This window comes from Epinephelus fuscoguttatus, linkage group LG3 (assembly GCF_011397635.1).
Source record: "Epinephelus fuscoguttatus linkage group LG3, E.fuscoguttatus.final_Chr_v1".
Taxonomy (NCBI): domain Eukaryota; kingdom Metazoa; phylum Chordata; class Actinopteri; order Perciformes; family Serranidae; genus Epinephelus; species Epinephelus fuscoguttatus.
In genome coordinates, this window is record NC_064754.1 from 48,561,436 (window position 1) to 48,705,614 (window position 144,179).

At 42.0% G+C, this 144,179-nt stretch overlaps 2 protein-coding genes across 4 annotated transcripts; both read right to left on the reverse strand.

Annotated features, from left to right (window-relative positions):
- Positions 1 to 18,913: 18,913 nt before the first annotated feature.
- Positions 18,914 to 23,579, reverse strand: LOC125886572 (uncharacterized). Its single transcript, XM_049572890.1, has 5 exons — positions 23,226 to 23,579; positions 22,138 to 23,078; positions 20,558 to 20,719; positions 20,369 to 20,458; positions 18,914 to 19,954 (listed from the first exon to the last, which is right to left on the reverse strand). Exons 2-5 carry the CDS (start codon positions 23,059 to 23,061, stop codon positions 19,625 to 19,627), a joined length of 1,506 nt encoding a protein of 501 aa, XP_049428847.1. The 5' UTR covers positions 23,062 to 23,078; positions 23,226 to 23,579; the 3' UTR covers positions 18,914 to 19,624.
- A 17,393-nt stretch (positions 23,580 to 40,972) lies between these two features.
- Positions 40,973 to 101,720, reverse strand: LOC125886538 (protocadherin-10-like). 3 transcript variants are annotated; one of them, XM_049572813.1, is made up of 5 exons: positions 98,620 to 101,720; positions 97,729 to 97,787; positions 97,059 to 97,165; positions 43,678 to 43,838; positions 40,973 to 41,551 (listed from the first exon to the last, which is right to left on the reverse strand). In XM_049572813.1, the coding sequence occupies exons 1-5, from the start codon at positions 101,164 to 101,166 to the stop codon at positions 41,498 to 41,500; spliced, it is 2,928 nt and encodes a 975-aa protein (XP_049428770.1). In that variant the 5' UTR covers positions 101,167 to 101,720; the 3' UTR covers positions 40,973 to 41,497. The 3 variants fall into 3 exon arrangements, with proteins under 3 accessions (XP_049428770.1, XP_049428769.1, XP_049428768.1); XM_049572812.1 differs by having other exon boundaries at positions 43,473 to 43,838; XM_049572811.1 differs by lacking the exon at positions 40,973 to 41,551 and having other exon boundaries at positions 41,558 to 43,838.
- Between the last annotated feature and the right edge of the window lie 42,459 nt (positions 101,721 to 144,179).

The window sequence follows — 144,179 nt, forward strand, 5'->3', positions numbered from 1 at the left end:
GAGTAGAATTGACATACATCATAGGGCAAAGTACAGGGTTCCAGTTTGACTTGTGCTCCGTAATAAACTGTAAAGGAAAGGATCCAAATTGGAGGGGTATGACGTGTACTTATGCGGATTCTCATGGGGAGGGCCCACACACAATCCGTGGTGTGGAAGATGGAGAGATGTGATGACGTATTCTGGGCTTTGGGACCCACCACCATATAGGGTAGGAGGACAGGACATTGGGAAAAAGATAAAGATACAGAGGCAGCAGCTTCAGCCTCTTCCAGGCTCCCATAAGCAGAATCCGATATTGCTAAGTGTGTATAATCTCACAACAAACCCATGGTCAAACTCAATTAGGCACCGCACCAAATGTGGAGATCGCACCAACACCACAATGTATTTGGTGTTGGGAGTAGACCACAGTGGCACCGATACCATGGGACTAATTAAACTAACCTTATTGAATCCTCCCCCTACTAATACCACCGTATCCCCAAGTAATGGAACCAAGGCGCCTGAACCTCAACAGAACACAGGCGTGATAAACATTGACTACTCTAAATTGACCCGCAGTGACGTAGTCAGATTGGCCACAGGCTACGGAGACAAAACCTATGGTTAGACTGGGTGACGGCGACAGCAGAATCCATGAACATGTCCAATTGTGTCGTATGTTCATCCGCCAGACCTACGCTGTTCACCACACCAGCCCCTTTGTATCCTGACACAGACCCTATTGGTTTCAACTGCATGATAAATATGACCATGTATCCTGATCCTGCTAATTGTACCACTCTGAGTTCTCTGTTTCCACACATAAAGAATCACACCATCCCACCAACGTTTAGTCCCAGAATCGCCAATTACACTTGTTTCCATAGGAACCTCTCCACCGGGTAGTAACTGATATGGGACAGATGCAAGCTGACTGGTGCCAGAGAACATTGAATGTGAGTACGTGGCAGAACGCCAGCAGCATGGTTCAGGCTAGAGGGGACCTGTTCTGGTACTGTGGAGATAAAACCCTCCACTTGTCCCTGCCATCCTCCTGGGTTGGTACGTGTGCACTGGTCCGACTGGCTGTACCCCTGATCTTGTTGGGGATGAGGATACCCAGACCAACTCAGGTAGACAGAAAAGAAATGCATTTGATATGAGCCAGGAACAACCACGTATATGGATGCCATAGGTGTTCCTCGGGGTCCCAGACCAGTACAAATTGGCTGACCAAGTGGCTGCTGGTTTTGAAAACATACCCATATTAGCTGCACTGTTTCCCATCACCCCTAACAAAAATGTGGACAGAATTAATTATGTGCATTACAATGTTCTTAGACTGGCCAACAGCACTAGGGACGCGGTTGGAGGACTCTCTGAACAACTGGCAGCTACCTCCCTGATGACAGTACAGAACCGAATTGCGTTAGACATGCTTTTGGCGGAGAAAGGGGGTGTCTGCTCTATGTTCCAGGGCCTCTGCTGCACCTTCATCCCAAACAACACAGCTCCAGACGGGTCAGTAACTAAGGTGCTAGAAGGGCTGCGCACGCTCTCTGAGGAAATGCATGAACACTCAGGCATTGATAAACCCCTGGGTGGTATCTTCGAGAAGTGGTTCGGTAAGTGGAAAGATTTAGTGGTATCGGTATTCTTGTCTCTGGTGGGAATGCTCGCGGTGTTAGCATTATGTGGTTGTTGTTGTATCCCATGTATCCGGTCCTCTGTGAAAGAATCATAGTGACAGCTGTGGAGAGAAAACATCCACAGCCCCACCATATCAGATGACTCAAATGGAGACGGCCACCCTGTTAGGAGAGCCGCCTACTGATTCAGATTCGGACTCAGCCTCAGGAGAAGACAAGGTGAGTGGTCTCATGTGTATGAGACCAAAGGGAGTTATAACTTTTGTTTCAAAAGAAACAAAAAGTGCAGTAATCACAAGACCTAAAAAGGGGGACCTGGATACGTTGGGACTGAAAAAGAAAAGTGGCCTCAGTCCTATGAGGCCAAAGGGGACTGTTGGGAATAGAATGATTTTATGCATTTTACTATCAGTTGTGTTTCACTATATAAGTTTTAGATGTGTGAACAATGAGAATACTAAGATGATTTCAGCTGATCTGAATGTGTTTGCTTTGCAGAAGCGGAGAAGTACAGGAGAGGAAGAGACATGAAATCTGAGGAGCACATACCGCAATGCTTAGATAATTAGTTTCATATATGGTAAAAATAATAGAAAGTGATGTACAGATAGTAAGGTACAGCACGTGTAGGGAGTTGTGTTGTTCTCTTGTCTTTCAAAACAGGAACCACGCCCCACTGTCAGCGGAAGGAGTCAGATTAACACGAGGCAGGGGCGTGGTGTGGTGAAGGAGGAAGTGGAACTGCCAATGAGAAGAGGACAACTCCTTGCGTGCACAATGACACTCTGTTACGCTCAAATATACTGGGTCAGGGAAAGGACAGGAGGTCAGACTTCGTGAACTGACACACCTTTGTTGTTCGTCAGGGACTTGAAGTTGAGACCCAGAGCTCTGTAATTTTATTCCTTTACTGCTTAATAAACTACATTAACTGAGACCGAATATCTTCTCCTATTGCTTCATTAAAGAACATGCAGGACTGAGCTCACACATAGCACATTGGAGAGTAGGATGAGCCCCCAGTCCATCAATACTTTCAACATATTGTACCACAGTAGCCAGAACTATAATATTATTACTTTCAATAATGTTGTTGTAAGCTACTGTCATTACCTGCATCTCTCTCTCTCTCTCTCTCTCTCTCTCTCTCTCTGTCTCATTGTGTCATGTGGATTACTGTTAATTTGTTATGCTGATCTGTTCTGTACGACATCTATTGCACGTCTGTCCGTCCTGGAAGAGGGATCCCTCCTCAGTTGCTCTTCCTGAGGTTTCTACCGTTTTTTTTTTCCCCGTTAAAGGGTTTTTTTGGGGGGGAGTTTTTTCTTATCCGCTGCGAGGGTCATAAGGACAGAGGGATGTCGTATGCTGTAAAGCCCTGTGAGACAAATTGTGATTTGTGATATTGGGCTGTATAAAAAAAATTGATTGATTGATTGATTGAACTAAAAGGTTAAAATGGATATCTATATTCTGTCAGGTCTGCATGTAAGATGTAGACACACACACACACACACACACACATGTTTCTCTGAGTTTGTGTGGCACAGCGGTTGCCATGGTAATAAACTAGGTGCACCTGGCAGAAGAGCAGAAAGAGACAGATGATGAGCATGAACATGAGCTCCTGAATATTTTTGCTTTTTTGGATGTTTTAAAGTGAGATAAACTACTATTCTTCTCAGAGCTGGAAGAAAACAGAAGAGAAAACTGTTGTTTTTTTAAAAAAAAAAAAATCTGCCAAGAAGGAAAAAAAAAACAGCAAAAACCTCAGAAAACAGTGATAGGCTGGAAAACAACGGAACCAACTGCCAATCTGTCCAACCAGCAACAACAAAAAAAAAGGTCAAGCAAAGAGGAGGAAAACAGCTGAAGACGCAAGTGAGTGAAACCATCAGAAAGAAAATATAACATTTAAAAAGAGGAAACAAAAAATTGCTGAACACTAAATAAACCTAAGCTAGCATAACACAGCTAGCTGTAAACAAGACCCTTAGCAACTGTTGCCAAGGAATTTAAATGGCAGCAGTTCAACAGCAGCAGAGCCTGATGGAATCCACCAAAGGCTGTACAGAGGCTGTTCCTCTCCTCTATCCTCCTGATGTAACCAATGAGGCATTTAAACAAAAACTGCTAAAAGAAAGACCAGAAACCCTGTTTTCTGATCTTTACAAGACCGGGGAGGTCAGCAACCTGATCCTCTTCACAGACCAGCCGCTAGCATGGCACTCTGCCATCAGTGCCCACTACTACTGTGTCAAAAAAGAGGGGATCTGTAACGGCTGGAAAATAAAAATAAAAGAAGCAGAGGATTCAGGTACTTTCATGATGACAGTAAACTTATACAAGAATGGGACTATCATGGTGCAGGGGAACCTCAAACTGTTTGAGATGGACTTTCCCCTTATAAAGGAAAGAGCCCAGCAGGAGAGATCTAGCTCCACTGAAATTTCTCAGGTCCCAGCTCCCAGCTGCCTAACTACTGAGCAGCCCTCTGAAGAGAAGGAGCCCACCAGCCCAGAGCAGGTCCAGGACCCCCAGCTGAACCGCACCATCACCAAACTGAAGGTGAAATTCACAGACCTGGAGAGAGAACTAGTACAACTGAGAGAGCTGATCAGCCAACAGCCATGCCAGCCCACCACAGCTCAGCCTGATCCCTGTACCATCAGCACAGAGCTGGGCATGCTGAGGCAGGACAGGGACAGCTGCAGGAGAGAGCTGAGCCTGCTCAGGACTGAGATCAGAGAGCTGCATCAGGACAGAGAGCAGCGTCTAGAAGCACTGACAGCTCTGACAGAGGAGGTGAAGGAGCTCAGAGGAGAGAGAGAGGAGCACAGCAGAGCACTCACCACTCTGTCAGAACAGCTTCAGGAGAGAGGTGGAGCTACACAGGACCTGGATGAAAAACTAGACCACAACCAGGACCCTGTGAGCAGCCAGGACCCACCAATCCAAGAACCTAAATCCACCCCCAGCTCCACATCCAGCCCACAGACCAGCACCTCCCCTCATTCCACCAGACCAGCACAACAGAGAGAGAAGACAGACATTGTCCTCCGCAGCGACTCCAATGGAAAATTCCTTAATGAAAAGAAACTTTTCCCCACCCACAAAGTGGCTAAAATCTGGTGTCCAAACACCCACCAAGCCATAGACCTGCTGTCAGAGGAGCGGCTTGGATCTCCGCACCAATGATCTGCAGAGCCAGCAGGAGACGGCGTCAGAGTCACTCAAGAGAGTGATAGAGAAAGCCTCCACCACCTTCCCCAACAGCAGAGTGGTCATATCCACTCTGCTCCCAAGGAAAGACTTCCACCCTGACACCATCCACAGGATCAACAGCAGCCTGTCCAGAGACTGTGCGCGGAGACCCAGTATCCACCTAGCCCACCACCCCACCCTGGACATCACCTGTCTCTACGATCACATCCATCTGTTTAAAAGCACAATCCCCATCTTTGCCCAAACACTGAAAAGCGTCACTCTCAACAGAGACCAATCCATGGCCCGCAGAAAGAGCACATCAGCCCACAACCCCCACAGAACACCAAGACATCCTCAACCAACATCCAGACCAACACAATGGAGACAAGACCACCCTCAGCCCCACCCACATCATGTCCAAATCAGACCCCACCAAGGCAACCATTATCCCCCTCAAGCCAGACCACAGTCACTCCTGTCTCTAGGGACCCCACCCCAACCACAGTGACAAGAGCCATACCCTGGCCCACTGAGTTATGCCCAGGTGGTCCGGACAGCAGCAGAACTAACCTTAACCACCCCCCACACAATGAACTGAGAGACATTCAGCAGATGCTCAGCCTGCTTTGCTCTCATCTGATTGGACAGGTACCACAATAGACACTGTATGAATTATTATTAGAGTATTTCTTGTTCTCATACAGTTTTAAAAAAAAGGACATTTACATTGTACATAAGTACTGATTATTTAATATACCAGTTATTGATTTGTTATCTTTTATAATATGTCATGTAGATACTCTTAAATTATTTTCTTTGACTTAGTAGTTTATCTCATTTTGATCACCAAATGCAGCCTTTTGAGTTTTAAATGAAATCTAAATCTTTTGCCATCTCTTGTTTGAATGTTCAGGGTCTGAGATCTTCTGCTCTTGGCCTTAAGAGCAGGACCTCAGACTTTATTAGAGAGTTAGAAAATGCAGATGTGTTTATATTGCAAGAGACTTGGTGTAGAGGAGATGTCTCCACTGGTTGTCCCTCAGGCTACATAGAGATAATGTCCCCGTCCACCAAACTAAAGGGAGTAACACAAGGAAGGGATTCAGGGGGAATGCTGATCTGGTATAAGGCAAACCTTGTACAATACATTGAATTAATCAAAAAAGGAGAATTTTCAATTTGGCTCAAAATCAAAAAAGACCTTATCACCACAGATAAAGATGTATTCCTGTGTGCAGCATATATCCCCCATCACAATCCCCTTGTTTTAATGAAGACAGTTTCTCCATTCTCGAAGATGAGATTGGTTACTTTCAGGCCCAGGGAAGTGTACTGATCTGTGGCGACCTGAATGCCAGGACTGGTACAGAACCAGATTTTATCAGCACACAGGGAGACAAACATATACCTGGTCAAGTCAGCATCCTCTTCTCTTCACACCCTCGCAGAAACAACTTTGACAAAACTGTCAATAAAAGTGGGCAGCAACTGTTGCAGCTCTGCCGAACATTGGGTCTGTACATGGTTAACGGTCGGCTTCGAGGGGACTCATTCGGTCTTTACACTCATAGCTCTCCTCTTGGCAACAGCACAGTAGACTATGGCATCACCGACCTAGACCCCTTCTACCTGAGAGCATTTACAGTCAGCCCCTTAACCCCCTTATCAGACCATAGTAAAATCACACTCTACATTAAAACGACAGCAAACGACCCTCACACAGTAGAACCCTGCAATCCCTGCACCCTACACAAAACAACCTTATAAATGGACAAACAAAAGCAAAGACGAATACCAGACAGCAATCAAAAATCCAATCTTTCAATCCCATTTAGACTGTTTTCTTTCCACCTCGTATCCCCTCAATCAGGACGGCCTCAGACAGGCTGTACAGGACATCTACAACATATTTGACCATGTGGCAGACTCATCCAGTCTGAAAAAGCGCCAGCACCACAGACCAAAAGACCCGACCAATGACGTTTTGACACAGAATGCAGACCACTGAGAAAAACTCTCAGAAATGTGTCAAATCAAAAACACAGACAACCTGACAACCCTGAGCTCCGCCTCCAGTACTGGAAAACACAGAGTATACAGAAAAACACTCAGAACTAAAAAAGAACAGTATGTGAGGCATCAGTTACAAATAACTGAAGAGTCCATTGACTCCAATGACTTCTGGAAGAAATGGCACTCTTTCAGCAAACCACAAAAAGAAGAATTGGCTATTCAAAATGGTGACATCTGGAAAAATCACTTTGAAAGTCTGTATACTGCTGTTCCCCTGAATTCGGCCCAAAACAATCTCCTCAACAAATTACAAATTTTAGAATCAGTCATTAAAGACAGCTAGAACCCCCAAGACTACCATATTACTGAAGCAGAGCTGCTGGCTAAAATCCAGGCACTGCAGCCAAAGAAAGCCAACGGTCCTGGTGGCATTTTAAATGAAATGCTAAAATTTGATGACCATAAATTTAACATTGCCATATTAAAATTATTTAACCTTATTCTGGGTGTCGGACATTTCCCTGACCTCTGGAGTGAAGGAATCATCACACCAATCTTTAAAAGTGGAAACAAATTCGACCCAAACAATTACCGAGGCATCTGTGTCAGCAGTAACCTGGGGAAGTTGTTCTGCAGCATCCTAAACAGCCGACTGCAAGACTTCCTCAGAGAACATGATGTCCAAGAGCAAGAGCCAGATAGGATTCACACCCAAACATAGAACAACAGACCATATCTACGCCCTTCACACCCTCATTAATAAAGACGTCCACCAAAACAAGAGGAAAATCTTCTCTTGTTTTGTAGACTTCAAAAAAGCATTCGACTCAATTTGGCATGATGGACTGTTCTTAAAATTAATTGAGAAGGGTGTAGGGGGGAAGGTCTATGACATCATCAAAACCATGTACAGACATATCAAATGTGCTGTTAAAATGAACAACATGGAAACAGATTTCTTCCCCCAGAGTAGAGGAGTAAAACAGGGCTGCAGTCTCAGTCCCACCCTCTTCAACATTTATATCGATGAATTGGCCAAATCACTAGAACTATCTGACATCCCTGGTCTCACTCTGTCTAACACACAGGTTAAATGCCTACTTTTTGCAGATGATCTCATATTGCTGGCTCCATCAAATGAAGCACTACAACAGCAACTGGATCACCTGCAAACCTTCTGTCAGACCTGGGCCCTGACAGTTAATCTGGACAAAACCAAAATTATGATATTCCAGAAACGACCCAGGGGTCAGGGAAACCAAACCAGGTTTTTCCTGGGCTCTCATGAGTTGGAGCACACACACGACTACACATACTTAGGACTACACATCACGTCCACGGGAAACTTTAACCTGGCTGTTGATGATCTCAGAGAGAAGGGAAGAAGGGCTTTCTATGCTAGAAAGAAATCTTCAAACATTAATATACCATTAGAATCTGGCTCACAATATTCAAGTCTATAATTGAACCAATTATTCTGTATGGTAATGAGGTGTGGGGTCCTCTTGCAAATCAAGATTTTGAAAAATGGGACAAACACCCCATCGAAATCCTGTATACAGAGATTTGCACAGAGAGTGCACAGGAACACCCCCAACAACAGGTGCCGAGCTGAGCTAGGCCAATTCCCCCTTTTAATTAGAATTCAAAAAAGAGCCATCAAATTTTATAAACACCTTAAAACAAGTGACCCCAACTCCTACCACTTCAAAGCTCTGCAATGCTAAGAGGAGAACATGGAGAAGAGCTCCCTCAGCCAGCTAGTCCTGAGGCTCAGCTCCTCTAACAGCACAAGACCTCAGGACAGCCCTCACACAATCTGGACCCACCAAATTATAGAGAAACAAAAAGAACATTACATTAACTATTGGACATCGACCACAAAAACGCAAAGCAAAGTTCAGTGTTATTTGGCTCTAAACAGACAGTACACAGTGTCAATATCTGAGCACCGTGACTGATGAGAAACTGAGGAAGACTTTGACCATGTACAGACTCAGTGACCACAACTTGGCCATAGAGACGGGCAGACAAAGGCAGACCTGGCTGCCCAGAGAGGACAGGTTGTGTGAGCTCTGTCCACACAGACAAGTGGAGACAGAGACACACTCCCTGTTGCACTGCAGCAAGTATGAACACATCAGAGCCGACTTCCTCTCAAAAATAAAACATAGAGTCACTGACTTTGATTCTCTGCCTGATCAAACTAAAATGCAACACATCCTTGGAGAGAACAGAGTCAGCAGCTTAGCAGCAGCAAAATATATCAGGTTATGCCACAGTGTGAGTGACAACCATCACAACACCTGACACACCTGTCTATATTTACAGTCCTTGTAACTCACAATCTACATTTTTCTTTAGTCATTTTTTTTTCTATATTATATATTGGTGTATTGTATTGTAGATTGGTGTATTTTGTATTATATATCATATATTCAATCTTTTTTTATATAGTTTTCTGAATTACTTTTATTATTGTACTTTATTTGTAAATTTGTAATGCCTTTGGCAATATTGTTAATCTACAGTCATTTTTTACAGTCATGCCAATAAAGCTTATTGAAATTGAAATTGAAATTGAATTGACAGACAGAACACAGAGAAGAGAGCTCTTTCAGAGGAGATTTACTCCTCGAACAAGTTCTTCCCATACCCAAACCGAAGAGAAAATTCAAGTATGAGTAGAGGGCTGTGTGTGCATGTCTGTGTCTGCAGCCGTTGTCATGGCAATTCCTGACTTGCCTGCACTTGAGGGGCACACAGAGACCTCATGAGAGAGCAGATCAGCAAAGGCTGTTTTTAATGGGTTTGAACTCCTCGAACAAATTCTTCCCATACCCAAACCGTTGGTCCCATCATGAAAATAAAATGATGGTGAGAGAGAGCCACTTCTCGTGAACGCACGTATCATGTTTTATATTTCTAGAGTCCAAAATGGGGTCACCAGAGCGAGTTACAAATGTGTTGCACCTCAGCTGTTTCCAGAAATTTCTCCTCTCAGATTACATGGGAGTGAATGAGAAAAAAATCGGTGCTCCCTTCGCTTTGGAGCTGCTCAGCAAAAATGTGTACGTGTGAGAGATTCCATGTCAACATTTCTGTGACCAGGACAAATTTTCCTAGGTTTTGTGGTATAAATTGTGTCTGTACAGTGAAAATTGTGGTCGTATGAGCGAGTTGAAGAGAAAATTTCTTGATGAGTTTACAGCTGCTCTCCACTCTAGCGATGACATCACCCACTCTAGCTCACGCAATACACACCCATTATAAAGTCTGAGAAGGGCTGAAAACTTCATGTATTTTAAACAGATTTTGTAGAAAAACTTAAAGAGATATTGAAAATTTGAATTAGTTCCTGAAAGTCGACGGCAGCGTCAATGTTTGAGAGTTGGAATGGAGTTTCTATGTCAGTGTAAGAATTTGTGATGTGTGGGTGAAGATGAGTGAGTTTGAAGGATTTTCTCATTGACTTCCATTATAACAAAGTTTCAGGAAACGCTGAATATTTTTGAAAGTTTGAATGGGATTGAAAAGTTGAAACATATGTAAAATGTCAGCAAAATGATGAATATTTTCCATTTTGAATGGAGTTTCTCACTTAAAGTATGAATCAGTAGTCACAGTTTGAAAAAAGGTGAAGTTTTTAGATTTTTGAGGATTCTGTAATGCATTCCCAGTGGGAAAAGGATTTGGGAAAAATCGGAAATATCTCGGAAAGTATGAATGTTAGGAAAAAAGTGAATACATCCGTGAATGTCCTAATTCAGCTGAACGTTTTCATTTGAATGGTTTGAATCGGTTGAAGTTTGTGGAACTAGTAGCGGTCCAACCGTTTTTGCTCCATCCGCTTTAATAGAAGTCGGAAGTTTAATGTTGAATTCCCGGGAAAGTATGAACGTTATGGAAAAATCTGAAAGCTTCCAATAATGTCCTGATGAAGCTGAATCAGAAGAAGTTTGAATAGTTTGAATCAGTTGAAGTATGTTGAAGATAACTGAAGTCAAAAAACGCGGCGGAAGAATAATCATAAGAAGAAGAAAAATAAGGAATTTTGGTAGTAGAAGAACATAGGTTTTGAATGTTTCCAGCATTTACGCCCAATAAATGCAGCAAAAACAATAGGGTCCTCACCTCTGTGAGCAGTCCTCTGCCATTGGGCTCGGTCCTTAATAATAAACGTACCAGGAACAAGAGGGACTTCGTCCTTCGGCCGAGGTCCCTAATAATAAACGTTACAGGAACAAGAGGGACTTTTTTTTTTTAAGATTTTTTTGGGGGGCTTTTTAGCCTTTAATATATAGGGCAGACAAGTGTGAATGGGGGAGAGAGAGGGAGTGACATGCAGTAAAGGGCCACAGGCCGGAGTCGAACCCAGGCCGCTGGGGCGCCTGCTCTACCACTAAGCCCCAATTCACGCCCACTTTGACCAATCATTACCAACCTTGGCAGCTGGCCTTAGGACTGACCCCACATCATGTTCACCAAGTTTCGAACAATTCCGATCGATTGTTAAATGATTTAATCTTTCCGTTCTTATAGCGCCCCCTATTTGCTGATTTGCGCCAAATTTGGCAGCAAAGCCTCTGGGCGACCTCTGGAACAACTGATTTAAGTTTGATGTTAATAGCAGTGACTTTGACAAAAATATGCAACAATATGTGTTTTTTAGTGAGCAAAAAATGTGTTTGTTTAAAACTAGCGCATTTTTTGGACTACCAAAATTCTGCAGATCAGACAAAATCTGTAGGAGGAGTTTCAGTCAACGCCCTCACAGTGACATGCCAACCATGGATCTCACATTTAGTGTTGATAGCATTTAATTTGACCGAGATACGGAACAGTGGGCGTTTTTATAGCTAGCTACAAAAATTTGTTTGTTAATAATTCGCACATTTTTTGACCGTGCAAAATTCTTTTCTCAATTCTTTTCTCACAATTTTGGCAGGAAAAAAGTTAGGTGGAAATGGGCGTGGCCCCTAATGATGAACAGAGCGATTACAATAGAGTTCTCACTGACGACTTCGTCGTTGCTCGGGCCCTAATAAACAGCGCGATTACAATAGGGTCCAAGGTGGATGACTTTGTCATCGCTCAGGCTCTAATAATAATAATAAACGGCGCGATTACAATAGGGTCCTACACAGACGACTTCGTCGTCACTTGGGCCCTAATGAACAGTGTGATTACAATAGGGTCCTACGGAGGACTTCATCATCGCTCGGACCCTAATAATAATAAACAGCGTGATTACAATAGGGTCCTACGGACGACTTTGTCGTTGCTCGGACCCTAATTATAAACAGCGCGAATACAATAGGGTCCTACGCGGACGACTTTGTCATCACTTAGGCCCTAAATATAGCAGTGTGAGCATAGAGTGTGAGTCTGTCAGTGCAAACGTTTCTTCAATCACACAAGCACAGATGAGTGAGTGTCTGCTGCATGTCACATGCTGACTGCAAATGCCCTGTGTGTGCCAGACCCCTACGTAAAGCCCTGCTCAGCCTCTAGTTCTGCACACTGCTTTTTGATAATCACAGCGATTTTTACAAAGCTTTTATTAACTTTTCACTCCTGCAGCTTTCAGCAGCTCAAAGGAGAATGGAGTCATGAGAAATGTGTTAAATTGCTAACAAAAAAAACAAGAAAAAAAAGACAAAAAAACAAAACAAAACAAAAAAATATAAAATGTTCTGCTGTAGCCTATATCTGTTTTGTTTGTTAGTTCTGTTAGTTTGATAAGTTTATTTTTTTATAAGACTAGCTTTGGTAAATACTGGCTATAGTGAGGTTATTGTAATTATTAGGTTCAAATTTATTTCATATGTATAGATGCCTAATGGCCATCCAATAAGATAAATGTTAAGATGTTGATTGTGCCTGGATGAAGGATATTTTTATTGTATTTTTTGTTAATTTTATTTTATTTTTTGTTAATTTTATTTTTCAGTTTTCCTCCCTGAGGGATTGCCACCTTATTGTGGTCAGGGGGTTTGCGTGCCTCAGTGACCCTAAGAGCTATACCAGCAGGAGCTTAGTCTTCAGGTGGGACACCCAAGTTGGACAGGTCTTAGGGTAGAGGCCTGACAAAGTGTAATCCATTTATTTAGGTTGGGGGTTGGACACACAGCTAACAACAACCCAATTCCATGTAGAAAACACTGTTATCAACAACAAAACAAGCGGCGAGCACATTTGAGACCACGGTGCTTTGACACCCGCTATAGGGCACTCACACAGCGTCCCCACATCCTGTGAGTGAGTGAGTGAGTGAGTGAGAGAGTGAGTGTCAGCTCTACCTATGGCAAAAATGTGCTGGAGCATGATGCCCCCTGAGTCTGAAGAAGGGCACCTGTGGCCCGAAACGTCACTCCAGGTTGGTGGAATAAATGCACCTAAAGGGAGCTGAAGTGTGCAGGCTTTTCTTTGTCTTTTCAGCATGATGCCCCATTCACATTTATGACTGCCCCCTCATATATGCCTACCTAGAACTGGGCTTGGTTGTTCCCCCTTGAGGTCAGGGCGTGAGTCAGAGGCCTGATTCCATCACCCCAGGTTACCAACTCATTACTTCCTGTCCAGAATATAGAATGAGAGGGGATGGTGGGGGAGGACAAGACATTTCAGGCCCTGTGAATGTGTGTGTGTGTGTGTGTGTTTGTGTTTGTGTTTGTGTTTGTGTGTGTTTGTGGTGTTATTGGAAAAGCAGAGTAATAGGGCTGGGCGATATGGCCTAAGAAAAAAAAACTCTGATTTTTTCACAACAAATCCGATTCACGATTTAAATAATAAATTTTAAAAAATTAATAGGTTACACTTCTTTCTCGGTATGAGACACAGGAAACAATTGATAATGCTGAAACAATAATATCGGCGTGTCAACACTACGCAGGCATTTTAAATCATTGGGACGATCTAATCTGATGTGCTGGAAGTTGTTATCGTCTTGCAGGAGCTATATAACCAGTACAATTCCAAATGAAGTGAGATGCCCTTGCAGTGTTGGCATACTAATATTGCTGATATTTCCCTGTGTCTCATACTGAGAAAGAAGTTTAACCTATTTTATCAAGTTGCTCACACCAGAAGAGTTTGGGTGAATTTAAGTCAATTTTGTGTGCTTTTATACAGGTAATGCTGGGACATCTGGGACTCTATTTTGAAGAGGGGAAAAACAGGAAATGTTTGGTCTTAATTTGCAGGTGTCACTGTGTGCGTGATAACGTGGCACATCACTTGTTCAGCAAGTGCAGCCCTGGCTCCAGGTTGTTATTTTGCACCTCATATAAAATATAGGTAGCCAACATATCCCTATGCTACAGAAATACCTGAATAACAACTGAAGCGCATCATTATCCACTCCTATCCTGTGATTTCCAAAGACTAACAGGCGAGATCCTGTTCTCATAATTTCAGGATATTTACTCAGAATTAAAAGATATGGCGTCAAACTCGTCACAGCATGAGCTTGAGCTCTGGTAAAGCTAAAAGGTCAGATTTCTCCCATTACATTAGTGATCAAAACTCAAAATACAATCAGCATGATTTCATGGTCTAAACCGCACAGCAGTGATCAAATTAACAGAAAAAAAAACACATAACTCTCTCTTACAAAAACTACAAAGTGATTAATTTGAACATTACACCTAAACAAGTCAAGTCACCTTGTTTTTCTCACATCACCAAAAGAGTACATGCAAAGTGTGTACTTGAGTAATATTAACTGGCCTACCCCAGCAGTTTGTTTTTCAAAGTAAGCAGTTTTGGAGGGAGGTTTTTTTTCCAAATCCAAGCATGACTACTTGAATGAATTTGAGTTTGTTTTCCATGCATTTTGGGTAATCCAAGTCACCTGGTGCAACCCTAAACCCTAAATTCATTCCCATTGTATTTTAATTCTGTAGACTGGAGGTTTTTCAAAGTGTGAGACAGGAGAATTTGCATCCTTAATTTAATTACATTATGTACTATAAACAAATATTACTAGGGATGCCCAAATCTTTTTTTGACGATTTTGATAATTTATGAATGAAATCAGTAGGGATGTCCTGATCACCTTTTTTGCCCAGAGTCCGAGTCATTTGATTTTGAGTATTTTGATCCGATACTTTGGGAACACATTACAAACAGTGGTGGACAAAGTATTTCGATCCTTAACTTCAGTAAAAGTACTAATAACACACTGAAAATACTCCTCTACAAGTACTGCACTCAGAACCTTACTTGATTTTATGTATGTAAGTAATATCAGCAAAATGTACGCAAGTATCAAAAGTAAAAGTACTCATATTGCAGTCAAATGGCCTTGCTGTATTTTATGATGTTTATGGTGTGTATGTTGCTTTATTGCTGAAGATTTTTAAGTTGAGCTAATTTTAAAGACTTTATACACTGTTGGTAGACAATGTCTTTTCCAGCTCATCCAAGAGGATTTTTTATTGGGTATTTAGCTTAAGAAGTAGGGCAATTTCCTCAACCGATAAAGAAACACCCAATTCTTCAGTTTATCACAAACATTCAAACTCAAAATCCCTAAATTTGGAGATACATGAACAGAAAAAGAATGAAGAAAAGTAATCTGAAAAGTAACCAACATTAAGTCTCAGTTAAATGTAGTGGGGTGAAAAGTACAATAGTTCCCTCTGAGATGTAGTGGAGTAGTACAAGTTGTTGGGAATAGAATGATTTTATGTGTTTTACTATAAGTTGTGTTTCACTATATAAGTTTTAGATGCGTGAACAATGAGAATACTGAGATGATTTCAGCTGATCTAAATGTGTTTGCTTTGCAGAAGTGGAGAAGTACAGGAGAGGAAGAGACATAAAGTCTGAGGAGCACATACCGCAATGCTTAGATAATTAGTTTCATATATGGTAAAAAGAATAGAAAGTGATGTACAGATAGTAAGGTACAGCACGTGTAGGGAGTTGTGTTCTCTTGTCTTTCAAAACAGGAACCACACCCCCACTGTCAGCGGGAAGGAGTCAGATTAACACGAGGCAGGGGCGTGGTGTGGCGAAGGAGGAAGTGGAACCGCCAATAAGCTCGGGAAGGACCCATAAGGTTGCTCCTTGGACAGCTGATAATATAGTTTGAAGACACGGGTTGTCTGAGGTTGAAAGACCTTTGTGTAGATTGCTACAACACAAAAAAGAGGTTACAGAGTTCTGCGGGCAGGGGAGCGTTTTCCATGTGATCCCTAACACTGAATACTATCGCTCATGTTGAGACATCTATTCAATGGTCCGCAGAACCACCCTGATATTGGGAGTGTAAATAAAACAGTATTTTAAATAAGGGAAAAGTGTTGTGTGGGTGGTTTACCGACAACCAGCTATTTTACGGGACGAGAGAGTTGTGTAGAGTCTATTAGAGGTGACTCAAATTCCTGCTCTCTCAGTGCCTGAGCAGTGGTCGTGATCTGTGGGGAAGAAAAAGAGGAAGCTGTGTAATTTTGCCGTAAGATAGAAGCCAATTGTCGCCGAGCCATAGGCATCCCGCACCCTCCTAGGAGAGCGGTGTAGAAGCTTGGGTGTCGGCCTGCAACTGGTGGAACTTAAGCAGCGAAATCACAGCGATAGAAGGGGAATAATAAGCCTGCGTGGACTGCATTTAAGAGTGGTCATGTGGCACAAAGTATTGTGTACAGTTTTTTTTTTTTTTTTTTTTTTTTTTATTGTGTGCAGCAGTACCTTACTGGTAGAAACAAGTCAGAGTGGAAGAGGGACAGAAAAACGTGATGATCGGTGAATTCGACAGGGACTGTCGCGAGCAGGGAGGCTGCCCTCCCATGCTGGTAAAAACTCAGTTTAGGGAAATTAGAAAACAGTTGTTGTCAGGAGTAGAGGATAAGCGGAGACAGGAAGTTGGTAGGGAGTTTGATGAGCTGTGGAAGGCATTACAGGCACAAGGTGAGTTGCCTGGGGATGATGAGGCAGGAAACGTCACAAAGAAATTGCAGGCTGCAGAAGTAAAAGCACGAAATGATTTGGAAGAACACGCTAAAAAGGAGAATGAACCTAAATTTATAAAGAGAAAATGGAAAAATCAGAAAGAAATGAAGGAGCGCAAACAAGCTCTGCTCCATCAGATGGCAGTTACAGCCATGGCCTATTGGAAAAACAGACAAAAGTCACAAAAAGCAATACAAAGATAAGCAACCTCTGTCTGCTCCTGCACCGGATCCAGCCTCACCACCACCAGAGCCCACCTCTAATAGGTTGTATCTTGAGCTACCCCAAACACCCACAGCTCCAACTCCCCCACCATATTCAGGGAATAATATGCAAATGCCAATGTTGATGATTAAAGACGGTGTGCTTAATACAGATGTGATAGGGGAAGAAGAGTATGTGAGGGCCAAAGAGGAAGTGATGAAGGAAATAAGACAGGGAATAGTGCAGGTGGAGGCACTGAGACAGGACGTGATGAGTATTGTGGCGGGCGCGCAGAATGTGCATCAGGAGACTCTGAGATCCGTAGACAGGAGTAGGGACATGCAGGATGATGTGCGCAGCATAGAGAGCAGAGACAGCAAGAGAAGCATGAAACAGAGCCCTCTTTCCTCCAGCACCCCTAAAGTGGAAGCAATGGAGGAGGAGCCGAGGCCACTAGCAGAGGCAGTGTTTCAGTTGAGGGCACAAAGAGAGAGGTCACATAGAAGCAACAGAGAAAGGAGAAATGAGGAAAGGATAGAAGAACCAGAGGAGTGTTCTGAGATAGAGGAGGTGGAGGATGAGGAAAGTCAAGGATGGTCAGGGTCAGACTCTGAGGGCGACTATGATACGAGGGCTGTAAGTACACATTCTCCTTATAATCTCCGACAAAATAAGAACAAGCCAAAAGCATTCGCCATGCCACTCCTGGAAAAGACCCCAAGAGGAGGAGAGGTATACCAACCCTTCTCCTTTACGGATATGCACTGCATCCTAGATAAGATGCCCCCGCCCTTAGAGGGAGGAGGCCCCTGGATGGAGCGTTTCTGTAAACAAACCATGGGTCACAAATTAGCATTAGGGGACTGGAGAGCGCTACTGGGACAACAGCTCTCCAGCTGGGATTTAATTGCACTTGAAACGTTGGCAAAAACAGTTAACTTAACAGATAAAGAGCCATTCGCCCACCATGCCACTGCTATCGGTCGGGCCATGCGACAACAGTTTCCCATTCTGTCTGGCGCCATGCACACACTCACGTTTCACATCGAACCTGACGAAAATGCCGCAACATTCCTTAGCAGATGTAAGAACACATGGGTAGATGTGGCTGGAGCACACCCAGGGTCTTGTGACCTACAAACCACCCTGTTCAGAAAGGCTGTGTTAGAGGGACTGCACGAAGGTAAAGGAATCCTTAGAGAACAACCCTGACCTTGCTGGCTGTTCCACTACACTGTAAGACATTTCAAGCTGATTCAACTTGCAAATGAAAGTTCACCTGCTGCCTTGAAAATGCAAGTTAACTCAACTTGAGGATAATCTTTGTTTCAACTCAAAAGTTGAAGTTCATCAAGTCGATATGACTACAATGTTCTAGTACTCTCAATGTAGTTTTTTAAGTTGTCTAAGTTGATTTAACTTTTAACCACTAGTTGTTTCAACTTTTTACTGTAAGTTAAAACAAAGACTTCTTTTACATTATCAGTGCATGAAAACTTAATTTACCTAGTCCAACTAACTCACATTTCTGCATTGTTATAACTCAACATTTATACAACTTGCCATTTGGAGTCAAGAGGATTTAACTTTAAAATTTGTTCCAACTTAGATGTATAAGTTATCCTGACTGATAATTCCAAGTTTGCTTATTTTAATAACAATCACTGAATTCTCGCAGCCTCTCTGTTCAGAAATATAACATTTATTTGAAAAACAATGTTATACAGCTTAAACATTAGGTTTTGATCTCAAACATGCTTTCACACCTAAATAGGTGGGTTGACGCTGAACAATCAGGCTCATGTAAGACCATCAATGGGTTCATAAAAACCTGAGATGAACAAGAACAATGTTGCATGTTGGTAAATCTTAACCAACCATGACTTAACACATCAGTCTTGTTATAACTGCCAGTGTTGGGGTTGAGAGAGAGACAGTAAACGGTTTTATAAAATCCAAATATAAACAAGAACAATATGATACAATGTATCATGATACAACCCCAAAAACAAAAGTTTAACAAATCTGCTGGTTCCCACATTCTTCCAAAACCTGAAATGAGAATAAGAAAGATGAAAAAAGAGAAACAGAGAGTTTGAGGTATTGTGGGGTTCTGCTGAGACAAATGAAGGGATACTGAGAGCTTTCTAAAACCATACAACAAACTTCCATGTCTAGATAGCAGATCTCTTTAACCAATACTCAAGTAAAATTGTTCTTTTGTTAACATAGTTAGGACCTCACCAAAGGTTCTTACACATTTTAACAAACCTACAGTTCAGAACAGTGTGCAAGGTCTTCACCTTTTAATTTATGCTCTTTTCTTGACTTGCTTGGTCCATAACTGACTTGTGTTGTACAAACTACACTTTAAAAACATAAGCAATTTGTAAGAACAATGCAAAAGTCCCCCAAAACAGCTTCTTCTCAGTATGAGCTTGAGATGTGCATTAATCTGTGTAAAGGTGTTATCTTTGCAGTTTTATCTACATCTGAACTGCACTGTACAAACTACACTGCTGGAAACACAAACAATTTATGAAGAACAATCCCAGAGTCCAAAAACTATGTTTTCTTCTACAAGGAGCTAATGATGGGCATTTATTTGTTTACAGGCGATATCTGAACAGCTTATTTCTGAGACCATGGATTCTTGCTGAGCACTGGTCCGGTTTAATGCTCATGATGACCCTCTGAAGGAATTCAAAGGAGTACTTCATGTTGCGGGGGTACTCGAGGTTAAGGCAGTAGATTGCACCCATTAACATGGCAAAGCCTGTGGGCACATCCTTGAGGTCATGCACGATAATCATCTCCTCTACCACCACAGCCACATGAAAGACTTCCAGAGGAAATGCATCATGGAGAGGGCCTTCATGTCCAATAAGCAGTCCGACCTGCATTCCTTTCATTATCTCATCGAGGGTTTCTCCATGAGCCTAATGACAAAACATACACATCTCAACTGACATCTCCTGTTTGTAATTTGAAAATTGCAAAACAACAATATACAAATAGCAATTATTACATTTTAGATATTAGTAGCCTCAAAACAGACTGGATTTTGTTGTGCCAATGCCAAAAACAAGTCATTATTTTGTGTTAGTTTATCATTAAAGTAACTCGGTGTTCATTTATCTGTTCTTTTAACCACAGATCAAGCTCACGCTGATATTGCACTATTGCATTATTGTGAGTATGGGGACTGACATGTTGAAGTATGGTCCATAATCCACAGTAAGAATTTTTAAACAATTTCTATAAAAATGAGCGTTTCTTTGGCAATGGCAATGTCTCAAATAAAGCGAGAGAAAAGTGAGTGTAGTATAAAATGTGTTAATATAATGACTTACATCACACATCCTGATTATATCGGAGGAATCCTCTGAAAGAAACTGAGGAAGACCAAGTAGGGCAGCTGCTCTCCTGTTTTGGTTTGTGTCCTCCAGGAAAAAATAAGACAAGAGTTGCAGTGAATTCTAAGCTAGAATCCAAATTTTAGTAAACATTATTAGCAATGTTTTTCTCTATGCTGTACATACCTCTTTTTGAAGACACTCCAGAATTTCACTCAGGGTCCACTTTCTGCTCGATGCGACAGCAGCTTTGTACACTCCCAAAAGACTTGGCACCATGGCATCTAGTCCTTCCAGAAATGACTCCAGCAGGTCTGTAGTGACAATTCTGTGGAACTCGGCGCTTAGCTGAAACAGATATAACAAAACAGCAGCGAAAAGGACATGAGTGAGGGAAAATCAGAGCAGCATAGCGCTGTAGCGGTAGGTACAAAGAAATTACAAATATCACTGCAAGACAGAGAACATGCTTGTTGTGGAAGAAGCATTCAGATACCTCAGTAAAAGCATCAATACTGCACTGCAAGTTAAAGTCCTACATTCAAAACATTACTTGACTGAAGTACGCAAGCATTATCGGCAAATGTAAGGCACTAGAAGTAAAATTATTTATGTTGTAGTTAAATCTCCCTCCTGTCCAGGGCTTGATGCTAACTTTTTTCCCCAAGGAGCACATGTGCTCCTAAGTTGATAATGTGTTTTCCGTAATAAACGTGATGCAAATAGACATTTACAAGCAAAATTATTTAATGAATTTGTATACAAAATGTACAGAAAGGTAAAATCATCAAGTATTGCAATTTAATTTTGTCTTTAATGTTATTATCTTATATATATTAACTTTGCAATATAATTATCTTGTATAATGTTATTACTATCCTAAAACATTCTCCAGGTCCTCTGAAACTCTGCAGGACTTATTTCCACCCTGCCCAGCAGTGGTACCGTGGAGAACGGTCCCTAACTGTGGGGAGAACGGAGCAGGCTTCTCCGCCACACTTTGACTTATTCCCACCCAGCCCACAGCCTGGCCATGGAGAACGGTCCCTAACTGCGGGGAGAGGGGAGAGGGCTTCCCCGGAGGTCCGTCGCTTAACCCGGTCCGTCTCCTCCGCCACACTTTGACGTATTCCCACCCAGCCGACAGTGGGACTTATATTCATTGTGCCAACAGTGGCTTGGAAAACCGGCCATAACCGTGTCGCACGGGGAAGAGGGAAGGCGGCTGGAGTTCCTCCAACATTTGTGGTTAGATTATCATATTTTTTTACTGACAAAAACATAGGCTGCTGTGGCTGATTTTTTTATGCGCACATGTGCCCCTAAATATTTTTTACAGTTCGCACAAACCTATTTTTAGCCGCAAATGCGAGTGAAACGCTCGCACTGTCGAGCACTGCTGTCAGTGTTTTACCATTGGATTAGTATCACTACCGCATTCAAATTAAAAACATCTGGAGATACATGGTTTCACTGGACAGGAAGGGGATGACAAATTGCAATCTGAAAGTAACTACTAACTAAATAAATAAGACAAATGTAGTGCAGTAAAAGTAAAATATTTGCAGTGAGAGGTAGAGGAGTAAAAGTAGACAATTGTACAAAAAAGAAATACTCCAGTGAAGTACAAGTACCTATAATTTGTACCTAGTAAATTGTAACTGAATAAAGTACTTGAGTAAATGACTTTCACTTCCACTACTGTTTTTGACTACACATAACAAAATACAGGAATTGTATGCAGTACTGAGTTGGCAAAGGATTACCTGTCTTTGACAAAACAGTGCAGGCCATCTCTCCATGACTTCAGAGATGAGTGGTTCATCACCGATGACCTCCTGTCTTCGCTGTGAGAATGTTGCAATCATCAGTTCATCCAGGAGTTGTAAATCTGGATCTCTCTTCTGCACTTCTAGAAGCATTGTCTCACGATCCTTCTCTGATTTCGCAGCAGTCTGTCCATCAGGTGGCTCTGGCAGGTAGTGGATCTCTCCCTTTTTTGACTTCTTGACTGGCTTGCAGCGTCCCTCTCCCCTTTTTCTTTTATTTACAAAAACTTCAGGACATCCAGCTGCCATCATTCTCTGACGGTAATTGCCCATCTTGAATCTCAAGCTGAACACCCAGCAATACCATCCTTTACCTGACCCAGGCTCCCTGAGACAAGGGTGCTTTGCAATAAGAGCTTTGGCTACGCTTTCATAATGGTCTTTGCTGGGATAGGCTGTGATTTTGGATACAATATCAGCAAGTCTGTCCAGTATTTCACTCTTCACACCCTTTGAGATGACCATTACAGTTCCATCCTTGGCATAGACATCATTTGCGGCCCGTAGTTGAAACTCAACATCATGGGAAAAAGCTGGGATAACAAAGGGATCAGGCCATTCAGCTGAATCACAACTAGTCGGGGAACCAAGGCTTGCGGTGTCTAATGTTGAGTCAGAAACCACTTCAGAGGACGTGAACAAAACTTTCAGAGTGGCTCGTTCCATTGGTAGGTCCTTGATATCTGTCAAATTACAGAGCTCATTCCCAAAGTCTGGATCTTCAAATTGTAGAATGAAGTTCCCTCGGAGGCCCAGAGTGTTGCGCAGTACTGTACACAGTTCATCAACTGACGAGGGAACATCCTGTAGGGTGACACGCCTTATTTCCTGAGGTGAGACGATAACTCGGAGAAGCATCATTGAGGAGTCACCAACAGCTGAAACACAGTGAACAAACAAGAAAACACTTAAAAAAACAATAACAATATTAACAGACCTTTTTTTTCTTTACTACCCTGTTATATGCTACAGAGAAGAAGGGTGTATTTAAATGTACAAAACAACCCTCCCTAATCAAACATTACCTTAATGTAACAGGAACGTCCTTGGAGTGATGAGCAGCTTTCCTTCAACAGGGTACGCAGCAAGGGGGGTGTAGTCATTCAGACTGTGAGGATCAACAACCACAGTTACTTTAGGGTCTTTTCTGGCCAGCTGGTAACACCTGAAATGCTCCATGAAGGATGCTGTGAATAGTTCCATAACGAATAATATGCAACCATCCACGACACAGATCTCCAGTACTGTCCCAAAATCTGGCAGTCCACTTGTCTGTCCAACTGAGAGCACCATTCCTTTAGAATACTTTGTCCCATTTAAGTAAGCAATGGAGGTGAGGGAAACAGAGTCCAGACCTTGAAACTTATTCCATAAAGCCTCTCTGATAGCAGCATTAAAGATGCCCACAGACACAACTGATACTCGCCCAGTCTCAATGCTTGGTTTGAAAATTGTTGGCATCCCCAAATAATATGCCAACATCAACTGATGTCTTGTGGCTAAAGTGTGCAGAACATTTTTGAAGTTCCCAGTGTTGTGAACCACTTTTTTAAAGAATGAATGCTTTGCCTCAAAGCGTATTGTCCAGAACTCAATAAGCGGACCAAATTTCTTGATCAACACAGGACAATGTTCAAGATAATGATGTTTAGGGCGTAGTTTAGTACCAGGAAATATTTCTAAAAGCAAATGTCTATGGTCACAGATTTTTGCTTGTAGGTAGCACAGGGTTTCTGTTGTGAATGAGGGGCTGGATAACAGCTCCACAATGTCTTTCAGTTCAAGGATCAGAGACCAAGTTTTTTCACATTCTGGGATTTGGTGGCCAATCAGCAGTGGAAGAAATAGCAGAAGCGCCCAGTTCTCGTGTCCATTGCCACCAATAGTTCCATTTTTTGAAAAGTTTGTATGGATTGATTGAGGTCGGTTAGTTTTGTCACAAAACTGAAAGGGAAATGATGCTATTCTTTCATTAAGGTCAGTCAATGTGAAATACTTTTTAGCAATCAGATCTGAAAGACATATGCACAGTTCCACAGGTACAATTCCTTCCAGCAAATCATGCAGAAAATCCGGTGGAAACCCTTTTGCAGGATGAAAGTGGGCAAGTCTTCTTAAAGGACAGTCTCTTTTCAAACCATCAACACACGAGGCATCAGTTGTTTTAAGGACAGTAACAGCTTCATCAAACAATTGTGGTGTTCTCAAAGTAAAATTCCCACTTCTGACATCATGTTCCTGAATATCTATACGGTTAGCCAAACAAAATCTGCAAAATTTCTCAACATTAAAACATTCTTGGTATCCAGAAAGTAAGTGTGCACTTAAGTTATCTGCAGACACAAACACAACAGTACCTTTGACATTAGACCCAAGACTTTGTACAAATACACCTATGTTCTCTAAATGCTGGAGATCTCTGATAAGTGGCTCAAAAACCTTGCTGTAACCATACTGTTTTATGTGTACAGTTTTGCACAGTACAGCTAGATAAATTGATGATAATGTTGATCTGAATCTTATGGGTAAGTTGGCTATCACCCAATAAATGCCACACACTTTGTGTTTCTTTTTTGAAGTCCCTAATGGATTACAAACTTCAAAATCATCGATGTATAAGCCAAGAGCAATTCCTAATTCTTCAGTGAGAAGTTTGTTTTCTTTAAAGTATTCACCATCTTGAAATGAACTGTAATGACCTTCCCTTTGACTCGATGTCTGTAATGTTTGAAGAATCTCACTTTTTTCCAACAACTTACTTAACAAATCTAAAATAGGGACATAAACAAATGAATGGTTTTTTTCTTGTGCATTTAGCACATACTCGACCGGTTCAATGACCGTAAAGTTTTTTTTGTAAAATGACTGTCTTTTACGCTCTGTGCCCAAAGGCCCTTGCCTTGAAAGAAATTTCAGAGGTTCAATAATTGTATTTCATCAGACAATGATGCTACAACAGAGGCATCAGCTACACAGTTATTTGCATCCAATACTTTTTGTATAATTTTCTTTACGTTTTGAGCAGCTTTCTCCAAACAGGTGATCACAGCTCGGGAGGGAGCAGAAGGGAAAGACCCCCCAACATCAGAGTGGGTCCTGCTCAAGGTGATCAAACGAAAGTGGTCAGAGCCAAGGTGGACTGGTCCCTACAAAGTCGTGGAACAGACGTCCCACGCCGTCAAACTCCAGGGAAAAGGTGACACATGGTATCACTGGAGTCAGTGTGCAGTGGCAGAGACACCTGCCCGTACACTGGAGGACACAGGAGACACGAAAGATAAAAAAAAAAAAAAAAAAAAAAAAACACAGCTGACTCACACAGACATTTATTCATTTAGCTTAGCATAAGTGCAGAAGAGATATCCTGTGATCAATGTGAAGGTTTGAAGCTCCTTTGAAGCAACACTTTGCCCAGAGTATGTTTGAGTAATATAAAGCCAGGATACAAGAAAGACTCGCTTGCAGCACATTTACACTCCATATTTACTCTTATATTTTACATGTTTATATTTACCTTTTTGCAATACAAAATAAAGAAATGAAATTGTTGGGATTAGAACCACGCCACCATAAGTGGTGTGTGTTGGGAGTTGTTGTGTTAACCTGTGTTATTGTTTTACCTCTGTTGTATTATGAGTCTTCCCTCAGAGACAAAGCCGTAGAACCTCCACAAAACCGAACCAGGAGAAACGCACCAGGGAGTGGAACGTCAGACTCCTGCATAGCTAAGTATGGTGGAGTAGAATTGACATACATCATGGGGCAAAGTACAGGGTTCCAGTTTGACTTGTGTTCCTTAATAGACTGTAAAGGAAAGGATCCAAATTGGAGGGGGTACGATGTGTATTTATGTATGCCAACGCATAAAAGCAGGTGGTGTCCAATCTGGAATTTCGTGCTCATGTGGACTGGTGTGACTTGGACGCCCAGGCCATGTGAGCAAGGAAAACTGTGTATGAGGGACAGGGTGAAATTGCAAAGACAACAGTACCAACCACTCCAAGGCTCACATAAGCAGAACCCAGTATTAATCAGTGTGTACAACCTGACACAGAACCCTCTCCCACACAGTCCCTGTAGCACAACAAACAGGACAGCTTATTTCATCCTAGGAGTAGACCACCCAGGTACAGACACTATGGGACTGATTAAATTAACACTGTTGAATCCTCCTCCCCCAAACAAGACCGCTCTGGCGGCTACCGACGGCACACCGAAACCTGAACCCCAACAGAACACAGGCGTGATAAACACTGACTACTCTAAATTGACCCGCAGTGACATAGTCAGATTGGCCACAGGCTATGGAGACAAAAACCTATGGTTAGACTGGGTGGTGGCTGGCAGCCCCTTTGTATCCTGACACAGACCCTACTGGTTTTAACTGTATGATAAATATGACCATACATCCTGATCCAGACGGCTGTAAAACCCTGAGTTCTCTGTTTCCGCCCACAAAGAATCACACCATCCCACCAACGTTTAGTCCCAGAATCGCCAATTATACTTGTTTTCATAGGAACCTCTCCACTGGGGTAGTAACTGATATGGGACAGATGCAAGCTGACTGGTGCCAGAGAACACTGAATGTGAGTACATGGCAGAACGCCAGCAGCATGGTTCAGGCCAGAGGGGACCTGTTCTGGTACAGTGGAGATAAGACCCTCCACTTGTCCCTACCATCCTCCTGGGTTGGTACGTGTGCACTGGTCCGACTGGCTGTACCCCTGGTCCTGTTAGGGATGAGGGATACCCAGACCAACTCTTATGGACGCCATAGGTGTTCCTCGCGGGGTCCCAGACCAGTAAAAATTGGCTGACCAAGTGGTCGCTGGTTTTGAAAACATACCCATACTAGCTGCACTGTTTCCCATCACCCCTAACAAAAATGTGGACAGAATTAATTATGTGCATTACAATGTTCTTAGACTGGCCAACAGCACTAGGGACGCAGACGGGGGACTCTCTGAACAACTGGCAGCCACCTCCCTGATGACAGTACAGAATCAAATTGCGTTAGACATGCTTTTGGCGGAGATAGGGGGTGTCTGCTCTATGTTCCAGGGCCTCTGCTGCACCTTCGCCTCTGCTGCACCTTCATCCCAAATAATGGGAGGTGGGGCCTGTCTGCCCCACCTCACCTCGCTCCTTCTCCCTCCCTCATTCCCTCCCTCACTCCCTCACCCAGCTCACCTCACTCCTTCTCCCTCTCTAACTTTAAATAAATACCTGGTTCTGTATCTGCCATCACACATCAGTGTGAGAAGTTTAACGATGTCCGCGACATCTGCGCAGTCTGTACGTGTGTCTGTCTCACGTGCGTTACGTCTGACTCGCTCTCAGTAGAAGCTGCAGTGACTGTTGTTGCTGCTGGGGTCTGTAGCGCTCAAACATCAACAACAACAACAGCTGCTTGGAAGTCAGCAGTGAAACAATTCAGCCACACACACGTACTAAACAGTCAGCTGACACGGTGACACGGACGATCGTCTCTCACACCCTCGCAAGCGCCGTCATTTCATATCGTTACATGTCCGCGACGACGCAGCCACACACACACGGATGTGCACGAAAAACAAGTGTGTTCCACTGAAGGCGCGCTGCTGGCGTCGCTTTGGGTTATGAGCGCACATGACGTACGTCTACAGAAAAAGTAATGGGTTTGAGAGTGCAAAAGAGCTACATCTGAATGCCCCCCATGCGGCCCGTCTTGCTTTAGACAAATAGGGAAAACTCTGACATGTATCTGATATGTCATAGGCCTATATCCGATCCCTGATCGGGATGTAACTTCCGATTCAGATCGAGTCTGAAACCACGTGATCGGCTCTGATTTCCGATCACGTGATCGGATCGGGACATGCCTAATTATTATCTTATTATGCCAACTGAAGAATTAAATTTGTTTATTTGGGTGTTTTAGCTCTTTTCTCTGGAGTGGAAACTGATGCAAATGAGCTCATTAATCAATGAGAAGGAAAACAACAAGATTCGACGATTAGTCGGCACAAGGAAAAATCTGTCAAATCAGATTCGACTATGAAAATTCTTAGTCAGGGACACCCCTAATAATTGGTAATACCTAAATACCTAATTTTACACATCCCACTTTCCCTGTAAACATTTTCCTTGTGTTAATACAAACTCAACATTTCAATTAAATTTCACTGAGCAGAAAAAGCACACACTTGAAATGTGCAAACTACCATATCGTTGTACGTTCTGGTTACTAAGAACATCAGACAGAGACAAATAGAAACCTGTTGAAATCGGAAGCCTCAATTTTTTCTGCTCAAACTGCAAAATCATCAACTCTTTTTTTCTGCTCAAATGTCAACTCTGACCCTGGCACAGACACCAACGTGGACATTGACACCCCTGATGCTGCCATGTCCGACAAAGGCTCTCCCTTTCACAAAATACCTCTCTCCAACAACACAGATAAAATAACATCTTTAATCTCACCCTTACGTTTCTTACCTTCCACATCAATGTTAAAATGCTCTGCTATCTTTAACAACATCTCTTTTGTGCAGCTCTGAACAAGCACCTCAGAGGGCGCATCAAAAAACTCTGACACAGAAGCCATGATCATTTACAAGGGAACCCAACAGAATATAAAGCATTAACCCTCCCAAAATGCACATATGAGGCAAAGCTCACCTCACGGAGTATTTCCCCACTGACTGCCTAGCCCAGGTCTTACCTAATATTCAACCCTAGGCTTCATGTGGCTTGCGGTGGGTATTTACGCATGATAAGCCAGTGTGTTTTTGCGAAGCGACTTGCAAGCTGGCAACCCCACAATACCACACGGATGTGCCCCTGAGACAATTGCCCACAGACAACTGACACTGACCACGTCACCACAACACTATTACAAAAACAAACTGACGCAACCCAAAGGGGAAGCACGACAAACCTAACAGGGGAAGCTCCAAATACAGCGCATTCAGGGTGGCAATACTTACATTCTCTTCAGGACCCCCAGCTGATTTCCACAGAAGAAGAAGAAGAATAACAAGCACCACAAATGATTTCCACATGGTGTATCTCCCAGGACCCATGCGCAACCCAAACAAAGCCACTACTGACAGGACCAAATGCACACCAGGGCCCAATCAACTAATTAGTGCGCACTGCAAGTGCCAAACCAACAGGCAACAATGTATCCAAAGATCAACTAACTAACTAAATCTAAATTAACAACTATGACGAGCCCCCACTTTGTCACAGCCTGGCTCATACAGCCATGACAAAGAGGGAGACACACCATTTAAAGTGTTAACAAATGCTTTTATTTAACAAAATAACTGAAAATCTGCACAAATAAAGTATGATAAAGTATGGACTGTGAATGTCAGTAAAAAAGACATGAGGTGCATGTTGACATGTTGCTACCAGCTACCAGTCCACGCTTCATATTTTTTGGTCCGGACGGGGACTTGAGCTGGCGACCCTCCGGTTCCCAACCCAAGTCCCTATGGACTGAGCTATTGCTGCCCCTACCTATACATGCACTAAGTGGAGAGATGTCAGAGTGGGAACTAACTAGCTACCATCACTAGCTAGTCAAGAAAATCCATGCAGACTCCATTTCTGTATGATGAAACTGTATTCATTAAGACCACATGACGTCACAGTGTTTTCACACCGCCATATTTGTGTCCGCCCACAGCAGTCAGGTCACAGGTCACAGCGTTGTCACGTTACAGCGACAGACCGATGCATTCTGTTTAGCTCACATTGCATTTTCTGATCCAATAAAGAATGTTATTATGCAACTACATATATTTTAGGGTATTCATTCATTAAATTGTGTTTTCTAAAAAAAGAGGAAATGTGAAGAGTAAATACCATCATGCCCCCTAGTGGTCAATGCGTGTCAACCATCCTGGGTTCAGATTTTTCTGTTTTAGAGCTAAAACTATCTTAACAATATTGTGCAATATGTTCTTATAAGAAAAATTAATGATGCCATGACTGATGCTGTTAAATTCACTTAATTTTATTCATTTTGGCAAGGTACATTTCAACAACATGCAGCAAGTAAAAGCAATAAAGGAAACATAAAAATACATTTAAGACAATCAGAGTTACATTGGAAATAATATCGTACAATAAATTAAAAAGAGTTAGAAATAAAAAAGCTAGAGGAGAAGACAAAACAAAAGTTACAGTACAATGTGACATATTTATCAGAAGCCTCAAGTTTGAGTTCATAAAAAGTAGTGGCAATACTACTGAACAAAGATTTGTTCGGTAGTATTCATTTAGATTCATTTAGAAAAGTGTTATTGGACACTACCTTGAACAACCTCACTTACATTGTACTACAAGAGAACTATGTTACAGACTGAGTGTGTGTACAGTCTTTAACAACCTCACTTCTTTGTTTGCTTTTTGCACTCTAAGCATATCCATCTCTTTGGTATCCTGCTCAGATTGAGACAAGACTTGTGGAAGTGTTTTCGCTTGCACTGCTTGGATGTGCAAGAGAGGACATTGTCTGGATTATCAGCAGGCGTCCCACAGTAACATCCCTCAGGTGTGTTCTCAGAGGTAGCAGTGGGGGAGAGGCAGTAAACCATTTACCCAAAAGCTGAGGTAATATCCCTGTTCTAATAAAGTTTACCATTCTCAGATATGCATCATCAAAAAATGTCCTATCAGACTCGATGCGCTATGTAAAAAGTTCTTGAGGTGTCCACACCACAAAATCACAACCTGGAGGTCCGCATGGAGATCTTGCATCGCCATCAGGTACGCCTCTCTGGCAGTGTCCTCTTTTTGTAGTCCCCACCTGATAAAACAACACAAACACAAACACAATATTCAAATTAATATGCATGTTAATTTGAACATTTTGGAAAACAACTCCATTATCCCTTATATACTGCAATGAAATGTTAACATCTTAATAATTGACATTCTAATATAATTTCTCAGTAATATTTATTCATGATGAAGTAGGCAAAAATGGCATAATTTTGTCGTGTTCTCTAAACTATATACTGATACCTTGTTGCTTCAGTTGAAAACTGAGAAGCGCGAGGATAGCAAACTCTCTTTATCAGAGAGGAAGAATTCCCTGTCCTGGCTGCCTCATGAAATGTTGATGCAGTGACTCTTCCTGCTCTTTGGTCAAACCACACTCTTGACTTCATCTGCTCCCTGGTCTTCTCCTCAACTAACAAACACTATAAAACCAACTGTAATTATCACAAAGGAATGAACTTTTTCTTAATGAGTGGTGATATTAAAACAACTGCAAGAATGTCAGTATCATTTCTTACCTGCTCTGCGGTGAGATGCAGCTCCTCAAAGACCTTTGCACCCTCCTCCAGCAGTGCGGGCAAATCCAATTCAAGTCTGGTGCTTGAATACAGGTTGGTCAGAGGTGGTGGCAGATCCAGCTGTACAGTCTTGGGCATGTATCTGAGGGAATGGCCTTCAATGACTGACAAGATGGCACTTTTCTTGGGTTTTACCTCTTGGTCTTCACTTCGATGGAGCTGTTCACAGAAGGACTTGAACTCATCAGTGGATGGTCTCATATGCTGCCAGTGGTCTTCTTGAGTTTCAGCTTGGTCCTGGTTGGCAAAGATGTGTGACAGCTCCTTGTACATGACATTTTTGTCGCTTGGCTTTGTCCATGCGCAAGGCTTCTCTGTGCATGTTTGTCCTTCTCTTTTATCAACAGCAGCCAAAACGGAGAACATCAGTGCTGCGGCGTGAGAGCACACCTCTCCCAACCCTGCCATGCATGTACAGTGTGCCATCACCACGGTTCCCTCCTCTTGCACCACTATCCATGGCCATGTTGACTTTGTGCTCAGAACCTGGGAATGATGGACCTCTTAAGAAAAGAATAGAATTCTGAATAATGAATGTTTTACCAAAGCTAAACATGCACAGAGAAGCCTTGTGCATGGACAAAGCCAACCGACAAAAATGTACAAGGTCAATTTGTTAACCACTTCTATTCTGTAATATTTTATGTCAAATTTTATTAAGCACATTATGACTTATTTACTTGCCCTGATTATTATTTTAGGTGACCCAAATAAAATCTCCTGGGACCCTCCTGTGGGTCCCGACCCAGACTTTGGGAATGAATGGTCTTCATGAAGTCACACTTGTACTTTTTAAACAAAACATCTGTGTTGTGGTGTTTACTTGACTTATTTATTGCTTAATGGTGTGGTACTAACCTGTGCAACATTAATTTCCCTTAGTGGACAATAAAGCATATCTATCAAGGAAATATCTTATTAACAAAGTGACTGTGTTCATGTGTTAGTTTGTCTTTGAGCATTGTGGCGAGGAGCCTCTCGGACACAGGTTCAGAGCTACCTGATTGCAGACCCATGATCTAGGTTAATGACAGCTAGCTGCATGCTAAAGTGCAAATGTTTAGCAAACAACTCATTTGCCAACATGATCAGAGTTAACCACAAACAGTCTACATGAAAAGTCGCACATACATTTCCCTTCATGGATGATAAAGCATGGATGTCAGCTGGCAGTGAGGTAAGTGGTAATGTAAACGAACTAGCAAACTGTTAGCCCCGCAGCTAACAACTTGCTAGCTAATCAAGGTAATGTTAACAGTAAACTACTAACAAAACCACACTTTTAAGCATGATTGTTTAATTACTTACATGTGCTGTGATGATATATAATTTCTTTGGCTCCCAGGTGCCATATCTGTGCTTCGAAAATTATGTGTAGGCTTGTCCGTGACTAAATATCTTAATAAAAGGGTCAAATGCTTACTTTTTTTCTTCTTATTCTTGAAATTGTTCCAAAAGAGAGAGCAGTGGGAGACAACCATCTTACAGTCGCAAGGTGCAGGCCCACTGTCCCAACCAATGCCAAAGTTGGCAGTTGATGTTCAGTCACCTACAGAATTTGGCCCTTCTCTGTATTTTTCTTTTTTGTTTGTCCCTCTCCCTCCCAGAAATAGTCAGTATGGTTTGAAATGTTATTAGTAGGCTAGGCCTACCCATTTTATTGAATTCCTTGAGTCTGAATATAGGAAAATAGGAAAAAATAATTAAGAAATAAAGTTGTCAAATGTCAAAAGTAACCATTCAATTGAATTCCTTGTGTCAGAATTGTATGGAAAAATGTGTTCATTTGTCTCTCTGTGTTGTTTACTTCAAAAGCTGAGCTATTTTCAATTTCTTTGGATTCGGTATAGGTGTAACAAACTGTTAAAAATAAACCCCACGGGACATTATTTCAGTCTGCTAGCTAGTATAATCTTAAAATATACACTTAAATGATAAAAAAAAACAGGTGGTGATTTTTTTTTCACCCTAGGTGTATGAAAAAAAGAAAATGTAGTTGTAAAATTTACTTGTTTTTGTCCAGAAATAGAGTCAAGATGTTGTCAGATGTCAAAAATAATCATTCCATTGAATTCCTTGGGTCAGAGTTGTATGGAAAAGTGTGTTTATTTGTCTCTGTATGTTGGCAAGTTACACCACTTGTAACTCGATATATTGTTTTTCTTTTTCCGGTTGGGGATAGGTACAATAAAGGGTTAAAAATGAAGCCTTTGGGACATTATTTCAGCTTGGTACCTGGCAAAATCTGAAAATAGATACTTAAAGGATTACGAACAATCAGGTGCCACAAAAAAATCGGGGGGGTGTGCGCGTTCCTTCCGGTGTCAGAAGCAAAAATCCAACACATAGTGCGAAAGTGCATTTTGCATCATACAGCTAGCAGATTTCAGCTAGCAGACATGCGAGGAGCTTTGGACATGGGGGGGGCCTTACCACTGTACTTCTACACACACTCCCGACACCAAAGTGACACAGACCTGGTTGAAAATTGGCAACGTATCCCTTTAAGTTTGCCTGAAGGTAATGTATGCAAGACACGGGCAGAACACTATGTCTTAGGAGTATCAGACCGGTTTGGAACAAATGTGTGAGGACAGAAGTAACTGCCTCCTCAGTGGTCTGGAGAAGGTCATCTTTTTTGGAAACAGTACCTGACTCCAATTCATTGGTGGGAACAGACAAGAAATGCACAGATCACAATTAATTTGGGCCTGGATGGCTCTCTGGTACAGCGTGTTCACACTGTTATGTAGTTATCAGACTGTAAAACATGCTGTCAACAGCATCTTTAATAAGACCTGAGAAAAAAACTATAGACAACATGAATGAAGTAGAGCATGCCTGTTTGACACTCTTTACTTTCCATCGGGTTGAACCACAGATTAATTAAACATGTTCTGTTTAATCAAAAACCTAATTAAAAATATTTTGCTCTAAAAACATTTACATTCAGAGGAGTCATTTCCAGAAGTGATTTAATTAAAAAATAATCTTTGGACTTATGATGCCATATTATGCATTCAAGTAACTGTTTCGCCACTTATTTTTTAGATTGCAAGTTTGAAGGTGTGATTCCAATATGCTTTTATTGTGCTGTATTGAATGACATGATTTGAGTGAACTGAACCTAACTAATGCCAAAGTCATTCTGTAATGTCTTGACATCATGACATCATTCAGAAAACCTTTGGCACAGGTGGCAAACACAATGTCACACCTGCCTTACCTGAGGTGAAATGAATAAAATGGACAGTTGTTAAATGGAGTTTGGTGGGTGGGAAGATGTCAGGCATTCCATTAAATTGCACACTGGGTGTATCCAGGTCGAAGGGGTGGCGAAGCTATGTCTCAGGTCAATAGGTTGCTGCAGACCTAGCCCGCTGGAAGATAAGGTAAGAGATGGGAGGAGAAATGGGCATCAGAGCGCAGACTGTAATAGTTGTCTGCTCTGGCCTCATGAGGTGGCTGGGGAATAGAGCTCAAGTGTGTGTGTGTGTGTGTGTGTGTGTGTGTGCGTGCGTGTGCATTGACTGACGGGGTAGTGAGGGATAAGGAGGCAAAGGAGGAAGGTGAGCAATATGTGCGTCCACTTTGTACGTGTCTGCACGGTGAAAAGGTGATAGGGCTGGGCTGTGTAAATGATGGCTGATGGGGTCTCTTGAAAGTCTATTTAGCCAGAGTAATGAAGTGCATCAGCCAGGGGAAGAATATGAGGTACAGGCTCGGAGGCTCAGACAGACAGGTAGATCACCTCACCAACCTTGTATGGAGAGGAGAGATAGATGAGATGATTCAGTTAAAATGACTTCATTCTCTGTAACTGCCATAGACATGGCCACTACATACAACGACTTGCCACATGCAGAGGTGAAAAAGAAGGCAGGGTTTGAATGTCTCTCAACTGCTCTTTGTTATTTTTCACACAACTACTTCTGTCAATTGTCATATGCACAAACAAGCATAACACCATGAATGCCTTCTCAAAGTGTCCTCTTAAAAAGGCAGACTTTTAACCTCGTTTGTGGTGTGCTGGTGCAGACCAGTGATCAGCTCTTCTAAATAAGGATCATAGTGCAAGAACATGAGTCTCACACTGAGTAAAGGTTAAGGACTGAAGATCACAGTAACAATACGGGAACAACAGGGCAATGATCAGATAATATGCTTACCTAATCAGGTTATGTCAAGCTAATCCTATCAATAATAATGGGATAATATCACTGTAGAATCTAATTAGAATGGTTACTGGGACACTGATGTCGTGAGGAACTGTTTCCATAAAAAAGGGGTAATCAAGGAATACCACAGTGACACAACGTTGTTACTAATATATTAGCCCCACATTCCCTTTTTTATTACCAAGCTTAACCAAGCTGTGACCTCTTGTTTTGTTCCAGTCTCATGAATGAACATATGCTGGATTGTTTCTGGGGGACACTTTAATCAGAACCCCAGAGGCCATTCTTTCACAAAGCTCAGAAAAGAAGACTATCTTGTGATAGACATAAACAGATCGTCTCTGTTTCATGTCTCATCCATGTCCCCAGACTTTTGAAGCAGTAGATCCGCACTCCAGCGTTCTTCTTCTTCTTCTAGTGTCTGTGAACTTGTGCCAGGCCGTGCTAAGATCACACTGTCAGACTGGGATGTAGGTGGATGGTGATTCATGATTTTGAAGGAAAATGGACAGAAGGCTTGAGTGACAGGCACCAGAAAAGTTTTTTTTTTTGATGAACTATTGAGGTCGAGGAATGAGGAAAGTGGAGCAAAACCATGGTGATTTCATCTTGAAAGTCCATGATATTCTTTTGGGATAGCTGGATGTCTTTTCATGAAAATCCATGTGTGAAAAACAACAGTAAAAGCAGTGGATGTGCTCCTTGAAGATTTTAAGCAATAAGCAGGTTCTTGTTTTGACTGGTTCAAAGCTTTTGGCTGTTTGTACACTAAGTCTTCTCTGACTAACACAGGAGCTGCTTTAATCCGAGTTTACAACATTATTTGGTCCATCACTTTGGTCCAGACTGAAATAATAACACCTATTGGATGGAATGCCATGGAAGTTTGTATGTTTTTGACATTCCTGATCCCCCAGGGATGAATCTATTGTTATTTCCCCCAGCAGGTTGAGATTTTTGGTTGTAACTGAAATGTCTTAACACCTAGTGAATGGATTGCCATTAAATTTGGTGCACACATTACTGGTCTCCAGAGGATGGATCCTAATGAGTATGGTGGCCCCCCGACTTTTCCTCTATCTCAACATCTACTTAATGGATAGGCACAAGAGTTTGTGCAGACATTCATGGTTCCCAGAGTGAATGTGAGGAACTTGGTGATCCCTTACTTTTCATATAGTGCCACCATGAGTTTAACTTTTGTGTGTGTGTGTGTGTGTGTGTGTGTGTGTGTGTGTGTTTAATATCTCAACAGCCATCGGACTGCCGTGAATTTTGTAACATTATTGGCCAGCTCAGGATGAACTGTACTTACTTTGTTGATCTCTAACTTTTTGTGTAGTGCCATCATCAGGTAATATTTTTAATGTATTAGTGGTGCAGTGGTGCAGTGATTAGCATTCTCACCTCACAGCAAGAGGGTGCAGAAAAACTGATGACTCTAAATTGGCCATAGGTGTCAGTGTGAGTATGACTGGTTGTCTTTCTGTATAGCCCTTTTTAAATAGGAATTGTGCAAATCTGCAAGAAAGCCCAATCAGTCTTCATGTAGCATTGGCAGTATAAAAACAAAATGGGGAGTTCAGCGAAATGCCACCTGCCTACTTTTGTTCATACAGAATGTGCATTTTCTGGAGCAATGTGGGGCGTGAGCAAGTAACAAAATGTGTGGCTCCACATGTGACGTAAACGGTGGCATACAATACATGCCGCAGCTGGTCAGTCCTTTGGCGATTGTCTCATAAGTTGGCCCATCCTTCACCGTTCCTGTCATCTGACGGTTAATGGCCTCTTTGTTTGCGAGGGCAAGGAGGGCTCGCAATTCCTTGTCTCCCCAGATGCTCATCTTTACAGTGTCTTTCAGGTTAGTGTTTCTCTCTTGCTACTAGCTGCTCATTCCTGCTATCAGCTGTTTCCTGTTAGTCTACCACCAGTGGGTCGCACGTGTGGCGTCATCAACAGCTCCTCCCACAAGACATCAACAGCTGCTCCCGTGGTGATAGGGCACCGCATTCTTTTTAAACCAAAAAGGTTCCGCCAATATGTTTACCCCTACACAGCGGAAAACTGGGCACCTTGGATCAACTCACCAATCCGGCTCTGTGTGTCTAAATGCTTGCAGCTTGCCTGCAAAACAGCAGTGTAAAAAGGGCTTATGTGTCAGCCCTGTGATAGTCTGGTGACCTCTCCAGGGTGTACCCCACCTCACGCCCAATGTCAGCTGGGATAGACTCCAGCCCCCCACAACCCATAACAGGATAAGCGGTTACAGGAAATTAGTAAATTATTTTAGTGTATGACCAAATACCTTCAAAACCAATGGCATTCCCATCAGCCTCAGCTATGTTTTGTGCTAGTGCTAATTAGTAAATGTTAGCCTGCCAACATGCTAAACGAAGAGATGAACATAACTATTATACCTGCTTAGCATTAAGATGTTAGAATTATGCTTGTGAGTATGCTAACATTAGCATTTGGCTCAAACTGCACCATCACAGAGCTGCTGGCTTAGCTGTAGTCTTTTTTTGTGATGCATGATATTATTCCCAAGTGAACACAACAAAACACACATCAGAGTAAATGACACTGTTTATTTATCACCACTTGACCTGTGCATATGTATGTGTGAAATTAATTTTTTGCCTCACTATGTATTGTCTGTTGATGTACATATGTATCTGTGTATACCTCTCCTGTATGACTGTAAAACCATTGATCTCAAGCTCGATTATGTTAGTCCCTCCTTCCTTTACATGAACACATATTCTGCTAGAAAAATGCACAACAGGCCAAACAACTCAACTGGGCCCTATTTCAGGAAGCAGGCTCAACAAACTCTGAGCCTAATCCCGATCTTCGGGTTGACCGAGCCTGAGCTGAGAAAGTTTTCAGTTCCAGAACAGCTGATCACAGTCAGCTCAATCAACTCTGAGTATGTTCAGCCTGAGAGAGAAACGTTCACGGCGAGCACTGAAAGACATCATCAGTGGAATGCAGATAACGTGATATTCAGTGGCTGAAAGCAGAAAGCCGCTTGTTTCATCCCAGCTGAGTCGGAGATTTTAATGACCACGAAATGAAATAAAAAAACAAAAAACAAAACTAACACGTCAGCTGCAGCTAAACAGCATGAGGTGTGATGAGAACAGACTGCAGTTTGTTAATAGGTAATGTGAAGTGATATTATGTAATGTGATGTGTTAATGTGTCTAATATAGCTACAGAAAATACAGAAACATTACACAGAGTTAATATATTTTAATATAATTTGTTGTATCATCTTATTCACCTGTAATCTGATGGAGCCCAAAGACAGCATCAAACACAAAAATGTTGTAGCTAACAGACCGGTAAAAGTTTTGCTTATACTTTCTTAATTCTGTCAATATTAGGCTGAGGTTAATTGAATTGCTGAACTGCCGTGAAATGACTTCTGATTCACGTAATCTCCTTTATGCTCTGATGGAGCTATTATGGGGTGTTGAGTCCCGTAAATGAGCCAGTCACCGCGAGATCTTTGAATATATGAAAAGTGTTCATGAATCATTGCATCATTAGCGTAGCCTAGATTAATCGCTGATTAACACTGACAAACCTGCAGTTCTGTGGAATTCCTCTTTTTTAAGATTATTTTCGGGGCTTTTGTTGCCTTAAATGGCAAAACAGCATAATGTTGAGGGAGAGAGGGAACGACCTGCAGTGAGAGGCTGTAGGCTGGGTTTGAACCCGCAGCTGCTGCATCAGTGTCTGATCACGGGGCGTCCACTCCATCCACTAAGCCACCGATGCTCCGTTGCAAATACTTTGATAATCAATTCTGATTTATGTCCAGCGAAAACCACAAAAAAGGGGCAAAAGTCTTTTCAGAGTCACTTTTCTTACGGCCCAACAAACCGCTGTCTCTCTGATGTGTTCAGTGTCTCTGATGTTATAAAGAAAACTGCCGCTGCTGAAGAATCAAAGGAAAGTGCATAAAATTTGATCCGATGATAATGTAAATCCGCGGTGTGTAATATTTGATATATCTGGGTGGAACAGATTGTTAGATAAATGAAAGACTGTGAGGTAGCCTATCTTTCATACAGACACTGTGCCCCAACATCCACAACTTAATTCACTAAAGGACATGCCATGTCTCTCCTTCCTGCTACACGCTCCTGCTACAACCTGCGAGCCAGCAGGTTTGCTTCACAGAGTAAGTTGCCATAGTAACTGATGCCGGGTTTTGCTGAGCTGGCTTTGTGAAACGGAAAACTCAGTGTTTCCCTCATCTCAGGCTCGACATACTCAGAGTTTTCACTAATCTTGCTTTCTGAAATAGGGCCCTGGTGTCTTCGCTACACACAACAAGGCCCAGTGTCTGTTAATGGTGAAAAGTAACAATGAAGTAAGAACATTAACTCAATCCATGGTTGGTGTGAAGGGGTTGCTCTTTAGGCATAAGCACTCCTCCTCATTTGAATTGATACAAGTCTTGATTTTGTAGCACTTCATATTATTAGATTGACTGACATTATGAGGTGTAGAAACTAATGGTTACACAGTTTTAGGAATAAAGTATATTGTGTGTATATATCTATCTATATATCTATCTATATCTATATATATATATATAGATATATATATATATATATATATATATATATATATATATATATATATATATATATATAGATATATATATATATATATATATATATCACACATATAGTTATATATGGATTTATATTCATTTATAAGCTTTTAAAATAGCACAGTAAACACTTTGCACACATGATAAAAACCACTGAGTGTGTCTGATTGTTTGTGTATTGGCCAATGTCATCAACAGAACCACGTCACTTTCTTTACTGTCAGCTCAGGAAGGAACTGGAGAACTGTTAGTCACTAGTTTAGAAATGAGAACATTCATTTGTGATATTTTATTGATAAACTGCACATTGTTTGATTTCTTTTTGTCTATGCAGTGTATTTGTTAAAACTACAGAGGACTGAACCCGGCTCCAGACAGCATGTTCCTATCTGTAACGTTAAGTAGGAATACTTTAGTCTGCACACTTTAACCACGCAGAAAGAACAACAGAAACAAAAAAGAGAGGTTATATAAAGACAGTCAATTAAAAAAATGGAGATACAGAATTTATAGTACTGCACATCATCTCTGCTCGACCCCTCTTCCTTCTTTTTTTCCACATCATTTTATACTCCGTCTCAGTCCCGTGCTTCCTGCTTCCCCCCCCCCCCATCCCACATAGTCTCTGCACAGTTGGCTTAGTGGTGACCATAGAAATAGCTAAAGGGTTCCGTGTGACATTGGTTGACGTTTGTACAGAAACATTTGTATTTTTCTTCATGTAAACAGGCACACACAGAGATCTCTAGAGGCTAACTCCTCAGTTAAAACAAAACCCACCTTTGTGAGTTCATTGGCCCCTGTCCTTGTTTTGTATTCCTCTGATTGTGTCAGTTCCTCTCCATCTGTCTGCTGATGACTTTATAATTTTCACATGTCAAGTATTTGGGCCCTGGTCTCAGTCCTGCTGAGAGGAATAAGGCCTTGGATTGCTCCTCAGATATCTAGAGGTTTACAGCTACTCAGTATTTAGTTGTCCTCTGCTCCCTCGGCGACCATTGCCAAGGCTTCGTTACAGTTCGCCACCCATGATAATGATGCTTAATCAAGGTTGCTGTTGTCCAGGTTGCTGTTTGTGTGGTTTTATGTCGCTGTCTCGAGCATCAGTGTTGGTGGTCTAGCACAGAAATTCACGCTGTCTCTGACAGGTCAACGTGAAATGAGCTAGCAAATCCCTTTGTGGGCTGAAAAGACAGAGAACACTTGTTAAGACAAATGGCACCCCGTCCTTTGAACCTCTTTAGTAACACAATTGGCTCAAAATACCATCTCTTGAATGATACATGCTACAAAGGACTCTCTGTGAAGTTACTTATATACCCTAAAGGCTGGTCCGCACAGTGTAATGGTGAAACAATTTGGGAATTGGGTTAAAATTTGTCCATCAGTGAAGATAAATGCTCAAAATTTGGTGGCTACATAATGCATGCATAGAAAATACACAGAGCACTAATTGCTTCATTAATTATCTATAAATGGATCATTAAACATTTATAAACCCTTTATCAAGGCAACCGTGGTGATCAAAGCATTGCCAAAGCCAGTCGTAGCATACGGTAGCCTACTATTTTTAAAAGTAGAACATGATGCCAATTGGTTAATAGAGTCTCAGCCTCTGGAACTGTTTCATCTTTTTTACAGACTGATGAACAACAGGACCTTTGCTGTGGCAACCTGGGGTCTATTTACTTTAAAAGACCAGGAAAAATAGGTGAAATTGTAAATAAATAAAAAAAAAAAAGCGTTGAGCGTTTTGGACAGTGCAAATATGGAGTGCATTTATCCAGACATGATGAGCTGTTGCGCAGGCAGCTATATTTGGAGCAAAGCAGGCTCTAGCCCCTACAGGCTAAATACAAATGATCTTTCACACAGACCTGATGTGCTAGAGGAAGTTTGCTTGGCTCTGTTTGCTAAGTTGCAAACAAGGAAAAAAAGAGCAGTTAACAGTCATCATGGTTTACCTGAGAAACAGCCCACAGTCAGCATGCAGTATCATGGAGGATGGTGGTTAACATGGTGGTGACTTGACTGGAAATGACTTGTCTACTGAATGTGTATACCGAATCCACTCTCTACTCTTAGAACTAATAGAATATTCATGTAATGTGGGAGCTGGAAAAGCAATTAACATCTGCAAGATGTCCTGTTCTGCTTCTTTAGAAATGCAAACTGCAATTCAGTTTTATTCCAATGCATATCGATATGTGTCATTGGCTAAATTCAACCCTTCTCATATTGGAACAGTTTCCTTCCTTTCTTGTACACAAACTTGTGTGCGTGACTTTTCCAACCGAAGAATCTTGACCTCAGGGTTACAGAACACCTCACCCACCCTCCTTTATGTCAGGTATCGATCCTCAAGCAAGAGAGTATAGATACTCAACACTTCTTTTTTTTAGAACAAAATGGACTTCAATCCTTGTAAAAAAGAAGCAGCGTGGGTTGTGTGCTTTACCTTTCAAGCTATTCAGTAGGGAAGTCATCATGCTTGAGCAAAACTCCACAGCTGAACAAATGGAAAAGGATGTCCTTTGCAACATGATATGATCCAGCTTTTTCCTCTCTATATGCTCAAATTATGTTTTAAACTATAAACAACACTTCATTGTAGGTATGTGATGATATCGAGAATACAAATGTTGGATGTGCTTGTGTTGGTGACCTTTACTTTTATGAGCATCAGATAAAAAGGCTGATTGGTGAGGATTTTTTAGCGGAAATTTTGAAAACAGAAAAGAAGGAAAAGGGGCCAAAGCAGTTCAACATGAGTCCAATCCAATTTATTATATATAATAATATAATTAGGGTTAGGATAGGGTTAGACTGAATTTTTCAAAGTGGGTTTTGGAAAAGGGGAGTTAGCAGTAATAGATTACATTTTACATTTGACAAAAGAAATGATAATTTACAAAAAAACAAAACATCACAATTTTCAAGTCGTATTTATAAAACTACTTAAAAAATAGAAGAACGAAAGTTGATGAACAACATAAAAAGTCCAGATCAGAATCAAAAGGCAGATTTATGGTCCTCTCCTTTAGTATCTGTACTGGACCAGACCAAAGTCATAGGGTCCCAGTGAACTTTGATACTGATACTCACAGAGAAAGGAGGGTTTGTATGGTAAGGTCCCCCTATCATACTCTTTCCTCTCTAGCATGCTGGAGCTGTATTGCTGTTGTTGCTGATGGAGGTGATGGTGAAGGCAGTGGTGTGACTGTGACCTTTGACCGTCCTTGCCAAAGGTGGACGAGATGGTAGACAAAGTCATGGTGAGTTGGTCGGAGAGGTTGACAGAGGAGGGTACCTCAGTGTCAGGCAGTGTGGCGTCCATGCCAGGGACGTGCAGGTTGCTGCGGTAGTCTGGCCCCTGGCGCCCGTCGGATGGCACAAAGGATGGCATCCAGCAGCGGTCAGAGTGGCCTAGGGCCTTGCACTCCTCTGTGCAGTTAGAGAAGAGGTCAGTGCCTGCAGAGAGGATGCAGATCAGCGGATGGAAAGTTGAAGAAGGATGATGCAGGGAGAGATGGAAAAGTGGATATGTAAATGGAAGATAACAGCGATGTAAGGGATGATAAGTAAGGGGGGAAAAAGAAGAGGGAGCATGAGAGGATGAGCGGTGCGGATATTTGAAGTGGGAAGGCGAGATGGAGGAGGAGATGAGAAAAGAGACCAGAAGAGAGAAGACAAGTTAGCAATCATTTGCCAGTGTTGCAAGCAGAAAAAGTGCAACAAAAGTTGTTCATCAGAGAGACAAGGCCACCATTGATGAAGCGAATTGTTTGTTTTCCTCCTTACCTCATTCATTGAAAATGAAATGTGCGATCAAAGTGATGTGGTGTTGCGAAAACATTTCACCTCCTCTCCACATCAGCATCCTCAGACTCACAATTGATTCCCAAACACCAAGAGACAAAATGTGAATCTATATTCCATCATCCTCACACACACAAAAAAATGACTATTATCTTAAGAAATGTGGAACAAAAACCAAGAAAATATTCACTGACTTCTCAATCACTAATGACAGTCATCCCTATACAAACTCACAAAGTGTGTGACTGACACAGAATGACTGCCAACAACAAAACATTAACATAAAAAAGATTAAATTAACATCTGAATGACATAAAAGAATAACACACACACTCATGCAAACACACAATCTGCATGAAAGGTACTAGTTGTGCTAATTCATCTTTCACATAGAATAAAGAGAGGAGGATGGGGGTGGGGCAGAAAGAGGCATATGAGATTATAAAAAGAAAGAGAAAGGGACAAGAGACTTAAACAGAGTCATCACTGTAATGAGACTCTGCAGCCATTTGCTACTTGTGGCTCATCGGATTTGTACAGTTTTCCTAGAGAGGCCATGTGAGAAAGGGTTTGAATGGCAAAATCAAAGCGAAAGAGAGGAGGAAAGCAATACATCAGTAAAGAGAGGCAGAAAGAGAGGGAGATAAACACAGCAAGTGGACAATCTGTAATTTCCCGAGGCTGAGAGGGCTTCAGATCAAAGACATTAGATTCCACTAGACTCCACATACACCATTCTTTTCTACTGATCTGTTCCGCTGATAACGCTACAGTTCCATGATTACTAAAAGCAGGCATGTGCGCACACAACAATTAGGATAAGATAAACATATATACATATATATATATATATATACATATATATATATATATATATATATATTGATCTTATCTTTATCTTATCTTATCAAAAGACCCTTCATGATGGAAAACAGCAAGAGTTGGCGTCCCTGGCCCGGTGGGTTTCCGGGGCCCCGCCCTGGAGCCAGGCCTGGGGCTGGGGCCCGTGGGCGAGCGCCTGGTGATCGGGCCTTCGCCCATAGGGTCTGGCCGGGCCCAGCCCGAACCGGCTACATGGGCTCGTCCCCCTGCAGGCCCACCACCCGCAGAGGGATCCAGAAGGGTTTGGTGCAGTGTGGATCGGGCAGCAGACCAAGGCGGGGGCCTTGGTGGTCCGATCCTCGGCTACGGAAGTTGGCTCTTGGGACATGGAATGTCACCTCTCTGGCGGGGAAAGAGCCGGAGCTTGTGGAAGAGGTTGAGCGCTAACGGCTAGATATAGTCGGCCTCACCTCAACACGCTCTGGAACCCAAGTCCTTGAGAGGGGTTGGACTCTCCCCTTTGCTGGAGTTGCTCCAGGTGAGAGGCGGAGGGCCGGGGTGGGCTTTCTGATAGCCCCCAGACTCTCTGCCTGTACATTGGGGTTCACCCCAGTGGACGAAAGGGTTGCGTCCCTGCGCCTTCGGGTCAGGGAATGGGTCCTGACTGTTGTCTGCACTTATGCACCAAACAGCAGTTCAGAGTACCCGCCCTTTTTGGAGTCCCTGGGACGGGTGCTGGACAGAGCCCCAACCGGGGACTCCATTGTTCTGCTGGGGGACTTCAATGCTTGCGTGGGCAATGACAGCAGGACCTGGAGGGGTGTGACTGGGAGGAACAGCCTGCCCGATCTGAACCCGAGTGGTGTGCAGTTATTGGACTTCTGTGTGGGTCGCACTTTGGCCATAACTAACACCATGTTCGAGCATAAGGATGTCCATCGGTGCACGTGGCACCAGGACAGCCTAGGTTGCAGGTCAATGATTGACTTTGTAGTCGTATCATTTGACCTGCGACCATATGTTCTGGACACTCAGGTGAAGAGAGGAGCAGAGCTGTCAACTGATCACCACCTGGTGGTGAGTTGGATCAGGTGGCAGGGCATGACGCCGCGCAGACCTGGCAGGCCCAAACGAGCAGTGAGGGTCTGCTGGGAACGCCTGGCGGAAGAACCTGTCAAGATGATCTTCAACTGCCACCTCTGGGAGAGCTTCGACCGCGTCCCGAGGGCGGAGGGGGACATTGAGTCCGAATGGACCTTGTTCCGCTCTGCCATTGTCGAGGCGGCTGTTGCGAGCTGTGGCCGCAAGGCCAGTCGCGCCGGTAACCCCCGAACCCCCTGGTGGACTCCAGAGGTGAGGGGAGCCGTCAGGCTGAAGAAGGAGGCCTACAGGGCATGGTTGGTCTGTGGGTCTCCAGAAGCAGCTGACGGATACCGGCGGGCCAAGCGGAGCGCAGCAGCGGCAGTCACGGAGGCGTGGGAGGAGTTCGGTGATGGAGGAAGACTATCGATCGGCTCCAAAGAGGTTCTGACAAACCGTCCGGCGCCTCGGGGGGGAAGGCGGCAACTTGCTCACACTGTTTACAGGGGGGGCAGGGAGCTGCTGACGTCAACTGGGGACATTGTCGGGCGGTGGAAGGAATACTTTGAGGAGCTCCTCAATCCCACCAACATGTATTCCAGTGAGGAAACAGAGCCGGGGGTCTTGGGGGCGGGTCGTCCAATTTCGGGGGCAGAAGTCGCCAAGGTAGTGAAGGAACTACGCAGTGGTGGAGCCCCGGGCAACCTGATCTCACAGAAATACGTGAAATGACCACGACCTCTTAACACCGCATTCCGTGGTGGCAGCACGTAATGGGTTGAAATTACGTGCTGCCACCACGAAAAGAATGCCAATGTAATGTCAATTAGGATCCTCTCCCGTGGTGGACACATGGATTCCCTGATTCAATCACATCACGTCAACCTCGTTTTCCTCAATGATATCTTTAACATTCCTGCATACACACAAAAACGCGGAAGTGTTCTTGATATTAAAACGGCAAATATATTCCTCTGTTATAATTTCCCACCAATAATAATAATAATGATAATAATGTGATAGTTCGGCTGTTCTAGATATTTGTTACAGCCTATTCAAATATTCAATCACAAAAACGCCGTTTCTAGAGAATTTGCTAAAATATCTGAAATGAACCATCATGCCTACTTTTTCTTAACATATTTCATCTAGGTGCAGTGTCATTACTAGTTCAGCTTTACTAGGCATTTGATATATTCAGTAGATGTATCTTTTTACGACCCTGTTTTACAACAAGCCGCAAAAAACCTACCGTCCCAAAAACGCAGTTTTTAGAGTACTATCTAAAATAACTACGATTAGCCAACATCCTTGCTTTTTTTCTTAACATAGTTCATCCAGGTGCAGTGTAATAACTACTTCGGCTTTACTAGATATTAGATTTATTCAGTAGATCTATCTTTTTACAACCCTATTTTACAAGCCGCAAATGATTCTACTGTCCCAAAAACGCCGTTTCTAGTGTATTAGCTAAAATATCGAAAATTAGCCGACATCTTTACTTTTTCTTACCATAGTTCATCTAGGTGGAGTGTAATAACTAGTTCGGCTTTACTTGATATTAGATATTGTTGTGCTTGGACCTTTGTGCGATGAGTTGTAATCCTTTGTGCGTGGGTGGAAAGTACGTTACACAACAAGGAATCTTCGTTTGTAGACTTTACTGGACTTCAGCTAAGTACAGAACATACATCTCAATGGCACGCTTTTTAGGTTGGGTTGTAGCCTCTAGCTCAGGCACAGAACAGCAAGCTAGGCTGTCCATGCAGTGAGCCGTGAGCACCGTTCAACATCCAACAACAAAACTGAAAACATGGTAATCTCGTTACGTTCTCATGCACGCTCACGTGACTCTCACTAACCAATCAACATGCTATATTTAGCAACACATAACACATCTTATGACAGGATAACAGAGGGTCAGACTTAACGTTTGTGATCTACCTTACACTACCCCCCTCCAGGAGTACTGAGTCCCTTCAGTACAGGTGACTCAAATAAACATGTCCACAAAACTGAAAACTGAAATTACTGTTAGCTTACATCACCGTCTTAGAAACTCAAAACAATTACAGTAAACTCCCCACTTTAAGTTATGCCTTAATAAATCAACAGATTAACTTGACAGTCTCTCTTCATGACTACTTTCTGTATCTCTCTGGTTTATGAACTACTCGCCCACTGGAAGTTCTCACAGCATTTTCTGAAATATCTCTGACTTCTTGCCCTTTCTCCTGCCGACACCTTGGAGCTCCATGCTGAGGGGTCTCCCCTAGATCACTTGACTTCAGAGATGCCTCATCCTCTGCTGGATCTTTAGCAGTATCTTCTCGTAGTGGCAGCTCTGGCACCAACGAGGCATCCACTTCAGGTGGCTGTATAGCTGGGTCTTGGCACAGCTGCAGCACTTGGCTCCTTAGGCCCTGGACCCACACAGGGACCACGTCACTGTTGTATGGTTTAAGCGGATCTTACTGCGTTTTCTCCCCCGGATCTCGTAGAGGATAGGACAATTAGGGGGCCCGTCCAAGGTGCTTGAAGCTTGGGGCTGTGTCCCTTCTTTTTGGTGTCGTCCTTTACATAAACCAAATCTCCAACATTGTAGGAATACTCTCTGGCTCGAACATTATACGTCTTCTTTTGACGTTCTTGTGCTATGCGGAGATGCTCTCTCGCTGTGTCTTGTGCTTCTTTGAGTCCTTCTTCCAGGTTATAGAGAAAATCTGCTGTCTCCATCCGGTCAAATTTTAGCTCTGCTGTCCCGCACTGGATATCCTGTGGTTGATGAACCTCCCTTCCGAACATCAGCCTGTTAGGTGTGAACCCAGTGACTGCGTGCCGTGAGCTGCGATAGGCTGAGGTGAGTAGTGGCAGATGCTCGTCCCAGTTCTTTTGGTTCTGGTCCACATAGCACCGAATCATCTGCAGCAAGGTTCTGTTGAACCTCTCCACCTGTCCGTTGGAGGCAGGATGGTAAGGGGTGGTCCTTGTCTTTGTAATCTGCAGGAGCTTGCATACACTCTGAAACAGGGCGCTCTCAAAATTGCGACCCTGGTCGGTGTGTAACTCGAGGGGGGCTCCAAACCGGGCAATAAAGTCGTACACGAGCCTCCTGGCTGCCGTTTCTGCCCCTTGATCTGGAACAGGGAAGGCTTCAACCCATCTGGTGAACTGGTCAATGATGATAAGAATGTACTTGTTCCCACTGCTGGATATCGGGAATGGGCCAAGGATATCCAGATGGAGACGGTCCAGAGGTGCTCCAGCTTGATAATTTTGTAACTTGGCTCGTTTGACTGGTCCTTTCGCTTTGCATGCATTGCAGTGCTGACATCTCTTTATGAACAGACATTCCATACCAGTGGTAGCTCTGACATAGGCGGTCGAGGGTCTTTGCCTCTCCCAGATGACCAGAGTGAGGAGGATCGTGGCAAGCTTGCAGAACCTCTTGTTGCATGGACGCTGGGACTAGTAACAGCAGAGCTGGGCGTTGGGCTCCTACTCTCTCCCAAGAATAGTAGAGAACTCCTTGCCGCAGTAAGACCTGGGGCCAGCAGAGCCAGAATTTCCTCATTGCAGGACTCTCCAGTGCCACCTGATCTTTAGTAGGAAGTGTCCCAGACTCTTTCCACATGTGGAGAGTGGAGAGGACAGGGTCAGCTTTCTGGAGTTTGGCTAGCTCTTCTGAGCTGAGTGACTGCAGCCAGTTAACTACTGGAGTCTCGGCTAGGTGATGACGTCACACTAGCACGCGGAACGCCAGGTCATGAAGTAACTCGTCAATCTTTGTGACCAAATATCTTTTCCTGATTCAAAAGTAAGTTAGCAAAACTAACAATCGATTAAACTGGAGCTAAACTCGGCATTGGCAGCACATCAAACCACCTTTTTCCAGAACGAATCCCTCCTTGGATCATATCTGCAGTTTCCAAACACTGCAGCAACAAACGAGGATATGACTTCTCCGACCAAAGCAGACGCTGATACCCTCTTCAGCATACCCAAACCCGGTACCCAACCCACCACATTTGACAGACATACAAGATCCGAAAAAAGGAAGCGTATGTCCAGTCAAGAGCTGCTACAATCCCCAGATTTAACTGATACGGAGCACAGCATTGTCCTGTTAGTTGAGGAAAAACTGAAACATCTGGAAAAACTAAACAAACTGGACATTCTGGACACGCTCCTGAGCGACGTCACAGAGCTCAAAAACATTGTTTCAACCTATCAAAAGGAAACAAATGAGCTTAAAAATACTGTGGCGACCCTGCAAACAGAAATCACACACGTGAAAAATGAGAACAAGCTCCTGAAAGAATCTCTGCTGGACCTTCAAACCAGGTCAATGAGAAATAACTTAATATTTAAAGGAATACCAGAACAAAACGACGAAAACCCCGAAGAACTGCTGAAAACTTTCTTCATAAAGGATCTTAACATTTCGGAGGAGATGGTGACCGACATTACCTTTGCCGGATTGGAAAAAAGAGACATATGCCAGCGCACTCCAAAACTCTGCAGCTCCCATGGGACCCAGACCGATTGTGGCAAAGTTTGAATACTTTAAGCAGCGTGAGTACATCAGAAGTCTCGGGAAAAGGCTCAAGGATAAACCTTTTGGAATTAACGAACAATTCCCCCCCTTGATCATGGAGAGGCGCAGAGCTCTCTTCCCCATCTATCATAACAACAGAAGAAACAGCCATCGGGTGAGTCTGATCGCTGACAAACTATACATAGACAACAAACTATTTAAAGATCCGAACATTACTCCCTGGCTTGAATAACTTCAAAAACCCGGACAGGTGACTGTCACGGCTGACTCGTAGAGAGCACCGATAAGACCAGCACTCACAAAAGTGTGGGGGTGGGGGGTGCGGGGTTGTCTGGAGGCCTTGGGGAGCGCTTGTATATGTGTGGTCTCTCGGGTAATAAGACGCCTGACAGCTCTATGCGTGGATATCCTATGTGTCAGCTGTAAGTGTGGATGTGTGTGTGTGCATGCATATGCGTGAGTGCCTACGCGTGTATGTCTGGGTTAAATGTTTCCATGTATGTGCACCTGTATTAGTGAAATATCCGCTCCGTCTGCACAAGCATGTCCCTGCTTTATGACCTTTAATCGTGACTATAGCATTTAAAGCTGTAACTGACCAGCCACCACAGAAATGATGATCAAGGCAGCGATGACTGTCCCCTTAATCTATACTTACTGCAGATGCCAGCCCGTGTGCGCGGGTAGGCTATACGTGTATGTGCACATGGATTTGTGTGTATATGTATATGCACATGTGTGCGTAGGTATGTGTGTATGTATATGTACGTACGTGTGTGTGTGTGTGTATGTATATGTACATGTATAGTAGGCCTACATATTATCTGAGTGGTTATCTCAAGTTGTGCTGTGGCACTGTGGTACCATCCCATGAGCAATTATTATAACTATGGGGCATTTACCACCACCTCCCTCATCCTCTTACTCCCCCCTCTCCTTACCCTCTTTCTCTTCTAACCCACTTTATGATTAAAACCGGATCTATGACAGACATATTCCAACTTTAACTCTTTAAACAGTTGTTCAAGTATATTTGTATTGTCATTAACTCTACTGTGTTGTTATTATTGTTATCATTATTACTATTTCCATTTGTATTTTGGTGCTACTGTAAGCCAACCTAGCTATATAATGTCATTATGGATTAAATTATTAGGCAAACGTAATGGAGACAATAATGGTAACAACTGGTAACACTTCTCCTCTCTCCTTAAGTTTATAAATCCTTCCCAATCAAATATATGCATCCATTCTTAAATTCCACCTCAGGACAATAAATAAAATTTTTGAGTCTTCATTGGCTCTACAGTCCTACCCTCACCTCATAGGCACACCAATGGTTTATAGCCCAAATTCTGTGTTTTTGTGTTTTTGTTACATGTTTGTTTGGCTTTTTTTATGTTTCTGCAATCAACTCTACTGTTTACATCATTGCTGCACATTGTATAATCAAATGCGGTACACAAAACTAACAAATTCATGGTATTACCAGTGAAAATAACATCATGGAACATAAGAGGAATCAGCTCTCCAGCAAAAAGGACAAAAATAATTAACCACCTTCACAAACTTAAATCTGATATCTGTTTCTTACAAGAAACTCACCTCACAGAGGCAGAGTCTCGGAAAATCACAGCTAGATGGATTGGCCAAACATATCACTCCACTTACAGTTCCAAGAAACGAGGTGTTTCCATATTAATTAGCAAAAATACTCCATTCATTCATAACTCAACTGTAACAGATCCAGAAGGCCGCTATATCATCATCTCTGGAAAAATTGGAAAAGACACTTTTACACTAGTAAACATCTATGGTCCCAACATAGACTCTCCCCCCTTTATTCACTCTCTATTTACGGCACTATCCAACTTCCCTGACTCCCAATTCATTCTTGGAGGTGACTTTAATTTAGTTTTAGACCCGCAAATCGACCGATCCTCCTCATCATCCACAACCAAACCCAATCACTCCACATCCGTGCTAAAACAATACATGTCAGACTATGGGCTGATGGATATCTGGAGATTAAAAAACCCAAACACTCATGAATACTCGTACTTTTCACCTCACCATAAATCATACTCCCGTATAGACTATTTTTTGCTTAATAATTCCCTTATTCATAACATAATCGACCCTACCATCCATACAGTTATCATATCAGATCATGCCCCAGTCAGTATCACTATTATAACACATCACCAATTTCTTCCCCCCTCCAGGTGGCGTTTCAATATCTCACTTCGAAAAGATAAACAATTTCAGGAATATTTCAAACAGGAATGGGCATCCTTCATTGAAACCAATGACACTCCAGAAATATCAGCATGCACACTATGGGAAACAGCAAAAACTGTTATGAGAGGTAAAATAGTATCATACTGTGCATACAAAAAAAAGGAAGAAACAGTCAAAGAAGAAAAACTACAGAGGGAGGTGAAGAGATTGGACCTCCTGGCCTGTCAAACGCCTTCTGATTCAATTATAAAGGAACTTCAGAGAACCAAACATGAATTAAATAATATAATAAACAAAAAAACAGAATATATTCTCCTTAAACTTAGACAGCAAAACTTCGAATTTGGTAATAAAACAAGTAAGTTTTTAGCAAATCAACTAAAACAGCAAACAGAAAAATCATTAATTACTGCCATCACAGACTCTTCTGGAAACATAACCCAAGACATTTCAATAATAAATGACTCTTTCCGTTCCTTCTACTCTAATCTTTACACCCCGGATCAAGAAACCTCAGCAGAAGAAATAGAAACCTTTCTGAGGAATGCCTCCCTACCCAGATTAACTAAAACACAATCAGAACTCCTAGAAAATCCTCTCACCCTAGAAGAAATTACCAAAGCACTCCACCACATGTCCAACAACAAATCACCTGGCCCCGACGGTTACCCAACAGAATTCTATAAACACTTTTGGTCCCTCCTCTCACCTCTGTTCTTCAAAGTAGTCACTGAAATCCACCAAAACTCTACCATACCTCATCATATGAACACTGCCTATATCACTCTGATCCTCAAACCAAATAAAGACCCCACTCAATGCACCAACTACCGCCCCATATCACTGATCAACTCAGATTCAAAAATTATCAGTAAAGCATTATCTATCAGACTTGAATCAGTAATCGCATCCATTATACACATCGATCAAACCGGCTTCATTAAAGGGAGACATTCCTCAGAAAACACAAGAAGACTATTCAACCTTATCAATCACCATAAAACCACAGCCTCCTCAAACAGTCCACCATTCATTGCAGCAACCCTTGATGCTGAGAAGGCGTTTGACAGGGTAGACTGGTCCTTTCTCTTCGCCTCCCTTAAACATTTTGGGTTCCCACCATATTTCATTAATTGGATTAAAACTCTGTACAACTCACGCACTGCATCTGTCATAACTAATGGACTAATATCAAAACCGTTTCAACTCCTTAGAGGTACTCGACAAGGATGCCCATTATCTCCACTACTGTTTGCACTTTTTATAGAACCCCTGGCAGCTTCCATCCGACAATGTGACCATATTACAGGCATCCAAACCAAATCATACCAACACAAATTAAGTCTGTATGCTGATGACATTTTACTGTATATCACTAACCCCTCATCCTCACTTCCATTAGTCCATAATCTGATCAATAGTTACAGTAAAGTATCTACTGGCTACTCCATCAACTGGTCAAAATCTGAGATTCTGCCTATAAACACACCACAGTGGGGTGCTGAGGCTGGGCATCGCCTTCTGAAACAAATAACAATCACTAACTCTATCACATACCTTGGAATTCATATATCATCAAATTTAAATGAATTATTCAAGCTCAATCATATCCCCTTGTTGCAAGAAATAAAAGACAGCCTAGAAAGATAGAACAAATTACCCATATCCTTAATCGGCCGAATCTCCACAGTCAAAATGAAAATTCTCCCACTAATCAACTACCTTTTTACTATGATCCCTGTCACCCCAACCCCGGGCTGGTTTTCCTCTCTCAACACTGCAGTCACTAGCTTCTACTGGAAAAATCAAAAACCACGAATAAAACTATCCACCATCCAAAAACCCAAACAATATGGAGGACTTGGAGCTCCACATTTTTTTCATTATTTCCTCTCACACCAACTGCAGTACATCAAACACTGGACAAACAACAGCAATCCACCCTGGTTAGATATAGAAAACAGTTTAACTCAAGACCTGGACATTCATACTCTCCCATTTATAGACAAATCCATCAGTACTCATAGTTGCTACAAAAATAACATTGCAATAAACACAGTTCTTTCTGCATGGTGGAAATCCAACCAATTTCTCAATTACACCTTCTCACCATGTCTCCACACACCTCTCTGGCACAACCCTATGTTCCAAATCAATCACAAACCGTTCATCTTCCCAATCTGGAAAGAGAGAGGAGTAACCAGCCTGGGACACCTTTTCAATGATGGCCTGCTCATGACCTTTGACCAAATCCAAGAGAAATATGACATACCGGCTCACTGTCACTTTCAGTATATTCAGCTTAAAGACATAATTCGTAAAAACATCAACACCACAATCTGTAATGACCGTACTCCCCCACTCTACTGTAAACTACATTCTCTAAAACCCAAAAAGACCCTATCCCAGATTTATAAAATACTGACCACCATAGACCAAACAACATCGATCCCCACAGATAAATGGACCACAGACATTAGCAACATTCCTACAGATATCAACTGGCAAACCATATGCAATAACACCTTCTCTATGTCTGTTAACTCCAAACTCCAACTGATCCAGTATAAAGTCCTCCACAGAGCACACATCACCACTCACAAACTCTTCAGAATGGGCTTCAGCAAAATTAACACATGCTCCCACTGTCCAACCACCACTGACAACTACTTTCATGCACTCTGGACCTGCCCACACATCCAGAACTTTTGGTCGGAGGTCATGAGCAGGCTGTCGGAGATCCTCAGCCTCAGCATCCCTCTCTGCCCCATTATTGCACTGCTTGGTGATATCTCCACTTTAACCATTCCAACCCCCCTTAGACCATTCATACTAATATCATTAACCATTGCAAAAAAAGTCATACTATTAAATTGGAAAGACCGAACTAAAATATCCATAACCCATTGGCTTAATTTACTGACTGACCATTCTAATCTGGAAAAATTAACAGCCTCCATAAAAAACGATATCCCATCCTTTGAGAAAACCTGGTCCCCCTTTTTGCACTACCTCCAAAAATGATTCCTCTATGTCCCTGCTCCTGTTAAATATATGTACCCCAAACCAGATTCATAATCCAAATGTGTATTGATATGTTAAAAGTTACCCGTGTTGTATTTCTTTACTTGTGTCCATTTAATATGTTAACTTTTTTGTACTCGTTGAATTTTATTTTATTTTATTTAAAATTTTATTATTTTCAATCATAATTGTGTCTTACTACGCCTGATAACAAACCCCATGTTTTCACAATATGCAGCTTCTATATTTTAAACTTTAACTGTTTGCATTATCCTGCCTGCTAAGTCTCGTCCTGTCTGTCCAACTTTGTCCTGTCTGTCCAAATTCGTTCCGTCTGTCCAACCATGTCCCGTTTGTCCATATTTGTTTCAACAATGTACAAACCTATAAGCACAAATAAAGGTGAGAAAAAAAAAAAAAAAAAAAAAAAAAAAACTACTGGAGTCTCCAGCACAGGTGCAGGTGACTGACCTGTCTCCCTCGGCCGAATGTTAACACTTGTCTCACCCCCAGTCTGGATACACCTCACTGCTAGCGGCAGCACATCATCCACGTCATCTTCAAACCCCGCCCACTGCTCATGAAGTCTCTGGCAATACTTGCATCCTTGACATGGCAGGTCGGACAAGTTTTTTCCAGCTTGGTAGCAGTCACATTCATTTAAAGGTTCTGTGGTTCGCCTAGATATGGCATCAGCATTTGAGTGTTGGCGGCCTGCTCGATGCTCAATGTTGAAGTCGTATTGGCTCAACTCTTCCAACCAGCGAGCCAATTGACCTTCTGGGCACTTGAACCGAAAAAGCCAGGTGAGGCTGCCATGATCTGTTCTCAGCAAGAATTTCCTGCCCAGAAGGTAATGGCGGAACTGCCGGGTGAAGCGCACGACAGCAAGCAACTCACGCCTGGTGACACGGCACCTCTGCTGAGCTGGTGTAAGGTGGCTGCTAGCATACGTGAGAACCCGCTCTTCCCCCCACTGCAGTTGCAACAAGACAGCCCCAATACTGTGGCTCAAGGCATCAGTGTCAAGAATGTACTTGCCTCCAACAGTGGGGTATCCTAGCACCGGTGCAGTTGTTAGTTTTTCCTTTAGCTGAGTAAAAGCATCCTGGTGCTCATCTGTCCACAGGAATGTGGCACCCTTCTTTAGAAGGTGGTGGAGTGGGCTTGCCAGTTCTGCAAATGCTTGGACAAACTTGCGGTAGTAATTACACAGCCCGAGGAAAACCTGCAGCTCCTGCACATTGCTAGGAGGCTTCCAGAGCTGTACATCCCTGACCAGAGCTGGGTTTGGACGGATCCCGTTGCTGCCCACAATGTGGTCCAAGAAGAGGACTTCCTCTTGAAGCAAGTGACACTTTGAGGGTTTCAACTTCAACCCGTAGCTATAGAGACAGCTGAAGACCTGTGCGAGCCGATCCAGGCTTTCATCCACTCCTCTGCCAAGGACAATGATATCGTCCAGATAGATTAGTAACGTAACGTAACTAAGGACGAGCTCCATTGCCCTCTGAAACGTGCTTGGGGCGTTGCAGAGCCCAAATGGCATGCGAGTGTACTCATAGAGGCCCCATTTGGTGATAAATGCTGTCTTCTCGCGGTCTTTGTCATCCACTGCTATCTGCCAATAGCCAGACTGAAGGTCGAGTTTTGAAAACATAGGTGCTCCTCCAAGAACATCAAGACACTCCTCAATCTTAGGCAAGGGATATGCATCCTTGGCTGTCAGGCTGTTTAAGCAGCGGTAATCCACACACCACCGCACTCCTCCATCCTTTTTGCGCACTAAAACAACTGGAGCGGCCCATGCTGATGTAGATGGGGTGATAACACCTGCTTTGAGCATGGCCTGAAGATGCTTTTCTTCTTCACCTTGGAAACCAAGGGGTGTCCTTCTCATTGGCTGGCGCACAGGCTTGGCCGATCCTGTGTCAATCTTATGCGTGATGGCAGACATGTAGCCCAGCTCAGAGTCACTCTTTGCAAAGAGAGATTGGTAAGTTAGCAGCAGCTGGAGAAAACGCTGGTGCTGCTCCTCAGTGAGCACCTCACTAGTAGCACCAACCAACCCTCGGAGATGGTCAGGAAGATCAGAAATGGTTGCTACTCTTCCTACCCTCAGTGATGTCGCACTCTCTGGCTCTTTCTCTACGCAGAACCCTGCACTCTGCTCAGGTGAGCATGATGGCTCCTCAGGATAAGCTTCAACTAAGAGCCCAAGACATGCTCCTTTTGGCAGCGCTGCTTTTCTGGTAGAGAAGTTGCATAGCCTGACTGGCACCCGCTTCTCCATAGTGACGGCAACACTTCCAGAGGCTACAGCTTCTGTGATGGTCAAGGGCTCTAGTACAGCTGGAACACCTGTCCTTGGGTTCTCCACCTCACCCCACACCACGCACTCAGATGTAGGTGGTATGGTGGTGGTCTCTCCTAGGGTCACTCTGGCGACACAATAGTCTGTTCCATCTGTTACCACCTTGGAGGGCACAAGTTTGTCACCAATAAAAACTTTACCACGGGCGTAGACGACATCATGAGCCTTCATCAGATCATATCCTAGGAGAACAGAGTCACGTATGGGGGCCACATGTACATCCCAGTCGATCAATTTGGATGCAATTTTAAAGGTGACCTTCAGCCCGCACAACACGCCTGGCTCTGTTCTTTATTTCAGTTTCACGCCCCATGGTGGCTCTGAAATTATGTTCGTGGGCCTCTACACGCTGTTGAGCCTCTGCAAGGGAGCGTGGATCTCTGTTCATAACTTCATAGGCCACCTTTTGGTTTCTTAGACCCTTTAGGAAAGCATCAGTTGCCAGTTGGTCTTGCAGCTGGAGATCCACGTCTGGGTATGCAAGGGTAATAAGGCGCTGCACCTCTTCTGCAAATTCAGCAGATGTCTCTTTCCCTTGTCTGAGTTCCCCCAGCTTTCTCCTTACTGTGGTAGGAGGGTCTTTTCTACCAAAACGCTGAGTGAGCTGCTCCACCAAGAGAACATAATCCTCCCTGGTACGTTCTGGCAGTGAGCAGACATATTGTATTGCTGCTCCTCTCAAACACTCATGCAACCTGTCCACTCTTTCTGCAGCAGTCCATCCATGCTTCCTGGCTTGGCGCTCAAATGGCAGCAAGAAAGAGTCCCAGTCATCATTTCCGTCAAATATGGCAAGTTTAGGTCTATGCACCTCCTGCATGGCCAGCTGATTGTTGTTGACTGTGCTATTTAGCCTCTGCTCGTCATGGTAGGACACCAAACGCGAGGTTTCACGCTCAGTCTCTCTGTTATCTCTCCGTCTGACGTCAGGTTCAGGATTGGCACTCCTCCTGGTGAGGCCAGGGCTGTGGGCCCGCCTGTTGATGACTTCCAACTCAGCTGCAAAGGGCCCACCAGCGCGATCTCTTGGTCTTACTGGTATCTCCCAAGAGGCTAAAGGTGCTGCATCATGCCTGTCCTGTGAGGGCCGCCGTAAGATCTCACCCCTAGCTCCACTGGAAACAGCAGGTGGTGGTAAGGCTTGCTGTGCAGCTGAATTTCCTCCAGTTATGTGTGTGAGGACTGGAGCCAGCATCATTTGCAGGCTTTGATTTTGGTGATCCAACAAAGCTTGCAACCATGATGGGGCTCGGTCAGGCTCAGAAAGGCCCGCTGTAGCTCCTTCTTCAGTCATTTTATTATTTTCTTGAAAGTTATTTTCTTGTCTCTTTTGTCCTCTTCTTTTTATTTTACTTTTTTACTAATTTATTTGCTTATCAACCTTATTTTCTTCTTTTCTAATTTTTTTTGTGATAGTCTCTTTTTTAACTGATCTTCTTTTCTGTGCAATAATGGAGATGCAATGTCTTTAATGTATCACAGTCTTTGCTCTGGCTTTATTATTGTTGTTATCACAGTGCCTGGGGTTATGTACCAGTAACCTCCTGCAGGTGGTGGTGTTGCTACACAGCTGACGAGCTGATGACGGCAGGGCAGTAGTTGCTCTCGTTGTGCTGTGCGCAGTTTAGCTTGGTGATTTGGGCACATTAACAGTCCTCTATGATGGAAAAACCACAGCTAGCAAGCAGCAGTGTCGTGACAGTGGCTCCTCTTATCACTCACTGGCTCATGCAAGCCCCAGATAGCTTCCGCTAGCATCCGTTAGCTCCGGTTAGCTTCCGTTAGCTCTTGCTAGCTCCCGCTAGCTCTTGTTAGCTCCCGCTAGCTCCGGTTAGCATCCGTTAGTTCTCGCTAGCTCCGGTTAGCATCCGTTAGCTTCTGTTAGCTCTGTCAGATGGATGGACTCACGGTTGGAAAAGTTTTGCAGGAATCCCACTTCTGACACCAGTTGTTGTGCTCGGACCTTTTGATGAGTTGTAATCCTTTGTGCGTGGGTGGAAAGTACGTCACACAACAAGGAATCTTCGTTTGTAGACTTTACTGGACTTCAGCCGGTAAGTACAGAACATACATCTCAATGACACGCTTTTTAGGTTGGGTTGTGGCCTCTAGCTCGGGCACAGAACAGCAAGCTAGGCTGTCCATGCAGTGAGCCGTGAGCACCGTTCAACATCCAACAACAAAACTGAAAACATGGTAATCTCGTTACGTTCTCATGCACGCTCACATGACTCTCACTAACCAATCAACATGCTATATTTAGCAACACATAACACATCTTATGACAGGATAACAGCGGGTCAAACTTAACGTTTGTGATCTACCTTACAATATATTCAGTAGATATATCTTTTTACAACCCTATTTAGAGCCCTACTTTGCAAATCAGAAGAACTACAACTATGTTGCTGATATGCATCAAGCTGCATGGTGCGGTCTCAGGGAATTGTAGTTTTTTAAAAATCTAAGTGTTTTTCCCAGATTTGGAAGTTGTAAATACTGAATTGAGAGTACACTGTGGACTTTAAGGGGATGGTAAACACATTTGTGTAATCAGATTTTAAATATCTAATTTCTAAATGGGTGAAAATTAATTTTATCCATATTTTATCCATATCTGACAGCACCCTCAGTTGTTGACTACACTCACATGATAGCTGAGGTCAAGAGCTCTCTATAACAGTTGGTCCCATGTCTGTACCCCCTTTAGTTGCTGAGTTATAAGCCCTCAAACATGCACTGAGGTCAAGGTTCAAAGGTCAATGGCTGAAAGCAGGAGCCATGTAGAATCTTCATACTGACATATGTTACTCTCCAGGTTGAGACCTTTCCAATGATGTATTTGGTTTAGCTCTACGACAAAGTTTAGATTTTTTCATTTTTTGGACACAAGGTGTAGTTTCAGTGAGCACTTTGAAGGCCCAGTGTATAAAATGAGTTTTGTTTGTTTCTTTGCTTGTTTTTTTCTTTTTTACTGTAGATAGTTACTAAAATGAGTCATCCTCACACAATACAATACTACTAAAAAGTAAAACCAATAATAACAATAATGAAATAAGCAAAGATAATATTAAAATCATATTGAAATTTTAAAATCTATTTACAGAGTGGAATGGTAGCCTAATAGATAACTTAGATAATATTTATTATTGTTTACACACTTTATTATTGCTTAGATACTATTTAGCCTATTATTGTATTTACTTTTAGCATGTTCTACTTTTGAGAAATTTCCGAGAAGTTATGATAAAAAAAAAAAAAAAAATTACAGACTATAGGAGACAACCTCTTCAATGTCTCACGTCAATTAATTAACACTATTTGTCGGCTTTTTATAATGCCTTTTTTTTTTTTGGCTGCTGTCTCCAGTTGAGAGTGGTGATTTGCTAAATACATTCTACAATAATAATTACATTAACATTTGGTCTATAATATTGTTGGCTATATTACGCATTTTAATTAAAAAAAACGGAAGAATAAAAGAAATAAACACTGAAATAATTACTTTTTTTAATTGATACTCCTCTCTGACACACACACACACACACACACACACATATTTAACACACGATTGAATGAATGAATGAATGAATGAATGAATGAATGAACATTGGAACTGGTTCAGCCACAGTCCTGCTGGCTGGCGTGGTCACATTGAGATTACATTTGTTTTTTATTACTAACAAAATGTTTTATATTGACCGTGTGAATGGTTTCGTTTTCAAATAAATATTTGGAAATTAAAATATGCTTTGGTGTACTTTTACAGAGTTTTTCAATATGTATATAGCCTACCTGTATCAAAATGTATAATTCTCAGCAGCAGTTTGTGTGACAGCTGCCACGGGCGGAGGTATAACCAGTGAGGCAGCCGCTGGTTCTGTGGCGCTGGCTTGGGGTCCGCTCTCCACTGGTGGAGTGGAGGGTGGCCGGGTTGCCAGGGGCAGACGGCTCCATGTGATGGTGTTTCCTCTCTGGTTCTTCTGTGCTCAGCCTTATTTTTATCTTCTTATTTATTTATTTATTAGTGGCTTTTGGATTCAGTTACGGCAGATGGATGGCAATCTGAAATGGCATTAAGCCCACAGACGGCAGAGAGCTGCTACAAAACAGTAGTGGAACCCGCCCCATCCGCCCACAGCACAATGCTCTTAAAGCCCTACGCTATCAAAAGCTGGCAAAATACATTTATTTTATTTTATGGCCTTGACATTAACCTGTCATACTGTTGAGTTATCAAGGACACTTCCGCGTTTTTGTGTGTATACAGGAATGTTAAAGATATGATTGAGGAAAACGAGGTTGAAATGACGTGACTGAATCAGGGAATCCGTGTGTCCACCATGGGAGAGGACCCTAATTGACTTTACATTGGCATTGTTTTCGTGGTGGCAGCACGTAATTTCAACCCATTACGTGCTGCCACCACGGAATGCGGTGTTAAGAGGTCGTGGTCATTTCACGTATTTCTGTGAGATTAGGTTGGTGGATGAGATTCGCCCTGGATATCTCAAGGCTCTGGATGTTGTAGGGCTGTGCTGGCTGACACGCCTCTGCAACATTGCGTGGACATCGGGGGCAGTGCCTCTGGAATGGCAGATCGGGGTGGTGGTCCCCATCTTCAAGAAAGGGGACCAGAGGGTGTGTTCCAACTACAGGGGGATCACACTCTTCAGCCTACCTGGTAAGGTCTACGCCAGGGTGCTGGAGAAGAGGGTCCGGTCGATAGTTGAACCTCTGATTGAGGAGGAGCAATGTGGTTTTCGTCCCAGACGCGGAACCGTGGACCAGCTCTGGAGGGGGCATGGGAGTTTGTCTATCCAGTCCACATGTGTTTTGTCGATTTGGAAAAGACTTACGACCGTGTCCCCAGGGGCATCCTGTGGGGGGTGCTCCGGGAGTATGGGGTTGGTGGCTCTCTGCTAAGGGCCATCCAGTCCCTGTTCCGAAAGAGCACGAGTCTGGTTCGCGTGGCTGGCAGTAAGTCGGACCTGTTCCCGGTGAGGGTTGGACTCCACCAGGGTTGCCCTTTGTCACGGTTCTATTCACAAATTTCATGGACAGAATTTCTAGGTGCAGCCGAGTGGTGGAGGGTGTCAGGTTTAGTGACGGGAGGATCTCGTCCCTGCTATTTGCGGATGACATGGTCCTCCTAACTCCATCGAACAGTGACCTCCAGCTCTCGCTGGGACGGTTCGCAGCTGAGTGTGAAGCGGTTGGGATGAGAATCAGCACCTCCAAGTCTGAGGCCATGGTCCTCAGCCGGAAAAGGGTGGATTGCCCACTCCGGGTCGGGGGGGAGGTCCTGCCTCAGGTGGAGGAGTTTAAGTACCTCGGGATCTTGTTCACAAGTGGGGGTAGGATGGAGTGGGAGATTGACAGGTGGATTGGGGCGAATTGTGGTGAAGAGGGAGCTTAGCCAGAAAGCGAAGCTCTCGATTTACCGGTCGATCTATGTTCCAACCCTCACCTATGGTCACGAGCTCTGGGTAGTGACTGAAAGAACGAGATCGCGAGTACAAGCGGCTGAAATAAGTTTCCTCTGCAGGGTGGCTGGGCTCAGCCTTAGAGATAGGGTGAGGAGTTCGGACATCCGGAAGGAGCTCGGAGTAGAGCTGCTGCTCCTCCACATCGAGAGGAGCCAGTTGAGGTGGTTCGGGCATCTGGTAAGGATGCCTCCCGGACGCCTCCCTTGGGAGGTGTTTTGGGCATGTCCAACCGGGAGGAGACCTCGGGGCTGCCAAAGGACACGCTGGAGGGATTACATCGCCCGGCTGCCCTGGGAACGCCTCGGGGTTTCCTCGGAAGAGCTGATGGAGGTGGCTGGGGAAAAGACTGTCTGGGCTTCTTTGCTGAGGCTCCTGCCTCCGCGACCCGGATTAGCAGAGAACGACGAGACGAAACGAGATCTTATCTTTCTCTGTATCCTAATATTCGATAATATGTATATATATTTTTATATACATATATATATGTATATATATATATATATATATATATATATATATATATATATATATATATCGAGAGGGAGAGAGAGAGAGAGGCTTCTGTTTGTTAAATGAATAAAATGTTAAATTACCAATATGTCTGGTTTCTTCAGACTTCAATCATCCAATCCACCAAACAACACCAAACAAGAGTTCACAGCAAAAAAAAAAAAAAAAAAGTTATATATGTACAGTACAGGCCAAAAGTTTGGACACACCTTCTCATTCAATGCATTTTCTTTATTTTCATGACTATTTACATTGTAGATTCTCACTGAAGGCATCAAAACTATGAATGAACACATGGAGTTATGTACTTAACAAAAAAAAGGTGAAATAACTGAAAACATGTTTTATATTCTAGTTTCTTCAAAATAGCCACCCTTTGCTCTGATTACTGCTTTGCACACTCTTGGCATTCTCTCCATGAGCTTCAAGAGGTAGTCACCTGAAATGGTTTCCACTTCACAGGTCTGCCTTATCAGGGTTAATTAGTGGAATTTCTTGCTTTATCGATGGGGTTGGGACCATCAGTTGTGTTGTGCAGAAGTCGGGTTAATACACAGCCGACAGCCCTATTGGACAACTGTTAAAATTCATATTATGGCAAGAACCAATCAGCTAACTAAAGAAAAACGAGTGGCCATCATTACTTTAAGAAATGAAGGTCAGTCAGTCCGGAAAATTGCAAAAACTTTAAATGTGTCCCCAAGTGGAGTTGCAAAAACCATCAAGGGCTACAACGAAACTGGCACACATGAGGACCGACCCAGGAAAGGAAGACCAAGAGTCACCTCTGCTTCTGAGGATAAGTTCATCCGAGTCACCAGCCTCAGAAATCGCAAGTTAACAGCAGCTCAGATCAGAGACCAGATGAATGCCACACAGAGTTCTAGCAGCAGACCCATCTCTAGAACAACTGTTAAGAGGAGACTGTGCGAATCAGGCCTTCGTGGTCAAATAGCTGCTAGGAAACCACTGCTAAGGAGAGGCAACAAGCAGAAGAGATTTGTTTGGGCCAAGAAACACAAGGAATGGACATTAGACCAGTGGAAATCTGTGCTTTGGTCTGATAAGTCCAAATTTGAGATCTTTGGTTCCAACCGCCGTGTCTTTGTGAGACGCAGAAAAGGTGAACGGATGGATTCCACATGCCTGGTTCCCACTGTGAAGCATGGAGGAGGAGGTGTGATGGTTTGCTGGTGACACTGTTGGGGATTTATTCAAAACTGAAGGCACACTGAACCAGCATGGCTACCACAGCATCCTGCAGCGACATGCCATCGCATCCGGTTTGCGTTTAGTTGGACGATCATTTATTTTTCAACAGGACAATGACCCCAAACACACCTCCAGGCTGTGTAAGGGCTATTTGACCAAGAAGGAGAGTGATGGAGTGCTGCGGCAGATGACCTGGCCTCCACAGTCACCGGACCTGAACCCAATCGAGATGGTTTGGGGTGAGCTGGACCGCGGAGTGAAGGCAAAGGGGCCAACAAGTGCTAAACACCTCTGGGAACTCCTTCAAGACTGTTGGAAAACCATTTCAGGTGACTACCTCTTGAAGCTCATGGAGAGAATGCCAAGAGTGTGCAAAGCAGTAATCAGAGCAAAGGGTGGCTATTTTGAAGAAACTAGAATATAAAACATGTTTTCAGTTATTTCACCTTTTTTTGTTAAGTACATAACTCCACATGTGTTCATTCATAGTTTTGATGCCTTCAGTGAGAATCTACAATGTAAATAGTCATGAAAATAAAGAAAACGCATTAAATGAGAAGGTGTGTCCAAACTTTTGGCCTGTACTGTATATATATATATATATATATACATAGCAAGGGCCTTGCTTTAGCCGCCATGTATGTATGGCAGACCGAGTGGACAATCCAGCCAGCCAGAGAACGCGTTTCACATGTATAAATAAACCAACGAAGACAGCGGAAGGAAGGAAGAAGGAGGAGGAAACAGCAGAGAGTGTTCGTAGTTCGTCGATGGAGAGTAGTGAAAAGTTTTTTTAGTTATAAAGTTTGCGAATGGACCACACTTACCACGCAACAGGAGAGAATGAACCCGAACCGTCATCTGCGAGGAAAAGAAGGTGCAGCGTCACTCCTTGTGATGCACTCTCTGTGGCGCTTTTCCTCCTGATGATATATCTCCCCAAGCTCCGGCTCAAACAGGTATGGCTCTGGGTCTGTGTCCGCTACAAGAAACTCTTCAAAATCGCGTTCAAAGTCATCCATTGCAGCTACTATAGTCCAGAGATATTGCTAAATAAACAGCTGAGCTCTGTTTACAGGCTACGCTGTCAGTCAATGTGCCGGCTGGAGATTGGCGGAGCAGAGAGGGGAGGGGGTGCCTGCTAGGTATTGTAAACGAGTATGTGTGTATGGAGTGTGTGTGTTACGCTAGAAGAGTCAGAGTTTGGGACAGAGTCTTTTACTCCCTGGAGTGTTACCGGAGTTTTTGGAGTGGTCAAATAAACGGGCCTTTTTCCCGAAAGTCACTCTGGTCTCCTGCTCGTGAGTGATTCATTACAATATCGTAACATGGTTTAGATTTCTAAATAAACATTCACCTCATCGCTAGATAGACCTACTCCTAAAAAACTCGTCTGCGTAAGGCTTTTTGTCCCTACGAGGCCACCGTCATTTACCCGACGGGAGGGGTGAGTGAGTGAGCCCTGCAATCTAGAATTTGACCACTGATGTCACTGTTTTCAGTGGTTTTCAACCCATGGCCCGTATTCTGAATTTGTATCTGAATTCTCAGAGTTTTTATCCAGTTTAGTTCTTAAATCAGATAAAGTTATTATTGTAGGCGATTTTAACATTCATGTCGACGTTGATAATGACTCCCTGGCTACCGCGTTTATCTCATTATTAGACTCCATTGGCTTCAGTCAGGGTGTACATGAACCCACTCACTGTTTAAACCATACCCTCGATCTAGTTCTGACGTATGGAATTGAAATTGATAACCTAAAAGTCTTTCCACAGAATCCCTCGCTATCGGATCATTATCTGATTACTTTTGATTTCTTTTTACTCGATCACACGCCACTCAGCAACAGTTACTATACTAGATGTTTATCAGATAATGCTGTCGCAAAATTTAGGGAAAAGATTACTCCGTCATTAAATTCAATACCAAGTCCCTCAGTAACAGAGGTTTCCCGTACCGACTTTGATCATTTTGTCGATAGCGCCGTAGGCTCGCTGCAAACAACACTTGACTCTGTAGCTCCTCTTAAAAAGAAGTTAAAAAAGCAAAGAAAATTCGCTCCTTGGTATAACTCTCAAACCCGTAAGTTAAAACAAATATCGCGAAAGTTTGAAAGGAATTGGCGATTAACCAAACTGGAAGAATCTCGTTTAATCTGGACAGACAGTCTCAAAACTTATAAGAGCGGCCTCCGCAATGCCAGAGCAAACTATTACTCAGCATTAATAGAAGACAATAAGAACAACCCCAGGTTTCTTTTCAGCACTGTAGCCAGGCTGACTGAGAGTCAAAACTCTATTGAGCCTTGTATTCCTTTAGCCCTTAGCAGTAATGATTTTATGAGCTTTTTTAATGACAAAATTCTAACTATTAGAGGCAAAATTCATGACCTCCTGTCCTCAGATAGTACCTATCTAACCTCAAACACAGCTGTAAAACCTAATATATATTTAGATTGCTTCTCCCCAGTTTCTCTTCAAGAATTGACTGTAGTGATTTCTTCATCCAAATCATCAACGTGTCTCTTAGACCCCATCCCAACTAGGCTACTTAAGAAGGTCTTTCCTTTAGTTAACACTCATATATTAGATATGATCAATATATCCTTATTAACAGGCTATGTACCACAGTCTTTTAAGGTAGCTGTAATTAAACCTCTACTAAAAAAGCCCACCCTGGATCCAGAGGTGGTAGCCAACTATAGACCAATATCTAATCTTCCCTTTATGTCAAAGATCCTTGAGAAAGTAGTCGCAGACCAGCTGTGTGATTTTCTCCAGGATAATAATTTATTTGAGGAATTTCAGTCAGGATTTAGAGTGCATCATAGCACTGAGACAGCACTAGTTAAAATTACAAATGACCTTCTCATTTCTTCGGACAAAGGACTTGTCTCTGTACTTGTTTTATTAGATCTTAGTGCGGCGTTTGACACAATTGACCATCAAATTCTACTGCAGAGACTGGATCACTTAATTGGCCTAAAAGGTTCTGCTCTAAGCTGGTTTAAATCTTATTTATCTGATCGTTTTCAGTTTGTTGACGTTCATAATGAATCGTCATTACGTACCAAAGTTTGTTTTGGAGTTCCGCAAGGTTCTGTGCTCGGACCAATCCTATTTACTCTATATATGCTTCCTTTAGGTAACATCATTAGAAATCACTCTATAAATTTCCATTGTTATGCGGATGATACTCAGTTGTATTTATCGATGAAGCCAGAAGAAAGTAATCAATTAACTAAACTCCATAATTGCCTTAAGGACATAAAAACTTGGATGAGCACCAATTTCCTGATGTTAAATTCAGACAAAACTGAAGTTATTGTTCTTGGCCCCAAACAACTCAGAGACTCTTTATCCGATGACATAGTTTCTCTTGATGGCATTGCTCTGGCCTCTAGCACTACCGTAAGAAACCTCGGAGTAATATTTGATCAAGATTTGTCTTTAATTCTCATTTAAAACAAACCTCACGGACTGCATTTTTTCATCTGCGTAATATTGCGAAAATTAGGCCTATCCTGACCCGAAAAGATGCAGAAAAATTGGTCCACGCTTTTGTTACCTCTAGGCTGGATTACTGTAACTCTCTGTTATCAGGTAGCTCTAGTAAGTCCTTAAAAACTCTCCAGCTAATTCAGAATGCAGCAGCACGTGTACTAACAGGAACTAAGAAACGAGATCATATTTCTCCTGTTTTAGCTTCTCTGCACTGGCTCCATGTAAAATCCAGAATTGAATTTAAAATCCTACTGTTAACTTATAAAGCTCTAAATGGTCAAGCTCCGTCATATCTTAGAGAGCTCATAGTGCCTTATTATCCCACCAGAACACTGCGCTCTGAGAACGCAGGGTTACTCGTGGTCCCTAAAGTCTCCAAAAGTAGATCAGGAGCCAGAGCCTTTAGCTATCAGGCTCCTCTCCTGTGGAATCATCTTCCTGTTACGGTCCGGGAGGCAGACACCGTGTCCACATTTAAGACTAGACTTAAGACTTTCCTCTTTAATAAAGCTTATAGTTAGGGCTGGCTCAGGCTTGCCCTGTACCAGCCCCTAGTTAGGCTGACTTAGGCCTAGTCTGCCGGAGGACCCCCCTATAATACACCGGGCACCTTCTCTTCTTCTTCTTCTCTCTCTCTCTCTCTCTCTCTCTCTCTCTCTCTCGTATTCTATTACTGCATCTTGCTAACTCGGCCATTCTGGATGTCACTAACTTGACTTCTTCTCCGGAGCCTTTGTGCTCCACTGTCTCTCAGATTAACTCATATCGCAGCGGTGCCTGGACAGCGTGACGTGTGTGGTTGTGCTGCTGCCGTGGTCCTGCCAGATGCCTCCTGCTGCTGCTGCCATCATTAGTCATTAGTCATACTTCTTCTGTTATTATACACATATGATTATTGTCACACATGTATACTGCCAGGTATTAATACATACTTTCAACATATTGTACCACAGTAGCCAGAACTATAATATTATTACTTTCAATAATGTTGTTGTAAGCTACTGTCATTACCTCTCTCTCTCTCTCTCTGTCTCATTGTGTCATGTGGATTACTGTTAATTTGTTATGCTGATCTGTTCTGTACGACATCTATTGCACATCTGTCCGTCCTGGAAGAGGCATCCCTCCTCAGTTGCTCTTCCTGAGGTTTCTACCGTTTTTTTTCCCTGTTAAAGGGGTTTTTTGGGGGGGAGTTTTTCCTTATCCGCTGCGAGGGTCATAAGGACAGAGGGATGTCGTATGCTGTAAAGCCCTGTGAGGCAAATTGTGATTTGTGATATTGGGCTGTATAAATAAAATTGAATTGAATTTTACACAGTGGCCCTTTAAATGGGAAATAAACAGGCTTTCCAACAGTATAAGATTTACTGTTAAGAAGCATTATTACAACAAAGAAATAATCTACCAAACACAAATTTCCTTACTTTTTGTGCTAAGTTTGAATGTGTGTGTGTGTGCGTGTGTGTGTGTAACAACACAAGTATTTGTATTTGTATGCTCTACGTTCCATTAATATTACAAAACTAATGATACATTGAACTAAGCCTATCGCAATTGGGAAATAAAATATACAGCATAAACTTTGCAAAATCTAAAGAGTTCAGTGGGATAAGGAAGTTACAACCGGCCCCAGTGCACACAATTATGACAGGCAAATGCTATCGTGCATGTATTGTCTTGACTCAAATAAAGAGATAACCATATCTGACAAAAATATCAAAGACAGTAAAAACGTATAGCATATATAGAAAATAAAGTAATTTTGTTTTAGATAGCTACTTACTATTTTTAAAAAAAAATTTAAAAGAAAAAAAGTCTTGCTGAACAAATTATGTATGTATCATAAATTTTTTGTTCGCCACAGGGCTTATCTCTGCAATAATCCAAAATCCAATGGAAAAATACCATTGGCTTTTTGACGGTGGAATCAGGGCAACGCTAACTTCGGCACCAGCCTACAGAAAAATGTCATAGCTGAAGCATTTCTCTGTCGAAGCTGATATGTTTTCATAATGCCATTCATCATGTGACTGGAATGGGACTGGAGCATGCAAGACAGGAATCATAAAAACAATATTGGTCTGTAGCAATGTGATGTCAGCAGCTATTAGTTTGGTTCCAAAAAGCATAGGAGATATATGTCTTTAAGTGTGAGCACACAATCATGTGAGGTGAAACTGATCATTTGATAGGATGGAACTAGACGAAAACAAGAAGCTAACGTTATCCACCCAGCATTTAGGCTGCCATTCCAACTGATTCAGACAGAGCAAAAGACAACGCAGTAATGGTTACACTTGTAGCCACAGATATGGGACACTACTTTGTAGTGAAAAACACAGGCTTTATGAACACACTTAATGAATTTGAGCCCCGTTACACTTTTCCTTCATGAACCCATTTCAGCCAAACCATAATTCCTGCTTCATTAGAAAAAAAAGATTATTATGTTAGTTTTAAAACACTTACAAATAAAAAAAGCATGTACGTTTCTATGGCATTTCAGAAACAGACGTTTTCTTGTTTTTTTTGTGTTTGTTTATAATTGCAACAGTACATTTTATATTTTTAGGGAGTTGTGTTAGATTTATATGCTGCTAAGAAAACACCCCGGAAGATGGGTCACTCAGGTATAGCTCCATTATTGTTCAAAGTCAAAAAACATCAGACTTTATCATGTTAGTTTTAGTAAATTAAAAATGTTAAAAATCAAGGGCATTTCTCACGCATTTATATTTTTTTGCTGCATCGAAAATGTACCAAACCCTGACACCACTGTGAATTTTGTGAACCCCTAATACACCCCTAACACACATACACACACACACACACACACACACACACACACACACACATCGTATATAACTTTCAATAATCAGCACAAAATCAATACAAACAGAATAAGCACAGAATAAATGGGGCACTCAAAGCAATGAGCTCAGTGAGCTGCAGTGTTTAGTGTAGCAAATTTTCTTATGTCTTTGTTTTCCCTGGATTTTGTTTTAGTTAAAAAATAGAAAAATAAATCTGCATCTTTATTGGCAATTAAAATTTTCTTTCAAAGACATTTGACATGTAATTTGCTTTCACTCCATCATGCCCCCCAAAGCTCTGAAGCAAAGACTGCAACCCTGAAATTAGGCATTGAAGACCGAAAGGAAATAGGCTAAAAATTACAAGATTCAAGTATTGTGTTTAACTTGCCACTATATGTGAAAAGCCCTCTAAAAATAATTCAGTAACAGAGCAGCCACTAAACATAAAAGCACAGTTTTGACATAATTTACTGTAATATTACAAGTTTAATAGCAAATATCATCCAGTGCACATGTACATATCATAGATTACTAATTAAAGGACTGCCAACGCGCTAAGACCTGCCACTACAGCTGACTCTATTTTTTGTGTTTGTGTGCACTGTGTTAATCTAATCATATTGCTAATGTAGGCTTCACAGGGAGCGAGACAAGCAACAGAGACTGCGCAGAGGCCAGAGAGCCACAGGAGACGGCAGGCAGCCAAGGGACAGCAATGGGCAAACAGGCGGGGGCGTCACAGATTACACATACAGAGACAGCAGGCAGGAGAAGCAGCAAGACTGCAGGAAGCATAAGGAAGGACAGAGGAGACACAAGCACAGTTGCAGATGGAAAGAGCAATGGCCAGGAAAGACAGGGGGAGACCCAGGCCTTACAGATGGGGACAGGAGAGGGGTTAGATAGAGGTGGGCAGAGAGGGAGAGGAAATGAAAAATCTCTAATTAAACATAACCTTTTATGTGCTTTAACCCTTCCATTGGGGTGGTACTCCAACTATTGAAGGCTTGGAAGCTATCTACAGTTTAATAATGAATAGGAAAAAATGTAGAGAGAATGTAACAAATATTCAAAATGAAAATTTATTTTCCTGTGGGATCAAAGGATTTAACACTTGTGGGTTATTTACTGAAGTAAAACTACAGACAATCAGGGACTGAGGGAAAGTAGCTGCATATAAGAGCCAGCAGCGTTTTTTCTCTCTTTTATTAAAATGTGTGCAAAACAGCAAGTTTTAAATATGGCTGTTTGCTCGGTTTACCTCTGTCTGGTCTGCTCAGCCCACAGAATCAGCACCAGTCAGTCTTTAAAGCCAAAGGGTTAATTTGTTTATTTCACCACCTTGCACTAGGGGTGGGAATCTCCTGATACCTCACAATTCAATTTGATTATGATTCAGAAAAGATTCAATGATAAAATTATGCATCGCGATGCATCAATTTTTTTTTTTAATTTCTATACATGATTTGTTTTTCTCACTGTGTGACTACTTGCTACTTTTAAAAGCTAGCATACTGTGTCTGTAGTGGTCCTTAATAAATTAACAGATAAATTTACTTGAATACAGTATGCATATTGTACAGGTCCTTTTTTCATTCAGAATTACAGCCAAATCCTTCCATACCCGAGCTTTAAACCAGCAGGATTGTATCCATCTGCGATTGCTCATGGTTATCCACTGTGGGGTATTTTTGCCAGTATAGTGTCCAGTGTTTGCATACTGTAATATTTCACCAAAAATAGTTTCCAGTTCACATAGTGTTGAATAATGAAGGGTTTAAAGCTTTTTTATTTTAAAAGTTCACCACATTAATTAATGAATCAATTCACACTTTACAGTCTCCTGCCTGTATGACCATAATAAAATAAGAGGGAGGCAGCCCGTGTTGTTTTAAAGTCTCCAGCAGTAGTGAGCAGCCTCTCTGCTGCATATTAGCTCCTGGAAAAGTCAAGATACTGAGCAGGCTGGGTGAAGGCATTTCTGAGATGAAACAGACTGAGCAGAAAGTTCTTTTCTTCTTCACAGAGTTGGTTTAAGTTGTTAAATTCTGCAGTCTGTGATGGTCAGCCAGTCTTGTTTGTTAGCATTACTGCTGATTGCTGCTCCACTCCATTAATGTTCGTCTCTGGGTGATGGCAAAAGGAAGTATTCACAATACACCTCATATTCGTCCCGCAAATGTAATTATTCAGACAATAAAACCAGCTTAGAACTGCTGCTTTTTGTGAAGATGAATTACAAGTTAACTCTTGCGTGCTCGCCCTGTAGACGGTCAAGATGCTGCACTGCCCTAATGGTTGAGTTCCGCCTTTTTCATTCCGTCAATATCACGTTATTAGGGTCTGGGCAGCCTAAGCTGCCAGGACCCTAATATGCCAGCACTTCTTTTTTCTTTTTTTTTCATTACATCTGTGAGTGCTTCTGACATCCCACGTCTGTGTGATCTGACTAATTGCACTGCCTGACATACATCCAGCTACAGGGATAGGGGAAAAGTACAAAAACAAATCCTGGGAAAACACGAACCCCATATTTGAATTCACTCTGCTGCAGGCTTGACATCGTTCCTCCCTGCACTCATCCATCTGTCTGTTTCCCTGTCTCTGTCTCAGTTAGTCCCTATGTGTCTCTTTCCCTTTCTCTGTGTCTCTGTCTATTGTAATTGTCTCCCACATTTGATCTTTTCTGCCTGTTTTCCCTCTCTCTATCCTTAAAGCTGCAAGCAGCATTGGGCGGGACCTCGAACTCACGCAGACAGTGCGAAATATTAATCGAAACTCGAAATGTCAAGAAAACAAGCAATGTTTTTGGCAATAGAGAGACTTTATATTACAGTACGTTACAATATGTATGTAACAGTCATAATCACAAAAGTAGCAACAGTATTATCAGTAATAAAGGCTGTAGTAGTATGTGGAAGATGGAAAACACTGATATGTAATGTGTAGATGCTGTTTCAAATGAAGATTGTGTTGCTTTAAGCTGTCCTTTCAAGATTGTGAGTCACACACACACACAGAGGGCTGTGTATGTCAGAGTGAAGCGCTGTCATGGCGACTAATGACTTGCATACAGCAGAGGGAGAGACAAGCTGTGTGAGACCAGGAAGATGGAGATGGCTTTAAAATGTCTCGAAGAGACAGCAGAGAGATACACTCGTCCCAAACGCAGACATATAGGTTTTATGTTTGTGGAGTCAAAAATGCGATCTTGGTCGCAAGTTTAAGATGTCTAGCTCACAGCTGACAATTTCTCCAAATTTACTCATGTTACTTTCAGAGGCACTAGCTCACTTCCTGTTGGATTTAGGTCATGGGTGTCAGGGCATGATTTATAGGACTCGATGAGACGAACAAGCCAGTTAGGGTTTGATCTTTCTATGACAATCGTATGGGCCGCAGCGGCCATTTTAGTGTGTCTAGGTGGTACATAGATTGTCAGGAGGTTTTGTGTCACGTCACCTTTAAGGGGGAATAAAATCATTGGAGTAATGACAAAGTCATTCAGAGGATCTGTTCGGCAGGAGTTGGCCTGTCATGTGTGCACATTTGAAGCCAATACGACAAACGGTGTTTATTAGGTGGTCAGGGGTGTCACAGTGTGATTTGTAGGTCTTGATGGGACAAATGAGCCAGTTTTGATTTGATCTTTCTACGACATTCCTACGGGCCATACCGGCCATTTCAGTGTGCCTAGGTGTCGCTAGAGAGCACATTTTAACACTTCAGGGGTTCATTTTTTCATTTTATCAACTTTTCCACCAGTCCTGACAAGTGTACCAATTTTGGTGAGTTTTTGAGCATGTTTAGGGGTCAAATTTGGGCTCAAAGAGGCGGCAGGAGAAAGAATAAATAATAATTAAAGCTGCAAGCAGCAATGAATGGGCCCTCGCACCTTCACGCAACTCGGGGGGGGCTGGTAGGAGGCCTTCTGATGCTTCAGTTCATTTCGGTCAAAGTTAGATGGAGGTGTTGAGGGCGGGGCTCTTATCATGTACAGAAATCTTGAAGCAGTTTGGATGAATTATGTGGGAGAGAGAGCTGCTTGAATTTGCATGGCGATGGATCAAAAATGGCAGCGCCATAGCAGCCACGCCCTTTGACCTACAGACATGCAGAGCACAACTTTTGATCAGCATGGTCTCTGGATGATCTGTAAAAAATTTGAAGTCGATTGGATAAAATCCCTAGGACTAGTTTGTGAAAATACAACATGTGGAAATCATGCCAAAATGACAAGTCAAAATCAAAATGGCAGACTTCCTGTTTGGAGTAGACCATTGGTGCAAGAGACTTTTAAATGTGTCTGGACAACATACACATGTGTACCAATTTTCATGTTCCAACTCCAAAAAAAACCCAATGGGGAGAGGTTTTTAGAAATTTCAAGGGGACGCTATCGAGGCATTTTGTCCCGCCCATGGGCGACGCCCCTATCAGATGCAAGAGCTTGCCATTCTTGACCTGTGTGTCAATTTTCATGAGGATATGAGGACGCTGAAGCCATCAAAAAGCCAAATGTATTTGGTGGTGAGGGAGGCGCCATAGCGGCCACGCCCCTTGACATAGAGAAAAGCTTTTAATAACTTTTCATCAGCATGGTCTCTGGATGATCTGTAAAAAATTTGAAGTCGATTGGATGAAATCCCCAGGACTAGTTCGTTAAAATACAACATGTGGAAATCACGCCAAAATGACAAGTCAAAATCAAAATGGCTGACTTCCTGTTTGGAGTAGACCATCAGTGCCAGAGACTTTTATGTGCGTCTGGACAATATACACATGTGTACCAATTTTCATGTTCCAACTCCAAAAAAAACCCTATGGGGAGGTTTTTTGAAAATTTCAAGGGGGCGCTATAGACGCATTTTGTCCACCCCATGGGCGACGCCCCCATCAGATGCAAGAGCTTGCCATTCTTGATCTGTGTATCCATTTTCATGAGGAGATGAGGTCGTTGAAACCATCAAAATGCCAGGCGTATTTAGTGGCGAGGGATCGATAGCCGCCACGCCGCTACATGTCACGCCCTAGCGGTCACACCCCTTGACGTAGAGAAAAGCTTTTAATAACTTTTGATCAGCATGTTCTCAGCATGATCTGTAGCCAATTTGAAGTCATTCGGACGAAATTCCTAAGAGGAGTTCGTTCAAATTTAAGTTGTGGAAATCGCCGTGACGAAAAAATTCAAAACAAAATGGCTGATTTCCTGTTGGGATTTTACCATGACGTCAAGAGACTTTTTTGTGCGTCTCGGTATGATACATGTGCGTACCAAATTTCGTTTGCCTACGACAAACTAACCCCAAGGGGAGGGGTTTTTGAAAATTTGTAGGGGGCGCTATTTCGGCATTTCGCGTCGACCATGTGCAACCACCCAAAAATATCGAATTTCGGATCTGGCCGGACGAATGTGGAAAGTTAGAAGAATTCTGAAATGTGGGAAAGGGGCGAAATTGGGACATGAAATGTTGAAATAATAATAATAATAATAATAGTAATAATAATTAAAGCTGCAAGCAGCGTTTGGCGGGACCTCGCACTCGCGCCCGTTTCGGCCCCCAGCATATGTCGTCACTGTGAATTATTTAGAAATATCAAACATATTGCCACAAACATCAGAAAATCCTTACAGAGCTGAACGGTTTGATGTTTGAATGTTTTCTGTAGCTGTAGGTATGCAGAAGTGATGTCACATTATGCAAATTAGATGGGCGAATTTATTCCCATCAGATTCCTCTTCCTTCATTTTGAGGAAGACATGACAAAAACAACACAAAACAAAATAAATCTACTGTGTAAATCTGTTCAAAATGTTTTTTGACTGAGATTTATGAAATCCAATATGGCTGCCTGCTGGTGATGCCACAATATGCAAATTAGATGAGTTAATTTACTCCTATCACAAACTTTGGGTCATGATGAATAGTTTTCTCATTTACAGTATGCCTTTATCTGTCACCACTTTAAAGCCACAGCCTTTTGAAATGTTGAAATGAAAATGGAATATTTTCCTCAATTAACTCTGGCACCTAAAGGGTTAAAATGGAGATGCTGCCCCTGTCATGTCTGAATGTAAGATCTAGAAACGCACAGACATCATGTTTCTGTGAGTTTGTGTGTGACAGCGGTTGCCATGGTAATTAAGTAAGCGCACCTGGCAGAAGAGCAGAGAGAGACAGACAGAACACAGAGACACCTCTTTTAGTGGAGATTTAACTCCTTTAACAAGTTCTTCCCATTCCCAAACTGTTGGTCCAATCATGAAAATAATGTGATGATGAGAGAGATAAAGTTATACAGAAGATCTGTTTAGTAGCAGTTGAGGTGGCATGTGTGCATCTTTAAAACTGATAAAATAAACGGTGTAGGAGGAGATGTGTTTTCTTGAGACCACGTTTGAGGCGAAATCTTACTTTGAAAGGTCAAATAGCTCACTTCCTGTTGGAATCAGGTCATGGGTGTCAATGCGTGATTTGTAAGTCAAACACACCAGTTTTGGTTTGATCTTGATACGACATTCCTACGGGCTGCAGTGGCCATTTTAGTGCGTCTAGGTGGCGCAAGAGAGCCCATTTTGGCACTGTAGGGGTTAATAATGTGTATTTGCTGTTTCAAATGAAGTTTCTGCTGCTGTAATCTGTCCTTTAAAGATTGTGAGACACACAGACAGAGAGAGCTGTGTGGCTGTGTCTGTGTGTGCAGCCGTTGTCATGGTGATTAATGACTTGCCTGCACTTGAGGGGCACACACAGAGCTCATGAGAGCAGATCAGCAAAGGCTGTTTAATAAGGGTTTGAACTTCTCAAACAAGTCCTTCCCATACCCAAACTGTTGGTCCAATCAAGAAAATAAAGTGATTGTGAGAGACAGCCACTTCTCGTGAACGCACGTGTCGTGTTTTATATTTCTAGAGTCAAAAATGTGGTCAGAGGAGCAAGTTTAAAATGTGTTGCACCTAAGCTGTTTCCAGAAATTTCTCCTCTGAGTTTACATGGGAGTGAATGAGAAAAAAAATCGGCGCTCCCTTCGCTTTGGAGCCACTCAGCAAAAATGTGTACATGTGAGAGATTCCATGTCAACATATCTGTGAGCAGGACAAATTTTCCTATGTTTTGTGGTATAAATTGTGTCTGTACAGTGAAAACTGTGGCCATGGCAACGAGTTAAAGACAAAAGTTTTAGACGATTTTTAGAGCCCTCTCCACTCTAGCTCACAGCATTCCATGCAATACACACCCATTGTAAACTGAGAATTTCTCCACTTTTGCTCATGGTACTTTGAGAGGCACAGATCAAAAATGGTAAAAGATATGAAGAAGATGAAAACATGAGTGAATAGATGAGACCTGTGGCAACATTTGAGAGTTGGAATGGAGTCTGTAGCACAAAGTATGGAGACGCTGTAAATGCTAGAAAAAGCCCTAAGATTGGTGTCTTTCTCCCCTGCTGCCATTCATTTCCTATGGGACAGCTTTGAAGATCGTCAGGGACGTTTTTCTGACATCTCACCTTATGGAGGCCATAAAATCCAAACTAAGCGAGTAATGAAAAAGTTACGAATAACTTTTGATTAGAACGAGTTGATCTGTCATCTGTGCAAGTTTGAAGCCGATTGGATAAGCGGTGTATGAGAAGAAGATTTTTTAGGAAAGGCAGTTTTAAGGCAAAATCTTACTTTGAAAGGGCAAATATCTCACTTCCTGTTGGATTTAGGTCAGGGGTGTCAGCGCGTGATTTTTAGGCCTTCATGAGACAAACACGCCACTTTTGGTTTCATGTTTCTACGATGTTCCTACAGGCCGTGGCGGCCATTTTTGTGTGCCTAGGTGGCGCTAGAGAATCCATTTTGGCACTTTAGGGGTTAATGTCATGATTTTCTAAAATTTTTCACCGGTTCTGATGTGCGTGCCAATTTTGGTGAGTTTTTGAGCATGTTTAGGGGGTCAAATTCCAGTTCAAAGAGGCAGCGGGAGAAAGAATAAAGAATAAACGCACCAAAAACAATAGGGTCCTCTGCCTCAGGGCTCGGTCCCTAATAAACGCACCAAAAACAATAGGGTCCTCGCCTTTGGCGAGGACTGCTCTGTGAGCAGTCCTCTGCCTTCGGGCTCGGTCCCTAATAATAATAAAGAATAATAATAAACGCAGCAAAAACAATAGGGTCCTCGCCTTTGGCGAGGACTGCTCTGTGAGCAGTCCTCTGCCTTCGGGCTCGGTCCCTAATAAACGCACCAAAAACAATAGGGTCCTCGCCTTCGAGGCTCGGTCCCTAATAATAAAAAATCCTTGCATTTCAATAGGGTCCTCGCACCGCTAGGTGCTCGGGCCCTAATAATAATAATAATTAAAGCTCCAAGCAGCGATGAATGGGCCCTTGCGCCTTCACGCAACTCGGGGGGGCTGGCAGGACGTCTTCTGACGTGTCAGTTCATTTCTGTCAAAGTTAGACATCGCATGCAGGAGTGACTTTGCATATCTTTGATACAGTGCTGGAATGACACGTCACATTTTGTATCACTTCCTCTTTCCACTAGAGGGAGTTGGAGAGCGCACTAATTATACACCACAGCATTGAAATTTCAGGTGAATCCAAAGATAACTGTCTGATAAGAAGTACTTCCTTTCGACACTAGGTGGCGCTAGGATTATCAGAAAATGTATTTAGGACGGGAGTAATATGAATCATGTGAAGTTTGGTGCAGATTGGACCATTTATGCCAAAGCTACAGCAATTTTGTTTTTCATGGCGAGACCTCAAGATTCAACGCTCTGCAGCGGGTGCACCATTCAACATTTGGCAAATCCTTTGATAACTTTTGGTCACAACATAGTCATGCTTACATACACCAAGTTTGGAGCCAATCTGATTAAATCTGTAGGACAAGTTTGTTAATTTACAAGCCCTGGAAATGGGCAAAAATGCACAAAAGTGGCACAAGTAAATTCAAAATGGCAGACTTCCTGTTGGGTTTGGAGCATGGCTCCAAGAGGCTTTTTTTTTCGTAATAGAGTGTTACAGGTGCCTACCAAGTTTCATACATGCAGGTCAAACCAGCTTTGGGGGCTGCTGAATTGAAATATTCTAGGGGGTGCTGTTGAGCCATCTTGGTGCATCAAAGCACAAAAACCACATCAGACAACAGGACTTGCGACCTGTGATGTGTATGCCACATTTGGTGAGTTTTCAAGCATCCCTTGTCTTTTCAATCAATCAATCAATTTTATTTATAAAGGCCAATATCACAAATCACAATTTGCCTCACAGGGCTTTACAGCACACAACATCCCTCTGTCCTTTGGACCCTCACAGCGGATAAGGAAAAACTCCCCAAAAAAAACCCTTTAACGGGGGAAAAAAACGGTAGAAACCTCAGGAAGAGCAACTGAGGAGGGATCCCTCTTCCAGGATGGACAGACGTGCAATGGATGTCGTACAGAACAGATCAGCATAATAAATTAACAGTAATCTGTATGACACAATGAGAGAGAAAGAGAGGCAGAGAGAGAGAGAGAGAGAGAGATGCAGGACCGATGGTAATGACAGTAGCTTACAGCAACATTAATGAAAGTAATAATATTATCGTTATAGTTCTGGCTACTGTGGTACAATATGTTGAATGTATGTATTAGTATCTGGCAGTATACATGTGTGATAATAATCATATGTGTATGATAACAGTAAAAGTATGACTAATGACTAATGATGGCAGCAGCAGTAGGAGGCATCTGGCAGGACCACGGCAGCAGCACAGCCACACACGTCACGCTATCCAGGCACCGCTGCGATATGAGTTAACCTGAGAGACAGTGGAGCACAAAGGCTCCGGAGAACAAGCCGAGTTAGTGACATCCAGAATGGCCGAGTTAGCAAGATGCAGTAACAGGATACCTGAGAGAGAGAGAGAGAGAGAGAAAGAGAGAAGGAGAGAAGGTGCCCAGTGTATTATAGGGGGGTCCTCCAGCAGACGAGGCCTAAGTCAGCCTAACTAGGGTCTGGTACAAGGCAAGCCTGAGCCAGCCCTAAACTATAAGCTTTATCAAAGAGGAAAGTCTTAAGTCTAGTCTTAAATTTGGAGACGGTGTCTGCCTCCCAGACGGTAACAGGAAGACGATTCCACAGGAAACGAGCCTGATAGCTGAAGGCTCTGGCTCCTGATCTACTTTTGGAGACTTTAGGGACCACGAGTAACCCTGTGTTCTCAGAGCACAGTGTTCTGGTGGGATAATATGGCACTATGAGCTCTCTAAGATATGACGGAGCTTGACCATTTAGAGCTTCATAAGTTAACAGTTGGATTTTAAATTCAATTCTGGATTTTACAGGGAGCCAGTGCAGAGAAGCTAAAACAGGAGAAATATGATCTCGTTTCTTAGTTCCTGTTAGTACACGTGCTGCTGCATTCTGAATTAGCTGGAGAGTTTTTAAGGACTTACTAGAGCTACCTGATAATAGAGAGTTACAGTAATCCAGCCTTGAGGTAACAAAAGTGTGGACCAATTTTTCTGTATCTTTTCAGGTCAGGATAGGCCTAATTTTCCCAATATTACGCAGATGAAAAAATGCAGTCTGTGAGGTTTGTTTTAAATGAGAATTAAAAGACAAATCTTGATCAAATGTTACTCCGAAGTTTCTTTCGGTAGTGGTAGAGGCCAGAGCAATGCCATCTAGAGAAACTATGTCATCAGATAAAGAGTCTCTGAGTTGTTTGGGGCCACGAACAATAATTTCAGTTTTGTCTGAATTTAACATCAGGAAATTGGTGCTCATCCAGGTTTTTATGTCTTTAAGGCAGTTATGGAGTTTAGTTAATTGATAACTTTCTTCTGGCTTCATCGATAAATACAACTGTGTATCATCCGCATAACAATGGAAATTTATAGAGTGATTTCTAATGATGTTGCCTAAAGGAAGCATATATAGAATAAATAGGATTGGTCCGAGTACAGAACCTTGCGGACCTCCGAAACAAACTTAAGTACATAAGGATGATTCATTATGAACGTCAACAAACTGAAAACGATCAGATAAATAAGATTTAAATCAGCTTAGTGCAGAACCGTTTAGGCCAATTAAGTGTTCCAGTCTCTGTAGCAGAATTTGATGGGCAATAGTGTCAAACGCTGCACTAAGATCTAATGAAGAATGATCAGAGACGAGTCCTTTGTCTGAAGCAATCAGAAGGTCATTTGTAACTAGTGCTGTCTCAGTGCTATGATGCACTCTAAATCCTGACTGTAATTCCTCAAATAAATTGTTATCATGGAGAAAATCACACAGCTGGTCTGTGACTACTTTCTCAAGGATCTTTGACATAAAGGGAAGATTAGATATTGGTCTATAGTTGGCAAACACCTCTGGATCCAGGGTGGGCTTTTTTAGTAGAGGTTTAATTACAGCTACCTTAAAAGACTGTGGTACATAGCCTGTTAATAAGGATATATTGATCATATCAAATATATGAGTGTTAACTAAAGGTAAGACCTTCTTAAGTAGCCTAGTTGGGATGGGGTCTAAGAGACACGATGATTTAGATGAAGAAATCACTGCGGTCAATTCTTGAAGAGAAATTGGGAAGAAGCAATCTAAATATATATTAGGTCTTACAGCTGTGTTTGATGTTAGATAGGTAGGCCTACTATCTGAGGACAGGAGGTCATGAATTTTGCCTCTAATAGTTAGAATTTTGTCATTAAAAAAGCTCATAAAATCATTACTGCTAAGGGCTAAAGGAATACAAGGCTCAATAGAGTTTTGACTCTCAGTCAGCCCTGGCTACAGTGCTGAAAAGAAACCTGGGGTTATTCTTGTTTTCTTCTATTAATGCTGAGTAATAGTTTGCTCTGGCATTGCGGAGGCCCCTCTTATAAGTTTTGAGACTGTCTGCCCAGATTAAATGAGATTCTTCCAGTTTGGTTAATTGCCAATTTCTTTCAAACTTTCGCGATATTTGTTTTAACTTACGGGTTTGAGAGTTATACCAAGCAGCGAACTTTCTTTGCTTTTTTAACTTCTTTTTAAGAGGAGCTACAGAGTCGAGTGTTGTTCGCAGCGAGCCTACAGCACTATCAACAAAATGATTAATTTGGGAGAGGTTATAGTCGGTACGGGAAACCTCTGTTACTGAAGGACTTGGTATTGAATTTAATGACGGAGTAATCATTTCCTTAAATTTTGTGACAGCACTATCTGATAAACATCTAGTATAGTAACTGTTGCTGAGTGGCATGTAATCGAGTAAAAAGAAATCAAAAGTCATCAAATAATGATCCAATAGCGAGGGATTCTGTGGAAAGACTGTTAGGTTATCAATTTCAATTCCATATGTCAGAACTAGATTGAGGGTATGGTTTAAACAGTGAGTGGGCTCATGTACACCCTGACTGAAGCCAATGGAGTCTAATAATGAGATAAACACGGTAGCCAGGGAGTCATTATTGACGTCGACCTGAATGTTAAGATACAAATTCGGAATACGGGCCAGGAACACGGTGCACTATAACAAATAAAAGTGGCTGCGAGGTTTTCCAGGTCAGATGTAAAAGACTAAGAACAAGGCTTTCAAATGAATTGTAATCTAGTTTAGGTTTAGGGCTGATTAACACACTAGAGTTAAAAATGGCTGCAACTCCCCCTCCTCGGCCGCTGCATCGAGGAATGTGGGTATTATTATGACTGGGAGGAGTGGACTCATTTGGACTATCATATTCATCTTGACACAGCCAGGTTTCAGTGAGACTGAGTCAATCAATATGATTATCTGATATTAATTTGTTTACTAACACTGCTTTAGACGAAAGAGACCTGATATTTAACAGTCCGCATTTAATTCTCCTGTTTTGTCTTTCTGTCACAGAAGAGGTTTTAATTTTTATGAGGTTGTTATGCACAACTCCTCTTTGTTTAATTTTAGATTTAAATAATTTAGGTGGTCGGGGGACAGATGCCGATTGTATAAAACTATGAAAACTATGGCTGGGTAACTGAACTAGAAGCTCAGAGAGGCGTATAGGACTGCGACTCTCTGTCCTGGTCTCAACTCTGGGGTGTCAAGGATTTAAATTACTAATAAAATTTGCCAGGTTCCTAGAAATGAGAGCAGCTCCATCCAAAGTGGGATGAATGCCGTCTCTCCTAATAAGACCAGGTTTTCCCCAGAAAGTTTGCCAATTATTAACGAAACCCACATTGTTTGCTGGACACCACCTGGACAGCCAGCAATAAAGTGATGACATGCAGCTAAACATGTCATCACTGGTCAGATTTGGCAGGGGTCCAGAGAAAACTACAGAGTCCGACATCGTTTTTGCATATTCACACACCGAGGCAATATTAATTTTAGTGACCTCCGATTGGCGTAACCGGGTGTCATTGCCGCTGACGTGAATAACAATCTTACTGAATCTACGTTTAGCTTTAGCCAGCAGTTTTAAATTTCATTCAATGTCGCCCGCTCTGGCCCCAGGGATACATTTGACTATGGCCGCTGGTGTTTCTAACTTCACGTTTCTCAGAATAGAGCTGCCAATAACCAGTTTTATCCTCGGCGGGTGTGTCGCTGAGTGGGGAAAAGTGGTTGGAAACGTGAATGGGCTGGTGGTGAGCCGTGGGCTTCGGCTTGGAGCTGTGCCTCTAGCGAACCGTAACCCAACCTCCCGGCTGAACGGGAGTTACCGGAAGACAGCTAGCAGAGGCTAAGGCTATGCTATGTGGCTCCACACCGGCTACAGGGGGCTGGCTAACTACCGCAGCTACTGAACGGCCATGGTTTTCCATGGTGCGGAGCCGCGCTTCTAATTCACTAAGCCTCGCCTCCAACGCAGCAAATAAGCTACACTTGTTACAGTTACCACTGTCGCTAAAGGAGGCAGAGGCATAACTGAACATTTGGCACACCTAGCAAGAAAGAGCAGAGGGAGAACCCATCGCTAGCTGTAAAGCTAATGTAGCTACCAAGGCTAGTAACGTGCAAACAACAGCTAAGAGATTAGCGAGAAAATCGTAGAAAGGAGGAGAGCTATAAGTGCTTAAACAGAACTAGTGTGGGTTAAGACTTGGAGTAGACGTTAAAGCAACTGAAGTGAGAAAGCAGAAAGCAGGCTAGTAGAATTCACCAGAGCAGTACAGAGACGCTGTCAAAGAAACACCGGAAATGACACAACTCGCTTATCACAATATGTCAGAACGTCAGCGTGAAAAGCATTGGCAACAACATCGTGTTTGATGGTGAACAAGGTGGCGCCATGGTGACAGCGTTTGATAAAAACTCAAAAGCTTCATTTTTAAGCATCATCAAGGTCTAAGGATTTAGATCAGCAAGTCTGAGGTTGGTCTGATTAACCTGCTAGAAGAGGGACATCAAAGAATGTATAAAGTAACTTTCTGTTGCCAGTAGGTGGCGCTATGGCGGTGATTCAAAATTCCTCTGAAGATGTGTTCAGGGCTGGACTGTCATCATATGTGTGAAGTTTTGGCAAGATATGCCCATGTGGAGTCAAGTTACAGCAACGTTTATCATCATGGCGAAACATCAAAGGTCGCTGCCAGGCCGTGGCCATGCCCTTTGACAAAAACTATAATGTACTATAAAATAATAAATCCTTGCATTTCAATAGGGTCCTCGCACCGCTAGGTGCTCGGGCCCTAATTAAAACTGCAAGCAGCTGTGATCAGGCCCTCGCTCCCCCATGCAACCGTGGGGACCTGAGGCATGTGGGGGCTGTGGCACGAAGCAAGAAGGGAGAAAAAACCTGGCAGGAGCAAAGAAACACAATGTTTCGTTATGCTCATACGCGTACGCTATGACCGTAAGAGGATGTGGCCAAGTGCGTTCAGGGGTGGACTCTCATCACACATGTGAAATTTCGAGCAAATCGGACAATGCATGAAGGATTTATACCAAGTTGATGTTATGTGGCGAAGGATGAATAGTCGCCACCACCGCCGCGGCAGCCTGCAACATGACAGAACACGTGTGTCACTGTGGAGATTCATCAACTTGATCGTCATGTGGCCACAAAATGTAGTTGATCAGGTCAGGGGCTTGAGGTTGGTGTTTGTCAGTGTAAAAGATGGCATTTCCTGTTTCCACAAGGGGGCGCCATGAGCAAGCTTGCCTATGAGTATATGGAGGCGTTGAGGGCGGGTCTCTTATCATGTACAGAAATTTTGAAGAACTCTGGATGAATTATGTGGGAGAGAGAGCTGCTTGAATATGCATGGCGATGGATCAAAAATGGCAGCGCCATAGCAGCCATGCCCTTTGACCTACAGACATGCAGAGCACAACTTTCAATCAGGATGGTCTCTGGATGATCTGTAAAAAATCTGAAGTCGATTGGATGAAATCCCTAGGACTAGTTCGTTTAAATACAATATGTGGAAATCACGCCAAAATGACAAGTCAAAATCAAAATGGCCGACTTCCTGTTTGCAGTAGACCATCAGTGCCAGAGACTTAAATGCATCTGGACAACATACACATGTGTACCAATTTTCATGTTCCTACTCCAAAAAAAAACCCTATGGGGAGGGGTTTTTGAAAATTTCAAGGGGGCGCTATAGATGTATTTTGTCCCCCCCATGGGCAACGCCCTTATCAGATGCAAGAGCTCACCATTCTTGACCTGTGTATTAATTTTCATGAGGATATGAGGTTGCTGAAGCCATCACATTGCCCTGCAAAGAACACAACAGCTGCTAAAGGAATTCAAAAGAGACCAAGCTTTCTTGGAGGAATACAGGGCTTTCATGCAGGATATGTTGGTAAAAGGATATGCAGAGGTTGTATCCCCGAACCACTTGGAAACCAAAAGCAGCAACGTGTGGTACATACTGCATCATGGGGTCTACCACCCACGCAAAAAGAAGTTACGTGTGGTGTTTGACTGTGCATCAACGTTTCATGGAACCTCTCTGAATAGAGAGCTGCTGCTAACCCTATATCGCAAGCACGACAGTAAGGTTCAAAACCTTTGTGGCGAACAGAGTTGCCATCATACAGACACTATCCAAAGTCACTCCAAGTTCAATCCTGCAGACGTAGCATCATGTGGCATGTGCACACGCCTTTCTTTAATCAAAAACTTGATTCATGGCCCTGAATTTCTAAGGAAACCTTCATCCAAATGGCCATGGCATGATGAAGAGCTAGGCACGATCTCTGTGGATGATCCAGAAGCAAGAAATGTGGTACCAGTCTGCGTAGCAGTGCTACAGCCCATTGAATCTCCCACTACCACCCTCATAAGTTACTTCTTCAGCTGGATTGACCTAAAAAGGGCAGTGGGGTGGATCCTCAAGTGTAAAGAGCTGCTTAAGCAACTGCACCAGGAACGAGCCAAGGCGCTTGCCATGCGCCAAGGTGTCAGCAAGCAAGATGACTCGGTAGCCAAGCACATGCAGCGATTCAAAGCTAGTCTAAAGATGCAAAGGCTTGCTGCTGAAGACATGGCTAAAGCAGAAAAGGCCATAATATGCTTTGTGCAAAGACAAAGCTTCCCAGCAGAAACAACTCCTTTGATCAAACTTGACCCAGTAATGGTGGATGTTGTCTTGAGAGTGGGTGGTAGGCTAAGCCGAGCAGCTCTTCCGGAAGAAACAAAGCACCCAGCAACATTGCCCAAAGCCAGCCATATCTAAAAGCTTATTCTTTGCTACATTCACGAAAAGGTCGGCCACAGTGGGCAGAATCATGTGCTTTCCACTCTTCGTCTTAAATATTGGATACTCTGTGCCAACGCAGCAGCCAAAGCAGTCATCAGGAAATGTATAGTCTGCAAGCTTCACCGCCAAAGTGCCGGTAATCAAAAAATGGCAGACCTTCCCTGCATTCACACATGTCGGAATGGACTACTTCGGGCCCATTGATGTGAAATGGGGCAGGAGTACAGGAGGAGGATATGGGATAATATTTACTCATCGCGTGAAGTCCACCTGGAGGTGCCACACAATCTCGACGCAGGTGAATGTATGAATGCTCTCAGGAGATTTATATGTCGGAGAGGACAAGTGAAGGATATAAGATCCAATAATGGAACTAACCTCATGAGTTCAAATCAAGAGCTAAAAGAGGCCCTTCAGGAGCTCAACCAGTACAAGATCCAGAAAACTCTCTTGAAAGAGGGGATAAAGTGGATGTTTAATCCTCCCCATGGCACACACCATGGATGTGTCTGGGAGTGCCTCATACAGCAGGTCAAGAGAGCACTCTATTCAGTGCTGAAGCAGCAAACTCTAGATGACGAGATCCTGCAAAACAGTTATGTGCGAAGCAGAGGATATACTAAATGACCGTCCCATTTCCCCAAGCAGTGACTACCTCAATGATATTGACATTCTTACGCCCAACCACATCCTCCAGCTCAAAGTTAAACCAACAATGCCACCCGGCTTGTTCCAAAAGGAGGACATACATTCTCAAAAGATGGAGGCAAGTACAATACATTACATACATGTTATGGAAAAGGTGGGCCAGAGAATACCTATGATGCAGGAGCGCCAAAAATGGCACATATCACAAAGAAACTTCACAGTTGGGGACCTTGTTCTTGTGTTGGAGGATACGTCACCCAAGAACTCGTGGCTCATGGGACGCATCACATAGACAATGATGGACTCTATAGGACACGTTTGCCATGTTTGTCTCAAGACAAAGAAATCTGTTTTGGAGCGGCGCATCACCCGTCTCCTGTTGGTGGAAGAGTAAAACCTTTGCAAAGGGGCCATGTTTTTGGAGTCTGCCCCGGCTCTACACTTACACTGATATGACCATGCACACACATGCACACACATGCGCACACATGCGCACACAAGATATTGCGATGCTACCACGTGGTAGTGTGAAGAACCTTTTTTCACGTAACAAAAAAAACCCCTGCCTTTTCTGTTTTTGAATAAACAGATTGGACTGTTAAGCTTGTCTTTTACATTAAGCTTACCCTTTTTTGTTGAGCCTCATGGTCAGTTATTTTTGGCTCTGGACTTTGAATACCCAACAATATTCTATGGAATGTAAAAAATATAAAAATATATGAATTGTTTTGTTACTGTGCAATAACAATAACAGCTGCTAAAATTGTTTGGTAATTGGTAGTAGAGTATTACAATTAGGGGCCGGAATGTCACAGCCGTTCAAAGGAAGCTATGGATTTTTACGTTTATATTGGTCTCTGATTTATTAATTATATGAAAGTCAGACCTTGAAATCTAAAGCTAAAATGTGAATTATTTATTATTTATATTGTTTGTGCAGAAACTGCTTTGTTTTGTTACCTGTTGGGTATGTGTGGGAGCTTTATGCACCACCCATGTATTATAAGAGCAGGTGTTTGTGATTATGCAGAGACTGAATGTCAAGGGGAAGAGGCAGTGGTATAAAAAAGTTTTTCAACTGTGCTTTTTACATTGATTGGTGGACAATGATTGTTTTGTTTGTTTTTGAGTTGAAGAATAAATGCAGTTACTTTTTGAAATCGAGAGTTCTGGAAAGTTCTTGGACACAAGTCGAACTGACCCCGGCTGCTGCACCCACGGCTGCAAACCAAGAAAAACAGTTGAGATATATGCATTTATTTAAAATGTTATTTTACAGCCTTTTCTGAGGCCTTCATAATTTTATAGTTTTAATACATTTAATACATTTGACCAATGAATTGGCCAAATGTATTAAATAATAATGTAAATAATATTAAATAATGTACAACATAATGTATTATTATGTTATTTAATACATTTGACCAATTAATTGGTCAAATGTATTAAATAACATAATAAATAATTAATTGGTCAAATAATGGTTTTAAATAGTCTATTAAAGCCTTTATGAATAATTATGGTTTTAATATGTTATGCATTTATTTAAAATGTTATTTAAAAGCCTTTTCTGTGGCCTTCATCATTTGTGCATACATACAGTCTGAGGTAGTTCTAAATTTGTTCCCAGAATAGGAGCAAATTCAGTTAAGAAAATATCAATAAATCCCAGATTTCTACTAAAATGTTTGTGTGTACACAGCGTGAATGAGGCCCATTGTTACTAGTCAAAGGAATGGTGGCCAAAACTACAAAAATAAGACACACAAGTTGTAACTGTAACCTGTTGCCAGACTGCATGCTCATGGACTCGTGATGCAAATGTGCACAAAAGTGATGTAGTTTATGTTGTGTATCACATAAGAGAAGAGTGTAAATGAAGCTGATGGTCACAGATTAGAAGATCTAACATCTGAGCTTTCTTTGAGCATTACCAACAAATATTTGCAGCCTGGTCGCAGCAGATGTGCACTTCTGTGTGAGCAGAAAGGATGATAAGTGTGTTACTTATGGCCAAACCATGTTTTATGACTCCCATGACTAAGACTTATATAGGCTTAATGTTCAACAAAATAGCCGAGGCCCTTGTTTGATACAATGAAAATCTATCTTTTTATATCATGTTTTGAGCAGATTTGAGGCATATTAAAGGATGCTTTATTCATTTCATTGAGAAAGCACAGTCTATTCATACCAAGCACACATTCATAAACACACTCGATGTTAGAAAGAAGTCATGCAAGATTTTTCCATGCTTAATTTGAGATAACAAAGGCATGTTGCAGGGATCAAAGTAGCCTTGTCAATTAATTAATCAAATGGATCGATGTCTTCCTTTCTCTGCTATGACACTTATTGATATTCTACAAGCCATTCAGCTTTGAGGAACTCGTGACATCTCCACCTGTTACAGGCTAAGTGTAAATTGATTTTTTTAATGAGGCAATGTTTTTGTCCTGTTTGCTGTCATAGATTTTTACTCTTTAATGTTATATTGAGATACCGTCTCTTGTTAGTGTTACTCTCTGCTCGTGGGATTTGAAGCTTGAGTGTCAACACATACTTTATGCACATTTTCACAATGTAAGTTCCTTTAGAGGTTGTATATCGTGATACTCGCAATATTTCGACGTGTTGACATGTTGACATCATACTGTCATGCATGGCAACAACAAGCATGCCTTAAAATGAAATTATAAGTAACCTTCGCAGTGGTTCCAAAAAGAGGAGCAGCTTCAATCTTGTAGAATAAACAGTGGCGTCATTCGACCTAGGTGTCCTGAATGTTTTATCAGGCTCTTTTAGTACCTTACTTAGGCCTATCCTGACCTGAAAAGATGCAGAAAAATTGGTCCACGCTTTTGTTACCTCAAGGCTGGATTACTGTAACTCTCTATTATCAGGTGTCTCTAGTAAGTCCTTAAAAACTCTCCAGCTAATTCAGAATGCAGCAGCACGTGTACTAACAGGAACTAAGAAACGAGATCATATTTCTCCTGTTTTAGCTTCTCTGCACTGGCTCCCTGTAAAATCCAGAACTGAATTTAAAATCCAACTGTTAACTTATAAAGCTCTAAATGGTCAAGCTCCGTCATATATTAGAGAGCTCATTGTGCCATATCATCCCACCAGAACACTGCGCTCTGAGAACGCAGGGTTACTCGTGGTCCCTAAAGTCTCCAAAAGTAGATCAGGAGCCAGAGCATTCAGCTATCAGGCTTGTTTCCTGTGGAATCATCTTCCTGTTACGGTCCGGGAGGCAGACACCGTGTCCACATTTAAGACTAGACTTAAGACTTTCCTCTTTGATAAAGCTTATAGTTAGGGCTGGCTCAGGCTTGCCTTGTACCAGACCCTAGTGAGGCTGACTTTAGTCTCGCCACCAGACAATCAGAGATCTCTGCCTTCTGATAGTCTGGGGACACTCCTTTCTAAAGTGTGTTTAACACACCGGCGAAAACGGCCGGCAACAAAGCAACACCTCTTGCATTTTTGAAAAGGACACGCCTTCTCGGAAATGTGCACTCACCCTTTTCTCGTCCACAAGGAAACAAACACACAGAGAGCTTGAAAATGGATGCCAAGGGATTAAACTCCGTTTTATCAAAAGTGTGCTCATCCGTGAAGAAAACTTTTTTTCCAGCCGATCTCTTAGTTACAACATGATTGAGCTAACTGGAGTAGTTTCATGTTGTATCTGACAACGGGAGGCTTTTAACAGATGACGTCCTGATGTTAGCTTTGCTGCTGCTGTTAGCTGTCCCTGTCAGCAAAACTGCTTTGCTAGCTCAATCATGTTGTAACTAAGATATCCGCTGGAAAAAATATTTTTTTTATGGACCGTTTAATCAGTTATTACCTATTACAGACACCTCTAACTGCTAAGAAATAGTAATGTTTGTTCAATCATTGTGTTTATAGACTTTACAAACATCGGATTAGTCTAAACGGTGATACAGTGATGTGAAAAATGTGATATACATATATATATATATATATATAGCTAAAAGCTCTGCTGGTACAACGGAAGTATTTGTAAACAACAGGGCGATTCCCTCTATAGTCCGGCCGGACGGATGAGTCATGGCCTTGTAAAAGATTATGTTTGTTTCTTTTAGTTGGCGAGAATGTGTCGCCACAAACGCGACAAACATCCACTAACTTTGACAGCGTTTTCTGCAAGCGCGGCTGAGCCATTTGTACCGCTACATGTGTTTCTAGTCGGATCATGTTTACGAGCACAAGAGTTCAGCGAGCCACCGAAGGACCGCCCTGCAGATTTACTATTGGTCCTGCAACGTAGGGAGTTTTTTTAAACTCTGAAATTGTATCTGCCCATCTAAACACAAAATCAGGGAGAAAGTCATCAGTCTTTAGTTAAGCAAAACGTCTAAAGACTGACTTGTGAGTCTAGGCTGACTTTGGCCTAGTTTACCGTGGGACCCCCTATAATACACCGGGCACCTTCTCTCCTTCTCTCTCTCTCATGTCCTATTACTGCATCTTGCTAACTCGGCCATTCTGGATGTCACTAACTTGGCTTCTTCTCATATAAGTTTTTTTTATTACATTGCTGTGGTTAATTTGAGGTAATAGTGTTACTGTAGAAATCAGAGAATCATTTTATGTCGTTATATATTCTCAGGGAGATGATACAAGCTCTAAATCTGAAATACACACCACACACAAATGTGTATTTTCATCTTATTGTACTTTGCAACAGTTAGAATAAAGTTTTTGTATTTGTATGATTGCATTTGTGTTTATTATATACTTGTTTAAGTATAGCAAGTATAATGAAGATAATGTAGGAATCGGTAAGAGGAATCGGTAAGGAATCAGACCGTTAAGAAGGAATCGGTAAGGAATCGGAATCGTTAAAATACTAACGAGTCCCAACCCTACTCCAGACACACTGCTATCAGAAAAGCCATTTGCCCACTTTTTAAAGGTATCCAATGATATCCCAGTCTCACAAGTGGTGTCCCTTTGATTTAAAACCATGTCAGGAGACTTATTTTCTGAAGTGTCAGATGAGCAGCCGAGCGGGAAACTACGGCAGGTGTAGTTGATGATATGCCAACTGGAAATGGTTTTCCCTTGATTTGAAATATTCCGAGGGGCATCAAAAGGGAGAATGTGCTGCACAGTCCCTTGAAGAAACCTTGCCTCTAACCCTCCTTTGATAATTGCTATGCAAAAGTTCTTGAAATGAATTACTGATCAGCCGAGTGTTGCGGACAGAGCAACTGTTTGGGGGAGACAGAATGAAGGATGAGACCCTGCCACAGACCCTGGAAAAGAATATGCATGTGTCAAACACGCATACAAATTGCGAGTATGGACGCTAAAAATATGTCTGTGTGTATGCATGAGCACACTTGGATTTGCTTATGTACACAAATGCTGCAGAAATGCATAACAAAAGCATGTGGTCTCTACGTAGTCTTGGCTCAGGCTTATTCAGTTTTGCTCTCTAACATCCTTATGCAAAACTGAAGAACACGGAGCACAGAACTCTTTTCAGTGCATAATAACATACACAAATATAGCATACAACCCACATGAGCCAACCAGTAATATTCTCATCCCTATATAGAAGAGTTTCACACATAGGTAGAGAGAAATAAGCCTATATAGAGGCAATGTACACTTGGCAGAGTGCCAAACACTAGCTACCACTCTGTTAAACTGAGTCTCATTTAGGCTTTCCAGAGCGCTGGCTCAAAGGAAAACTCCTTTTCAATACAGACATTATCACACAGGTGGAAAAAATACAGGTATCATGTATACGCCCATATATTAAATCAGACAATGACATACCTTTACATGCACATGCACACGCACACACACACACACACACACACACACACTCCATCTGGTTTTGTTGTTTACAGAAGTCTGTGAAGTGTCCCTCTTTCCAAATACCAGTCGTGTGATATTACCTCCTATGGAGTTGTAAGCTGTTCCCTTCTAAATCCTCTTTAGAAAAACTTTTGGTTTCCTCGTAGAGAGTACAGAGCACAGAACCAAGTGGGTACACTCCCAGGCCAGTGCCAAATGGACATGCTCTGAGTCAAATGAAGCTGTGGAAACATGTTATTGCTTCATAAATGTGCACCTTTAACTGTGCTAGCAAACCCACAAGAGGGAATTCAAGGCAGCACTCAACAGAGAATACATTTCAAAATACAGCTACCGTCATGTCAAGTCTAACGTTACCTGCTGGATGAATAGGTTGAGATACATATCACATCCTCATAAACCTCTGTTCCCTCTGTTATCCCTCTCTTTCCTCTCTGTCTCTAAAAATACAAACAGACTGCATGGCCACGCTGTTCCAGATACTGACAGAAGATGGAAGATGCCTATAGAGTGATAGTTTAGACATCCATGTTAATATTCATTCATTCATTTTCTGTAATCATTTATCCTGTTAAGGGTCACGGGGGCTGGAGCCCATCCCAGCTGACATTGGGTGAGAGGCAGGGTACACCCTGGACAGGTCGCCAGACTATCACAGGACTGACACACAGAGACAGTCAACTATTCACACTCACATTTACTCTTACGGACAATTTAGAGTCAGCGGTTAACCTGCGTGTCTTTGGACTGTGAGACAAAGCCGGAGGAGCACCTGCAGAAAACCCACACTGACACGGAGAGAACATGCAAACTCTGCACAGAAGGGCCCCAGCCGGCCAGTGGGTTCAAACCAGAATCCTCTTACTGTGAGGTGACAGTGCTAACCACTGCACCAACATGTCACCCTTAATGTTTATGTCACAAAACTCTTTATTCTTGCCAAATAAAGAATCAGAGCCTTTGGATTTCTTCCAACTCTGCATTTCAGTCTTGTACAGATTGACCTTCTGAGCCTGTTTCATCAGCGAGGGCAGGCAGTGACACCACCGCTGCACATTGGCTCTCTACTTTGTTCATTAATAACGTCAAACATTGTGGAGCCTGTGAGGGCCATTCACTATCCTACTACACCTATCTGACCTGCTCCATTTGTATTCCCAACATTGATATATTTAGCAGGCTCCAGTCTAGACAGGGGTCTTACATGAGCTGTGTAGATCAATCCCTCAGAAGGAAAAGGGCAATTCAATATGAAATGAGATTTTGTATTGCCCCACTTTTTGTCTGACTCCACTTTGATAAATAAACAGGTACTAACCTAATAGAATTTTAGAAACAACAAGGGGAGGCTTGTGATAAGTCCTAAAGCCTTGTCTAAAAAAATCTACTGCAATGTAGAATGTACAAGAGATTTTAGAGTCAGTAAATACACCTAAAGTGCAGGGAAATGTTCCCTAATTCCAACATTTTTTTACCTTAACTTCTACCAAAGAAAACAAAGAATGCAAAAGCTGCTAATGTCCATGATGAGCTGAATCTATAACAAACAAAGGCAGTACAATACAATGACTGTGAGGCTGATTGAAATGCAACTCATTATGTCAATTCAGCTCTCTTGCCTTTTCCTTTCAAATGAGTGAACCTATTGATTTGTGCCACTAAGGCATTACAGGCCTCAAACTGCATTACTGCGAGTCGCTGTCCTTTCAGCACCACTTGGTGTTGGAAAGGGAGAAGGTGAACAGCGCGAGGCAGAGAAAAGAAAGAGCCTTTCCCAAATATTCCTCCCTTTCACCCGGGTGTGAAATACAATCAACACCTCTGGGGTCTGCTCATGCCAGCCAGCAACGCCGGAGCACCAGTCTTCACACACTCTCAAATTAAAGAAATTAAAAGTCACTGGTCTGCACCAACAATTCAGCATTATCCCATTCACAATCACAAACACACAGGATGGAAACAAAGGATTGTGGAGGGAAGGAGGGGCACTGAAATGACAGTGTAAATATGTCTGTGTGTGTGTGTGTGTGTGTGTGTGTGTGTGTGTGTGAGGGGACCTACCCGCTAAATGACCCCGGTTGGTGGCATCGTGGTCACTGTCACCCTGTTCGCTGTCACCGTGACCACTGTCTTTGGAGCTGACAATGTCTGCCTCTTGGAATGCCGAACTGTGAGAAGCGAGGAGGTGAAAGGAGTGAGAGTGGTGTCAGAGAAAAGAGAAAGTTATGAAAATAATGAAGGGGGTCAGAGAGAGAGGTCCAGATACAATATTGAGAAGGGGAAGACGAAGGGAGATGAGGAGGATTACATGAGTGACAGAGAGAGAGAGGGGCAGAGTTAGAAATCAACACCATATTAATACAGTCACGGTGGCCGTCAAGAGTCTAAATTGGATGTTACACATGGCATGTAATGAAATCCAGCATTAGAGCTGTAATAGGCACTGCTCTGTCAGTTGTGGGACAGATGCCAAACTGAAGATGAACATTATGGATGCATTGGGAACCATGTAGCCTCATAAAGCCATAATTAACAGTGTGGAATATATGGGACTCACAGTGATGGATGTAATGTTAAATTTTATATACATATATATAAAAAGCCTTGGTTCCATGAGGCCATTTGGATGTTACAGGTCCTCTGATAGTGGATGCTATGTGGCTGACTAGGTTTTGCACATTAGTAATAATATAGTGTGTGTGTGTGTGTGTGTGTGTGTGCTTTTCTCTACCTGTTGACCCGTCTGGGTCTGTCCACCAGGTAGCTGAGTTCTGCTCGTTGGTGTTTTGTCTAGAAAAGCCACAGAAACACACGTGATCACTATTAATGCTAAAAAAAAAACACATGAAAGAGGTTTATATTGGAAAAGAGTGACAACAACTGACCCCTTATTCATACACTGGCTGTCACTATGACTGTAATAGAAGAAGGTAAGGGACGTAAGAGGCAGGGTAGGCCACCGACAGTGCGTGCATCCACTTGGTGAATGAGTGGGTGAGAGGAGAGTGGGTTAGGGAGGCGATTGAATGCGTAAAGGATTGAGCCGCCCAGCGCTGAAACTGAAAAACCTTTGTTCATGGTGCTGCTGTGCTGGGTCGTGCATGGAATACTTAACACACAGCAAAGGCAAGACTGTGACTGGCTATCTAGCTCATCTCCAGTCACACCGCAATCAACAAAACACTCATCTCTCCCCATCTTCTGCTCACATTATTTGCCACCCAACTTTATAATCTAATGATTTACCATCCAAAATTGTATTTGCATAAGGAAGTCCAGTTAATGAAGACTACTAATGTCACAAACTATCTTGCACGCACAAAAATGCTCTCTTGGTGGGATTTTTTCCCCCTAGGTTTCTGATAAATGCATGTATTTTGACCGCTGCCCCCCCCCCAGCATTATGCCTAACAATGATTAAAGGCCACTGAGCAGAACAGCCAAGTCAATAGGAGATACCACTTCAAACCTCTCGGGGACTTTTGTTTCGCGTGATCTAAGTGGATAACATACCTTGACATGAAGCAGACACAGCTGCTGGTTTCTGGGGGATCTTTAAAATGGAGTCAACCCTTTGAATCGTGCGCCTTGTGCGACAACAGCTGTTTTGGGCTCCTCTTACCTCATTAGAGAGAATACTTCCATTGGATATGATGTCCGGTTGTTGGTCACTGTAGCCCGTGACTATGGCGCCGCAGTGGTTGGTGTGATCCGTGTCAGTGCTGCGGGAGGGGCTGCACGGTTTGAGGAACATCAGATCCGTTTTGGCGGACTCTGGAGTCAGACACACCTGGTAGCAGTAGGAGTTCTGGTTCTGGTGGTGATGGGAGCCGAAGCCCCCTCCCACGCTGCCTATACCAGACTCCTCCACGGGCACCTGCCCCATGGGCCCGACCCCTGACATCACGTTGGTGCTCTGAACTAACATGATGTCGGATTTACTCAGCTTCTTTTGTTTTCGGCCGCGAGCCTGTCTGCTACAGCACGAGCCACAGCACAGGCAGCAGTCACCGGCCAGCAGGCACGTGTACAGGTTGAGTTTCTTGTCCTTTTGACAACGCACGGCCAGCACGATCATAGCCAGGAGAAAGATGAATGACACGGAGCCCAAGGCGATGATGAGAATGAGGGTGAGGTCAAGGGAGGTATCCTTTGCCCTGGAGGCCGAACCAAGATCCCCGCTGCGGCCTTCGACCACGTTGTCCACTAATATTACGCTCACACTCGCCGAGGAGGAGAGAGGCGGCTGCCCGTGGTCCCTCACTTCAATCAGCAGGTCGTAGATGCCCTGCGGGTCCCGCTTGGGAGAGATCCTGCGGGCTGTCCTCAGCTCCCCGGTCCTCCAGTCCATGCGGAACATCCCAATCTCGTTGCCCCGCAGGATGCTGTAGGACAGCCGTGCGTTCTCTCCATCATCTGCATCCATAGCCACGATGCGCGTCACCAGGTAGCCAGGCTCCGCAGAGCGCGGCAGGTGTTCTTTGGCTGTACCGTTTTTACCGATGGGGGTTATTACAGTGGGAGCGTTGTCATTTTGGTCAACTATAATCACATTTACAGTGGCATTAGAGAAGAGCTCAGCAGCACCCGAGTCTTTAGCCTGGACCATGAAGCTAAACTCCTTTAGCTGCTCGTAATCAAAAGAGCGCAGCGCGTAAAGGTAGCCGGTGTCCTGGTTTATGGATACGTAGGTATCCACAGACATGCCCTGTATGTCGCACTCCAATATGGAGTAAGTAATCAAAGCGTTTTGTCCTATATCAGGGTCCAGAGCGCTCACGGCATGAATGAAAGCACCGGGCACATTATTCTCAGTCACATACACATCATAAACAGCCTGAGTAAATCGGGGCGCGTTGTCATTCTCATCAGACACGTGCACTTTAATAGACTTGCTGGTGGCGAGCGACGGCTGACCCTTATCTTTGGCCACCACAGTGATGGTGTAGGAGTCTGTGTTCTCTCTGTCCAGTGATCCCTCTGTCACGATGGTGTAGTAATTTTTAAAAGAGGATTTCAGCTTAAAAGGAACGTCTCCTAATATCTCGCAGCTCATATGTCCATTCTCACCCGAGTCCCGATCTGACACGCTAAACAGTGCAATCACGGTGCCTGGGGCGTCCTGCTCGCTCACTGATTCAGTCACAGTACTGAAACCAATTTCTGGAGTGTTGTCGTTCACGTCCACGAGTTTGACCAGCAATTTGCAGTGCGCGGGGACCGCATTAGCCCCCAGATCTTTAGCCTGGACATAAATCTGATGCGTGCTGCTCTCCTCATAGTCCACCTCACCTGCGACCTCTATCCTACCTGTTCTGGCATCAATATTGAATAAGTCCTTTATCCGCGGGGCGTTGTGACTGCTGAAAGAATAAACTATTTCTCCGTTTTGCCCCTCGTCAACATCCGTGGCGTTGAGCTGAATGACCAGAGTGCCCACAGGAGAGTTTTCTCGCAAGTTAACAGAGTACACAGACTGGTCAAAGGTGGGCGCGTTATCATTGGAGTCTAGAACTTTAACCACCAAGAGAGCCGTCCCCGTCCGCTGCGGCATGCCCCCATCCACAGCCGTCAGCACATAGCGGTGCACCGCCTGCTGCTCCCTGTCCAGCGGCTTCTCCAGCACCAGCTCTGCGAACTTGTTCCCGTCGCTCTGTGTCTGCACGTCAAGGTAAAAATAATTATTATTCGTGATGGCATATGTGCTAAGCGCGTTTGTGCCCACGTCAGGGTCGAAGGCATTCTCCACCGGGAAACGGGTCCCCGGGATGGCGCTTTCCGATATCTCCACGGAAATGTCTGTCTCAGGAAAGCTGGGTGGATTGTCGTTGATATCCATCACCTCAATCTCCACGCGAAAGAGCTCCAGTGGGTTCTCCAGAAACACCTCCAGGTGCAATAGGCACGGGATGGTTTGCTTACAGATTTCTTCGCGGTCAATTTTCTCCTTCACGACGAGCGCACCGTTCTCTAAGTTCACCTCCAGATAAGGTGTCCGTGAACTAGGCACCGTCTGAAAGCGACGAGCAGAAAGTTTGGTAATGTCAAGTCCCAAATCCTCTGCAATATTCCCAACCACCGAGCCAGGTTCCTGCTCCTCTGGCACGGAGTAGTGTAGCTGAGACATAGCGCCATCCAGGATGGAGAGCAGGAATATTAACCAAATCATCTCCCCTCCCTTTCACAAAGTGCACTTCAAGACGAAAACAAAAACGTGTTATTCACTTTTCTTACAACAAATGAGCATTTCCCATTTCCTTTGTCCGTAAAACGGCAGTAAAAATAAACAGCAACAAGGCTGTCCCGATTGTGAAATTCCTCTCCTGTGCCTCGGGTCAATGGAACATTGTGTCGTTTCAGCTGTGAGAAACACAGCCATCTGATCCGAGCTTCTCTGTTTTAATCAATTCTGCACCGGTCTGTGAGTTTTGGCGTCAGTGCAAACATTACAGGCTGGAGCCAAGACGCATAGCCAACACTCCCTGTGCTCAGAACAGACAGCCCCTTCTTCACACAAAGTCACACAGGAACAACAACACAGGAAATTCCACGAGCAGTACAAGAAGAATAAGCAAAAAGTCCTATTGGCCCGCTGCCGGCATCGATAACAAATGCAACGTCGACCGAAAGACTGGCAAGTAAAAGGACTTTCTCTCTGTCTCGCTCTGAGAGGATGTAATCACTGAGCCTAAGCGCTCAAAGCGGATGATGCTTTCAGCTCGGCTTCTGTAAGGCGAGTGTGAGCAGCGGGGTTGGTTTTGCGCACAGCTTTTTCCCCACCAGCCAATAGTATTCTCAAACACCGGGTGTAGTGGCACCTGATTGGGGCTCCGCGACGCCAGCCAGAGTACACATCGGGTCCTCATAACAAAACCGGTTAAGCGTCGCTGCGCTCTTTTCCTCCACCATCTCTCTCCTCCAGGCCTCAGCCTTAGTTATAGCAGGGAAATTAAATGTTTTACACATCCAGTGAATTAAGAAAGTCGAATAATAGTGGGTGACAGTCGGCATCGGGTTCTGTGCAGATAAGGCTGCAGCTGCCCTGGTAGTGCTGGTATTTCTAAAATATTATCTTGAAAAAAAAAAAAAAAAAGCCTTTACATATTATGACCAAGACACCCCCCCCCCCAAATATATGAGTCAGGATGTAGCAAGGATGGCCACAGCCAAAGATCACTAAAGAGTCTGCGCAAGTAAAGATAGCTATAGTGACGCAATACCTCACCGTGTCTTGGCCATCCTCTCTCCCTCTGTCTCTTTTGTGTGTGTGTGTGTGTGGGGGGGTTCAAATAAGGTAATATCTCCAGTGTTGTTTGGGCGTAAGCATCAGTATGACACAAGGTTTACAGCAGGATCACACATGACTTACTTTCATTCAGTGTAATGAAACGTCATACTTTAGTCCTACCGTGTTTCTAATAGCCGAGAGTCTAATACTTCCCCTATCTTCCCATTATCATTAACCCCCTCACATACTGGCCTTGACTGTAGTGCAGTTGCATCATGTACTAATTTAATTCATAAAGCATAAATTAAATACGCAAATGGAATTGTCGTAAGGGAGACACAAATAGTGGGGGTCTAACTATTTGCACACCATTTGGAGGATGAAGACAAAAAGATGAAAAGGAGCGTAATTGAAAATAATTAGCATACGTCTCTAATTCTAAATGTAATAGACGGAGCGCAACAATATCGTCCGTAATGCAAAGCGATGTGCCCATTGTGCAGTAGATTAAACAGCAAGCAATACGCGATTCTGCATCTCGCCATACAAGTCAAAAGAAACAAAGAGGAGACGTTAGATGAATTTCCACCCATGTCTGAGCCGGAGCTGTGTGACTGAATCGAGCTGACACTGACGTCGGATCTCAGAGCAGAGCGCTCAGTAGCCCCCCCCCCCCCTCTCTCTCTCTCCGACAGGGTGTTACAGAGACCAACGTCGCCCTCTCGCGTCTGCCCGCTTTCTTTTCTTCTGTCTGTCTTCGTTTCTCATTTCTGGAGATGACAAGGGGTTACTGAAACTCGCATACTGGTTTCCACTGAATTTGCTCATTTTTGTCCATTTACACACCACATTGGTTTTAAATATCTCCTCCACCACTGTACATAGACCAGTCAACATGCCACTTCAAAAGACAAAAAAGAGTATTCAATAGGAAATAAAATTTTTACACACACACACACACACACACACTATATACATATATATATATAGCCTATATATGAGAGAAAGAGGAGTATGAAATAACAAACAAGAGTATTAAAACAATACAATAAAACATTTAATTTAAAATGTACAAAAATGTACAAATGTACAAAAATTTTATTTTATAGATGAGTTTATTTTGTAATTTCGTTACACACATACCTACACACACAAAATTACTAAATTTTTTATTTATTTCTATTTATTTAGATGTGTTTTTTTTTTTCTGCAATGGGGGAATAAGTATCCAGTATTCTTGTAAAAATAGCAGCCACATGGAAATTGTACATACACATGGACAAACAGAACATATACACATGGACAAACGGCCTGAGGGAGTGTCATTTAATTAGATATTATTATGGATTATTATTTCTGACACGTTATGTGTAAGTTTCATTTTACAGTCGGTCAGAATGGACTGTGCTGTAACTGCATATATAAGAGGATCATTTGTACATAAAACCATGTAATTACTCAGGAAAGGAAAGTTTAGTTGAGTGTGTGTGTGTGTGTGTGTGTGTGTGTGTGTGTGTGTGTGTGTGTGTGTGTGTGTGTGTGTGCATGCGCATGCATGGGGATCGTCCCTGCAAAGTAAACATTGCAGCAATGAAGTCAGTGTTTACTGACAGTTACTTATATCTTGTCTTTTCATTTTATTAAGATCAGATTCTGCAGGTAAAATTACAATAATAAGGTGACTTGACTTGGACTTGATTTGACCTATTACAGGACTTGACTTGACTTGACTTGCCCAAGAAAAAAGGACTTGGGACTTACTTGAGACTTGAAGGTTAAGACTTGAGACTTACTTGAGACTTGCACATATGTGACTTGGTCCCATCTCTGTTATTACATAATACAGACATCCTAAACTCATCCTCTCAAGCAAGAGTCATTGCTCAATAGTTTTGATTTGTTAGTAGCCTAGCATGTCATCACAGTGACAGCTTTTTTTTACTACTTTATTTCTAACATGTACAAACACATACAATATATATGCAGACAACAGTTACAAAACTTATTTTTGAGAAAGAAATGGAGCAAACAAGCACTTTAAAAAAAAAATTATTATTATTATAATTATTATTTCTGCTTCAACATGATGCTGTTGAGAAGGAAAGGACAGGCCCTGTCAGACAGCTCCGTCAGACTCAGGGTTTCTTCAAGTAAACCTGCCAGTGAGCAGGTTAGGTTCTCAGAGTCAGTTACCATGGTGACTAACACAGAGTTTAAGATACCTCTCATTCAGGAAAAAAACCCCAGAGTTTCCCTCATCTCAGGGTTCACTTACGTTTTCACATAACCTGCTTTCTGGAATACCCCTCTGGAAGCTCGGAGAAATTTTATCAATCAATCAATCAATCAATCAATCAATCAATTTTATTTATAAAGCCCAATATCACAAATCACAATTTGCCTCACAGGGCTTTACAGCATACGACATCCCTCTGTCCTTAAGACCCTCACAGCGGATAAGGAAAAACTCCCCCAAAAAAACCCTTTAACGGGGAAAAAAAACGGTAGAAACCTCAGGAAGAGCAACTGAGGAGGGATCCCTCTTCCAGGACGGACAGACGTGCAATAGATGTCGTACAGAACAGATCAGCATAATAAATTAACAGTAATCCATATGACACAATGAGACAGAGAGAGAGAGAGAGAGAGAGAGAGAGAGAGAGATGCAGGTAATGACAGTAGCTTACAACAACATTAATGAAAGTAATAATATTATAGTTATAGTTCTGGTTACTGCGGTACAATATGTTGAAAGTATGTATTAATACCTGGCAGTATACATGTGTGACAATAATCATATGTGTATAATAACAGAAGAAGTATGACTAATGACTAATGATGGCAGCAGCAGCAGGAGGCATCTGGCGGGACCACGGCAGCAGCACAACCACACACATCACGCTGTCCAGGCACCGCTGCGGTATGAGTTAATCTGAGAGACAGTGGAGCACAAAGGCTCTGGAGAAGAAGCCGAGTTAGTGACATGCAGAATGGCCGGGTTAGCTAGATGCAGTAATAGGATACGAGAGAGAGAGAGAGAGAGAAGGAGAGACGGGGCCCGGTGTATTATAGAGGGGTCCTCCGGCAGACTAGGCCTAAGTCAGCCTAACTAAGGGCTGGTACAGGGCAAGCCTGAGCCAGCCCTAACTATAAGCTTTATCAAAGAGGAAAGTCTTAAGTCTAGTCTTAAATGTGGACACGGTGTCTGCCTCCCGGACCGTAACAGGAAGATGATTCCACAGGAGAGGAGCCTGATAGCTGAAGGCTCTGGCTCCTGATCTACTTTTGGAGACTTTAGGGACCACGAGTAACCCTGCGTTCTCAGAGCGCAGTGTTCTGGTGGGATAATATTGCACTATGAGCTCTCTAAGATATGACGGAGCTTGACCATTTAGAGCTTTATAAGTTAGGATTTTAAATTCAATTCTGGATTTTACAGGGAGCCAGTGCAGAGAAGCTAAAACAGGAGAAATATGATCACATTTCTTAGTTCCTGTTAGTACACGTGCTGCTGCATTCTGAATTAGCTGGAGAGTTTTTAAGGACTTACTAGAGCTACCTGATAAGAGAGAGTTACAGTAATCCAGCCTTGAGGTAACAAAAGCGTGGACCAATTTTTCTGCATCTTTTCGGGTCAGGATAGGCCTAATTTTCGCAATATTACGCAGATGAAAAAATGCAGTCCGTGAGGTTTGCTTTAAATGAGAATTAAAAGACAAATCTTGATCAAATATTACTCCGAGGTTTCTTACGGTAGTGCTAGAGGCCAGAGCAATGCCATCTAGAGAAACTATGTCATCAGATAAAGAGTCTCTGAGTTGTTTGGGGCCAAGAACAATAACTTCAGTTTTGTCTGAATTTAACATCAGGAAATTGGTGCTCATCCAAGTTTTTATGTCTTTAAGGCAATTATGGAGTTTAGTTAATTGATTGCTTTCTTCTGGCTTCATTGATAAATACAACTGAGTATCATCCGCATAACAATGGAAATTTATAGAGTGATTTCTAATGATGTTACCTAAAGGAAGCATATATAGAGTAAACAGGATTGGTCCGAGCACAGAACTCATGGAACTCCAAAAAAAACTTTATTACGTAATGATGGTTCATTGCGAACGTCAACAAATTGAAAACGATCAAATAAATAAGATTTAAACCAGCTTAGTGCTGAACCTTTTAAGCCAATTAAGTGATCCAGTCTCTGCAGTAGAATTTGATGGTCAATTGTGTCAAACGCCGCACTAAGATCTAATAAAACAAGTACAGAGACAAGTCCTTTGTCTGAAGCAATCAGAAGGTCATTTGTAATTTTAACTAGAGCTGTCTCAGTGCTATGATGCACTCTAAATCCTGACTGAAATTCCTCAAATAAATTATTATCCTGGAGAAAATCACACAGCTGGTCTGCAACTACTTTCTCAAGGATCTTTGACATAAAGGGAAGATTAGATATTGGTCTATAGTTGGCTAACACCTCTGGATCCAGGGTGGGCTTTTTTAGTAGAGGTTTAATTACAGCTACCTTAAAAGACTGTGGTACATAGCCTGTTAATAAGGATATATTGATCATATCTAATATATGAGTGTTAACTAAAGGAAAGACCTCCTTAAGTAGCCTAGTTGGGATGGGGTCTAAGAGACACGTTGATGATTTGGATGAAGAAATCACTGCAGTCAATTCTTGAAGAGAAATTGGGGAGAAGCAATCTAAATATATATTAGATTTTACAGCTGTGTTTGAGGTTAGATAGGTACTATCTGAGGGCAGGAGGTCATGAATTTTGCCTCTAATAGTTAGAATTTTGTCATTAAAAAGCTCATAAAATCATTACTGCTAAGGGCTAAAGGAATACAAGGCTCAATAGAGCTTTGACTCTCAGTCAGCCTGGCTACAGTGCTGAAAAGAAACCTGGGGTTGTTCTTATTGTCTTCTATTAGAGCTGAGTAATAGTTTGCTCTGGCATTGCGGAGGCCCCTCTTATAAGTTTTGAGACTGTCTGTCCAGATTAAACGAGATTCTTCCAGTTTGGTTAATCGCCAATTCCTTTCAAATTTTCGTGATATTTGTTTTAACTTACGGGTTTGCCAGTTATACCAAGGAGCGAACTTTCTTTGCTTTTTTAACTTCTTTTTAAGAGGAGCTACAGAGTCAAGCGTTGTTCGTAGCGAGCCTACGGTGCTATCAACAAAATGATCAATTCGGGAGAGGTTAAAGTCGGCACGGGAAACCTCTGTTACTGAAGGTATTGGTATTGAATTTAACGACGGAGTAATCTTTTCCTTAAATTTTGCGACAGCACTATCTGATAAACATCTAGTATAGTAACTGTTGCTGAATGGCGTGTAATGGAGTAAAAAGAAATCAAAAGTAATCAGATAATGATCTGATAGTGAGGGATTCTTTGGAAAGACTTATAGGTTATCAATTTCAATTCCATACGTCAGAACTAGATCGAGGGTATGGTTAAAACAATGAGTGGGTTCATGTACACCCTGACTGAAGCCAATGGAGTCTAATAATGAGATAAACGCGTAGCCAGGAGTCATTATCAACGCCGACATGAATGTTAAAATCGCCTACAATAATAACTTTATCTGATTTAAGAACTAAACTGGATAAAAACTCTGAGAATTCAGATAAAAATTCAGAATACGGGCCAGGAGCACGGTACACTATGACAAATAAAAGTGGCTGAGGTTTTCCAGGTCGGATGTAAAAGACTAAGAACGAGGCTTTCAAATGAATTATAATCTAGTTTAGGTTTAGGACTGATTAACAGGCTAGAGTTAAAAATGGCTGCAACTCCCCCTCCTCGGCTGCTGCCTCGAGGAATGTGGGTATTATTATGACTGGGAGGAGTGGACTCATTTAGACTGACATATTCATCTTGACACAGCCAGGTTTCAGTGAGACTGAGTAAATCAATATGATTATCTGATATTAATTCGTTTACTAACACTGCTTTAGACGAAAGAGACCTGATATTCAACAGTCCGCATTTAATTCTCCTGTTTTGTCTTTCTGTCACAGAAGAGGTTTTAATTTTTATGAGGTTGTTATGCACAACTCCTGTGTTTAATTTTAGATTTAGATAATTTAGGCGGTCGGGGGACAGACACCGTTTGTATAAAACTATTAAAACTATGGCTGGGTAACTGAACTAGAAGCTCAGAGAGGCGTTTAGGACTGCAACTCTCTGTCCTGGTCTCAACTCTGGGTTGTCAGGGATTTAAATTACTAATAAAGTTTGCCAGGTTCCTAGAAATGAGAGCAGCTCCATCCAAAGTGGGATGAATGCCGTCTCCTAATAAGACCAGGTTTTCCCAGAAAGTTTGCCAATTATTAACAAAACCCACATTGTTTGCTGGACACCACCTGGACAGCCAGCGGTTAAATGATGACATGCAGCTAAACATGTCATCACTGGTCAGATTTGGGAGGGGTCCAGAGAAAACTACGGAGTCCGACATCGTTTTGCGTATTCACACACCAAGTAATATTAATTTTAGTGACCTCCGATTGGCGTAACGGGTGTCATTGTCGCCGACGTGAATAACAATCTTACTGAATCTACGTTTAGCTTTAGCCAGCAGCTTTAAATTTGATTCAATGTCGCCCGCTCTGGCCCCAGGGATACATTTGACTATGGCCGCTGGTGTTGCTAACTTCACGTTTCTCAGAATAGAGCTGCCAATAACCAGAGTTTTATCCTCAGCGGTTGTGTCGCTGAGTGGGGAAAAGCGGTTGGAAACGTGAACAGGCTGGTGGTGAGCCGTGGGCTTCGGCTTGGAGCTGTGCTTCTGGCGGACCGTGACCCAACCTCCCGGCTGAACGGGAGTTACCGGAGGACAGTTAGCAGAGGCTAAGGCTATGCTATGTGGCTCCGCACCGGCTACAGGGGACTGGCTAACTACCGCAGCTGCTGAATGGTTTTCCATGGTGCGGAGCCGCGCTTCTAATTCACTAAGCCTCGCCTCCAACGCAGCAAATAAGCTACACTTGTTACAATTACCACTGTCGCTAAAGGAGGCAGAGGCATAACTGAACATTTGACACACCGGGCAAGAAAGAGCAGGAGAAGGAGAAGCCATGGCTAAGCTAATGTAGCTAACAAGGCTAAGAGCGTGCAAACAACAGCTAAGAGATTAGCGAGAAAGTCGTAGAAAGGAGGAGAGCTATAGGTGCTTAAACAGAACCAGTGTGGGTTATGACTTGAAGTAGACGTAAAAGCAGCGTTAAAGCAACTGAGGTGAGAAAGCAGGCAAGTGGAATTCACCAGAGCAGTACAGAGACGCTGTCACAGAAACACCGGAAATGACACAACTCGCTTACCGCAATATGTCAGCACGTCAGCATGTGTATTTATCAGTATGGTATACCAATACTGCTACCAGTAAATAGTCCAACATGTATTTAGTAATTACTGGTGGTCAGTTTCCGTGTGATCTAGCTGCTATAGAAATCACAGAAGCTTTTAAATAGACTACATGTAACTCAAAACAATTACATACCTGTAATATGCACTTTGTCAACACCAAGCTGTGTTTTTGGCAGGTTTTTGGAAACACTGCTAGTATATATAGACCACTAGGGAGTGCTATGACCAGTGGTGTTGAAGTTCCCACTGACAGCAAGATAATTCATATGACTGATTTGTGAAACATATGACCTATTAAATCCCATCACTTTATTGCTGACCCAATTACCAACAAGATGATGCTGCCAAAGACAAAAGGTCCATAGTGCAAATATAGAATTCTTTATGAATTAACTGTCAAGTAATGAATACATACGTTCATCCCTCAATTACAACATACCATTTCAATTTCACTGTCCACAGAAGATGATGACACTGCAGATGAAGGGGTCCCCCTAAACGAGGACATCAATGCCCGGACACACTCCACACACTCCCTCATTAATTTAATCATTTCTGGCAGGTCTAGATGAATGTAATAATAAGTGGGAAAACATTTGGTTTGTTAGTTAGTAAAAGTAATGGTACTTAAGCTCAGTATAGGACAATAAATAATGTGGAAACACCCTGAATCATTGTTTAATAAATATACTGTGTCACCGTGAAGGGATGACATGATTTCATTCATTCCAGGTGCCATGCCATGACCAGTATTATCATCCGTCAACTTCTTCAAGAGAGAATGAGAGATTAGAATCACATTAAACTTCATTGAGGTACAATAGACATTTACAGAACCTGATGTGAGGAATCGTGGGAGGGAATAGCGGCAGATATAATGTTGTGTTCATTTTGTATGTTAGAGATTGTGATTATGTTATGCTTCTTTTTCTGGATCCCAATAAACACAACAGACAAACACTACAGTTTGTCCAGCTGTCATGCTGACTGACTGATCTGTGAATGACAATCTGACAGCTGTGATCCAATCCTGTGCACACTTTGTAGGTCAGTTAAGATTTATGATTGTAATTATAATAAATGCTGTTCTAAAGGTGCTATATAAATAAAGTTTTTTATTATTATCAGCCCTTATTTGTTATTAGTGACAAGATTTTTAGACACACATGTGTGCATGCGCATGCTTTTGACTTCTATACTTCATTTCTCAAAGGAAATACAGTATGTTTAAAGGACACTCTTCTAATCCACACTACCGTGTGGGACAAAACATTAATGAAAGGTGTTTGAAAATGATTATATTGTTGAATATATTAAATAAAAGTAAATGAAATACATTATGCTTAGTTGGCATGCACATGACAGCCAAAAGGAGTTTATATGTGAAAAGAAGATATATAACAATTGTGAGATTAAGTTTTCCATGCAGTTGGGTGTAAGATCTCTGACCTTTGTCTGACCTATTCATTCAATATAATATAATTTTACCATAATAATATAATATTCAATATAAATGTACTTGCCATTCTCTGGGCTGAGGAGAAACTCAACTTTTCATCTGAGGCATGGTCTTGAAACTTTAAAAAGTGAAAAGAGAAAATAGCTGTGAAAAGCAATACAACAGAGAAAGAATTTTTGTCTGAGGGTACACAACAGCTGGGAAAGAAGTATGACTTACAATGTCATGCCGTTGTGGACTCCCTATGTATGTGGCGTCACCAGAACTTGGACTGGATGCCAGGGGTAAAAGCACACGTCTTGCTGCCTTGTTAATCTTTGCTCGCTTTCCCTGAAGAAAAACGTTTATATGGTAAAAGTAAGAAAATGATTAGTTATATCCTGAAATTTGAGTTGTACTAGAAACTACAATATTTAATTAGAAAAAAAAGATATAACACAGCAGTTGATGTTGGCATTAACTAAAACTGTAGTCGAGTTTTTAAAAACTAAAATGGACAAACTACCTTAATAATTAACATAAAGAAACGTGCAAAATAGGTGATTCACAGGACTTAAAGATTCTGTCCAATATTCCTCAAATAAAGAGCTTTTAGTGAAGTGTCTGAGGGACACCTCAGTTTTTGCTGTAGTAAACTTTGTAGCTCCCTGCTCAAGAAAGAAGTATGCCTTACCCAATGAACACATTGTGGAGATTCATTCTCAGAACGGTAGAGGTGATCTTGTGTGTCCAGGGCCCTCTTCTGAGACAGGGAAGTCTTCAAGTTTTGTAACACCTGGTCCCTGGCTGCCTCTTTAATCTTGGTTTGCTTTGCCTGTCAACAGTGTTTATGATGTAAAAATGTTGGCGTCCTACAGAAAGCTTTGTGTAATCAAGTTCACATTTTAGATGTCTTCTTATTTAAAGTTCCCTTAATTATCTCACCACCCCTCAGATATAGCATATATGGTGTCTCTGTACATAAAAATGCATGTAGTAGTTGAATCTATCTGTAGACCTACCTCTGGCAGCTACAACAACAAAATACTGCTACATCGAGATGTTTCAGTATTATTCATCTAATGTTGTCATATATAACAATAAATCAGTCAGAGGGAGCAAATCAGTACATTTACTTTGATAGTTTAGCTACATTTTACTGCACATAATTATGCACTTTAACTTGAGTGGGATTTTTCATACATGATTTGTAATGGAGAATTTTAGCATTGCTTAAGTGTTTTTTTTTTTTTTTTTTTACTTAGGTTAATGATTTGAATTTTGTCAAGACTTCTACCAGAAAGCACCTGGATGTGTAGCTAACCAAAGTATTGGAGACAGTAGTGCAGCATTATGGAATGTTGCGTGCACTCACCTGTATGGGTGAAAAAATAAGTTTAGCCTAGACATTTTTCCTAACAACGACCAAATTAAACAGTTAGCTGCTAGCTAGCTGACCGAGTTGGAAAAATAATAGGTATTCAGAATACCTATTACCCATTACCGTATTCTCCATACTTGCCTCCAAATAACAGCACCGTAGCAGGCACCGTCCTGTTTGGTTCTTTTCTCGTGGGCCAAGAATGAGCGACGTACTTTCCACTTTAAGTGTTTTATCAAATAAGTAGTAGATGGCGAATTTGAACATTGTATCCTCCTAACCTGCAAGCCTGCTTTCACGCGACTGACCTGACCTCGCTCAGATGCAACGGATGTCGGATGAGAACGTCCGCAGCTCTGATTGGCTGAAAGTGAAAAACAAAACTGATGCACTTGATTGGTCAGACACTGTCATAATACAGTTACTATACAAAATCATCATGCCAGCAAAAAGAAACTTGAAGAGACATTTGAATTCTGACGAGACTCAACCAGAGACACCAAGAACAACAAAATACAGAAGACTTCAACCGAACCAGCTAAAGAAAAAAACAATTGGTGAAATGCTGTGGGCTACAATGAAAATTTAAATTTTATTCTCCCGCCTGACTAATTCTGTATTCTGTATAACATTATGAAGTGAAATGTTTCAAGATAAATAGTACCCTATCAAAACATTGTTGTTAAAGTGTTATTAGCTATGAGGTAAAAATACGTCAAAATCATCTTATTGACTTCACGTCAAAGACTTCCGCACTGCAGACCCCATACACTTTAAAATATATATATCTTATGACTTTTACTGTGACATCTGCAGGAAAAATAGGATATAAACTTGTCATCATCTTTTCAAAAACCACAATATTTATCTTTGGTCGCCTATATTATAATATCCTAGCTATAAGATCAGCCTATCTGATGGTTAACATAGTTCTAAAAGACAATATTCCTTCCAGTATCTTCATCCTAAAATGTTTGCTCAAATCCACTGTAAGTCTTCAAGGGTAATCGCATCAACACTACTGCTAGCCAGTGGATAAAGCACTAGCCCTGTTCAGGTTTCCCATTATCTTTGTTTTTACTGTATCCACAGAAAAAGAGAATATTGTTCTACAAGAGATTTCTCGGTACATCTTCAGTTCCAAGAACATCCCTTTACAGAAGAAAAGTTACTGAAAAGGTAAGTTCTGGAGAAATAAATGCTACAGTAGTAAATGTATTTTTATATTCCAATGTTCAACCACACTGAAGCTGCACTTAATTCCTCTATATTTGTTTCAGATTTGTCTTACAGATCATAGTAATGCAGATACTTACCAAGTGGATAGAGAGAGACAGGAGGACAGAGAGGAAGATGGCGGAAGTGGACATGATGACAGAGAGGAAGATGATGGAAGTGGACAAGAGGACAGAAAGGAAGATGATGGAAGTGGACAAGAACACAGAGCAGAACAGAGGAGCCAAGCCAGAAATCAAGATTCAAACCAATGGAAGGTACTACCATTTAATTACAGATTATCTGTATATTGGTTATTTTACATTACACGTAAGCGACATCTCTCTTAATAGGACAACACTGTCATTATAAGTTTGGCTTATGTTTCCTATTGTGTTTTAGGTATGAATGTGAGCAATCTTGTCTTGTATTACAGAAACACCATGATGACGATCCTGTATACCCATGCTCCCCTCACAAAAAGACACAGTCTGCTCTTACTCATGTCATATGTACTGAGGCACAATTTGACAGGAGTAGCTCTTCAGGATCTTCTTACAGTGTTTAATGAACATTTCCCTGGCTTGGTGTCAGCAACCTCATATCTTTTTCATAAAGTGTATGGACAGTTTGGCCACTATGTGCCCCATTTTTACTGTATCAACTGTGAAAGCTATATGGGACCCAGTGAGACAGCTCCAAAAGATTGTTCTTCTTGTAATGCTGAATTTGACATTGAGAGAAACTTAAGGGTTGGGCCTTACTTTCTTGTACTTAGTCTATCAACCCAAATAGTGGACATTCTGGAAAAATCTGGGATGCATTTAAATGAAAGACAATCAATTCCAGGCATTATTTCAGATATTCAGTGTGGGGCTGAATATGAAAAACTCAAGCAGAGTGGACAAATAGGGGCTGATGACATATCAGTTATGTGGAATTGTGATGGAATTCCAGTTTTCAACAGCAATAATTTTCAGATACGGTCAATTCAGTGTCAAATCATAGAGCTGTCAATAAAAGATCGCCAAGCCAACATATGTATACCATGCTTATGGTTTGGTAAAAGCAAGCCAAATATGATCACATTTTTAACTGCTTTTGTGGCAGAGCTCAAGGAACTGGAACAGACTGGAATTAAATGGATGGACTCTGAAAATGTAGAGCATACAAGCAAAGTTCATTTACTCCTGTGCTCCTCAGATTCAGTTGCCCACCCCCTCCTGAGAAACACAAAACAGTTAAATGGCAAATATGGGTGTTGACTTCTGCCTTCACACTGGTGGTGGTCCATATGTCTGGGAAACCCCAGAACCACCTTTACAGACAGAGATGGATCATTTTCAGCATGCTATGCTGACAACACATGCTAATCCAGTAATGGGTGTGAAAGGCCCATCCCCTTTGATGGAACTTGACAGCTTCAAGATGATCACTGGATTCATTCCTGAGTACCAACACAGTGTCTGCCTGGGTGTCACCAAACAGATTACATCTCTGTGGCTAGACAGTAAGCACCATAATGAAGACTGGTACTTGGGTGGCAAGGTCAGTGATATTGACCAGGAATTGCTGGCCATTAACCCACCTGTGGAGGTCACAAGGGTACCAAGATCAGTGAAGGACAGAAAATTCTGGAAGGCATCTGAGTGGAGGTCATTTTTGTTGTTTTATGCATTGCCTGTTTTGAATGGCATTCTGAAAAAGAAGTATTGGAATCATCTTTTTTTATTAGTTTTTGCGATACACACTCTTCTTCAGGATGCCATCGAAGTGAGACAAGGATGTGGCAGAACAAGCTCTGCGAAAATTTGTGCTCAGCTTTGAGAAACTGTATGGTGCTGCTAATGCTTCTTTTAATGTGCATTTATTAATGTACTTGGCAGCAGGCGTGCGTAACTGGGGACCACTGTGGGCAACATCCACATTTCCATTTGAATCATTTAATGGGACTCTGCTTAGGTTTTTCAGTGGAACAACACATGTGCCAACACAAATAGTGAATAGATTCCTTCGGTGGAGGGGTCTCCCAAAAAAAGCAGGGACTACAATGGCAAATGCTAATGACAGCATAAAGACATTATTTGACAAACTTCAAAGTACCTCTAGCTTAAGAAAGAAATCAAAGGAGTTTCAACATAATGTCAGAGGTTTTGGCTGCCCAAAGAAAGTTAGCACATCTGTGTTGCAGAGGATGGCTATTGGAAGTTTAATAGGAGTGACAGTTCATTCAGGTTTATTTTATGACCGTTTCATTTGTAGTAGTGTGGTTTATCATTCATATAATAACACAACTCTTAAAAAGAGAAATAATTCAGTTGTACAGTTAAATAATGGAACATTCTGCAAAGGGGGCGGCACGGTGGTGTGGTGGTTAGCACTCTCGCCTCACAGCAAGAGGGTTGCCGGTTCGATCCCGGGCGTGGGAGCCCTTCTGTGCGGAGTTTGCATGTTCTCCCCATGTCAGCGTGGGTTCTCTCCGGGCACTCCGGCTTCCTCCCACAGTCCAAAGACATGCAGATTGGGATACTAGGTTAATTGATAACTCTAAATTGTCCATAGGTGTGAATGTGAGCGTGAATGGTTGTTTGTCTCTATGTGTCAGCCCTGCGATAGTCTGGCGACCTGTCCAGGGTGTACCCTGCCTCTCGCCCGATGTAGCTGGGATAGGCTCCAGCTCCAGAGGATGAAGCGGTTAGAAGATGAATGAATGAATGAATGAATGAATGAATGAACATTCTGCAAAGTTATGACCCTGGTGGCTTTTACATCTGATGATGGGGCCTCATCCACATCCACCAACTTCTGTATTTTAGTAAAAGAGCTTGCCAAGAGTGGAAGTAAGGTGTGTAGAGATGCTCAGTTAAATATATCTTCCACATTTATAAATGAGGTATCTCACACCCATAATGTATTTGCCGTGCATCCCCAATCACTCGAGTGTAAATGTGTAATGGTACAAAATTTATGTATGTAAATGTGTAATGGTACAAAATGTATGTCATTCCACTTCCCAACAATGTTGAAAGAGACTAAAATTCTTGGGGAGCTACTACTTTACAGACATCAACGCCAAACCGACCTCTACATATCAGTCCTATATGCATGAATACTGTCAGCGACTTTTTGATCTGTACACTCTCCAGTTGGTCTTGTTTGCAGTAGCCCTACTTTTTCTCCATTAAACAATACCAGTGAAATGTTCTTTTTTTGAACACTTGTGACAATGTTAACACAGTGTGAGTGAATTTCATTTTTTTGATTATAATTTAGCCAGTATTAACTTGTCTGTTGCAATATGGGTGATGCTATCTGTTAAATCATAATGTAGCACTGCACCAACTTTAAACCACTTGCTTTTCAGCAGAACACACATTTTTTGTGCACCTGTACTTTTGAAGTGTGCATTTAATGTTTGGTTTAATGTCATTTTGTGTGTAAGATGTATCATATTTTTTTGCCAAACTGATTAAACATTACAGAACAGCTGCAATAATTGCTATCTGTGTACTTTACACACCGCACAAAATTTCATAAATGGGTTTAAGTGCATTTTCATAGTAATACTATTGAACACTTTCTAAAAGAATGTCCTGAAGTACTAGCGTGAATAACTTCATAATTAGACTCAAATGTAACTTAAAATACACTCAAACTTAATATTACAGTGTTGATATTAAAATGTGTACTTTTAAAATACGCTTTCAGTGTATGTTACAATGGCAATTTTGAGCATACAATTCAAAATATATCAAAAATATGTGTAAAAACAAATTGCAAATAAGTACACTTTAGAAACTACACATAACTTTCACTTAAAGTATATTTTAGTATAATATATTTCTATAAAGTGTAATATAGTATAATTATTTTAAAGTGTGTTAAAAGTGTTAGCGTGAAAGCGTGATGCTAGTATACTTTTTATATATTTACAAAAAGTACAGTTTGTGTAAGTACATTTTCAACATACTATCGGAAATATAAATATACTTGAAATACAATAAAGTACTTTTTTTTCACTTGGGATATTGACAGAGGAGAGGCGTTCACCAGACAAACGGGAGCAGAGGAGAGGATTTTACTCCACTTCTCCCGGTCTGAGATGCTGGGTGCCCAGTAGCTGTGGCGGCGGCGGTGGCAGGGGGGTGGGGGTAATCACTGTCCAAGAGCTGCTGTAGAATGGCAACGAGGATGTCAGCCGACCAACACTCGCTACCCGGTCCCTGGTTGCAGTGATTTGCGATGCTGGCCAGCTAGGAATGAACTAGCAGCCAGTACAGTACAGTCCTCTCTCGGCTAGCTAACATTTAGCCGTGTTACTTACTGATCCATTAGAAAGAAAGCTAGCTGGACATTGGTTTTGAAGCCTCTTTGGTCACGGAGCTCCCTCCATCTCTTGAACGCCTGACTGAGGTTTACTCTTGTTTTTCCTCTTCTTTTATCACTCTCCTTTTAGTGCATCCTCGCCTCCTCAGACAGATCAGCTCGTTTTCCTTTGGGAGGTCGTTTTTCACTTATCTCCAAACTTTGTCCGTCTGCCATTGTGCTCCTGACTCAACTATCTCATGCCCCGGCCAGTTCCTCATAAGGACCAGCTCCAGTCCCTGATTGGCTGACCGACCAGTTTGGCAATACATGACGCACTTCCTGCCGTAAAGCAAATTTTTTCTGCGAAAATTCGTCCCCGGTGGCAGAAGCTTATTGCAAAGATTGCAAAGCCATTAAGTAACCTATGTAAATGCTGATAGTCTGATTTTACTGTGTATACTACCCTGTGTAACCCACATTATTTTCATAATGATATACATAGGCAAAAATGCTGTCTGTTGCTTCTTTAAGTGAATGATTAATTACCTATTCTCAATGATCCCAATCAGGCCCACCCCCTCCTGGTTCACATGTCTAGACTCTGCTATCCTGAAATTTTACTGGAAAAAAAAACACCTGGAATTAAACTAGCCACAATACAAAAATCCAAAACTTTTCATCATTACTACATTGCCCACCAACTCCAATACATTCACAAATGGATAAATCATAAGCAGTTTGACTCCTGGATAGACATAGAGCAAACATTTTGCAAAGACATCCATATTTCAGACCTACCTTTCATAAGCCGCTCCATCAAAACCATCCATGTTCCAAAAACACAACAATAGCTACAACTCTGACAGCCTGGTGGGAATTTTACAAAATAACTAACACCACAGTCTCACCTAACAAACACACCCCCATCTGGAATAATCCTGACTTCATAATGAACAGAAAACCACTTCACTTCTCGACATGGATCAGTAAAGATATCACGCACCTCAAACATATCTTGGTATTATTTCCTCATTTGGTTCAGAAGTACAGCATTGGGGCATTCTAGAATTTGATCAGCTTAAATCCTCAGTTAAAGAAAAAAAAATCAACATTGCCTCTTCCAACTTAGATTTCCCCCCACTAACATTAGACCTGATCAACATCTCTACCAGAAAACACAACTGTCCAAAATTTATGAGACAGTATCCATACCCGATCATTCAATAGCCCCTGAGTAAAATGGGAACATGACCTGCAGATCACCCCTGGTGCCGGCTTCTGAACCCAAACATGCAAAAACGAAATTATTCACAGAGTACACTACACAGGAGAAAGAGTGTTTGAAATGGGTTTTATAGACACAGATTTCTGTCCACACTGCCCACAAAACACTGCAGACAGCTATATGCATGCCACATGGAACAGCACACCTATTAAACAATTCTGGCAGAACATCACTGACAGCGTCTCTCTTCTTCTGGGCTACCACACCCCACTCTCCCCCTCTCTCTGCATACTTGGTAACATATCTACCATAAACCTCAACAATACATCTTGCAGAATATTTTCCATTACCCTAACCATCGTGAAGAAAACTATCCTCATGAACTGGAAAACAAGGAACAAAATCCCCATCACACTCTGAAAAAATTCCTAATCGAATACATATCAATGGAAAAATTATCTGCTTCAATTAAAAAAACAAGCTGCTAATTTTGACATAACCTGGAACTAGGGATGGGAATTGATAGGATTTTATGCGCCGGATGCGCCGAAGCTCCACAGTGGGCTAACAGCTCCAGGGAGGCTAGCAACAACAGCGCCCCGCCCACCATCCACCTGGAGCAAGGATGCGCCGAAGCTCCACAGTCGGCTAACAGCTCCAGGGAGGCTAGCAACAACAGTGCCCCGCCCACCATCCACCTGGAGCGAGGATGCGCCGAAGCTCCACAGTCGGCAAGCAGCTCCAGGGAGGCTAACAGTGAAGTGAAGCTACGGCTTTGACCGCTTCTGTCTCTCCGCCATTACGTCTTCTTTGTTGTTGAATGGGCTGCTGACTGATGAGCATAGATTCGGGGTAATGAAAAGAATCGATAAGGGAATTGTTAAGCATAAAGGCTAATGATGTCGATGAATTGGACCAGTTGAAACCGGTTCTTAACAGGAACCGGTTCTCGATTCCCATCCCTACCTGGAACCCATCCATCAATATCTTCAATCCTTAATACTCCCACCCCAATTCCACTCACTTACCAGCTCTTTTTGCCTGTGCACCACCCACAATACACATGCACACCATCATTTACACACACCACACACAGACATTGCAAACAAACACCCAACAAATATGTAGAATCCCACCCCCCAATCCATTTTTTCTGTCTTATTTCTTCCATCATCCTCACTACAATATACTCACATAAAAGTCATTGATTGCCATTCTATATTATATTTATGTCATATCATATCATATCATATGGGGGCAGCAGTAGCTCAGTCCATAGGGACTTGGGTTGGGAACCGGAGGGTTAAAGTCCCCGTCCGGACTTGCCCCCTCCTGGGCACTGCCGAGGTGCCCCTGAGCAAGGCACCGAACCCCCCAACTGCTCGGAGCGCCTGTCATGGGCAGCCCACTCTGACATCTCTCCAGTTCTGCTATACCTATAGGTATAGGTCCAGTTTCTGCATGTGTGTGTTTGGACCTGTGTATAATTGACAAACAGAGTGAAAAATTGTATTTCCGCTCGGCGATTAATAAAGTATATAAAATTTTAAAAAAAATTAAATCATATCATATTATATTATATTGTATTATTTCATTTTATATTATTGCTGTTTTTGACGTTGTTATTATTACCAATATCATGATTCTTGGTCATCATGGTAATTACTATTATCATTTTCCTCTTCACCCTCTACACCTCTGATTTCCGTTTCAGTTCTGTTTCCTGCCAACTCCAAAAGTTTTCCAACGACTCCTCTACAGTCGGATGCATCAGCAATGATGACGAGGAGGAGTACAGAGGACTGATTGAGAGCTTTGTTGCATGGAGCAACCAAAACCACCTTCAACTCAACATCGGTAAGACTAAGGAGGTGGTTTTGGACTACCGGAGGAACCAGAGACAACCTGCCCCAGTCACCATCCATGGCGAGGAGGTGGAGATGGTGGACTTGTACATGTACCTTGGGGTCCACATCAACAATAAACTGGACTGGACTCATAACACAGATGACCTCTATAGAAAAGGACAGAGCAGGATGTTCTTCTTGAGGAGACTCAGATCGTTTGGTGTCTGTAGTGGGCTCCTCAAGATCTTCTACCAGTCTACGGTTGCCAGTGCACTCTTCTTTGCTATAGTGTGCTGGTGGGGTTAAGACTGGTGAGGTCAACAGGCTCAACAAGCTTGGGAGGAAAGCCCGCTCTTTGGTGGGACTGGACCTGGACAGTCTGGAGGCAGTGGCTGAGAGGAGGGTGAAGGACAAAATCTGTGCAATCCTTCTCATCCTCTGCACAATGAGCTATGGCTGATGGGCAGCTCATTCAGCCAGCAGATTATCCTACCCAGGAGCAGAACTTAACAATTCAGATGCTCTTCTGCGCTCACCGCCATCAGACTGTGCAACAGCGGTTTGGCTTAAGCAACATCCAGCTCTGAACTGAGGTATTTTGCATCTGTCCAATATGACACTTTATCTGCCACCTGTCCTTTATTTCATTCAACACTTTGTCTGCCATTTTTAGTCACTTTATTCATCTGTTGTAGCAATTTTATTGATGTAGCAATTTTATTTTATCTTTTATTTATCTATTATTAGGGACCTCGGCCGAAGGACGAAGTCCCTCTTGTTCCTGGTACGTTTATTATTATTGTTATTATTAGGGACCTTGGCCAAAGGATGAAGTCCCTCTTGTTCCTGGTACGTTTATTATTATTATTAGGGACCTCGGTGGAAGGACGAAGTCCCTCTTGTTTCTGGTGTGTTTATTATTAGGGATCTCGGTGGAAGGACAAAGTCCCTCCTGTTTTTGATGCGTTTATTAGGGACCTTGGCCGAAGGACGAATTCCCTCTTGTTTGTGGTACGTTTATTATTAGGGACCTCGGCCTGAAAGGGCGAGGGCCCTCTTGTTCTTGTAGCGTTTATTATTATTATTATTATTAGTATTAGTATTATTATTAGGGACCGAGCCTAGAGGCAGAGGACTGCTCAAGGAGCAGTCCTCGCGAAAGGCGAGGACCCTCTTGTTTTTGCTGCGTGTGTTTATAAGTGACCGGGCCCACCACCAGTGGACTACTCACAAAGCAGACCCCCCCTATACTTTTTGCCGCATTTATTCTCACTGACGGACACTATTGTTTTTGCTCCGTTTATTCTTTATTCTTTACCCTATTGTTTTTGGTGCGTTTATTATTATTATTAGGGACCGAGCCCTAAGGCAGAGGACTGCTCACAGAGCAGTCCTCGCCAAAGGCGAGGACCCTATTGTTTTTGGTGCGTTGATTATTAGGGACCGAGCCCTAAGGCAGAGGACTGCTCACAGAGCAGTCCTCGCCGAAGGCAAGGACCCTATTGTTTTTGGAGCGTTTATTGTTCTTTATTCTTCCGCCGCCTCTTTGAACTGGAATTTGACCCCCTAAACATGCTCAAAAACTCACCAAAATTGGCACGCACATCAGAACCGGTGAAAAATTTTATAAAATGGTGAAATTAACCCCTAAAGTGCCAAAATGGGCTCTCTAGCGCCACCTAGGCACACAAAAATGGCCGCCACGGCCTGTAGGAACGTCATAGAAACATGAAACCAAAAGTGGCGTGTTCGTCTCATCAAGACCTAAAAATCACGCGCTGACACCCCTGACCTAAATCCAACAGGAAGTGACGTATTTGCCCTTTCAAAGTAAGATTTTGCCTTAAAACTGCCTTTCCTAAAAAAAATCATCTTCTGATACAGCATTTATCCTATCGACTTCAAACTTGCACAGATTACAGATCAACTCCTTCTAATCAAAAGTTGTGCGTAACTTTTTCATTACTCGCTTCGTTTGGATTTTGTGGCCTCCATAAGGTGAGATGTCAGAAAAACATCCTGACGATCTTCCAAAGCTGTCCCATAGGAAATGAATGGCAGCAGGGGGGAGAAAGAGACCAATCTTCGGGCTTTTTCTAGCATTTACAGCGTCTCCATACTTTGTGCTACAGACTCCATTCCAACTCTCAAATGTTGCCACAGGTCTCATCTATTCACTCATGTTTTCATCTTTTTCATATCTTTTACCGTTTTTACCGCCTCTCAAAGTACCATGAGCAAAAGTGGAGAAATTCTCAGTTTACAATGGGTGTGTATTGCATGGAATGCTGTGAGCTAGAGTGGAGAGGGCTCTAAAAATCGTCTAAAACTTTTGTCTTTAACTCGCTGCCATGGCCACAGTTTTCACTGTACAGACACAATTTATACCACAAAACGTAGGAAAATTGGTCCAGCTCACAGATATGTTGACATGAAATCTCTCACATGTACACATTTTTGCTGAGTGGCTCCAAAGCGAAGGGAGCGCCGATTTTTTTCTCATTCACTCCCATGTAAACTCTGACGAGAAATTTCTGGAAACAGCTTAGGTGCAACACATTTTAAACTTGCTCCTCTGACCACATTTTTGACTCTAGAAATATAAAACGCACACGTCACGTTCACGAGAAGTGGCTGTCTCTCACAATCACTTTATTTTCTTGATTGGACCAACAGTTTGGGTATGGGAAGGACTTGTTTGAGAAGTTCAAACCCTTATTAAACAGCCTTTGCTGATCTGCTCTCATGAGCTCTGTGTGTGCCCCTCAAGTGCAGGCAAGTCATTAATCACCATGACAACGGCTGCACACACAGACACAGCCACACAGCTCTCTCTGTCTGTGTGTCTCACAATCTTTAAAGGACAGATTACAGCAGCAGAAACTTCATTTGAAACAGCAAATACACATTATTAACCCCTACAGTGCCAAAATGGGCTCTCTTGCGCCACCTAGACGCACTAAAATGGCCACTGCAGCCCGTAGGAATGTCGTATCAAGATCAAACCAAAACTGGTGTGTTTGACTTACAAATCACGCATTGACACCCATGACCTGATTCCAACAGGAAGTGAGCTATTTGACCTTTCAAAGTAAGATTTCGCCTCAAACGTGGTCTCAAGAAAACACATCTCCTCCTACACCGTTTATTTTATCAGTTTTAAAGATGCACACATGCCACCTCAACTGCTACTAAACAGATCTTCTGTATAACTTTATCTCTCTCATCATCACATTATTTTCATGATTGGACCAACAGTTTGGACCAACATTTACACAGTAGATTTATTTTGTTTTGTGTTGTTTTTGTCGTCTTCCTCAAAATAAAGGAAGAGGAATCTGATGGGAAGAAATTCGCCCATCTAATTTGCATAATGTGACATCACTTGTACATACCTACAGCTACAGAAAGCATTCAAACATCAAAACGTTCAGCTCTGTAAGGATTTTCTGATGTTTGTGGCAATATGTCGACATAAGCTGGGGGCGGAAATGGGCGCGAGTGCGAGGTCCCGCCAAACGCTGCTTCCAGCTTTAATTATTATTATTATTATTCTTTATTCTTTATTCTTTCTTCCGCCGCCTCTTTGAACTGGAATTTGACCCCCTAAACATGCTCAAAAACTCACCAAAATTGGCACGCACATCAGAACCGGTGAAAAATTTTATAAAATGGTGACATTAACACCTAAAGTGCCAAAATGGGCTCTCTAGCGCCACCTAGGCACACAAAAATGGACGCCACGGCCTGTAGGAACGTCAGAGAAACATGAAACCAAAAGTGGCGTGTTCGTCTCATCAAGACCTAAAAATCACGCGCTGACACCCCTGACCTAAATCCGACAGGAAGTGAGATATTTGCCCTTTCAAAGTAAGATTTTGCCTTAAAACTGCCTTTCCTAAAAAAATCATCTTCTCATACAGCGCTTATCCAATCGGCTTCAAACTTGCACAGATGACAGATCAACTCCTTCTAATCAAAAGTTATTCGTAACTTTTTCATTACTCGCTTCGTTTGGATTTTATGGCCTCCATAAGGTGAGATGTCAGAAAACGTCCTGACGATCTTCCAAAGCTGTCCCATAGGAAATGAATGGCAGCAGGGGGGAGAAAGAGACCAATCTTCGGGCTTTTTCTAGCATTTACAGCGTCTCCATACTTTGTGCTACAGACTCCATTCCAACTCTCAAATGTTGCCACAGGTCTCATCTATTCACTCATGTTTTCATCTTTTTCATATCTTTTATCGTTTTTGATCGGTGCCTCTCAAAGTACCATGAGCAAAAGTGGAGAAATTCTCAGTTTACAATGGGTGTGTATTGCACGGAATGCTGTGAGCTAGAGTAGAGAGGGCTCTAAAAATCGTCTAAAACTTTTGTCTTTAACTCGCTGCCATGGCCACAATTTTCACTGTACAGACACAATTTATACCACAAAATGTAGGAAAATTTGTCCAGCTCACAGATATGTTGACATGGAATCTCTCACACGTACACATTTTTGCTGAGTGGCTCCAAAGCGAAGGGAGCGCCCATTATTTTCTCATTCACTCCCATGTAAAGTCTGACGAGAAATTTCTGGAAACAGCATAGGTGCAATACATTTTAAACTCGCTCCCCTGACCACATTTTTAACTCGAGAAATATAAAACGCGACACGTGCGTTCACGAGACGTGGCTGGCTCTCAAAATCACTTTATTTTCTTGCTTGGACCAACGGTTTGGGCATGCGAAGCATTTGTTCGAGGAGTTAAAACCCATTATAAACAGCCTTTGGTGAGCTGCTCTCCTGAGGTGTCTGTGTCTGCCACAGGCGCAGGCAAGTCATTAATCGCCATGACAACGGCTGCACACACAGACACAGCCACACGGCTCTCTCTGTCTGTGTGTCTCACATTCTTTAAAGGACAGATTACAGCAGCAGAAACTTCATTTGAAACAGCAAATACACATTATTAACCCCTACAGTGCCAAAATGGGCTCTCTAGCGCCACCTAGAAGCACTACAATGGCCACTGCAGCCCGTAGGAATGTCGTATCAAGATCAAACCAAAACTGGTGTGTTTGACTCACAAATCACGCATTGACACCCATGACCTGATTCCAACAGGAAGTGAGCTATTTGACCTTTCAAAGTAAGATTCCCCCTCAAACGTGGTCTCAAGAAAACACATCTCCTCCTACACCCTTTATTTTATCAGTTTTAAAGATGCACACATGCCACCTCAACTGCTACTAAACAGATCTTCTGTATAACTTTATCTCTCTCATCATCACATTATTTTCATGATTGGACCAACAGTTTGGGAATGGGAAGAACTTGTTCGAGGAGTTACATCTCCACTAAAAGAGGTGTCTGTCTCTCTCTGCTCTTCTGCCAGGTGCACCTACTTAATTACCATGGCAACCGCTGTCACACACAAACTCACAGAAACATGATGTCTGTACGTTTCTAGATCTTACATTCAGACATGACAGGGGCAGCATCTCCATTTTAACCCTTTAGGTGCCAGAGTTAATTGAGGAAAATATTCCATTTTCATTTCAACATTTCAAAAGGCTGTGGCTTTAAAGTGGTGACAGATAAAGGCATACTGTAAGTGAGAAAACTATTCATCATGACCCAAAGTTTGTGATAGGAGTAAATTAACTCATCCAATTTGCATATTGTGGCATCACCAGCAAACAGCCATATTGGATTTCATAAATCTCAGTCAAAAAACATTTTGAACACATTTACACAGTAGATTTATTTTGTTTTGTGTTGTTTTGTCTGTCTTCCTCAAAATGAAGGAAGAGGAATCTGATGGGAAGAAACATCTAATTTGCATAATGTGACATCACGTCTGCATACCTACAGCTACAGAAAACATTCAAACATCAAACCGTTCAGCTCTGTAAGGATTTTCTGATGTTTGTGGCAATATGTTTGATGTTTCTAAATAATTCACAGTGACGACATATGCTGGGGGCCGAAACGGGCGTGAGTGCGAGGTCCCGCCAAACGCTGCTTGCAGCTCTAATTATTATTATTAGGGACCGAGCCCTAAGGCAGAGGACTGCTCACAGAGCAGTCCTCGCCAAAGGCGAGGACCCTCTTGTTTTTGCTGTGTTTATTAGGGACCGAGCCTAGAGGCAGAGGACTGCTCAAGGAGCAGTCCTCGCCGAAGGCGAGGACCCTCTTGTTTTTGCTGCGTGCGTTTATAAGTGACCTGGCCCAACAGTAGTGGACTACTCACAAAGAAGTCCTCGCCTTTGACGAGGACTGGTCAGTGAGAAAAAATGCGGCCAAAACCATACGGAGGGTCCTCGCCAAAGGCGAGGACACTATTGTTTTTGCTGTGTTTATTATTATTATTATTATTATTATTATTATTTATTCTTTATTCTTTCTTCCGCCGCCTCTTTGAACTGGAATTTAACCCCTTAAACGTGGTCAAAAACTCACCAAAATTGGCACGCACATCAGAACCGGTGAAAAATTTTATAAAATGGTGACATTAACCCCTAAAATGCCAAAATGGGCTCTCTAGCGCCACCTAGGCACACAAAAATGGCCGCCACGGCCTGTAGGAACGTCATAGAAACATGAAACCAAAAGTGGCGTGTTCGTGTCATCAAGACCTAAAAATCACGCGCTGACACCCCTGACCTAAATCCAACAGGAAGTGACGTATTTGCCCTTTCAAAGTAAGATTTTGCCTTAAAACTGCCTTTCCTAAAAAAAATCATCTTCTCATACAGTGTTTATCCTATCGACTTCAAACATGCACAGATTACAGATCAACTCCTTCTAATCAAAAGTTGTGCGTAACTTTTTCATTACTCGCTTCGTTTGGATTTTGTGGCCTCCATAAGGTGAGATGTCAGAAAAATGTCCTGACGATCTTCCAAAGCTGTCCCATAGGAAATGAATGGCAGCAGGGGGGAGAAAGAGACCAATCTTCGGGCTTTTTCTAGCATTTACAGCGTCTCCATACTTTGTGCTACAGACTCCATTCCAACTCTCAAATGTTGCCACAGGTCTCATCTATTCACTCATGTTTTCATCTTTTTCATATCTTTTATCGTTTTTGATCGGTGCCTCTCAAAGTACCATGAGCAAAAGTGGAGAAATTCTCAGTTTACAATGGGTGTGTATTGCATGGAATGCTGTGAGCTAGAGTGGAGAGGGCTCTAAAAATCGTCTAAAACTTTTGTCTTTAACTCGCTGCCATGGCCACAATTTTCACTGTACAGACACAATTTATACCACAAAACGTAGGAAAATTTGTCCTGCTCGCAGATATGTTGACATGGAATCTCTGACACGTACACATTTTTGCTGAGCGGCTCAAAGCGAAGGAGCGCCATTATTTTCTTCACTCCCATGTAAAGTCTGACGAGAAATTTCTGAAACAGCTTAGGTGCAACACATTTTAAACTCGCTCCCTGACCACATTTTTGACTGTAGAAATATAAAACGCGACACGCATGCTCACGAGAAGTGGCTGGCTCTCAAAATCACTTTATTTTCTTGCTTGGACCAACGGTTTGGGCATGCAAGCATTTGTTCGAGGAGTTAAAACCCATTATAAACAGCCTTTGGTGAGCTGCTCTCCTTAGCTGTCTGTGTGTGCCACAGGTGCTGACAAGTCATTAATCGCCATGTGGCTGCACACACAGACACAGGGCTCTCTGTCTGTGTGTCTCACAATCTTTAAAGGACAGATTACAGCAGCAGAAACTTCATTTGAAACAGCAAATACACATTATTAACCCCTACAGTGCCAAAATGGGCTCTCTAGCGCCACCTAGACACACTAAAATGGCCGCTACAGCCCGTAGGAATGTCGTATCAAGATCAAACCAAAACTGGTGTGTTTGACTTACAAATCACGCATTGACACCATGACCTGATTCCAACAGGAAGTGAGCTATTTGACCTTTCAAAGTAAGATTCCGCCTCAAACGTGGTCTCAAGAAAACACATCTCCTCCTACACCGTTTATTTTATCAGTTTTAAAGATGCACACATGCCACCTCAACTGCTACTAAACAGATCTTCTGTATAACTTTATCTCTCTCATCATCACATTATTTTCATGATTGGACCAACAGTTTGGACCAACATTTACACAGTAGATTTATTTTGTTTTGTGTTGTTTTTGTCGTCTCTTCCTCAAAATAAAGGAAGAGGAATCTGATGGGAAGAAATTCGCTCATCTAATTTGCATAATGTGACATCACTTGTACATACCTAGAGCTGCAGAAAGCATTCAAACATCAAAACGTTCAGCTCTGTAAGGATTTTCTGATGTTTGTGGCAATATGTCGACATAAGCTGGGGGCGGAAATGGGCGCGAGTGCGAGGTCCCGCCAAACGCTGCTTGCAGCTTTAATTATTATTCTTTATTCTTTATTCTTTATTCTTTCTTCCGCCGCCTCTTTGAACTGGAATTTGACCCCCTAAACATGCTCAAAAACTCACCAAAATTGGCACGCACATCAGAACCGGTGAAAAATTTTATAAAATGGTGACATTAACCCCTAAAGTGCCAAAATGGGCTCTCTAGCGCCACCTAGGCACACAAAAATGGCCGCCACGGCCTGTAGGAACGTCGTAGAAACATGAAACCAAAAGTGGCGTGTTCGTCCCATCAAGACCTAAAAATCACGCGCTGACACCCCTGACCTAAATCCAACAGGAAGTGACGTATTTGCCCTTTCAAAGTAAGATTTTGCCTTAAAACTGCCTTTCCTAAAAAAAATCATCTTCTCATACAGTGTTTATCCTATCGACTTCAAACTTGCACAGATTACAGATCAACTCCTTCTAATCAAAAGTTGTGCGTAACTTTTTCATTACTCGCTTCGTTTGGATTTTGTGGCCTCCATAAGGTGAGATGTCAGAAAACGTCCTGACGATCTTCCAAAGCTGTCCCATAGGAAATGAATGGCAGCAGGGGAGAAAGAGACCAATCTTCGGGCTTTTCTAGCATTTACAGCGTCTCCATACTTTGTGCTACAGACTCCATTCCAACTCTCAAATGTTGCCACAGGTCTCATCTATTCACTCATGTTTTCATCTTTTCATATCTTTTATCGTTTTGATCGGTGCCTCTCAAAGTACCATGAGCAAAAGTGGAGAAATTCTCAGTTTACAATGGGTGTGTATTGCATGGAATGCTGTGAGCTAGAGGAGAGGGCTCTAAAAATCGTCTAAAACTTTTGTCTTTAACTGCTGCCATGGCCACAATTTTCACTGTACAGACACAATTTATACCACAAAACGTAGGAAAATTTGTCCTGCTCACAGATATGTTGACATGGAATCTCTACACACATACACATTTTTGCTGAGTGGCTCCAAAGCAAGGAGCGCCCATTATTTTCTCATTCACTCCCATGTAAAGTCTGACGAAATTTCTGGAAACAGCTTAGGTGCAACACATTTTAAACTCGCTCCTGACCACATTTTTGACTGTAGAAATATAAAACGCGACACGTATGCTCACGAGAAGTGGCTGGCTCTCAAAATCACTTTATTTTCTTGCTTGGACCAACGGTTTGGGCATGCAAGCATTTGTTCGAGGAGTTAAAACCCATTATAAACAGCCTTTGGTGAGCTGCTCTCCTTAGCTGTCTGTGTGTGCCACAGGTGCTGACAAGTCATTAATCGCCATGACAACGGCTGCACACACAGACACAGGGCTCTCTGTCTGTGTGTCTCACAATCTTTAAAGGACAGATTACAGCAGCAGAAACTTCATTTGAAACAGCAAATACACATTATTAACCCCTACAGTGCCAAAATGGGCTCTCTAGCGCCACCTAGACACACTAAAATGGCCACTACAGCCCGTAGGAATGTCGTATCAAGATCAAACCAAAACTGGTGTGTTTGACTTACAAATCACGCATTGACACCCATGACCTGATTCCAACAGGAAGTGAGCTATTTGACCTTTCAAAGTAAGATTCCGCCAAACGTGGTCTCAAGAAAACACATCTCCTCCTACACCGTTTATTTTATCAGTTTTAAAGATGCACACATGCCACCTCAACTGCTACTAAACAGATCTTCTGTATAACTTTATCTCTCTCATCATCACATTATTTTCATGATTGGACCAACAGTTTGGACCAACATTTACACAGTAGATTTATTTTGTTTTGTGTTGTTTTTGTCGTCTCTTCCTCAAAATAAAGGAAGAGGAATCTGATGGGAAGAAATTGCTCATCTAATTTGCATAATGTGACATCACTTGTACATACCTAGAGCTGAGAAAGCATTCAAACATCAAAACGTTCAGCTCTGTAAGGATTTTCTGATGTTTGTGGCAATATGTCGACATAAGCTGGGGCGGAAATGGGCGCGAAAAGTAGGTCCCAAACGCTGCTTGCAGCTTTAATTATTATTATTCTTTATTCTTTATTCTTTATTCTTTCTTCCGCCTCTTTGAACTGGAATTTGACCCCTAAACATGCTCAAAACTCACCAAAATTGGCACGCACATCAGAACCGGTGAAAATTTTATAAAATGGTGACATTAACCCTAAAGTGCCAAAATGGGCTCTCTAGCGCCACCTAGGCACAAAAATGGCCGCCACGGCCTGTAGGAACGTCGAGAAACATGAAACCAAAAGTGGCGTGTTCGTCCTCATCAAGACCTAAAAATCACGCTGACACCCTGACCTAAATCCAACAGGAAGTGACGTATTTGCCCTTTCAAAGTAAGATTTTGCCTTAAAACTGCCTTTCCTAAAAAAAATCATCTTCTCATACAGTGTTTATCCTATCGACTTCAAACTTGCACAGATTACAGATCAACTCCTTCTAATCAAAATTTGTGCGTAACTTTTTCATTACTCGCTTCGTTTGGATTTTGTGGCCTCCATAAGGTGAGATGTCAGAAAAACGTCCTGACGATCTTCCAAACCTGTCCCATAGGAAATGAATGGCAGCAGGGGGGAGAAAGAGACCAATCTTCGGGCTTTTTCTAGCATTTACAGCGTCTCCATACTTTGTGCTACAGACTCCATTCCAACTCTCAAATGTTGCCACAGGTCTCATCTATTCACTCATGTTTTCATCTTTTTCATATCTTTTATCGTTTTTGATCGGTGCCTCTCAAAGTACCATGAGCAAAAGTGGAGAAATTCTCAGTTTACAATGGGTGTGTATTGCATGGAATGCTGTGAGCTAGAGTGCAGAGTGCTCTAAAAATCGTCTAAAACTTTTGTCTTTAACTCGCTGCCATGGCCACAATTTTCACTGTACAGACACAATTTATACCACAAAACGTAGGAAAATTTGTCCTGCTCGCAGATATGTTGACATGGAATCTCTCACACGTACACATTTTTGCTGAGTGGCTCCAAAGCAAAGGGAGCGCTGATTTTTTCTCATTCACTCCCATGTAAACTCAGAGGAGAAATTTCTGGAAACAGCTTAGGTGCAACACATTTTAAACTCGCTCCCCTGACCACATTTTTGACTTGAGAAATATAAAACGTGGCACGTGCATTCACGAGAAGTGGCTGTCTCTCAAAATCACTTTTTTTTCTTGCTTGGACCAACGGTTTGGGTATGCGAAGGACTTGTTTGAGGAGTTAAAACCCATTATAAACAGCCTTTGGTGAGCTGCTCTCCTTAGCTGTCTGTGTGTGCCACAGGTGCTGACAAGTCATTAATCGCCATGACAACGGCTGCACACACAGACACGCACACACGGCTCTCTGGTCTGTGTGTCTCACAATCTTTAAAGGACAGATTACAGCAGCAGAAACTTCATTTGAAACAGCAAATACACATTATTAACCCCTACAGTGCCAAAATGGGCTCTCTAGCGCCACCTAGACACACTAAAATGGCCACTACAGCCCGTAGGAATGTCGTATCAAGATCAAACCAAAACTGGTGTGTTTGACTTACAAATCACGCATTGACACCCATGACCTGATTCCAACAGGAAGTGAGCTATTTGACCTTTCAAAGTAAGATTTCGCCAAACGTGGTCTCAAGAAAACACATCTCCTCCTACACTGTTTATTTTATCAGTTTTAAAGATGCACACATGCCACCTCAACTGCTACTAAACAGATCTTCTGTATAACTTTATTTTCATGATTGGACCAACAGTTTGGACCAACATTTACACAGTAGATTTATTTTGTTTTGTGTTGTTTTTGTCGTCTCTTCCTCAAAATAAAGGAAGAGGAATCTGATGGGAAGAAATTCGCTCATCTAATTTGCATAATGTGACATCACTTGTACATACCTACAGCTACAGAAAGCATTCAAATCAAAACGTTCAGCTCTGTAAGGATTTTCTGATGTTTGTGGCAATATGTCGACATAAGCTGGGGGCGGAAATGGGCGCGAGTGCGAGGTCCCGCCAAACGCTGCTTGCAGCTTTAATTATTATTATTATTCTTTATTCTTTATTCTTTATTCTTTCTTCCGCCGCCTCTTTGAACTGGAATTTGACCCCCTAAACATGCTCAAAAACTCACCAAAATTGGCACGCACATCAGAACTGGTGAAAAATTTTATAAAATGGTGACATTAACTCCTAAAGTGCCAAAATGGGCTCTCTAGCGCCACCTAGGCACACAAAATGGCCGCCACGGCCTGTAGGAACGTGAGAAACATGAAACCAAAAGTGGTTCGTCTCATCAAGACCTAAAATCACGCGCTGACACCCTGACCTAAATCCACAGGAAGTGAGATATTTGCCCTTTCAAAGTAAGATTTTGCCTTAAAACTGCCTTTCCTAAAAATCCTTCTTACAATCGCTTATCCAATCGACTTCAAACTTGCACAGATTACAGATCAACTCCTTCTAATCAAAAGTTGTGCGAATTTTTCATTACTCGTTTGCTTGGATTTTTTTCCATAAGGTGAGATGTCAGAAAACGCCTGACTCTTCCAAACCTGTCCCATAGGAAATGAATGGCAGCAGGGGAGAAAGAGACCAATCTTCGGGCTTTTTCTAGCATTTACAGCGTCTCCATACAGTACAGACTCCATTCCAACTCTCAAATGTTGCCACAGGTCTCATCTATTCACTCATGTTTTCATCTTTTCATATCTTTTATGTTTTGATCGGTCTCAAAGTACCATGAGCAAAAGTGGAGAAATTCTCAGTTTACAATGTGTATTGCATGGAATGCTGTGAGCTAGAGTGGAGAGGGCTCTAAAATCGTCTAAAACTTTTGTCTTTAACTTGCTGCCATGGCCAAATTTTCACTGTACAGACACAATTTATACCACAAACATAGGAAAATTTGTCCAGCTCACAGATATGTTGACATGGAATCTCTCCATACACATTTTTGCTGAGCGCTCCAAAGCGGAGCGCCATTATTTTCTCATTCACTCCCATGTATCGAGAAATTTCTGAAACAGCTTAGGTGCAACACATTTTAAACTCGCTCCCTGACCACATTTTTGACTCGAGAAATATAAAACGCGACACATGCTCACGAGAAGTGGCTGGCTCTCAAAATCACTTTATTTTCTTGCTTGGACCAAGGGTTTGGGTATGCAAAGCATTTGTTTGAGGAGTTAAACCCATTTTAAACAGCCTTTGGTGAGCTGCTCTTAGCTGTCTGTCTGTCCACAGGTGCTGAGTCATTAATCGCCATGGAACACACACACACACAGACACAGGGCTCTCTGTCTGTGTGTCTCACAATCTTTAAAGACAGATTACAGCAGCAGAAACTTCATTTGAAACAGCACACATTATTAACCCCTACAGTGCCAAAATGGGCTCTCTAGCGCCAGACGCACTAAAATGGCCACTGCAGCCAGGAATGTCGTATCAAGATCAAACCAAAACTGGTGTGTTTGACTTACAAATCACGCATTGACACCCATGACCTGATTCCAACAGGAAGTGAGCTATTTGACCTTTCAAAGTAAGATTTCCAAACGTGGTCTCAAGAAAACACATCTCCTCCTACACCGTTATTTTATCAGTTCACACATGCCATCTCAACTGCTACTAAACAGATCTTCTGTATAACTTTCTCTCTCTCATCATCACATTATTTTCATGATTGGACCAACAGTTTGGGAATGGGAAGAACTTGTTCGAGGAGTTAAATCTCCACTAAAAGAGGTGTCTGTCTCTCTGCTCTTCTGCCAGGTGCGCCTACTTAATTACCATGGCAACGCTGTCACACACAACTCACAGAAACATGATGTCTCTGTTTCTAGATCTTACATTCAGACATGACAGAGGGAGCATCTCCATTTTAACCCTTTAGAAGAGTTAATTGAGGAAAATATTCCATTTTCATTTCAACATTTCAAAAGGCTGTGGCTTTAAAGTGGTGAGAGATAAAGGCATACTGTAAAAGAGAAAACTATTCATCGTGACCCAAAGTTTGTAATAAGAGTAAATTAACTCATCCAATTTGCATATTGTGGCATCACCAGCAGGCAGCCATATTGGATTTCATAAATCTCAGTCAAAAAACATTTTGAACACATTTACACAGTAGATTTATTTTGTTTTGTGTTGTTTTGTCATGTCTTCTCAAAATGAAGGAAGAGGAATCTGATAATAAATTTGTCATCTAATTGCATAATGTGACATCACTTGCATACCTACAGCTACAGAAACATTCAAACATCAAACCATTCAGCTCTGTAAGGATTTTCTGATGTTTGTGTCAATTTGATATTTCTAACAATTCACAGTGATGACATAAGCAGTGAAAAGATGCCAACATCAAAAGCAACATTTGAATAAGGACTCTGTTCTTGTACACATATTGGACTCTGGCTGAAAAGGACATTGTTCTTGTAAGATTATTAGGGACTCTGGCTGAAGGGCAATATTGTTTATTATTAGGACCTTGGCTGAAACGAGATCTTGTTCTTGTAGTGTTTATTATTATTATTAGGGACCTCGGCTGAAGGGCGAGGACCCTATTGTTCTTGTAAGGTTTATTCTTATTATTATTATTGTTTATTTCAGCGTACGCGACTTTCAACTGGAATTTGACCCCCTAAACATGCTCCAAAACTCACCAATTGCACGCATCAGGACTGGCGAAAATTTTATAAAATGAAAAATTAATCTGAAAAGTGCCAAAATGGGCTCTGCGCCACCTAGTCTAGCACAAAATGGCCTGCAGCCAGTAGGAACGTCGTAGGAAGATCAAACCAAAACAGTGTTCATCTCAAGACCTACAAATCACACTGCACCTGACCTAAATCCAACAGGAAGTGAGCTATTTCCTTTCAAAGTAAGATTTTTCCTAAAAAGAAATTTAAAAAAATCATCTCCTCCACCATTTATCGATATTTCAAACTCGCACAGATTATTGTTCAACGTGTCCTTATCAATTATTGTGCGTAACTTTTCCATTACTAGAATGGTTTGATCCGTTTGGTGATGTGCAGAAAACCTCCTGATGATTTGTTGTGCTAGACACACTAAAATGCCCTGGTAGGAACCACAGAAAGACCAAACCAAAACTGTCTGTTCGTCTCATCAAGACTCCACAAATGTGCTGCAACCCTGACCTAACTCCAACAGGAAGTGAGCTGTCGGTCTTGAATGTAAGACTCATGTTTTCAAATTCTGTCGATCAAAATTATTTGCTCCTACACCGTTTATCATAACTGCTTCAAACTACAAATTACAGTACCCTGCTGAACATTACTTGTGAAGGACTTTGTCATAACTTGAACGGTTTGGATTTAGAAGCGTTAGAAGGTGCAGGACACAACTCCTCATGATGATCTCTGGAAGAAAAGATGAGGGCCAACACTGTAAACTTGTGATTAAGGTGACATTTTTCAGTCCATAGACATACAAGCTTTATATGTTTATGCTCAGAACAAATTTATCTATCTGGTGATGTTTCAGATTGAAGATGGGACACTTTGGCATCTGGAAGGATTTGTTTGAGAAAGTTTCAAGCCATTCTGCTCTGTGTCTGAGCTGCATGCAGTCCTTAATTAGCATAACAAAAGCTTCACTCTGACACACTGTCAGAGTGAAGTGTGTGGTCACACAGACATGACAGTATAACATTTACCAAACTCATTCCTAAAACTTTTTGTCATTTTTATGTGACAATCATATGTGTATAATAACAGTAGAATTATGTACACACAGACAGACAGACAGAGACACACAGACACAGACACCACACACACACTCCACTCCCTTTATTATACACATATGATCGTGTTGTATACAATCAGATATTAATTCATATTACACACACACTCCCTGCACCCCTCTTTCTCTCTCTCTCTCCCTCTGTCCTCTTTCTCCCTTTCTCCTCTGCATGTCTAACTCGGTCGATGTCTGTGTGATACTTCTACTGTTATCATACACATATGATTATTGTCACATATGTATACTATCAGATATTAATTCAACATATTGTACCACAATTGCTAGAATTATAATTTTAATATTATTCCTTTCATTAATGTTGTTGTAAGATACTGTCATGATCATCTCTCCTGCATCTCTGTCTCCTTCTGTCTCATCCTGAGGATAGAGGATGTTGTATGGTAAAGCCCAGGCAAATTGTGATTTGTGATATTGATTGATTGATTGATCGATATTTGTTTGACTCAACAGCATTCAGTGACAGTATTTCAGTTACAGATGTAGTATTTAAAGAGTCTGCAATCACCATTGCTCACTCAGATAAACAAATAAAATATTAGGCTATAGGAATTATGTTCCATCAGTGTGACTAATAACATCATTGATAGAGATTATTAGTCATTGATAGTAATGCCTTTTGAAGGCCATAAAGATTTTTAAAATGTAAACAATAAGACCTACATATTATGAGCATTATACTTTTCAGAGCTGACCTGACAGACTTACAGTCTTGTCCTTCTGCACAGTGTTATTAAAACAAATAAATATAAACACGACAGAGGTTTGATTTGATCATCACACATGTCAACGTTTCATTAGGTCACATGGCTTATGTCTACAAATTGCAAAATATATGCTCACACCACCTTCATAAGAACCCTTTACAGTTTTTAACATTGAGTTTGACTTATGATCCTGGCTATTGTGGTACAACATGTGGGAAGTATATATTATCTGATAGTATACATATGTGACTAATATATGTGTGTAATAACAGGAGAAGTATGGCAACAGACAGACACGACACACACAGAGACACACACACACACACACACACACACACACACACACACACTCCACTCTCTATTCTCTCTCTCTCTCTCTCTCTCTGTCCACTTTTCTCTCCTCTCTGCATGTGAGAACTGGGCCGTGTCTGTCTGTCTGTGTGTCATTCAGTGTTATTATACTAATTAGTGTCACATATGTATACAATCAGATTTTAATTCAACATTTGTAGGTCTTAGTATAATTTTGTCTGTTTGCTGCACTAGATCCTCAAACACAGTACATCACTCAAGTTTCACTAGTCACATGATCAAATGAATATGATGTGTTGTCATCACACATGTCAAAGTTTCATTAGGTCACATGGTTTGCTCAGTTTCAAATTATAAGCTCACACCATTCATAAGAACCTTGTGATTTTTAACTAAAAATCACATGTTGACTGTGTAACAGAAAATATTAAATCAACATATTTTCACATGCTCAAATCTTTTGCAAATTTGTTCTCAGATTAAAATATTCATTCCTTGAGGATTTTCACAATATATTTGATTTTATTTACATGAAGTCACTGTTACTTTAATAAAAAAAAACATGAATTGATTAACTATATAATAAATGTTGATGATTTAATTTTATTTATCACAGTCTGTGAACACAAAATAACACCAATTTTGATGATTATCATTTTTCAGTCATTTTCAACAAAATAGACACTGTTCTCTTCAGGATGTCTTTGTTGACAACATAAAAATATCAATTTTTTTTTTGATTTTAACTCTAGTCAGATATTTACCAAATATTCACTGTGGTGTATGTATGAGAGAGAAAGACAAGATATATTATTATATATATATATATATATATATATATATATATATATATACATATATATATAAAGTATGTATATATATATATATATATATATATATACATATATATATATGATATATGTATATATATATATATATATATATATATATATGTAGAGAGAGAGAGAGAGAGAGAGAGAGAGAGATATTATAGCCACACAAAAACTCACACACACACACACACACACACACACACACACACACACACTCCACTTGTCTCTCTCTCTCTTCTCTGTCTCTCTTTTTCTTCTCTTTTTTCTCTGCATGTAACTCTGCCTATGTCAGTAGTATACATACCAAATATTCATTGTGTGTGTATGTATGAGAGAGAAACACAGGGAGAGAGATATAGACAGAGAGAGACAGACAGAGAGAGAGAGAGAGAGAGAGAGAGAGAGAGAGAGAGAGAGAGACATGGAGAAAAAAAATAATGTAACCTTAGAGCAACCTGCAGCTCATAATTTGCAAATTTTAGCGACACAATAACACTCACACACACACACAAACACTCCACTCCTGTCCCTCTCTCTGTCTCTCTTTCTTCTCTCTCTCCCTTCTCTCCATGCTCCAAACTCTCTGCATCAGATCTCTCCAGACTTGTGTTCCACTGTCTTGCAGGTTAACTTATCACAGCTGCCTGGATATTGTGTGTGTTGTGCTCATGTCAAATCTTTGATTTTGTTATCATTAGTCATTAGTCAAACTGAACTTGAAGTGCCTGTGCTGTCACCTAACTACGTGGTCATTAATTAGTAACAATGCTTCACTCTGACAGACACAGGCCTGTGTTTTGTGTGTGTGTTGTTTGATCACACATGTCAAAGTTTCATTAGGTCACATGGCTTAGGTCTGCAACTTAGCTGACCTGCCGAGGTCCTCCCATGAGAAGCAATTAGGGACCTCGGCCTGAAAGGGCGAGGACCCTCTTGTTCCTGTAGTGTTTATTATGATTATTATTATTATTATTATTATTATTATTGTTTCTTTCTTTCTTCAGCATGACTTTCAACTGGAATTTGACCCCTAAACATGCTCAAAACTCACCAAAATTGGCACATGTCAGGAAATTTTATAAACTGAAAATTAATCTGAAAAGTGCCAAATGGGCTCTAGCGCCACCTATAGACACTAAAATGGCTGCAGCCAGTAGGAACATCGTAGGAAGATCAAACCAAAACAGTGGTCTCATCAAGACCTACAAATCACGCACTCGCACCCATGACCTAACTCCAACAGGAAGTGAGATATTTCACTTTCAAAACAAGATTTTCCTCAAAAAAATTCCTTTAAAATCATCTAGTCCTACACGTTATCATATCGGCTTCAAACTCGCACAGATTATTCTTCAACGTGTCCTTATCAATTGTGCGTAATTTTTCAATCTCGACTGGTTTGGATGTTATGAGTTTCAGGTGATCCAAAACCTCCTGAGGATTTGCCACCCTAGACACACTAAAATGCCCGGACGGTAGGAACCACTTAGAAAGACCAAACCAAAACTGTCTCGTTCGTCTCATCAAGACCTACAAATGTCGCACTGCAACCACTGACCTAACTCCAACAGGAAGTGAGCTGTCGGTCTTTGACTGTAAGATGGCGTTTTTCACCAATTCTGTCGATCAAAAATTATTTGCTCCTACACCGGGTATCATAACTGCTTCAAACTTGCACAAATTACAGCTCTACCCCTGCTGAACATTACTTGTGAAGGACTTTGTCATAACTTGAACGGTTTGGATTTTAGAAGCGTTATGCAGGACACAACTCCTCATGATGATTTCTGGAAGAAAAGATGAGGGCCAACACACTGTAAACTTGTGATTAAGGTGACATTTTTCAGGCCATAGACATACAAGCTTTATATCTTTGCGTTCAGAACGAATTTATCTATCTGGTGATGTTTTCAGATTGAAGATGGGACCCACGGTTTGGCATCTGGAAGCATTTGTTTGAGAAAGTTTCAAGCCATTCTGCTCTGTGTCTGAGCTGCATGCAGTCCTTAATTAGCATAAAAGGCTTCACTCTGACAGTCTGTGTGTCAGAGTGAAGTGTGTATGTGTGTGGTCACACACACATGAGGTTTTAAATTACTTTAAAAATTACCTTAAAAGTATTTCCATGTATTTTATCAATTTTATGTCTCTGAACCCAAGAGACCAACCTGGAGGGTTTCAGTAAATCACCTCATTTCAAGTACAAGTCAGTAACAGTGTTACAAAGATCAGGAAAGAATATACATCTTTGAGGAAATGTTACATTCAACAACACAGTAGTCTCATCAAACACCTTTCTTTTGATGTAATTGACAGAAAAATTAAATGCTGTGTTTTTGATGCATACAACATTATGTATACTGAGTGCAATCTGTAACTTTGTCTGCCACAACAGGAAGTATGTGAACATGTGAGATATGACAATGTCAGCAAACTCTCTCTCTATCCTCCTCAGCAAACTCTCTCTCTCTCTCTCTCTCTCTGTCCTGTTACTGCATGTCAGTAACTCGGCCTCTTCTTCAGAGCCTTTGTGCTCCACTGTCTTGCAGGTTAACTTCTATCACAAACTGTCAAAGTTTCATTAGGTCACATGGCTTATGTCTACAAATTGTAAAAATATACACTCACACCACCTTCATAAGAACCTTTACAGTTTTTAAAATTGAGTTTGACTTATGATTCTGGCTATTGTGGTACAACATGTGTGAAGTATATATTAATATCTGATAGTATACATATGTGACAATAATCATATGTGTTTAATAACAGAAGTATGGCACACACAGACAGAAACGGACACACACACACACACACACACACACACAAGTCCCTATCCCCCCGCCCTCCCTCTCTCTCTCTCTCTCTCTCTCTCCCCTCTGTCCTCTTTCTCTCGTCTCTCCCTCTCTGCATGTTGAGAACTCAGCCGTCTATGTCTGTCTGTCTGTGTTTCTCATACTTCTGCTGTTATTATACACATATGATTAGTGTCACATATGTATACAATCAGATATTAATTCAACATATTGTACTATAATTGCCAGAATTATAATTATCATTATTACTTTTATTAATGTGTTGTGTTACATTATGCAATAAACATTTTGGAGCTACTCTGACAGATTGACAGTCTGATCCTTGTGCACAGTGTTATTAAAACAAATAAATATAAAAACGACAGAGGTTTGATTTGATCATCACACATGTCAAAGTTTCATTAGGTGACATGGCTTATGTCTACAAATTGCAAAATATACGCTCACACCACCTTCATAAGAACCCTTTACAGTTTTTAAAATTGAGTTTGACTTATGATCCTGGCTATTGTGGTCCAACATGTGGGAAGTATATATTAATATCTGATAGTATACATATGTGACAATAATCATATGTGCGTAATAACAGGAGAAGTATGGCACACACAGACAGACACGGACACACACACACACACACACACACACATTCCACTCCCTATCCCCCCTCTCTCTCTCTATCTCTCTCTCTCTCTCTGTCTCTCTCTCTCTCCTCCCTCTGTCCTCTTTCTCTCGTCTCTCCCTCTCTGCATGTTGAGAACTCGGCCGTCTATGTCTGTCTGTCTGTGTGTGTCATACTTCTAGTGTTATTATACACATATGATTAGTGTCACATATGTATACAATCAGATTTTAATTCAACATTTGTAGGTCTTAGTATATATTTGTGTCTGTTTGCTGCACTTAGATCCTCAATGCAGCCAGTACACATCACTCAAGCTTTCACTAGGTCACATGATTGCAAATGAATATGGATGTGTTGTTTGATCATCACACATGTCAAAGTTTCATTAGGTCACATGGCTTGTGTTTACAAGTTTCATATTATAAGCTCACACCACCTTCATAAGAACCTTGCATTTTTAACTGGCCTCTTATAAAAATCACACCTGTCTTCGAACGGTGTGAACAACAGAAAATATTAAATATTAACATATTTCTCTACATTTTCTTGCTTAAATCTTTTAAGCAACTTGTTCTCAGATTATGCATATCTAATATTCATTCCTTTTGAGGATTTTCACAATATATTTGCCATTTTATTTACATGAAGTCACTGTTAATTTAATGAAAAAAACATGAATTAAGATTAACCATATAATAAATGTTGGATGGATTTTTTAATTTTATTTATCACAGTCTGTGATATGTGAATGATAAATAACAACACCAATTTTGATGCATTATCATTTTTGGGGGCAGTTTCTATTTTTTCAATAAAATACACTGTCCCTTCAGGACTTTTTCTTCTTGAACAACCATAAAAATATTAATTTTTTTTTTTTGATTTTTAACTCCTAGTCAGAGTATACATACCAAATATTCATTGTGGGTGTATGTATGAGAGAGAAAGACAGGGAGAGAGAGATAAAGAGAGAAAGAGAGGAGAGAGAGAGAGAGAGAGAGAGAGAGAGACATGGAGAAAAAAAAATAATGTAACCTTAAAGCAACCTGCAACTCATAATTTGCAATTTTTAGCAACACAATTACACACACACACACACACACACACTCCACTCCCTGCGCCCCCCCCCCATCTCTCTCTCCCCCCACTGTCGCTCTCACATACCTGACATAATACCATAGACCAAATTGACCAGCTCATGTGTGTCGTTTCTACATTTTCCTAAATAAATGCCTAATAGCAAAAACTTGTCAGAACAAGATTTCGTGGTGTAACTCTTTTGCTTCATTAACAATTGAAATCAAATCTGTAGCTACAACTGTGCTGCAGCACCACACCATCAAATACATGTAGTCCAGATTTGTATTCCAGGTAGGAGGTTCAACAAACTCTGAGTGTAACCCTGAACTTTGAGTTGATTTACTCTGAGATGGGAAACTCTGAGTTACTGGTTCCAGAACAGCTGATGTGAGTTAGTTCAGTCAACTCTGAGTATGTTTACTGTGAGTTAAGCTGACAATAAAAGCTGCCATCAATGGACAATGGATGTGTTGTTTGATCATCACACATGTCAAAGTTTCATTAGGTCACATGGCTTATGTCTACAAGTTTCAAAATATACGCTCACACCACCTTCATAAGAACCCTGTATTTTAAACCTCTTATAAAACATCACACTGTCTCCTTCGGGACGGTGTGAACAACTAAAATATTAAATATTAATATATT

What these genes read in the sequence shown, in the direction of transcription:
- LOC125886538 (XM_049572811.1), bottom strand. Translation starts at nt 101,166, where the DNA reads ATGATTTGGTTAATATTCCTGCTCTCCATCCTGGATGGCGCTATGTCT. An exon ending in GAAGTATTCTCTCTAATGAG is followed by an intron (nt 97,788 to 98,619) that starts GTAAGAGGAGCC and finishes TGGCTTTTCTAG; the next exon opens with ACAAAACACCAACGAGCAGA. An exon ending in AGACCCAGACGGGTCAACAG is followed by an intron (nt 97,166 to 97,728) that starts GTAGAGAAAAGC and finishes CGCTTCTCACAG; the next exon opens with TTCGGCATTCCAAGAGGCAG.
- LOC125886572 (XM_049572890.1), bottom strand. Translation starts at nt 23,061, where the DNA reads ATGATGCTTCTCCGAGTTATCGTCTCACCTCAGGAAATAAGGCGTGTC. An exon ending in CACTGTTTTGTCAAAGACAG is followed by an intron (nt 20,720 to 22,137) that starts GTAATCCTTTGC and finishes TATCTGTTTCAG; the next exon opens with CTAAGCGCCGAGTTCCACAG. An exon ending in TGGAGTGTCTTCAAAAAGAG is followed by an intron (nt 20,459 to 20,557) that starts GTATGTACAGCA and finishes TTTTTCCTGGAG; the next exon opens with GACACAAACCAAAACAGGAG.